General features: G+C 44.0%; 3 protein-coding genes across 4 annotated transcripts; 2 read left to right on the plus strand and 1 right to left on the minus strand.

Moving 5' to 3' along the window:
- Positions 1 to 12,546: 12,546 nt before the first annotated feature.
- Positions 12,547 to 40,628, plus strand: GPX7 (glutathione peroxidase 7). 2 transcript variants are annotated; one of them, XM_045064529.1, is made up of 3 exons: positions 12,547 to 13,164; positions 17,903 to 18,164; positions 40,514 to 40,628. In XM_045064529.1, the coding sequence occupies exons 1-3, from the start codon at positions 12,805 to 12,807 to the stop codon at positions 40,540 to 40,542; spliced, it is 651 nt and encodes a 216-aa protein (XP_044920464.1). In that variant the 5' UTR covers positions 12,547 to 12,804; the 3' UTR covers positions 40,543 to 40,628. The 2 variants fall into 2 exon arrangements, with proteins under 2 accessions (XP_044920464.1, XP_004774505.1); XM_004774448.3 differs by lacking the exon at positions 40,514 to 40,628 and adding an exon at positions 19,802 to 20,671 and having other exon boundaries at positions 12,570 to 13,164.
- SHISAL2A (shisa like 2A) lies at positions 33,345 to 52,383 on the plus strand. Its single transcript, XM_013046861.2, has 3 exons — positions 33,345 to 33,827; positions 40,514 to 40,653; positions 52,105 to 52,383. The coding sequence occupies exons 1-3, from the start codon at positions 33,646 to 33,648 to the stop codon at positions 52,281 to 52,283; spliced, it is 501 nt and encodes a 166-aa protein (XP_012902315.2). The 5' UTR covers positions 33,345 to 33,645; the 3' UTR covers positions 52,284 to 52,383.
- A 25,185-nt stretch (positions 52,384 to 77,568) lies between these two features.
- LOC101686264 (cytochrome c oxidase assembly factor 7) lies at positions 77,569 to 96,164 on the minus strand. Its single transcript, XM_004774446.3, has 3 exons — positions 95,993 to 96,164; positions 92,411 to 92,551; positions 77,569 to 78,833 (listed from the first exon to the last, which is right to left on the minus strand). Exons 1-3 carry the CDS (start codon positions 96,096 to 96,098, stop codon positions 78,385 to 78,387), a joined length of 696 nt encoding a protein of 231 aa, XP_004774503.1. The 5' UTR covers positions 96,099 to 96,164; the 3' UTR covers positions 77,569 to 78,384.
- Between the last annotated feature and the right edge of the window lie 27,574 nt (positions 96,165 to 123,738).

The following is a 123,738-nucleotide window of genomic DNA, read 5'->3' on the forward strand; positions in this document are numbered from 1 at the left end:
CGAAGGCAGTCATCCAACCAACTGAGCCACCCAGGCGTCCCCACCTGGAGGATTTTTTAAAAAGCACTAATGTTGAGGACCTATTCTCAGACTTCCTGATTCAACTGGCCTAGAAAGGGACCGGATGTCAGTTATTTTTTCAAAGCTCCCCAGGTGAGGGGCGCCTGGGTGGCTCAGTGGGTTAAGCCTCTGCCTTCCACTCAGGTCATGATCTCAGGGTCCTAGGATGGAGCCCTGAATCTGGCTCCCTGCTCAGCGGGGAGCCTGCTTCTCCCCTCTCTCTCTCTGCCTGCCTCTCTGCCAACTTGTGATCTCTGTCTGTCAAATAAATAAATAAAATCTTTAAAAAGTAAAAGAAAAAAAAGCTTCCCAGGTGATTCTAAGGCACAGCCAGGACTGAGGATCCTGGCAATACAGTGTAAGTACTATGTTCAAAGGGAAGCTTAGTATAGGTATACCTAGCTACCTAAAGATGTTGAGAGGGGCACCTAGCTGGCGTCATCAGTGGAGCGGGCCACGCTTGATCTTCAGGATTGTGGGTTCGAGCCCTACGCTGGGTGTAAAGATTACTCAAAAATAAAATGAAAGATGTTGAGAAAAGCCTCAGTTGTTTTTGGAGTTGTTAAATTTTTTTGTTTGCTTGTTTTACCAAGAAGGAGTTGTTAACTAGTCAAATGCTGTTGGTGGTAAGACTAGGACTGAGAACCAAACAGTGGATTTATCAATTTGTTCTTAGTCCACAAAGGGAATCAAACAAACAATAATACAATATTTTCAAGCCTTTTTGCCATTACTTATCCTGCTCCTTCTGCCATTTTTTCCTTTTCCTTATCCTTATAGCAAGCTCCTGTCCTGCTTCCAGGCTTTACCAATCAGTCTGAATAGGAAACAGATGACACATTTGGGTTTGCGTGGATACCTTCTGTTTGGCTCTCTAGATCCACTGTCTACTCACAGCCCAGTACAATGAACCTGCGCAGACCAAGTCAATTTGCTTCTTTGCTCTGTGATTCCACTTAGGTATGCGCCAACACCCTTGCAGGGGATCGGTGAGAGGGAGGAATGTGAGGGCTGGGTCATTAATTCCCCGGGGCTACTTCCTGCAAGTTTCCCTTGAGCTGGCTGTGAACCTTCTTTGAAGGTAACTGGTGAACAGGATTCTTCCAGTTTCTGTAATCTCTCCCCCTCCCCCCAACCCCTCCAGGTCAAGGGGCATTAACAGTTCGCATGAGGTTCCTGGACTCTTCCTAGTCTTCCTCTATACCCCATCCACATGTTTGAAATTAGCCCCTTTGTAAATAAACCTTTGTCTAATTGTCCTAATCTGAATGTGTCATCTGTTTCCTATTCAGACTGACTGGTAAAGCCTGGAAGCAGGACAGGAGCTTGCTATAAGGATAAGGAAAAGGAAAAAATGGCAGAAGGAGCAGGATAAGTAATGGCAAAAAGGCTTGGAAATATTGTATTTCTGTTTGTTTGGTTCTCTTTGTGGGCTAAGAACAAATTGATAAATCCACTGTTTGGTTCTCAGTCCTAGTCTTACCACCAACAGCATTTGACTAGTTAACAACTTCTTCTTGGTAAAACAAGCAAACAAAAAAATTAAGAATTTGAAAAATTTTTAAAACAAAATACAATAGATAAATACATAAAAAATAACTCCTTCTTGAGACAAATCTGTCACTTGTTCTCCATGACACTGCACCCTATTGGTTCTTGTTCTTCCTCTACCTACTCTTTTGAGGCTCTTGCTTCCCTGATGCTGAATGTTGGGAGTCCCAGGAACTGTTCTCAGTTCTCCCATCTATCTAGACCAACTCTCTATCATCATCCAGTATCATGGCTTTAAATACTCCACATGCTGTCCACTCCCAAATTTATATATCTGACCTGGCGTTCTCCTCCAAGTCCAGACTCAGATACCCAGCCTAAATAGAGAAAGAGTGGTGTCTGGACCAGGCTCCTAGAGACAACTGCTACATTTTCAGGAATTTTTCCAGCCTCTTGTTAAACACAGCCATTACTAAAAATTAAGCTATATAAAGTTAAAATGAAATAAATTCTATTTTAAAAAGGTAAAATATCACTTTTTAAAATTTCATCTTAATTCATATCAATTTAATTATAAATTTCATTTATTTATTTGAGAGACAAAGCACAAGCAGGTGGAGGGGCAGGAAGGAGAGAGAGAAACAGACTCCCTAACCAGCGGGGAGCATGATGTAGGGCCTGATTCCAGGACCCCGACATCATGACTGGAACCAAAGTCAGACACTCAACCAACTGAGCCACCCAGGCACCCCCAAACTCATAATTTTTGTATATTTTATTATTTCCTATGCTCTTGATGTTATTTACAACTATTCTTTCTTATTATGAAAATACTATTTAATGATGTGCTATTCTTTCATCTCATCCTAACTCCACGTTCAGTGACATGTTGGTAGCTCTGAAACCAGTCATGGTGAGAGTATTACACTGCAGAAATTGGCAAATGCTACCAATCAGAGTTTGACTTGTTACTTTGTTGATTGCCTGTACCTAAGAAAGTGAACATGTATATATGTAAAAATATACATATATTAATGATGCAGATTAAATTTAGATAGCATTGTAGCTGTAGCCATTACACTGTAAATAATACTAAAAAATTTGGGGACACCTGGATGGCTCAGCAGTTAAGCTCTGCCTTTGGCTTGGGTCATGATCCCATGGTCTTAGGATCAAGCCCCACATCAGACTCCCTGCTCATCAGAGAGTCTGCTTCTTCCTCTCCCTCTGCTGCTCTCTCCCTGCTTGTGCTCTCTCTCTTTGTCAAATAAATAAATAAATATAATCTTTAAAAAATATCATTTCAGGAATGCCTGTGTGGCTCTGTTGGCTAAGCGTTTGCCTTCGGCTCAGGTCATAATCCTAGGGTTTTGGGATCAAGTCCCACATCGGGCTCCTTGCTCACAGGGAGCCTGTTTCTCCCTCTCCCTGCCACTCCCCCTGCTTGTGCTCTCTCTCGCTCACTTTCTCTGACAAATAAATAAATAAAATCTTAAAAAAATTTTTTTTGAGGAACTCTTCTTCCAGGGTTGGAAAACAACTGAATCAACAAAGAGTCATTTGTGTCATTGGCTAGTGAAGTTCCAAAATAGTTCTTTCTTGTTTCACTTTCATCTTATTACTTTAAAGATTTTTTTTCTATTTATTTATTTGAGAGAGAGAGAGAGAGAGAGAGAGCACATGAGCAAGCAGGGGGAGGGGCAGGAAGGGGGAGAGAGAATCTCAAGAAGACTCAGCACCAAGCAAGGAGCCTGACACAGGGCTTCATCCCACAGCCCCCCGAGACCATGACCTGAGCCAAAGCCAAGAGTTAGACGCCCAAAAAACTGAGCCACCCAGGCCCTCCAACTTGCATCTTACTATTAATGTAAACAAATATCAACCAATACTCACCTTGGAATTATACTTTTTTTAATTTTAATTTTAACTCTACCTATAGTTAACATACGATGTTTTATCAGTTTCAGGTGTACAATGTAGTGATTCACCAATTCTGTATGCTACTCAGTGCTCATCACTGTAAGTATACTCTTAATCACCTTCCCTGTATCACCCCTTTGCCCACCCATCTCCCCACTGGTGACCATCTGTTTGTTTTCTATAGTTAAGAGTGTGCTTTTTGGGGGCGCCTGGGTGGCTTAGTGGGTTAAAGCCTCTGCTTTCGGCTCGGATCATTATCCCAGGGCCATGGAATCGAGCCCCACATAGGGCTCTCTGCTCAGCAGGGAACCTGCTTCTCTTTCTCTCCCTCTGCCTGCCTCTCTGCCTACTTGTGATCTCCATCAAATAAATAAATAAAATCTTTAAAAAAAAAAAAAGAGTGTGCTATTTGGGTTGACCCCCCCTTTTTCCCCCTTTGTCTGTTTTGTTTCTTAAATTGTACATATGAGTGAAATCATATGGTGTTTGTTTTTCTCTGACTGACTTATTTTGCTTAGTATACTACTCTAGGGGTCATTTTCATTTCATGTTGTTGCAAATGGCAAGATTTCATTCTTTTTTTATGGCTGAACCTTGGAACAATCCTTGTTCAGCAGCTGCAACCATTAGTTGGCTTCAGATACAAATCTGGCAAAAATTGTGGCACCTGCCTGTCTCAGTCCATAGAGTGCAAGACTCTTGACCCTGGGGTTGTGAATCTGAGACCCATGATGGGTGTAGAGAGTCCTTAAATAAATAACTTTTAAAATTCATTGAAAAACAAACAGACAAGTTTGGCAAAAACTGATGAAAGCATTCTGTGAGAATAAATTGGCCATATGGAGTTTATGATAAGGAGTATTATATAAAGTCCTCCCTTCTCTGAGGCTTTGCCTTCTGGAGTTTCACTTATCCAGGTCAACTGCTGTCTGGAAAAAGTCTTCCTTCCAATGTGCCATCAGGAGGCCAATAGTCCCCTAATACTACATCACAAATGCCTAGACATTCACCCCACTTCACATCATCACAAGAAGGGAGACTATAAAAGAGGAGGCAACTACCTGTATTGTGACCTTAATCTGTACTTTCACATTGATAAAGATCTTTTTTTTTTTTTAAGATTTTATTTATTTATTTGACACAGAGAGAGACAGAGAGAAAGGGCACGGGGGGGGGGGGGGGGGCAGTGGGAGAAGCAGGCTTCCCTCGGAGCAGGCGGGCCATGATCTCAGCACTCTGGGATCATGACCCGAGCTGAAGGCAAACACCTTTGAGACACCTTAATGACTGAGTCACCCAGGTGCTCCACACATTGATGAAGTTCTTCCTCTGCACCCCCCATCTCTTAACTCAGGCAGAAGACCCTGTAGGCAAAGCATCCCCTACTGGTAGCCCAAAATGCCCTCTCAAGCAATGAGGACTGCCCTGAGCCAGCAAGACCCAGCTGGTGATTGACCCCAAGATAATGATCAACCTGACCTTTACTGTGCACCTGCCTCTACCCGCCCACCACTATCCCACATCTTCCACAATACAACTACCTGTATTGTGAAAGAAACCTAGAAGTGTTCTGGACACTTTGGAGACAGACTTTGAGACGCATTAGTCCATTGTCTTCCCGCTGTTGGCCTTACTGAAATAAACTCCTTTCATGTTTGACCACCACTCATCTCTCTGCCTTTGGACTTTGTCAGCAACAAGTGGCCTGAAAAGCCGGGTGCTCTTGTACCCCTGCACCCTGACTACAAACACAGCGCAAGATATTTTGAGAGAAGGACCACACTATGTAACTTTTATACTATTTTGTTATAATTGTTCTATTTTATTACTTGCACTTGTTTTCAATCTCAGACTGTGCCTATTTATAAATTAAACTCTCTCGCATATGCATTTATGGAAAAAAATCTTAGGTTTGTGGGGTTTTTTGTTTTGGTTTTTTTTGTTTGGTTTTTTTTAGGGGAGGGCAGAGGGAGAGGAAGAGAAGCTGACTTCCTGCGGAACAAGGAGTCTAAAACAGCTCAGTCCCATGACCCTGAGATCATGACATGAGCTGAAATCAAGATTCAGATGCTTAACTAACTGAGCCACCCAGGCATACCAAAACATAGTTTCATATAGGGTTCAATACTACCACAGGTTTCAGGCATCTACTGTGGATCTTGGAACCTATCTTCCACAGATGGAGGAGAGCTACTAAATTTTATTATTTGTGAATTGGGTGGTATGTGTCCATTTATAATAAATTTATATGAACACACACACACACACACTCACATCCCTTTTTCCCTCGGAGAACCAGTTGTCAAATATTCACCAGCACACTCCTACTCATAAGCAACTCCAGAACTGAGCTCTTGATCTTCCATCCCGAACCAGCTGCCACTGTAGGCATCTTCATTTCTTTTTTTTTTTTTTTTAAGATTTTATTTATTTATTTGACAGACAGAGATCACAAGTAGGCAGAGAGAGAGGAGGAAGCAGGCTCCCCGCTGAGCAGAGAGCCCGGTTTGGGGCTGGATCCCAGAACCCTGGGATCATGACCTGAACTGAAGGCAGGGGCTTTAACCCACTGAGCCACACAGGCGCCCCAGGCATCTTCATTTCAGTCGATGGCAAAACTTCATCTTTCCAGTTGCTTTGGCCAAAACCTTAGAAAGTCATCCATGACTCTTCTCTTTCTCACACCCTACCTCCAACTATCAGGAAATCCTTCTGCATCTCCTTTCAAACCTGACTACTTTGCACCACCTCTACCACCATCTCTTTCTTCTAAGCCAATCAGTTATTGCACTAGACTCTTGACTGGTCTCCTTGCTTCAATGGTGCAGTCAGAGAGATTCTGTTAAAATATGAATTAGAAATGCCACTCCTCTGCTTAAAACTTTTTTTTCTTTTTACATTTTTTTTAAAAAAAATACTTTATTTATTTGAGAGAAAGAGTGAGGAACTGTGTGGACACGCACCTGCACACAGGCGAGAAAGAAAGCGGGGGTGGGAGGCAGAGGGAGAAGGACAAGCAGACTCTAAGCTGCCCACAGAGCTCCATACCGCTGATGCGGGAGTGAAGGCAAGCTGAGATGCTTGGGTGGTTCAGTTGTTAAGTGTCTGCCTTGGGCTCAGGTCATGATCCCAGGGTCCTGGGATTGATCCCGCATAGGGCTTCCTGCTGAGCAGGAAGCCTGCTTCTCCCTCTTCCACTCCCCCTGCTTGTGTTCCCTCTCTCACTATGTCTCTCTCTGTCAAATAAATAACTAAAATCATTAAAAAAAAAAAACAACAACAAAAACAAACCCCACAAGCTGACACTCTGTAATCCCCCTCACTCCCAGGGGGCTATACGTGACATTTCTCAGGCACTGCTTGCTGCCCTAAAGCTAAGGGAAGGAAAAACAAATGGTTAACTGATAGAGATCACAGTCCAGTAAACCGGAAGTCTCCCTCAGTTACAAACGTCTTAGTGACTTACAAGAGTAAAAGCATTGTTAATAACCTAACTTCCAGAAGGAAACTCCCAACTATCTTCATATTAATGCTTTACTAGAGGGAAAAATCACTTTAACTTGACAATGACAAGGCATCTAGTATCTTGTAGATCGTCCTTAGCATACAGAAATCTTTTGAAAAACTACCTTTTCCCTATGTCTCTCAATACAATCAGTCACCCCTCAGAACCTTGGGGCAGCAGCTCTTCCTGCCCACGGGTCCTGTCCCAGTGCTTTAATAAAACCATGTTTTTGCACCAAAGATGTCTCAAGAATTCTTTCTTGGTCATTGGCTCTGGACCTCACCAATATTCAGAAACTACATCACCACCACCCTGAAATCATGACCTGTGTCCCATGCTCAACGGACTGAGCCACCCAGGCGTCTCACCTGCTTACAACATCTTAAAGGCTGCTTCCCACCTGGCTCAACATCTCAGCTTCCAAGCCAATGTCTTTACAACGGTTTGTGAGGCCCTACAGTATCAGCCTGCTCCCCTCCCATTACCTCTCTATTGTCATCTCCTGCTACTGTTCCCCTCACCCGCTCCATTCCAGCCACACTGGCCTCTTTGCTGTTCTCCAAACACACCTTCATGCTCCTGGCGTGGGGCCTGTGGACTTGCTGTTTCCTCTGTCTGGACTGTTGCTCTTCTACTAGTTCTCCCCATTGTTTACTCTCTTTCTTCAGTCTTTGCTCAAATACCACTTTCTCGAGAGGCTTCCTGATAATTTGAATTAAAGTTGCAAAATCCTTCCCATTCCCCGCCCCCATTCACCACCACATTCTCTATCCTTCTCCCCAGTTACCACCATCTAATGAACTATATGTTTCATATTATACATTTTATTCATTTTCCTCCTATAAGAATGTAAGTTCAAGAACTATTGTCTTTTTTTTTTTTTTGTCTCTCCTATTAACTACTATATTCCTAGCCTTTAAAATGTGTTCTCTTGGTGCTCCTGGGTGGCTCAGTTAAGTGTCTGCCTTCAGCTCAGGCCCTGGATTGCAGGGTCCTGGGATCGAGCCCCATATCTGTCTCCCTGCTCAGTGGGGAGCCTGCTTCTCCCTTTCCCTCTGCTGTTCCCCCTACTTATGCTCTTTCACTCTCTCTCTCTGTCAAATAAATAAATACAATCTTTAAAAAAATGTATTTTGTGGATAGCAGGTGATCAATAATTTGAGGAATGAACAAAACATTAATGAAAATATTCTAAAGGGCGCCTGGGTGGCTCAGTGGGTTAAAGCCTCTGCCTTCGGCTCAGGTCATGATCCTGGGATCGAGGCCCACATCGGGCTCTCTGCTCAGCAGGGAGCCTGCTTCCTTCTCTTTCTCTGCCTGCCTCTCTGTCTCCTTGTGATCTCTGTCTGTCAAATAAATAAATAAAAATCTTTAAAAAAAAAATTCTAAATACCTATATAAAGCTTCTTTGAGCGTATTATGGGGAAGAGAAGTACAGGATATCCAGGAGTGAGTCCCTTACCCTTTCAGGCACTCAGCTGACCGTGTGGGTCTCCCACTTAATAGAATACTTAGAAATAGCTGTGCTCTTTCGGAAACACAAAAAATTCATAGTGGACTGAAAATAAAATCACAAAATATACACTGATGGCTAAAATCAATAGCATCTCATCTCAGATTCTAGCACAGACAAGTAATGAAAGTCACCAGAAGGTTTAAGAAAAATGAACATTTACTGAGTAGCTAGAGTATGCCAGGGGGACAATGATGATTCTGATATGGTCCAGCCTGCCCCAACAGCTGATGGGAAAGATGGCCGTGGAAACAGATAACTACACAATATTATCACCACCCCACCAGGAGCAAAATGTACTAGCTACAGAGGCATCAGAGAAGAAAGATTGATTAAGTGTAGTACCAGAGGAGGGTGATATCTGAGCTGGGTTTTCAACAGGGAGGAGGATAGGCCCCAGAAGAGAAATTTAAGTGAGAAACATTACATCACTATTTTTTTTTCCCTACTTAATAGAAATGCCTACTTATCTGGATTTTTACAGGAAATAGCTTGGCCAAGCTTGCAAAACTCTTAAGTTGTATACAGCAGAATTTGAGAACTCATGGTTATTGGGACATCCAGGGACAGGCTGAGTGAAAGGGACAGGTGGCAGGAAGAGAGATCAACATCTTCATGGGGCAGAGTTAAGCAGGAGCCATTTAATACCATAGAAGCATCATAGGCCTGAGGCTCCCACGGTGAAGGTGGGGGAGGGAGTGGAAATGGCAGGAGCACTTGATTTCTGTCTTGGCACTTGCCGGGAGCACCTCTTCTTCTTTTCCTCCTCTACTTTTTTTTTTTTTTTAAGGATTTTATTTATTTATTTGATAGAAGACATAGCGAGAGAGGGAACATAAGCAGGGGGCGTGGGAGAGGGGGAAGCAGGCTTCCAGCTAAGCAGGGAGCCTGATGTGGAGCTCATGATCTGAGCGGAAGGCAGATGCTTAACGACTGAGCCACCCAGGCGCCCCTCCTCCTCTCCTTGATAATTTTGTGTGCTCCTGAAGACAGAGGCCACCTTGGCAGGTCAGAAAGATCCCATGTTCTGAATTTGAAGGCCTGAATTTGAGTTTCATTAACTATGTGATCTTGTGCCCACCTTCCAAAACTTCTCTCGTCACAGTATAGAGTGAAGTCTGAGCTCCTTGGCTTGGTACTTAAGACCCTTCTCTATCTGGACCCTGAGGACTGCTCCAATCTCATCTATCCTCTACCCTTCTCATCCCAACTGCTAGGCAGACTCTTATGAAGACTCTGTGCCCCCACAGACACTGCTCTCTCAGGTTGACATTTTGCCCTCCCCTTCCCCAAACTGGAGAATTCTCATTCCTCTCTGAAGACATGATTCTAGTGTTACTACCTACCTCCAGGAAGACTTTCCTGACTGTTAGTTTAGCAACTGCCTCTAGGCCTTAAAAGCCCAGAGTTTCCTCTACCTCAGTGTCTAGCATGCTTGTGCTCTTTCCCATTTCTATCCACTCTCCTTGGAACAGCCAGAGGGATCTTTCAACATCATAAGACTCCCTGCCACTCCTGTACTTTATTTTCAACATTTATTTATTTATTTATTTATTTATTTGACAGACAGAGATCACAGGCAGGCTGAGAGAGAAAGGGAAGCAGGCTCCCGCTGAGCAGAGAGCCTGATGCAGGGCTCCATCCCAGAACCCTGGGATCATGACCTGAGCTGAAGGCAGAGGATTTAAGTACAGGCGCCCCGACTCCTGTACTTTAACTAACAACATCAATGGGCACTTGGGTGGCTCAGTCAGTTAAACATTGACTCTTGATTTCAGCTGAGGTCCTGATCTCAGGGTCATGAGATCAAGATCTGCACTAGGCGTGGAGCCTGCTTAAGATTCTTTCCCTCTTCCTCTGCCCCTCCCCTTTCCACCTCTAAGAGGAAAAAAAAAAAAAAAGATAAAACTACAACAATAAACCACCCTCAATTCTTGGCTTAAGACCATAATCTTTATTGTGGCCTACTAGCTACTTTGTGATTTCACCCCTTACCTACCGCATTACCTTCCCCTCTCACCCTTTGCTTTCTGTGCTCCAACCAGACTAGTCTTTTTTGCTTCTCAATGCACCATGTTTCTCTTTCTGTCAGGACCTTTGCACTTGCTTCCTTGCTTCAACCTGGCTACTTTTTGCTTATTCTTCAGAGTGCAGATCAAACTTTCCTTCCTCTGGGAAGCCCTCCTTGCCTGCCTCCCTTTCCCTCACCAAGCTAGTTTAGGTGGTACTTAACACAGTATTAATTAGAGACCTATTTATGAATTAATTAATACCTGTCTCCCCCTGGGTAGGACAGCATGGTCTTGTTTATCACTGCATAAGAGGTGCCTAGAGCAGAACCTGGTACAGACCAGGTGCTCAATGAGTGTTTGTTGAATGACTATAGGAGTGCTTAGCCCTTACAACATTACAACAAATCTCCAGTTTACCTGGTTTCTCATGAAAGAGGACTTCAGCTGCCTCCATTTTGACCTCAAAATTCCTCGGTTGGGCTCTTTTTTTCCAGTTTGTCTCTTGGCTCAAATGGAAGACCTTGCAGGTAAAGCATCCCCTGATGGGAACCCAAACCACCCTTTTAAGCAATCAAGACTGCCTTGAGCCAGCAAGACCCTGACCATGACTGACTCCAAGACAGTGATCAATTTGACTGCCACTCCCTCCCTGCACATAGCCACCCACTTTTGCCCCACATTTTCCATATATAAATCTGGAAGTACTCTTGGCACTTTGGAGATAGTCTTTGAGAGGTTAATCTGCTGTCTTCCGATGTTCGCCTCACTGAAATAAACTCCTTTCTCATTTTACAACCACTCATCTCTCTGCCTTTGATTTTGTCAGTAACAAGTGGCTGAACTTGGTCTGTTTGGGACCCCTGGAGCCAAGAGTTCTTGCACCTGTGTGCCCCGGCTGTTCTCTAACAGCAGCCTATCAGCTCCTGAAGAACCAGCACAGCGTCAGCACCCAGCACCATGCTTGGCACTTCATGGGGCTCAGTAAGGGTTTTCTGAATGTGGGAGGGACTGTGATGTGCCACCTAGATTCCCCATCAGTGAAGACCTGAGATATCAACTGCTGGGAGTGTGGTCAATGGAAAGCCTTTAACGATCGGCCCCTCCAAGGACAAGGTCACCTTGGCTTCCCTCATGCCCCTTTCCACATGGCCCCACATCCAAAGACTGGTGAGGCAGGAATATAAAGCCCTGGCCTGGCCATTTTAGCTAATCTGGGGACTACCCTGATGGGCCGTTCTAGCTCCAGAGTCTCCAGAGACTCCATGGGGTCAGCCAAGACTGTCCTTGGGCCTGCAAGGAGCTCTGGACTTGTGCCCACTCCTGTTCCCTCCCTCCCTTCCACAGGTGTTGATTCCACAGGTGTTCCCTTATAAATTCCTGAACTGTAACCTCTATTCAGAATCTGCTTCCCCCAAACCCCACCTGCAACAGGCCCTCTGTCTTTTCTCCCCTGTGTCTGTGCCATCTCTTTCAGGAAATGTACATTCATTCCCCTAAAGTTTGTAGGCACCCTTCAGCTGACGAAGCACTCTGAAGTGATATGGACCAGGAGAAAATGGTCAAGAAATGATTCTTGAGACATTTTTGGTGCAAAAAGATGCTTTTCCTAAGCACGGGGTCAGGACCCGTGGACAGAAAGAACTGCACTGGGATTGGGAGGAGTGACTGATGATATCCTTTTTAGTTAGTGGGGTTTAGGGATGAACTAAGTCTCTAAGGAATTTGGAAGTAAAGCTTCCAGGACTTTGAGGGGGCTAGGTGCTGCTAAGATAAGGTTATTTACTACTGCCTAGTAAAACATCAGTCATGAACCCTTCGGTTGTCTCTCATTGGGCCATATGCTCAGGAGGTAATTGCAAATATATCTTGGGGAGTGTTTACAGCTATCAGGGAAAGTGTCATTAATAAGAGCAAAGCTATAACGGTAAAGCAATAAAGGAAGTCTTTGAGAGAGATGTAGGAGTGTTACAATCACTAAGCCTCAGGAATTCTGCCGGCGGAAGCAAAGTCTGGCCTTTGTTTCTTTTTCTTCTGTCAGTTTCACCTCCATTTTTCTGTTACTCCCATTCTATATCGTCTAGGGGCGTCAGGAAGGGGGACTAGCCAGCCTCCACTGAACGGACGGAGAAGGGGAAGCCCACTGAAGTCGCGTGACCAGCTTAAGGTCGGTCACTGAGCTCATTAAAAGCTGAGCTTTCAGATCCAGTTTTCACCTCCCTTTCCCGACCGAGTCGCTGCATCCTGGAAGGAGAAGCCTCACTGTCACTGATTAGAATGGTCTCAGCGGTCAGAATCCCCAAACCATGTTTCTGGGGCCCGGGAACCGGCGCGCAGTCGGACGCTCGCCCGGTGCTGGTGGGGAGACTGAGGTCCAGAGCCCGGTGCTCCAGCGCCAGCGAGGCAGAAGGCGAGGGGGCGCGCCCAGCCTCCCCAGCCGCCCGGCGCCGGAGCCGCCTCCGCCCGCCCCCCACGCTGGGTCCCCCCGCCTCGATTTTGCCCTCGCGGCGCCGCCAGCTCGGGAGCCAGTCATGGTGGCTACACTGGTGGCGGCGTGGCTGCTCCTGTCGGCCGCGGCCTACGCGCAGCGGGAGCAGGACTTCTACGACTTCAAGGCGGTCAACATCCGGGGCAAGCTGGTGTCGCTGGAGAAGTACCGCGGTTCGGTGAGTGTCCGCCCGCGGCAGCCTCGGCCCCTCCCGGGCTGGGCCTGGGTGCTCGAGCCCCGCGACCCAGGACCCAGAGGGTGTGGCTCCGAGGAGGCTCCGCGGCTCTGCCCTGGCTCCCACCACCCCAGGCATTCCCCGCGGGGTGCAGCGCCCCCAGATCCTGCTCTGGGTCTGTCCCGTGACGACGTGGCACGGCCCCGGCACACAGTGAAACCCGAAACTCTCCCAGCGGACGAGGATTTCCCTCCCAGCGAGCGACTTTGGGCTTTGGAGTCCGGACCTCTCCCAGAGGCTGATCGCCTCGGCCCAGCCTTTGTCATGCACGGGTCGGAAAGTAACCCCAGCATCCTGCCGCCTTTGTCTCTCCCACCCCCAGTTTCCGCGTCTGGAGCTGGGATTGTTGCTGCTCTTGAATCTAATGAGAGCACTGTGAAAATGAATGCGCAGTGTATTGGGGGTTATCTGTTCAGATCTCCCTTTAGAGGGGACACTGGGGCCAGCAGAGGAAAGGTTATTTGCACAGGGTCACACAGCTCTAGAAAGTACAGAGCCTGGAGGAGAATCACACACCCATCTGTGGACTTCTCTAGGCAAACTCCTAAGATGGCAGCTGCGGCTGGGCTCCACATCACCCAGGCTAACTGCTATCTCCTTAGCTCAGAGAGGACTCAAAGAGAAATGTGCCTGGGTGAGTCTTGGAAACAAAGATGAGTTTTGGCAAGACCAAGAACATTCCAGGCAAAAACTGTTCATACCAAGGCTCAGAAGCAAACAGCAAGAAGGACGGAGGATGGGTGGGTGGGCTTCAAGGGTTCTGCTTGCAGGAGTATAAAGCCTGAGGCTTAGTGGTAGAAGATGAGGCTGAAGGGAGTAGGGAGGGCCCGAGAGGGGCGTTGAACACTATATTCAGAGGCCTAGATTTTGCACTGGGTGTAATGAAGAGTGCTCAAAGTCCATTTCCCAAGATGGACCGGAGACAAAAAAAAAAAAAAAAAAAGAAGGACAGAAAAGAAAGAAATGAACCTAGGTAGGGCCTTGTTGTGGGAAAGGTAGGGAGTTGGTAATGGACACATAGGGACAGCATCCAGATTTGGAAGGACTGCACAAAAATGGCTATCAGCATTTTTCTCCTGGGAGAAAGTCTTTAGTGAAGAATGCACTTTCTAAACCTTAAAATGCCCAGTTATGCTGGGAATCCTGGGGGCAATATTCCTTGTCCTGATTGTTCCCCAAGGTGTTGTGAATTTCAAATGAGACAATAGTGTGGAAGTGACATGGGAAACAAAGGCAAAAGAAAAAATTAAGTTTCCTTACCGCCTACAGCCCATTGACAAGTCCTTGAAACAGGTTGATGCTCTTCTAGGAGCTCAGCTACCTCGATGCTGACACTTTGCTAAGGGCAAGAGGCAATCTTAGCCTGACCTCCCAGGATCCTGTGTGTCTACTTTAACATACAAGCATTCCTTTGGAAACTTCCTTTGTCTCTACCCTCTAAGATATATGTCAGCAATCATCCTCCAAGCAAATGACCTACTGATATACATATGGAGGGCCTCAGGACTGAGTTTTTACTAAACAGTAATAAATAACCTTTTCCCAACAATGGCTAGCCCCCTCAGGATCCTGGAAACCTTGTTTCCAAAATACCTTGGAGGCTTGTGCTGTCCCTAACCCCATCTCAACCTGAAAGTATATAATGAGCCACAGCTCATGACCCCAGTGCAGCTCGTTCTACCCATGGGTCCTGTCCTCATGCTTGAATTAAAGCACCTTTTTGCACCAGACTTCTCAAGAATTCTTTCTTGGCTGTCGGCTCTGAAACTCAACATTTTCCTACATCAGAAGAACCTGGTAGAGTGCTCTATACCTGTGTTTGGTGGGCCCCCGCAGGAAACTCATCCAGGACTGAGGACAAAAAGCCAGTAAGAGTAGGGCCCATTCCCAGTCAGGTCTTACCTTCCTTCTAGTGCAGGCTGACAGAGAGCTCCAAATTTAGCTCTGCTATATCATTCATTCATTCATTCATTCATTCATTATTATTGAGCACCTACTGTATGCTAAGTACTAGGCCGGTGCTCGGGATACAGTGGTGAACAAAACAAACAAGTTTCCACTTTAATAGAGCTTATATGAAATGAAAAAGAGAGAGACCATAAACAGAAACAGAGAAGTGAACAAGGTAATTCCTAGTACAGTGGTACTAACTGCTAAGACATAAATAGAACAAAGTCTATTTATTTTTAGAATTAATAAGGCACTCAGAATGTGAGGAACAGAAATCTTGGAGAAAAATGACCCAGAGAAGTGATCCCAGAATTCTGAGTGTTTAATACTCTAGGTCATTGGTAAATCCTAAAAAGTACAGGAATGAGAAGCCAAGAAATCAATCCAAAAGGAATTGAAACAAACAAACAAACAGAACAAAATCACATACCTACCAAGAGATCAAGTAAGAATTTGAACCCAGGCAGTCCAGGTCCAAAGCCCAAGCCCATAATTGCGAGGTTTAAAGGGAAACCAGGAATAGTCGTTCCAAGGAAGCTGTAAAGGATTCTGTGAATGAATCCAAGCTGGGTCTACTACTTGGATGATAGGGGCCATTTATTTACCTGTAAATAATTACTGACTCATTATGTGTATCTTAATAGTCTTTTTTAAAAAATTGAAAAAGATTTCCTGGCTCCCAGTACCTGCGTGGCACTGGGTCCAACCCTGGAGACAAAGCCATGAGCAAGAGGTTACGGTTTGTGCTCTCAGGCTAACTGGGAAGGCTGTCATTTAGACCAGTGTTGAGTATGGATGAATAGGTGACCACCTGGGAAAGCACTTGTCTCCGGTGTGAGCTTATGTACCTGTGGGCCTGAGTGTAGCATGTATGCGAATGGTTTGTTTACTTCTGTGTGCACACTTGAGTCTGTGTGTTTGGCTAGACATACATATAAATTAGCTATGTGTATTTGGGTGTATCTGCCCATCCGTGTTTTGGTCACTTTAAGGATAAACTTTTTGGTTTCAGGAATGGAACTAGAAACCGAATTTCCCTCTTTCTAAAAGAGTGGGCAGATGCACAAATGTAGGTTAAAAATAAGAAACCTTTAATGTTCTCATTGCCCAGGTATCCAGTCTGGTGCAAAAAGGTGCTTTAATTCAAGCATGAGGACAGGACCCATGGGCAGAATGAGAAGAAGAAAGAGGAAGACTGCTAACTAGGGAAGGGAGTTAAGGGTCCTAGTTTCTCACCACCACAGGCAGAATATGACATGCTGACACCAATGAGGGAGGTGGCTCCATAGGATGGGTCCTTCCTTGTCTGGTGGAGGCAGGGTAGGAGAGTTATAACTCAACAGTTCTCATCATCCAGCCAAGTAGTTGTCAACTCCTCTAGGAGACCTACAGCAATGTTTGGAGACATTTTTGACTGCCAAAACTAGACATCTGGTGGGTAGAGGCCAGGGGTACTGCTAAGCTTCCTACAATGAATAGGATAGCCCCTGCATAATAAAGAAATATCTAGTTCAAAATGTCCCTAGTACTGAGGTAAGAAACTCTGCATGGCCTGAGCAATTTGTGCCTGTGCATGCCTAGTGTGAGACTGCCCCTGGGAGGTGGCCCTCTTTACAGAGACAGCTAGTATAATCCCTGCTCTTCTAGAAAAGCGGCCAAAGAGATAGGGTCAGGCGGCCCAGACACAGGGTAAGATTTAGCAATTTTTTTTTTAAGATTTTATTTATTTGAGAGAGAGAGAGAGCACAGAGGAAGAAGCAGAGTCCCTGCTGAGCAGAGAGCCCAATGTGGGGCTGGATCCTAGGACCTCAGGATCATGACCTGAGCTAAAGGCAGACGCTTAACCCACTGAGCCACCCAGGCGCCCCAGATTTAAGAATTCTTTAACAATGTATAACTAGAAGCTAAAAACAGCACTGGTGCCAAATTTCTAACTGCAGTATCATAACTGAGTTCTACCAGCCAGCTTTGTATTTATCACCTAGAGGCTATAAATAAATGCATTTATTATAAAGTGATAATAAATTTAAGGATTAGTTAAGTTAGACTCAAGAAAGTGATATTTGTGCGCTGGAGGGAGAGGGGCAAAATGGGATGGATTGCCGTGGGGTCCTTTTATGAAGAAAATCCATGTCTGTCTATATACCGCAGCAGGTGACTGTGTGCACACTAACTTATTCATTCCGCACACACTTTCTGCTTTCTTTTCCATGTGTTAAGCCCAGGAATGAAGCAGGCGTAGTCTTCAGTGGGTTCACAGTGAGTTTATTACAAGGGAGACCATCTAAAGTGATGAGTGCCGGTTGACTGAGCCAGAAATTGAACCCAGATCTGCCTTTCCACTCCTCCACATTACCTCCTGATGGGAGCTCACCAGCGTGTGAGTCTCTTTCTGTAAATGTGTGTGTTTATGGGCACGTGTGATGTGCTCTGATATATTTTGTATCTTGGGGCATACGCATCCCCATTTATGGATAGTGTGTTCTCATCCTCATGTGTGTTCATGTATGTGTGTGCACACATATCTGCGTGTTTGATTTCATTTGTGCCTGCATGTGTTCTTCTATCTATGCGAGGACTGCATGTTTACATATGTGTACGTTGTGTCTTTGTATTTATGAGAAAGCATTAATTATTGGGGAGCTCACTGTGTGGGCGTGTTAGGTCATGTACAAGTGCATGACTCATCACTGGGTTGTGTATGTGTCTGGGTTTTGTTTTTGGTGCCCAGGTGTCCCTGGTGGTGAATGTGGCTAGCGAGTGCGGCTTCACGGACCAGCACTACCGAGCCTTGCAGCAGCTGCAGCGGGACCTGGGGCCCCACCACTTCAATGTGCTTGCCTTCCCCTGCAACCAGTTCGGCCAGCAGGAGCCCGACAGCAACAAGGAGATCGAGAGCTTCGCCCGCCGCACCTACAGTGTTTCTTTCCCCATGTTTAGCAAGGTCGCAGTCACTGGTACCGGTGCCCACCCTGCCTTCAAGTACCTGATCCGTGAGTCCTGATCCTTTCCCTCATCTTCCTGTAGCTGGCTGAGGCCATGGCTCCCTGGGCAGCAGAAGCCACTGGAGGGCTGGGTGACCTGGGGTCCCTTCCAGACCCCTACATGTAGGTTCGTGGTCTGTTCCAGCACTAATCTTTGAGGGTGGGCTGAGAGGTATTCCTACCTTAGAATATCTCTAACCCCACCTCACCCTGCTGCCTTGAGGTTCTCCCTTACTCTTGAAGACTTCTCTGGGATCCTGTTTTCATATGCAGGGGTTCTTAAAAGGAGACTGGGCCCTCAGATTTAGTCAACATGAATTAGTCGAGGTTATGGACTTAGGTTAGAGAAACCAAGGCACAGACAAGGGATGCCGCATGCCTGGAGAAGGCTGACCAAGATGGCTGACAGGTATCTCCTTTCCTGAGTTAGGGGCAAAGTTTGTAGACCATGGGAGGGAAACCTTTGGAGCCAAAAATACCAGATCTTAATATTTCAGAAATAGATCCCTTCTGCATCCCCAGGAGCCTCAGAACCACAAGACGGGGTCATGGGCCAAGCTTGTCACTGTGGTCCTGTTTCCTCCCTTGGGCCTTCCTCTTCCTTTTGGGGGCTCCATTTTTGCCTTCTATTCCATGCTTCTGACTGCCTTCCTATCCCTCACCACCACCCCCCCTTTATTTGGAAGAGTAAATGAAAAACAACAGTGTAGCAAACAAAAGATCCCTTACTGAGGCAGATCTGAATTTTGCTCTATGGGTCAATCCTAATATTTGCTTTTTTCCCCCCTGTGTGTTTTTATTAGTTCCTTTCCAGTTCCCATAGTTATAGATCAAACCCAACACTGCTTGAGAAGCAACTGGGGAGCTCTTAAAAGTGCTTTAGACTGACACCTACTGAATCAGAGCCCAAGAATCTGTTGCTTTTAGCTCCCCTCCCCCACCATACCACCACCACCACCATGATTCAGATGCAACCAGTCCACAGACTAACATCTGGAAACTATTAAGATTTCATTAGAGAATAGAGTGTAGACTATTCAGTAGTTGGAGAACATTACGAAAGGAGGATCTGATACTGCTTTATCAAGCACTTCACAATCCTAAAGCAATAGTTCTCAACCTTGGAGCCATACTGACATTTCCTGGAGAGCTTTTAAGTAATACTGATGGCTAAATCTTAACACCAGAGGTTCCGATTTAAGTAGTCTGGGGTGTGGACTGGGCATCAGGATTTGATTTGATTTGATTTTAAAAATTTTATTTACTTGAAAGAGAGAGAGTAAGAAAGTGAGAGAGAGAGAGCACATGCATGGGCAGGAAGGAGGGGCAGAGAGAGAGGGAGGGGCAGAGAGAGAGGGAGAAGCAGACACTCCGCTGAGCAGGGAGCCCAATGCAGGGCTCAATTTCAGGACCCCAAGATCATGACTTGAGCTGAAGGCAGACACTTAACCAACTGAGACACCCAGGTGCCCCATGGGCATCAGGATATTTAAAAGTTCTTTAGTTAATTCTAACTAATAGAAAAAAAAAAAAAATTCTAACTAATAGAACCACTGCTTCAACGGAAGGATGGACACCGGTAATGGAATTCCAGGAGAGGAGGCACAGGGAAGCACACTTTGCTCTCCTTCTTCCTTTTTCTCTAGAGACTTCTGGGAAGGAGCCCACCTGGAACTTCTGGAAATACCTAGTGGCCCCAGATGGAAAGGTAGTCGGGGCTTGGGACCCAACTGTGTCGGTGGAGGAGATCAGGCCCCAGATCACAGCACTCGTGAGGAAGCTCATCCTGAAGAAGCGAGAAGAGTTATAACCACTTTCTCTCCTCTCCCCCGTCCTCCCACCCCTGCCATCCTCCACCTTGAATGGGTGACCAAAGCAAACTCAGTGGTGCTCAGTGGTGCTTAGAGGGAGAACTATGGACTCTCCTTCCTCCATTTTTAACCCACCTACCCTATCACATCTATGGGGGGGGGCGGATTTCTAGTATTTGGGTTATTTGAGTCTTAGAACAACCTATAGGAACTCTTGGGCAAAAAGAGCTCTTGACCAATGAATCACCAGCGAATAAGAACCTCTAGCCCATGAAAACATGTGGCAAATAGAAGTATATCAAGAAATAATCTCCTGCCTATTAAGAACTCTGTAAAATGGGACCAATTCCTACCTCACAGGGCTGTTGTGAGGATGAGGATGAAAGATCTATGAAAGTGTCTAGGGCAGTGCCAGTTCACTAGGAGGCATTCAATAATTTTTTTTGCATATAAACCATAAAATAATTTGTAATCAATAAAAACTTTTGCCCAACAGGAATTTCCAGCCATTGAGAATCCAAGGCCAAAGATTTATTTGTTACTGTAATTGATTTCCTCTGTATTATTATTTTTTTAATCACAAAGTAATGCAAATACATTGTAAAATAATACAGGATGATATAAAATAAAAATGAAGATATCCCCCTTATTTTCTATATCTCACTCCCTGGAGGTAAATAAATACTGTCAGCAATTTGGTACAAAGACTTCCTAATTTTTTTTTATCAAGCCAATGATTATTGCCCAATAAGAATTCACAGACCAAAACTACACTATAATAACAAATAGGCAAAGGATGTGAATAGATAATTCACGGAATAATGTAGATGGATAATAAGGATATGAGAAGATACTCAGCCTCATTAAAATATTATCATTATTTTAAATGATAATACCCATAGTTGGTAAGGATGTGGGGAAATGGCATTCATAGTAACTGTTGGTGGGACATAGTAACTGTTGGTGGGACAATACATAGTAACTGTTGGTAGCACAAGTTTTTAGATGGTGATTTGGCAGTATCTTACATCATTTTTCATCCTAGAAGTCTCCCAAACTGTGCAAATATATATGTACAATAATATGTATGTACATTGTTCATAATAGTGAAAACTGGAGGGACAACTTGGTGGCTCAGTAGGTTAAGCATCTGACTCTTGATCTCATGGTTGTGAGTTCAAGCCCTGTGCTGGGCTCTATACTAGGTATAGAAAGCCTCCTTATACAAAGAAATGAAAAACAAGACAAGTATCCAATAGTGAAAATTGGATGCAACCCTGTATCCATCAATATGGCCTGATAATGAATTATGGAACAAATTCAAATGGCACACTAATACAGTTTTAAAATGAATGAATTCGGGGCACCTGACTGGCTCCGTCAGTAGACCATGCAACTCTTGGTCTCAGGGTTGTTTTGAGCCCCACATTGGGTGTAGAGATTACTTAAAAATAAAATATTTCAAAAAATATAATTCATTCTTCTTATTTTAATTTTTTTTAAAAAGATTTTATTTATTTATTTGACAGACAGGGATCACAAGTAGGCAGAGAGGCAGGCAGAGACAGAGAGAGGGGGAAGCAGGCTCCTTGCCGAGCAGAGAGCCCGACATGGGGCTGGATCCCAGGACCCTGGGATCATGATCTGAGCTGAAGGCAGAGGCTTTAACCCACTGAGCCACCCAGGCACCCCTTATTTAAAATTTTTTTTTGTTTTAGTTTTTTTTTTTTTAAATGTTATACCCAGTGTGGGGCTTGAACTCAACCCTGAGACCAAGAGTCACACACTCTACTGACTGAGCCAGCCAGGTGCCCCAAAATGAGTGAAGTAGATTTCTATAAGCTACCATAGAAAAAGTTGTCCAGAAGTGATAAAAGGGGAACTTGTAAAACAGAATGAATACGTGCACACACACAAAACTCTAGTATGGGGTGCCTGGCTGCTCAGTCTGTAGAGCATGTGACTCTTGATCTTAGGGTTGTAAGTTCGAACCCCATGTTAGGTATAGAGATTACTTAAAAATAAAATCTTTTTTAAAAAATCCAGTATAAAGAAGTATAATTTTTTAAAGATTTTATTTATTTATTTGAGAGAGAGAGAATGAGTGAAAGAGAGACCATGGAGTGGGGGAGGTCAGAGGAAGAAGCAGACTCCAGCTGAGAAGGGAGCCCCATGTGGGATTTGATCCTGGGATTCTAGGATCATGACCCAAGCTGAAGGCAGTTGCTTAACCAACTGAGCCACCTAGGTACCCCAAGAAGTATAATATTTTTATCAAAATTTTTCTATATTAAGTGAGAGAGAGAAGAATATAGACCAAACTATTTCTTTTTTCTTTTCTTTTCTTTCTTTCTTTCTTTTTTTTTTTTTTTGAAGATTCTATTTATTTGAGAGAGGGAGCATGCAGAGGAGGAGCAGAGGGGCAGGCAGACTCCCCAATCCCTGAGCATGGAGCCCAGCACTGAGGTGATGCTGGCCTCAATCTCAGGACCCTGAGATTAGAACCTGAGCCAAAGTCAGATGCTTAACCAACTAGGTCCCCCTAGACCAAACTATTAATGGTGGGTGTCAATGAGGGAGTCAGGGGAAAGAGGGGATAACAGGAGACCTTCACAGTCTTTGTTAATTATTTCTATAATGGTTGAATTTTGAATGTAAAATATGTATTTTACTCTTTATAGAAATACAAAAAGAGGCAGCTAAAAACTGAAGTAATGGGCAAAGTCACTGATTGATAATTCATTAACCATAAGAATTTCATGTCCACTTCTCCCACTAGTGACCTTCTAGAAAAGGTCACTTTTCTAGAAGGTAGACTCAGATGTAAGTCCTGGCTGTGCCCCTGACTCACGGACTGAGCAAATTGTTTCCTCTCTGCAATCTTCCATTTTCCCACTGGACAATGAAAAGTTTGAGCTGTGCTTATAGTTTTTGCAGTGTCCCTTAGTAGTCCCCCTCAAAAGCTACCCAGAGTAAATGAAGGCTCTCTGTGAGCCGACCATAGGTCGTCTCCAGCCTGCCCTTACACAACCTGCTCCAAGTTCCAGCTCTGCATATGCTATGCGTATACACACACACACACACACTGAAATGCAGCAATCATAGAAATGTTCGTGATGGGCCCCTCAGAACCACATTCTCAGTGGACATCTCTGACCTGTCCTGCTGGACTTCTCAGCCACATCTGACATTGCTGACTGCACTCTTCTCCCTGACACATTCTCTTCCCTTTCATGCCACTATATTTCCTGGTTTTATGCTTTTCTCTTTGAGGGCTCCTTCCTTTTCAGATCTGTTGATGTCTCTTCCTCCTGCCCACTCCTTCCCGGTTGCTGTTCCTTGGAGTACCAGGCTGGTTTTTCTTCTCACTCCATCTCACAGCCATCTCATTTTTCCTCATAGTTTGACCACCATCAATGCCCTATTTTTTTTTTAAGATTTTATTTATTTATTTGACAGACAAATCACAAGGAGGCAGAGAGGCAGGCAGAGAGAGAGAGGGGGGGGAGCAGATTCCCCGCTAAGCAGAGAGCCCCACACGCGGCTCGATCCCAGGACCCCGAGATCATGACTTGAGCCAAAGGCAGAGGCATTAACCCACGGAGCCACCCAGGCGCCCCAATGCCCTATTTTTTTAAAAAGATTTTATTAATGGGGCACCCGGGTGGCTCAGTCGTTAAGCGTCTGCCTTTGGTTCAGGTCATGCATGATCCCAGGGTCCTGGGATGGAGCCCCTCATCAGGATCTCTGCTTCTCCCTCTCCCACTCCTTCTGCTATGTTCCCTCTCTCACTCTGTCTCTGTCAAATAAATAAATAAAATCTTAAAAAATTGAAATTAAAAAAATACATAAAATATTTTATTTATGTATTTAGAGCTAGTGCGGGGAGAGGCAGAGGGAAAGGGAGAGAGAATCTCTAACACGCTCCAAGCTGAGCACAGAGCCCATGATGGAACTTGGTCTCTTAACTGAGATCATGACTTGAGCCAAAATCAAGAGTCAGGCAATAAAGCAACTGAGCCACTGAGGCGCCCCACCATGTATGCCCTACTGACACCCAAATCTCTACCTTGTATCTAAACTGGACTCCTATTCACCTGCCTAGTGGGCATGTCTACAGAAATTGCAGTTCAACGCTTCTAGAACTTAACTCATCACCGCTCCCTGACACACCTCTCTCCCTTCCACTCAGCCTTCACAAATCCCCAGAGCCTTTCCTTTCACATACCACTCACTTACTACACTATTATTATTTAAGAGACTGGTTTCCCCTCTCTCCTTAGCTCAGCACCTGGCCTTCAGGATATATATAATTTAACTATAAAGTAAGCATTCTGAGCACCAACTCCCTGCTGTCCCTGACTAGGACCTATCTAGAAACCAAAGACGAGCAGTTTCCCCCAGAGATTTAGAGTCTAGCTGAGGATTTCGCAGTCCCAAGTAGGCCTTCAGTCCTGTGCTTTTTCAGCATTCTGTTGCTCCCATTGTCCCCTCTAATGGGCAAGAGTTCCCTAGGGGAAAAAATGTTCACTTTAAATCCTTATCAACTGTTACCTTAGTCATTGGCTAACCAGTATCTGCTAACAGCTCAGTTTTTTCTGTTGTTGTTGTTGTTTGTTTTGTTTTTTAAAGATTATTTATTTATTTGACAGAGATCACAAGTAGGCAGAGAGGCAGGCAGAGAGAGAGAGGAGGAAGCAGGCTCCCCAATGAGCAGAGAGCCCGATGCAGGGCTTGATCCCAGGACCCTGGGATCATGACCTGAGCCGAAGGCAGAGGCTTTAACCCACTGAGCCACCCAGGCGCCCCTAACAACTCAGTTTAAATTAATCCCTTGGTAATTAGCTAACACTTGAGTACTTAATATCTAGTTTTCTACTAGCACTTTAGTTATTTTCTAACACTTTATTTATAAGCAATATATTTTATTTATCAGGTTTTATCTTAGCACTTAGTAGTTTAGCTTTCTGCCAAGCCTTAATTATTAATCAATATTTTGGTTGTCTGTTTAAATCCTATGCTGATCCCTTAGCTATCTGCTATTAGTTTAGAGTAAATTAGCAATCCAGAGACCACCAGGTAGGAGTTTGGAGAGGGATCACTTCTGGCTGTGGATATGACAAAGGCCTTTGTGTTTGGCTGACCTCTCCTTCATCAACTGGTCCCGGGTCCTCTAAGAAAGGGAGGTCCCTCCTAATTGCTTATTTACCTCTCTGAGCTGAGCTGGAATGTGGTGAGAGGAGAGTATGACTATGAGGTGCTTCCTGGAAAGTTGTGGTTGAAAGGGACATTCATTCATCAACAAATATTTCTTAAGTCCCATTTATGTGTCAAGTTCTGCACTAGGGTCTAGGGATATACCAGTGAACAAAACAGGCCTGTTCTCAGCTGCCACGTTACTTCGAGAATAGTGGGAAAGACAAACATTAGTGGGAAAGATAAGCATTAAACAAATAATTACACCAATTATTACATAATTATGACAAGCACAAGGAGGAAGTACAGGGAGGCTGGCCCTGGAGCTATTCTGGAGTTCAGAGGCCTCCCTAAGGAATGACATTTAAGCCAAGAGCGGAAATTTTATTTATTTATTTATTTATTTATAAGATTTAGTTTATTTATTTGAGAGAGAGAGAGTGCACAAGGTGGGGAGGGGCTGAGAGAGAGGGAGAAGCAGACTCCCTGCTGAGCCAAAGGCAGATGCCTAACTGACTGAGCCACCCAGGGGCCCAAGAGGTGAAATTTTAATAAGAGTTAGAGGAAAGAGGGTTGCTTGGGTGGCTCAATGAGTTAAGCATCTGCCTTCGCTCAGGTCATGATCCCAGGGTCCTGGGATGGAGACCAACACTGACATCAGGCATTCTGCTCAGCAGGGAATCTGCTTTTCTCTCTGCTTGTATGCTCTCTCTCTCTCTCTCTCTCTCAGATAAATAAAGAAAATCTTCACAAAAATAAAAAAAGAGTTAGGGGAAAGAAGTGGGAAGTTCTTAAGTAGATGGAGACCCTAAGGAAGGAAGATGCTCAAAAGGATGGAGCCAGTGCTATCTGGAGCCATGTGATAAGGTGAAGGGCAAGAGAGGTAGTCAGGGGCCAGACCGTGCAGGCCTTGTGGAATCCAGGTAAAAAATGAAGGTGACCTGACTTAGCATGACAGAGCCTGTCTTCAGTTCCCAGTCTGAAGGCCAGAAATAAACTCCAGGGCAGAGACAGACACTGAGCTACAGATAGCCAGATTGCTCTGGCTTCCCGGAGGAGGGATCACCATGGAGACTCCTGTGAAAAGCAGGCAGACCTGGCAGATCCCAGTTCCAGCAAGGCCAGCCTGGAAGCTGAGGGAGGGGATTGCCAAGGCCTGGGTCCCTACGAATCACCAAGTGGACTCCACCCTGACAGATGACACAGCAGGTGGTCAAAAGGGTGTACATTTCAGGGGCGCCTGGGTGGCTCAGTTGGTTAAGTGACTACCTTCAGCTTAGGTCATGATTCTGGCGTCCCGGGGATCTTTTGAGTCCCACATCGGGCTCCCTGCTCAGCAGGGAGTCTGCTTCTCCTGTTGACCTCTCTCCTCTCATGCTCTCTCTCTCTCATTCTCTCTCTCTCTCTCTCAAATAAATAAATAAAATCTTAAAAAAAAAAAGGTACATTTCAAAAATGAAACACTGCCTTAGGTCTCACAAAAACCTCTGCAGCTTCCTCTCTTCCCCACATTTCCTTTAGTCCCTACATCTTAGCTCTCACCTGTGGCTTTTACCGCTTTGTGTTAGGATGGAGATTTGTGAGCTATAACAGGAACCCAAAGTAAACACATCCTCAAATAAAGTTAAAGTTTATTTCTAGCCTATGTAAAGGACCTTTAGCCAGGTTAATGGCTCTTCCATCCTCAGGATATTGCCATCACCTGCATAACCCAAGACAGCTGGCCACCTCAATCCTAGTCCTTTTTTTTTATAAAAAAAAGATTTTATGTATTTGTGTTATGTTATGTTATGTTATTTATTGAGGACGTGTGAGCAGGGATGGGGTAGAGAGAGAGGGAGAGAGAGAATCTCAAGCAGACTCTGTGCTGAGCACAGAACCTGATATGGGTTCCTCAATCCCAACATCTTGAGATGATGACCTGAGCTGACACCAGAGTTGGAGCTCACCACCAAGCACCCTCAACCCTATACTTTTAAGTGAGGGCACTATAGCACATCCTACAGGTCAGACGAACTTGACCAAATAGCCACTCAGACAAGGATGACTGAGAAATAAAGTTTTTATTTGTATGGTAACATGCCCAGATGAAAATTGGGAGTTTCATTAACATAGAAGAAGGGGAGAACAAATAGCCCCAATAGTTGGGTTCTGGAACAAAACCCCCCACATCTTAACATCTTTCAAATCTCTCCCTGTTCTTTCCTGCTACCATTATCCTAACTCAAGACTTATCATCCTTCTTGCTCATCAGCTTGGTTCCAGCTCCCTTCTCCAATCCATCCTTCATGTCACAAGCTAAATGATGTTCCAGAAGCAAATCTGAGCATATCATCTCTCTGCTTCAGTGTGTCCTCCATTCCTATTCTTGGAGTAAAGGCTTAATTCCTTAATCTGTCATTCCAAGTCCTTGTGCCTCATTTTCCTCCATTTCTTGCCATATTCTCTTTACCCATTGCACAGGTAAAAAATATTCTCACTTTCCTTGATATTGATATTGCCTTATCCCTCTTTGAGTATAGGAAATGCTTGGCTCAGAGTGGGTGTTCAACTGACCTCGTTGTTGTCAAGTGTATTTCTGAATGTCCCAAAGGCTGTCTGAGCCCCTGCATCTGGTAGGCTTTTCCCACAGAAGGGGTGACCCATTTCAGTGAGATGGGAAAGTCCGGTTAGAAGACCCCTTCCTCTAATCCCTTAGAATATAAGTGCTCTACTCCGATCGTATGGCCAACTGAGCCCTGCTCATCATTCTCCAGTGGGAGTGCCAGCGCCATGGCTGTCTTTGGTACTAGTGAAGATTACACGGGGGCATATGTCTATTAAAAAATTATTTGTTATTGGGGCACCTAGGTGGCTCAGTCGGTTAAGGATCTATCTGCCTTTGGCTCAGGTCAAGATCTCAGGGCCCTGCAATCGAGCCCCAAGTCAGACTCCCTGTTCAGCGGGGAGCCTGATTCTCCCTCTCCCTCTGCCACTCCCTCTCCTTTCGTATTCTCTCTCTCAAATAAATAAATTAAATCTTTTTTAAGAAATTATTTGCTGTTTTCCCAAAATTCAATTTTAACTTGCCACCCATTATTTTATCTGGCAACCTTTCCCTGGATTGAACACCATGCAGTAAGCTGTTGAGCTAATGCATCTAAGATCCTTTCAACTCCAAGAAACAAAGATTCTAACTTCTGGTTTGTCTTGTTCCTCCCAATGAAAGCAGAAACTCTTCTCAGGATTTAAGTAGAAAAGCAGGGAAAAATAGTTAACAGGTTAATAAATATGATAAATGACAATACCCACTTACTAGCTGTGTAACCCTGGAACTACCCCTTAACCTCACGAAACCACCATCACTTCATCTAGCCAATAAAAGGAAATCAAGATGTTACCTAAAATCACTGGGCACTGTGCTAGATAACTTCTATGTGTTCTCTCACCTGGAATATTCAGACAAAGAAATGTTTAAGAAGGCACTCTGCAAGTGGAAATGGGCTGTAACAAAAATGAAACAGTATTATCATCAGAGCAGTACTTGTCTGCACTTGATTTCCTTTACTGACTCTTGTCAGTAAAGGATTGGAAAGAAGCTTCCCAAGGATGGTCACACTGCAGAGGAAAGACATTGTCTAGAACTCTAGAGTATAGACAGGTGGTTTTTAATTATGGGTGATTTTGCTCGCCAGGGAATATTTGGCAATACCTGGGGACATTCTTTGTTGTCACAACTGGGGGATGGGCACTACTGGCATCTAGTGCATAGAGGCCACAGAAGCTTCTATAATGCACAGGACTGTCCACCATAACAAAGAATTATCTCAAAACGTCAATAGGCTGAGAAATCCTAGTCTAGAGTATTGCAAAGCAGGATTCACATCCCAGCTCTGCTACTTAGCAGCTGGGTGACTCATAAACAAAGTACTTTACCTCTCTGGGCCTCAGTGTCTTCCTCTGGGACGTGGGGATATTAATGGCACTTAACTCATAAGCCTATTGGGATGATTAAATGCTAATACACCCACAAACCACTGCAGTGTCTGACACATAGTAAATATCCAGTAAATGATAGTTCTTCCTGTGGTTATTTAGGAATTACTGTCTCTGTTTAAAAGACAGGAAATAAAAGCTCAGAGAGGGGAACATACTTGCCCAAGATCAAGAGAAAAGGCAGTTCAGTCCTAGGGTTGGCAAACATCACTAAGAATCTTCTGTAAACAAATGCTGTGGTTTTCATATTACATTATAATAACAATATCTTGAAAATACTGTTTACACTAACTCACCACCTTGAAATTATAATAGCTAATAGACCAATCTCTAGATCTTGTTATTTAATGTTTAAGAAAGACATTAATGGGGTGCCTGGTTGGCTCAGTGGATTAAAGCCTCTGCCTCGGGCTCAGGCCATGACCTCGAGGTTCTTGAGCAGAGAGCCTGCTTCCCCCTCTCTTTCTGCCTGCCTCTCTGCCTACTTGTGATCTCTGTCAAATAAATAAAATCTTTTTTAAAATTTTAAAAAATTAAAAAAGAAAGACATCCATAAAATAAATATATTTTTAAAAGATTTTATTTATTTATTTGACAGACTGAAAGGGAAAGATAGAGCACAGCAGGGGGAGCAGCAAAGGGAGAGGGATGATGTGGGGCTTGATCCCAGGACTCTGGGATCAAGATCTGAGCTGAAAGCAGACACTTAACCGACTGAGCCACCCAGGCGCCCCATAAAGTAAACATTTTTTTTTTAATATTTTGAAGGGCACCTGGGCAGCTCAGTTGGTTAAATGTCTGACCTCAGCTCAGGTCATGACCTTAGGGTCCTGGGATCAAGCCTCACATCCGGCTCCCTGCTCAGCAGGGAGCCTGCTTCTCTCTTTCCCTCTCCCTCTGCCCCTCCCCCTGCTTGTGCTCTCTCTCCCTGTCTCTCTCTCTCTCTTAAATAAATAAAAACCTTTAAAATATATATTTTGATAATAATTCTATATAACTGATATTCTTGTTATCCTAAGTAATTTACTTTTTGCCGTTAAAAGTACTCTTCTGAATAGGGGTCCATAAGTCTTCATCAGACTGCCAAAGGAACCCTTGGCTAAGCAGACCTGAGTGCCAGTCCTGCCTGGACTGCTGTGTGACATTGGGTTTGTTATTTCTCAGGGGCACAATCACCCCTGCTTGGCTCACTCCAGGAACAAGTTAATTCTTGGCTGGGAAAGGGCTCTGGAAACTGTTGGCAGCTTCACAATTTTCCCAAAAGTCAGAGCAGAGTGCTTTCTACCTCCCAGCTAAACCCTGTCTCTAGGAGACCTCTCTCCTTTCCACAGGATTTCCACTCCACCCCCTTTACTTTCCATCTGATAAATAAAGAGGCCAAAGTGCACCTTCATTAGTGTACGAGATCCAGCCTCCAGTTTGCTGAGATGCATAGCTCAATAGAAAGGTTTTCTGGGGTACAATAACAATTCCCTCCAATTTTCATATCTGACCTTATAGTGACCCAGAGGACACTACCCCCTTGAAATTCTTCCTCTCTCCTTCAGACAGTGATCACTCTGCAGCCATGGTCCCTACCTTTCCCCTTTCACTGCCCTGTTCTATGATCATCTGTGTGACTCCCCCACCACCGGCGTGTTTCTCACGGGCAGACCCAGATCTGATCCCTCTCAGGGACTCCAGGGCTGAACTCAAAAGTATGGCACACATTAGCATTAGAAGCTGGCCTAGATGAAGAAAGGTAACCTGAAGCACAGAGAAGTATCAGGGAACAGGGAGAGCTAAGCTTTGAGTGCAGAGTGCCTGATGCCCGTGTTTACCCCACACAGCCAAAGCAAAGGATGGAGAAATGGGGGTGTCTTAGGCATCACAATAACTATTTCCTACTCTACCCATTCCTGTAAACAATTAGAAGAGCTAAAGATCTTGTCATCTTGAGCTAGCCCCTGCCCATCTGTCCAATGAGAGACTCAGTGGCTTTCAAACCTTTTTGACATGACTCAAAGTAAGAAATGCATTTTACATTGTGCTCTGGTCCATAATACATATGTACACACATATGTAACTGAAATAAGCATTTTATGAAAGAATACTTTGCTTTACCATCCCACAGTGCACTTTTTCTTTTCTTTTCTTTTTTTTTAAAGATTTTATTTATTTATTTGACAGAGATCACAAGTAGGCAGAGAGGCAGGCAGAGACAGAGAGAGGAGGAAGCAGGCTCCCCGCTGAGCAGATAGCCCGATGCGGGGCTCGATCCCAGGACCCTGGGATCATGACCTGAGCCAAAGGCAGAGGCTTCAACCCACTGAGCCACCCAGGTGCCCCAGTGCACTTTTTCTATTCCATTTAATTATTGTTTTTTATTTTTATTTTATTTATTTTTTTAAGTAGGCACCATGCCCATTATAGAGCCCAGCCTGGGGCTTGAACTCATGACCCTGAGATCAATACCTGAGTTGAGCTCAAAATTCTGACACTTAACGGACTAAGCCACCCCGGTGTTATTAATAATTATTTTTTAAAACTAGCTGTGACTCATTAACTGGTTACATGTCCCACAGGTCTTTTTCAGCTCAATATCCTGTGACTAGCTGAATGGAATAACCAAAGCTCATATAAAATGGGACAACTAGGGGCACCCGAGTAGCTCAGATGGTTAAGCGTTTGCCTTCAGCTCAGGTCATGATCTCTGACTCCTGAGACAAAGCCCCACCTTGGGCTCCTGGATTAGCGGGGAGTCTGCTTCTCCCTTTGCCTCTCCCTCCTGCTCGCACTCTCTCTCAAATGAATAAATAAAATCTTTTTAAAAAACTTTTTAAAAATGCGATAACTAAAGTTCAGGAGTCTCTAGTCTTGAATCAGTGTGACTGGGCCAAGCTGTGTACCTCTCAAAGCCTGTTTCTCTAGTTTACCCTGAGAGGACAGATAGGAAATTTCTAAGGGCCATATATGGCCCTTCCAGACTGTTATCCCCCGATCCTAGTGAGAACACTGCTCTTGTCACCTGGAAGTAATTTCTGAGAGTGGAGAGGTGTGCCCGCTTTGCTTCCTGGGGAGTGGGTTTCCATTTGGGACATTATGTAGCCCTCTTTGTTACATGAGTTAATGCTCAGGGAAGGAATAGACAGGCAAGGAAGCCAGAGGCTGAAGACATTTAGAACTCTACTGGAGGGAGGCCTGACCGGATCAGTTGGTGGACGGACTCTTGATCTCAAGGTTGTGGGACTTCTGGGTGTCTCAATCGGTTAAGCGTCTCCCTTCCTCTCAGGTCATGATCCCAGTGTGCTGGGGTCCAGCGCCGTCCCCCCTACCCTGCCGGGAGTCCCCTGCTCTCCCCCCACCCCCCAGCCTGTGTGCCTGCTGCTGTCTTTCTTAAATAAACAAAATCTTAAAAAAAAAAAAATAATAATAAATTCTTGGGGGCGCCGGGGTGGCTCAGTTGTTAAGCACCTGCCTTTGGCTCAGGTCATGATCCCAGGATTGAACCCCGCATCGGGCTTCCTGCTCAGTGGGGAGTCTGCATCTCCCTCTCCCACTCCCCCCGTTTCTGTTCCCTCTCTATCTCTGTCAAATAAATAAATAAAATCTTTAAAAATAATAATAAAGTCTTTTTTAAAAAGTCCACTGGAAAAAGAGGCACAGTGAGAACCCCGGAAAGAACAAGAGCTTAGGTACTACACAGACCCAGGTTAAAATCCCACGGACTTGAGGACTGGGGAAATGACCTCTCTGGCGCTCAGCTCTCGTTTATAAAACGGGTTTGAAAATCCCTGGTCCCCTGGGCTGGTGTGGAGGTTCAGCGAAGTAGTGTACTAATCATCCATACTGACCGAAAACCGTGCGGTCGCTGCCTGGCCGCTGTGTCCCGCACTCGCCTGGACCTGCCCTGAGATGCGGGCGAGGAGCACAGCGCCCAGCATCAGGAGGCTGCTCGAGAGCAGCTGTGGAATCCACGGCGGCGGCTTCGATTCCCGCCCTGCCACCTTGGACGTGTCGCCTAGTCTCTGGGAGCTCCCAGCACCCTCATGCATACACTGAGAACGCTGTGAGGCGGGCGGGGGAAGCGCAGGCACAGACCGGCGCGCAGAAGGCTCCCCCGGGGCAGCTCCCTCCTCTCGGCGCCGCGGGTCGTCCTCCCCTCCGGTCCCCCCCCTCCCCGCCCCGCGCTCGCGCTCTAGCACCCGCGCTCCCCGGCGCCCTCCCGCCGCTCTCCACTCCCACCGCCCCTCCGCCCTCCTCCCTTCTCTGTCTCTCTCCTCCTCCACATCCTCTCCCGCCGCGCTCGGTCCGCGTACCTGGTGGCCCTTCTCGGTCCTCAGGGACTCTAGGTCTCCAGCCGCTGCGTCTCCGAGCCTCTCGCCGCGTCTCTCTCTGTCTCGCTGCTTCTCTCTGCTTTTCTCTCCCTCCGACTCCGTCTTTCTCTGGCTCAGTTTTGTCTCTGTCGGTTCCTCGCTTGCCCGGACGTCTGGTGGCCCGAGGTGGCGACGGGCCCGGTGCGGGGCGCGATGAGCGGCGCTTGCACGAGCTACGTGAGCGCGGAGCAGGAGGTGGTGCGCGGCTTCAGCTGCCCGCGGCCGGGGGGCGAGGCGGCCGCGGTCTTCTGCTGCGGCTTCCGCGACCACAAGTACTGCTGCGACGACCCGCACAGCTTCTTCCCCTACGAGCACAGCTACATGTGGTGGCTCAGGTACCGGCCGTGGCCCTAACCCCAGCTCCAACCCCACTCCAGTCTTAGCCCCTCGCTGCACCCTCAGCCCAGCGCGTGCTAAACCCTCGGTCCTCACCCACGTGCCCACCCCAACATCAGCATCGACCGCACCTGCCCTTTAGCCCTTTCGTTCCAATACTGACCTTCGCTCTCACCCTGTCACCAAGCCAGCTCCCTCTGTAACCCCTTCCCCCATCCTGACCTGAACAGTTATTGGGATCCAAACTTGAACCTCACCCTCAACTCCACCCTGGAGAAACTTGTGTCCATCTGTACTCCCAGTGTCATCCTCTGCCACCATGAACCCAGCCCCAGATTACACACCAACCCTCTCCCTGACACAACACTCCCATCTCCCACATTCACAGGAAACCCAAACGCTACCCTAATCCAAGAGCTCACCAGAGTGCCCATCCTAATATGAGCCTGACCTTATCCCTGACTTTACTCACTCCCCAGGCAATACTGATCACCAGCCCCAACCTCCTCCAGGTCCTTCAGGGAACCTACCTCAGATCTCCTGCCCACCCTGACTCCAAACATGGTCTAGCCCTACATCCGGACCTCAGCCCCAAGTCTCACTCCTCCTGTCATGCTACACCCCAAGTCAGTCCCAGCCTAGCTGAGGCTCAACCCTTTCTTCCTCCTCATATTTAGTCATTCTTTCAGCTACCCTTTACCGAGCACTTAGCTGTGCCAGGCCAGGGGTAGATCCTGGGGATGTACTCTACTCCCTAGCTAAAGCAGAGGACCAAGGGATCAGAGCTGCATGCAACATCATAAAGTCACAGCAGAAGCCAGCTCAGCAAAGATTAACAGAAATGTAATTTGGGTGAATCCCCACCCAAAGGACCTCAATTTCCCTGCCTGTTCAGGGTGGGAAGTAGATAGGCCAGTGCTGACATTCCTGGAACCTTAAGTGTGGCGCTGAGAGGGCAGTGGGTGTCAGTCTCTATCAGTCTCCAGAGGCCTCACCCAGAAAATAGGACCCAAGCCTGAGCCTGCTCTGGGAAATAGGCATCAGTAAAAATGGAGTGGGCCATCTCAGGAGACAGTGATTTTCCTGTTCCTGGAGGTGTGTGACCAGAGGCTGCATACCCTATGGGTGGGAAAGGACATTGGCCAGAGAAACCTCTCTGAGCCTGTCTTTACAGCTATCAGATGAAGAGTATGATAAAAGATTGCCCTGATTTCTGACTAGGATCAAAGAGACAAAGAGGTGAACTTGACAACTTGACATATGCCACTGACAATTACAGATAATCGCTTTTTCTAGACCGTTCAACTATTTTCAGATAGCCAGGCTTGCCAGTCCTGCATATTCAGTTACTATCTGTAACCTGAGGAATTATATTAGCTTATTCTCTATTCAGCCACATATTCATTCATTCCTTATAGCCTTTGCTTTGTGCCAGGTACTATTGTAGGCAATAGGGACACAAAAATTAATTATTCCCTCCCCCTGAGGAGGCCCACTATCCATTTAGAGAAATATGAAATGCACCTAGAGTATAACAATGGAGTAGTTGCTGAAGACCCACTGTGTACTTAGCACTGAGCTGGTGTGAAATATGGTAGCACTGACTTCCCTTTGAGGTATAGAGACAGTGTGGAACTCTGGGGCTGATTAGAACCCCGTCAGCCCAAACTATGGCTCTGTCACTTAGTAACTATGCGAATTTGGCCAAATTACCTCTAAGGCTCTTTTTTCATCTTCAAGATGGCCATCGTACTACCTGTTTGTGGAATTGTGAAGATTAGGTGAAATAATGTGTGTGAAAGTGACTAGTACATACTGTAGACGCTCAGTAGAAGGGAGTTTCTTTCCCTGTTTCACAGGTGGGAAAGTGAAGCTTGGAGTATGAAAGCGAATCGTATAAGATCTTCTACAATGTCTTGGTGGACTGAGATTTAAACATCAGCAAGGACGAACCAAGAGTTAGATGTACTCACATGTTCACAACCCTTCTGTCCATTTTACAGATGAGAAAACTTGAAAGCAGTTAAGGTACTCTCTGGTGAGGCCCTGGTGAGAGCAAGTAGCAGAGATGGGTTGAAAACTCGGGCCTGTCTGGCCCAAGTCTGGGCTTATCCTATGGCACAATAGTCTAAACCTAGCCTGGCTCTCTCAGAACCCTCTCTACTCAGATCACTTGAAAGGACACCCAGTGACCCTCTGCTGTCTTCTGGGCACTGTGCTGGCCCTTGGAGACACACACCCGTCAGCACCTAGCCAAGATCCCCTCCCTCTTCTGAAAACTCCTTCCCTCTAACACCCCTGTGGTACCCTCCTGTTGCTTTGGCCCATGCATGATATGTGGAATGCTTTAGTGGCTCAGTGAGGTGGAGGGTTGAATGGGGTGACCTCTGAGTTTACATCACATGTCAGTGTGCTCCCATTCTGTGGCCTCAAGGGCAGATGCAAGGTTTGGCCTGCAGGGCTGACTCTTCCTCGGCTTGGACATAACGTGGTTCATAAACATCACAGATAGTTGCAAAGTGGAGAAGAGGAATGGAGGGTCCCCAGGGCATCTAGGTAATGGGTGTACTCTAAACCCTAAAACAATGCTTCTGGAGTGCTCCTCAGAGCCCCACCATTGCAGGGCAGAGATCTTGTTTTGCTCTCAACTCCATTTGGCCTTTTTCATGAAAGTTGGTCCTTAAAAACATAAAAATCTGCAGGTAAACAACTTTTTCCGTGGATGGTGCTCCAGGAGAATTGCTGTCTCTAAAAGTGTGTCTCAGGAAGTGAAGACTCCCTGTGGAGAAGCAGCTGGTACTATCACATGTCTGGTCCACTTTCCAAACACCCTCTATTAGTAGCTCTGTTTTTTACCAGGACGTGAGCCAAAAGGCAGCAGCCTTGCACAGGGCAGAACTGGTTTTCGGCCGCTGTATATACACCACCTCGTCTCACCTTCAGGGACACCTGGTGAGACAGGAGCCTTTACAAATGAAGAAAACAAGATCAAGAGATGAAGCATTTTTCAGTTTATGTATGACAGAACCCAGATTTGAACTTAGAGCTGCCTGACTCAAAAGCCTTAATGGAGAAATGTTAGACTGCCTCTCCAGTTCTTTCCTAGGGGTCACAGTGTGTTATCTTGTCTCTCAGAGTTATGGCTCTGTGAACTCCTAGAAGGCCAGCAGCTCTTCAGTTTCTCAGCCAGGGCAGGAAACTCCAACTTCACTGAGAAGTATACTCATCCCAATGTTCTTTACAAACCAGTGCCATAATACAGAACTTACCGCCTCTTGAGGCAGTCCATCTTCTGCCAAGGACAGATGTTTCCACTTGGAGCTTCCTCTGTTGTTCCCAGCTCTGGTCTTGGGGCCTGGTTCCTCAGTCCCCAGAGAGACCATCAGAGACAGCACCGGCTCCCTGACTGACTGCTAATCTGGGATATCTCCTGCCAGCTCTCTCACCCATTCCTCAAGGGACCTTACATTTAGAGGGCCCTTTCCATCCTGCTGGCCACAGATGTCCCATGTAAAGTGTGGGGTCCCTATTGCAGCATAGGCCTTCCAGATAATAGCCTTATAAACAGTGAACATATCTCAGAAGGGGAAATAATATTTCATTAAAGTACCTACAAGAACTAAAAGAGACTGCATGCTCAATATGGAACATGTGGAAAGGATAGGGGAATCACGGGAGATCTAGTGGCTTAGCTCAGATTCCCCAAAAGACTTAGAAACAAGGATTTGAGGGCAAGTAGTTTGTATGGAAAGCCATCCTAGAAAACATGGATAGAGGCTGGCAAAAGGAGGCAGGGAAGGGTAAAAGCAAACAATAGTGGGTCACCACTGAGGGTTGCTGAAGCTTATGCCTGCCGAACTCTGCCGGCCCTGTAGAAATTACACCCCAGAGTCATCCCACCTGAGGCAGGAAACTGTATTCACATACAATTGTGTCAATCATTGGGTGTATGGCGATGGGAGAAGCGAGGCACTAATTTTCCTGCACTTCTGATCTGCTCAATGTACAGACGAGACTGTTCTGGGCCCAAAGAAAGCCCTCAAGCCAAAGGATACAAATGGTGGCATTTGAAACCCTGGCCAGAATATTCTACAATTATAAGACCCCATGGGACACAGGCAGGACATCCACAGCCCGCACTATAACCAGAGACAGCCTGTTAGCATTTTGGTATATTTCTACCCAACCTTACATATGTATACTTACGTATATGTTTATGCTTATTTAAGTTGGAGTTATGCCGTATATTTAGTAATATATTCTACTCTTTTCACTTAGCATTATCTCATCAGAACTTATCCTTGATCTGTTTTAAATTTTATTTTTAGGGGCGCCTGGGTGGCTCATTGGGTTAAGCCTCTGCCTTTGGCTCAGGTCATGATCCCACGGTCCTGGGATCGAGCCCCGTCCTGGGATCGATCCCTGATCTAGCCCCGCATCGGGCTCTCTGCTCAGCGGGGAGCCTGCTTCCCTTCCTCTCTCTGCCTGCCTCTCTGCCTACCTGTGATCTCTGTCTGTCAAATAAATAAATAAAATCTTTAAAAAAAATAAAAAATAAAAATAAATTTTATTTTTAAAAGATTTTTATTTATTTATGTATTTATTTATTTGAGAGAGAGAGAGAGCATGCACAAGCAGGGGAAGCAGCAGAAAGAGGAAAAGTAAAAAGCAGGTTTCCCACTGAGCAGGGAGCCCAATGTGGGACTTGATCCCAGGACACTGGGATCGTGACCCAAGTCAAAGGCAGATGCTTAAGCAACTGAGCCACCCAATCATCCCTATCCTTCATCTTAAATATTACTTGAAAACATGTTTTTAATGGCTCTATACTATTCCATTGCAGTGGTGTTCAATAATTTATTTAGCTATGAGAAGACAGATTTTCCAAAGCTCTAAGGTGGTTCTGCTTAGTGGAACTTAGCCATCAACTAGATGGAAATTAAGTCATCAGCTAGCTGGGACCAAAATCTGGCAGAAGCAGCTAGGGCAGGAGCCTGGGGCTGGGGTCAGGGAGAGGAGTGGCCAGAAAAGCTGGTAAAGAAGTCATAGACAGGAGAGGAACTTGGGTGGTTTGGTGGGTTAAGCCTCTGCCTTCGGCTCAGGTCATGATCTCAGGGTCCTGGGATTGAGCCTGGCATGGGGCTCTCTGCTCAACAGGGAGCCTGCTTCCCCTCTCTCTCTGCCTACTTGTGATCTCTCTCTGTCTGTCAAATAAATAATAAAACCTTTAAAAAAAAAAAAAGCTAAAAAAAAAAAAAAAGAAGAAGTCATAGACTGGAAGGGCACACAAACAAAACCTGCTGCTGACCTATCCACTATTGTTGGGAGAACCTCTCACAGTGCCTAATACACAGTAAGAATTCAGTAATATTTATGAAATGCTTACTATGTGCTAGGGCTTCTGCAAGAGGAGGACCAAGCTCATTATTTATGGTCTGATTCTTCCTTTAAGGAACACACGAGGAATATGTTGAACACCTACTATGTGTCAAGAATATTGCATATATTAGTCATCCTCACTACCACCTGTGAAGTACTGTGTGTGTGTGTGTGTTTTAGATTTTGTTTATTTACTTAACAGAGAGAGCACACACAAGCAGGGGGGGCAGCAGAGAGAGAGAGGGATAAGTAGACTCCCCACTGAGCAGGGAGCCTGATGTGGGGCTTTATCCTAAGACCCCGGGATCATGACCTGAGCTGAAGGCAGACACTTAACTGACTGAGCCACCCAGGTATCACTGTGAAATACTGTGTTTTGATCGTTTTTACTTTTCAGACAAAGAAGCTGAGGCTCAAAAGATATAATAACTTCGTCAAGACCTTAGAGTGAGTTGTTATATACCTGGGTCCTAATCCATGCAGGTTTGGTTCCAAAGCCCTTTGTTCTTTCCTACCACACTGGGCTGTCTGACCCAATGTGAAGTGCTAAAGGCCCTGAGAGAAGTATCCTGGGTGGATTAGCCTGGCATAGGGGGAAAAGGAGAGAGAAAGATGGCCAAGGAAAGCATTATTGAGGAGGAGACATTTGAGATGGGCCTTCAAAGAGGTAAAACTCTAACGTGGGGAGATGATGGGGAGGAATCATGTGAAACAGGAAAGACAGTGACTCCCAAATGAGCCAGGAGGTAGTCGACTGGAGACCAGGTGACCAGGGCCTCACTTGGGGCAGGGGTGACAAGATTGGAGGGTGAGGGAACAGCTGTGGGGAGGTCTTCTAATCACAGAGTCCACACTGGTGTGATGACCCACTGGAGGGTGAGTCAGAAACTACCTGGAGGCTGGAAGGACAGCTGGTTTTTAGCTAAGGCCTGCTATGTGTCTTGATTTCTAAGAATTGGCATGGTGGGGAGGGCTATTTAAGACCATCTCCAGCTCCCTGGGCAGGGTGGGCGGAAATCAAGTCAAAGAAAGTAGGGAAGGAAGGAGAAGAGAAAAAAGGGAACATGTACTGAGTCCCAACTACGTGGTGGCACTGACGCAAGTCATGTTACATACGTGGTGAGTCCTGGGCATATAGCTAACACTCTGTCTCATGCTTAGTCACAAACAGCCTACGGTAAGTAGAGACAGAACAGAAGTTGAAGCCTGCTGGTGCCTGTAACACCAACAGCGCTTCATACGTCATCATAGGTTACCTCCTAAGTCCCTTCCCGATACTCAGCTCCCTCTGGTCTTCTCTCCCCAGCATTGGTGCCCTTGTGGGCCTGTCCATAGCAGCCGTGGTTCTCCTGGCCTTCATTGTCACTGCCTGTGTGCTTTGTTACCTGTTCATCAGCTCTAAGCCCCACACGAAGTTGGACCCAGGCTTACACCTTCAGCCTCCAGGTAAGAAACAGACCTCATGATTTCCTTGTATTAAACAGACTAGCACCCTTACAAAGGGGGGATATTTATTTTTTTATTTTTTAAAGATTTTATTTATTTATTTGACAGATCACAAGTGGGTGGAGAGGCAGGCAGAGAGAGAGGAGGAAGCAGGCTCCCCACTGAGCAGAGAGCCCAATGTGGGGCTCGATCCCAGGACCCTGGGATCATGACCTGAGCCAAAGGCAGAGGCTTTAACCCACTGAGCCACCCAGGTGCCCCCCAGGGGGGATATTTAGATGATGTTTGGAACCTTTGCCTCACAAGAGTTTCCTAGAATGTGAAGCAGTAGCACATTTTTTAAGAGGTTCGCAATCTGAACATTTACATCCCAAACTCCTCATGTGCTCAATGCTTAGCAGAATAACTTGATAGAGTCAACTCAGTGTTTATCAAAATAACTTGATATAGTCAGCTTAATGTGTTCAATGTTTATCAGAATAACTTGATATAGTCAGCGTTGTATTTGTCACACAAAGATTAATCCATTTGTGGATTTTCTCAGACACTGCTTTAAAATTCTAGCCTTAGGGAATAAAAACTGATTTTAATATTATCCCAAACAAAATAGAATTAATAAGCAAAACTTGCTGTTCTCCACACTTGGTTTGTTCAGAAATTAAATACAGGGTTTTTTTTGTTTTTGTTTTGATAATCTGAGTTGCTGGACTACTCCTTCCTTCATTATTGGCGTAGGCCCTCTAGAACCTCAAAGGACCCCCCTGCCAAAAGTGTTGCTTTTTCATAAGTCTTTATTGCACACACTTTTACAACTTCTGCGAGGTACTATGAAAGATACAAGTGCCTATTGACAAATGATCTTTCTGTGTAGTTTGGTAGACAACACTCAAAATGAGTATTATCATCTCTATTTTACAGATGAGAAAATCAAGGCTAAAACAGATTAGATGACTTACTCAAAGTGTCACAGCTAATAAACAGTAAGGCTAAAATTCAGCCCATGTTTTTCTACCTTGAATCGTGCTCTTTCTTCTGCCTACCACACTGGGTCTGTGCAGATATGAAATTAAGTACAAAATTGTTTAATACCAAATATAAGGATAATTTCAAAAAGGAGAGTAGATTTGAATGAGTGCTGAATTAGCAAAGGAGTTGGTTGGGTAAAAGGAGAAAAGGCATTCCAGGATAGAATAAATAATCGGTAAAAAATATATGGGCCATTCTGAAGTCACTATGCAGTGACTGGGTCATTCATCCTGGGGCACCATATGAAAGAATACCAGGCAGAAATTTAAGCTAAGCAGAAGCAGAGCGGTGGCAATGATCAGGGCAGTAGAAAGGCGGGTAGTAGCTAAATTTCAGAGAATGACAGAGAGGGCCCTTTTTGTCATAAAAGATTAGTTTTCCAGCTTGACATCAACTTGTGCAACAAGCAGCAGCATGAAGAACCCTTCTCAGATTCCAGTGACAATAAATAATCCTCCTGTTGCTGAGCATTGAAAAGCAGGAGGAATGGCTTTTGAAGGTAAGAGGATTCTTCCGGCTCGCCTTGTAGTCAGAAACCTGGGAGGCTGGCAAGGAAACAGGAAGAAAGCCCGAGTATAGATCCAGACAGCCCAGGGAGACCAGAGACAGCCCAGGCTTCAACTTTTATAGAGAAAAATCATAGAAGTTAATGAAAGGCATCAAAGAACCTATCTCATGAGATACAGCATGTATGTGGACAGATGGCTCGATGTCACAAACCTGCCACTTCCAAATTAATCTATAAATAAAATTCCCAAGAAAATGTTTCATGGAATTTGTCACATTGGTTCTAAAATGTATCTAGAAGATTAAAAGTGCAAAACAATTTTGAAAAAGAAAAAGAGGAGGGACTTACCCTATCAGGTAAGAGACATTTTTAAAAGTTTGAAAAATTGTCCACTTGATTTTGGCACAGCAGTTGACAGAATTGGGCAATGCTGTGGTCCTTAACGGGGAGCACGTTGCCACCCAACACCCCCAGGGACATTTGGCGATGTCTGGACACGTTTTTGGTTGTCGCAACTGGGGAAGGTATCTCTTGGTAGAGGTCAGGGATACTGTTAAACCTGCTACAATACAGAGAACAATGCTCCACAACAATGAATTATCCAACCCAAAATGTAAACAGTGTCAACCTGAAAAACCCTAGAATGAAAAGAGAGTCTAGAAACAGATTAATTAAAATGTAGGAATTTGAATAAAACATTTAACTTTTTTAAATAAAGGGAAAATTGGCAAATTTACCTTCATCAAAAACAAATAATCATGAAATAAAAATAAGACAGGGGCGCCTGGATAGCTCAGTCAAGTAAGCATCCAACTCTTTTTTTTTTGCTTTTGATTTTATTTATTTATTTATTTATTTTCTGCATAACAGTATTCATTATTTTTTCACTACACCCTGTGCTCCATGCAATCCGTGCCCTCTATAATACCCACCACCTGGTACCCCGACCTCCCACCCACCCGTCAATTCAAACACCTCAGATTGTTTTTTAGAGTCCATAGTCTCTCATGGTTCACCTCCCCTTCCAACTTCCCCCAACTCCCTTCTCGTCTCTAACTCCCCATGTCCTCCATGCTATTTGTTATGCTCCACAAATAAGTGAAACCATATGATAATTGATTCTCTCTGCTTGACTGATTTCACTCAGCATAATCTCTTCCAGTCCCGTCCATGTTGCTACAAAAGTTGGGTATTCATCCTTTCTGATGGAGGCATAATACTCCATAGTGTATATGGGCCACATCTTCCTTATCCATTCGTCCGTTGAAGGGCATCTTGGTTCTTTCCACAGTTTAGCAACCGTGACCATTGGTGCTATAAACATTGGGGTACAGATGACCCTTCTTTTCACTACATCTGTATTTTTGGGGTAAATACCCAGGAGTGCAATGGCAGGATCATAGGGAAGTTCTATTTTTAATTTCTTGAGGAATCTCCACACTGTTCTCCAAAGAGGCTGCACCAACTTGCATTCCCACCAACAGTATAAGAGGGTTCCCCTTTCTCCACATCCCCTCCAACACATGTTGTTTCCTGTCTTGTTAATTTTGGCCATTCTAACTGGTGTAAGGTGATATCTCAATGTGGTTTTAATTTGAATCTCCCTGATGGCTAGTGATGATGAACCTTTTTTCATGTGTCTGATAGCCATTTGTATGTCTTCATTGGAGAAGTGTCTATTCATATCTTCTGCCCATTTTTTGATATGCTTGTCTGTTTTGTGTGTGTTGAGTTTGAGGAGTTCATTACAGATCCTGGATATCAACCTTTTGTCTGTACTGTCATTTGCAAATATCTTCTCCCATTCCATGGGTTGCCTCTTTGTTTTTTTGACTGTTTCCCTTGCTGTGCAGAAGCTTTTGATTTTGATGAAGTCCCAAAAGTTTATTTTCGCTTTTGTTCCCTTTGCCTTTGGAGACATATCTTGAAAGAAGTTGCTGTGACTAATATCAAAGAGATTACTGCCTATGCTCTCCTCTAGGATTCTGATGGATTCCTGTCTCAGGTTGAGGTCTTTTACCTATTTTGAGTTTATCTTTGTGTACGGTGTAAGAGAATGGTCGAATTTCATTCTTCTACATATAGCTGCCCAGTTTTCCCAGCACCATTTATTGAAGAGACTGTCCTTTTTCCACTGTGTATTTTTTCCTGCTTTGTCAAAGATTATTTGCCCATAGAGTTGAGGGTCCATATCTGGGCTCTCTACTCTGTTCCACTGGTCTATGTGTCTGTTTTTATAAGCATCCAACTCTTGATTTTTGGTTCAGGTCATGATCTCGGGGTCATGGGATGAGCCTCAGAGGGCCCAGCGCTCAGCACAGAGCCTACTTAAGATTCTCTCTCTCCTTCTGCCCCTCCCTACGCACTTATTCTCTCTCTCTCCCCTGCTCTCTCAAAAAAAAAGAAAAAAAAATACAAAGACACCATACATAACATTACAAAACAAGTGATGGACTACAAAGATTTTATAAACATAAAGATAAATACACACATATAGACAATCCTCATTCACAGAGTTGATCTTTGCAAATTCGTTTACTTGCTAAAATTTATCTGTAACCTCCAAATCAATAACTGCAGTGCTTTTGAGGTCATTTGTGGTGTGGACATGTGCAGAGCAGCAAAAAATTTGAGTTGCCCTATCACACACATTGCCAGCTGATGTTAAACAAGTCTATACTCTGCCTTCTTGTTTTCAGTTCTCCTACTGTAAACAAGGGTCTATTTATGTTTTTTGCATTTTTGTGATTCTTGTTAACTTCACTGTTTAAAGTGGCCCCCAACTGTAGTGCTGATGTATTCTCTACTACTCCTAAGCGTAAGAAGGCTGTGGTGCGCCCTGTGCAGAAAATACATGGGTTAGATAAACTTGGTTCAGGCAGGAATTATAGTGCTGTTGGTCATGAGTTCAATGTTAATAAATCAATAATATATATTAAATAATGTGTCTTCAAACAAAACAAATTTATGCATTGGACAGTTGACAAAACTGCTGTGACCAAAGACCCACAGGAACTTAACCCTGTATTTTCCATAGGAGCAATGATTCAGCATTTGTTAATTCAGTGTTTGTGGTGACTTTATAGACTACAACTACTGTGAATAATGAAATACAACTATATATAAAATAGAGATGAGACTGACATTCAGAATATATAGGCACATCTTTAAACAAATGAGGAAAATGTAATGTACATAGAAAGGAACACAAATGCTCAATACACAGGAAAAGATGCTGCTCAACCCTACTAATAGTAAGAATGCAGGGCACCTGGGTGGCTCAATTGGTTAAGTGTCCAACTCTTGATTTCTGTTCAGGTCATGCATGATCTCGGGGTTGTGAGATTAAGCCTTCTTTTGGGCTCTGTGCCAGGTGTGGAGCCTGCTTAAGATTCTCTCCTCTTTAAAAAAAAAAAAAAAGAAGATTATCTCTTCCTTTGGCTCCTTAACCCCAATTAAGAAAGAAAGAAGAATGCAATTTAAGAATAATGTAATTTTTAAAAATTTTTTAAAGATATATTTATTTTAGAGAGAGAGGAAGATTTATTTATTTGGGAGAGATTGAGAGAGACAGAGTATGTGCACAGATGGGGAGGGACAGAGAGAGAGGGAGAGAGACAATCCTCTAGCAGAGTCCCTACTGGGTGCTGAGGGCACTCAGCTGGCTGCATCTCACAACCCTGAGACCGTGACCTGAGCCAACAGCAAGAGTTGGATGCTTAACCGACAGAGCCACCCAGGCACCTCAATTATATAACTTTTTTAACCAATTATATTGGCGGGGTGCCTGGCTGGCTCAGTCAGAGGAGCATGCAACTCTTGATCTTGGGGTCAAGAGTTCAAGTCCCACATTGGGGTAGAGATTACTAAAATAAATAAATAAATAAACTTTATTTGTTTATTTATTTTTAAGATTTTATTTATTTATTTGACAGAGAGAGAGAGAGAGAGACACAGTGAGAGAGGGAACATAAGCGGGGGACCGGGGGAGAGGGAGAAGCAGGCTTCCTGCTGAGCAGGGAGCCTGATGCAGGGCTCCATCCCAGGACTGGGATCAAGACCTGAGCTGAAGGCAGATGCTTAATGACTGAGCCACCCTGGCGCCCCAATAAATAAACTTAAAAAAAAATTACATTGGCAAAAGTCCCAAAATTGGTCATATTAATAGAGAGAAATTTGACTGTTAGGAATTAATACTGTCATAAGCTTCTGGTAAGAGTATAAATTGGTATGACCACTTTGTGGACCAACTTGGCAGTATCTATTTAAACTAAAAGTATCTATACCCTAGACTCCATAATTCCACTTCTAATTATCTGCCTTAGAGAAATAGTTGCACTAGGAGAGGTCTCGTACAGACAGATCCATGATAGCTTGTCGTATAAGAAACAAACTAAATGTCCCTCAGGAGAGGAATAATGAAATATGATACCACAGTTAAAAGGAATGAACTAATTCTAAACAGACTATCTCATTTGCTCTTCACAGTAACTGGGTGGAGTATAGATCTTATTTCTATGCATTTCACAAGTGAGGATTTTACAGACAGGGACCCAAAGTCACCTAGTGACACTAGCGAGTGACAGAGTCATGTCAGCCTCCCCCCTCCTTTGTCTCCTTATCCCTATGCTGCGAAAGGAAAGTCCTCACTATGTACGGGACACTGAAACTTTACATGCACTATCTCATCTCATTTTCCCAACTATCCCTGTGTGGGAGATATTATTGCCCCCCATTTCACAGATGTAAATTCCAGGTGTCAGGGAGGTTAGATGACTTGCCCAAGGGTTTACAGCTTGTAAATCATGGAACTGGAATTCTAATACATGTGTTTTCGTGTCTCCAAAGTCCTATTCTTTCTCCGTCACCAGGTGAGTTCTGTGGGGTGCTCCTGCTTGTGTCCTCCTTCCCTCCCCCTCCCCACTTTATCCCCTCAAGCCTTTCTGACTCAAAGCAAATACAGTTCATGCCTTGACCCTGTGAATGAAAACCACCCTCCTATTTTTCATTGATCAGCCACCAGCTGGATAATTCAGTTTCCAGGGTTTGAGACAGCTTGTATTCTTGCTCTTGCTTCTTATTTTTAAGATGGAAAATGCATTTCCTGACCTTTTACTAAGTGATAGCTTTCATCTCTCTCTGCCTTTTGCCCAAACTCAGCTTAGTTCCTCCCATTCATGAAGTGCTGTGCTCTCCTTCCTCTGAACTCCCAGCATCCACCAGGAGCCTCCTGTTCCCCTGCATCTCAGACAGCTTACAGGCCCACTATCTTACATTCAGCAGAGTTTTATCTTTACAAAAGTGTCTCATTTCTGTCTCCCTCTCAGTAGGACATATGCAGAGATCATTAGCCCCATCACACAGCAAAGGAAATGGAGGGTTAGCCAAGGGAAGTGAATTAGCCAAGTCACAGAGCTACTGAGCCTGTGTTGCTGAGGAGTCAACCCTGATCTCCCAGATTCTAAAGCCTACAATCATTGCACTGTATCCCGGGGCCATGATACCTGACTGTGGGAACAAGGGTAGTGTGGGAAGTACCTTAACAAGGGCAGAGTGGAAATGGACCAGAGTTTCTGAAAATAGGCTCCTCCTGCTGCCCAGGCATTCTGTAACGTCCCATCACTCCCACCGCAGCCCCACCCCCCAAACGGAAGATGCACAGAGACCATAACTTTCGTACTCTGGCACTCTGGTACCTTGTGAGGAACTAACTTGATCAGAAGGATGACTGAGTTCCTACCATTGTGCTGGGCGCTATGCTTTTTATACCTTATCCCTTTTAAACTACTCTGTCAAGTGGTGATTATCAACTCTATTTTGCAGACGAGGTGAATGAGGTTAAGTGTAGAGGTGATATTCCAACCTAGACACATTTAATAAGAAACAAAAAAACTGGGGGGGATTGATAGACAAGAGTTCAGTTCTCCCTCTAAAAGGTGTTGGTGGGAGATCCCTAATCAGCCCTTCTCACCAGCCATCACCTTGCTGTTTTCATTAAGTTAAACATACACTTACTCTACGTATTAGATACCTATGGCTACTGTAACAAATTTCCACAAACTTGGTGGCTTAACATAACAGAAATGCATTATCTCACATTTCCAGGGGCTAGAAATACAAAATCCGTCTCACTGGGTTGAAATCAAAGGCTTCAGGGGAGAATAAGTTCCTCGCCTTGTTCAGTTTCTGATGACTGCCAGCATCCCTCTGCCTGGAGCTGTATCACTGCAATCCCTGCATGTGTCTTTACATCACTGTTTGTGGGTCCATCTCTGTCTGCCTTTCTCTTATAGAGGCAGTTTTGATGACATTTAGTATCCACCCAGGTAATTCAGGATAAGCTCCTTATCTCAGAATCCTTAATTTGAGGCATCTGGGTTGCTCAGTTGGTTAAGAGTCTGCCTTTGGCTCAGGTCATGGTCTCGGGGTCCTGTTTCAAGCCCTGCATTGGGCTCCCTGCTCAGTGGGTATCCTGCTTCTCCCTCTCTCTCTGTAGCTCCCCTGGCTTGTGCTCTCCCCCAACTCTCTGTCAAATAGGTAAACAATCTTTAAGGGGGGGAAAAAAAACACTGTAATTTAATCACATCTGTCAAATTTTACCATATAAAGTAACATTCACAGGTTCCAGAGATTAGGACCTAATATCCGGGGGTTACCATTCAGCCCACTTGTAATCAGCAATTACACTCCTACATATTTATCCTAGAGACATGAAAATGTACATCTGCACAAAACCCAAACCTGAATGTTCATAGCAGCTTTATTTGCAGTTGACAAAAACTGGAAACAACCCAAAAGTCCTTCAATGAGCAGATGGTAAAACCATGCAATGGAATATATGCAACCATAAAAAGGAATGCACTACTGATACACGCAACAACTTAAGTGGATTTCAAGGATGTTATAAAGAGTAAAAAAAGCCAATCTTAAAAGGTTGTATACCACATAGTTCCATTTATATCACACTTCTGGTATGAAGTGATAGTAATAGATAGTAATAGTAATTATAGTAATAGATAATGGGTTAGTGGTTACCAGGAGTTAGATTTATTTTTTTTTTAAAGATTGTTTTTATTTATTTTATACAGAGTGAGAGAGAGAATGACAGGGGAGAAGGTCAGAGGGAGAAGCAGACTCCTCATGGAGCTGGGAGCCTGATGCAGGACTTGATCCCAGGATTCCGGGATCATGACCTGAGCCGAAGGCAGTTGCTTAACCAACTGAGCCGCCCAGGAGTCCCCAGGAGTTAGATTTAGAAGGAAGGTTCGAGTATAAAGAGGAAGCATGAGGAAGTTTCTCTGTGGTGATGGAAAAGTTTATCCTGATGGTGACGTGATTATATGTCTATATATGTGATCAACTTTGATAGTACACCACAAAAAGAGTACATATAAAAACTGGTAGAAATTGGGCGCCTGGGTGGCTCAGTAGGTTAAGCCGCTGCCTTCGGCTCAGGTCATGATCTCAGAGTCCTGGGATCGAGTCCCGCATCGGGCTCTCTGCTCAGCAGAGAGCCTGCTTCCCTCTCTCTCTCTGCCTGCCTCTCCATCTACTTGTGATTTCTCTCTGTCAAATAAATAAATAAAATCTTTAAAAAAAAAAAAACTGGTAGAAATTTAAAAAAAAAACTGGTAGAAATTGAACAAGATTTGTAGTTTAGTTAATCATATTGTATCAATATCAGTCTCCTAGTTTTGAAGTTGTTCTGTGATATTTAAGATGTTATCATTGGCGAAAGCTAGGTGAAGGGCAAGTGTACTGTTTTTTTTTTTTTTAACTTCTTACGAGTCTTTAATTCTTTAAGAATAGAAAGTTCAAAACAAAACAAACAACAAAAAAGGAAATTTATTGGCTCTCTAGGTGAGAAGTCTAAAAGTAAGGTGGGCTTTATGCATGGTTGAGCTAGAATTTCACTATGTTGTCAGGCTTGTGGCTCCATCCTCTAAGATTCTTTCAACTCTACCCTCTATTTTGAGTTGGCTTACTCCTCAGGCTGACTTTTCTTATGGTAGAAAGTTGGCTACCAACAGTCCCTGGGGCCACCAGCTTTTTGTTTCCCTCTAGCCAGGAGAAGAAAGAGGGAACTATGTCTTCCTTCAAAGGTGCAGGGAGCTGAGCTCTACTCTGATTGGACGATTCAGGTCACGTGTCCACCCCTAAACCAATCATTATCCTCAGGGAGATGCTATGCACCCATTACTGAGCCATGTGGCAAAGGAATGGGATTATCTGATTGGCTCAGATCAACCAGGCCCCACACCTAGAGTTGGGATGGGACCAATACCACCCAAATATAATTGCTATTACCAGATGGGAAGAGGTGGAGTGAATGTTAGGTAGCCAACTCCAATGTCCAATATAACTTCCTTCTTAAAATTCACTCTTCCCCTAATTTCTTTCTTTCTTTCTTTTTTTTAAAGAATTTATCTATTTATTTGACAGAGAGAGATCACAAGTAGGCAGAGAGGCAGGCAGAGAGAGAGAGGAGGAAGCAGGCTCCCCGCTGAGCAGAGAGCCCGATGTGGGACTCGATCCCAGGACCCCGGGATCACGACCGGAGCCGAAGGCAGTGGCCCAACCGACTGAGCCACCCAGGCGCCCTCTTCCCCTAATTTCAAAGTTCTCATTCTTCCTGGGTATCCCCCCCACCCCCATCAATGGAGTTTTCTAGACAGGGACGGTAAAAAATGTCATTCCGGGCAGAAGAAACAGCATAAGCAAAAAATCAGCGATGTAAAGGAATGGAGCTATTTAGGGTACAATGAAAACCTTGGTGTCACAAACACAGAGTTCTTAAGAGTGATACTAATGAAGCCAAAGAGAAATGATAGGCCCAGTATGTGAAGAGCCTTGAATGTCACCCCAAGGATAACAGGTAATGAGAAGACATTGAAGGCTTTGAGAAAGAACAGTACATGGACTCACTTGACTTTAGAGAGTTCTCTCTGGGTACAAAGTGGAGGGTAAACTGAAGGAGACCCAACTAGAGGCTGTTCCAGTGGTCTGGGAGGAAGGAGATGAAAAGCGTGATTGAGGGTGGTGGCCATGAAGATGTAGAGAAATGGGTGAATATGGAAGATGGTAATTGGTGAAATCAGAGGGACTTGGTGACTCACATTTCTGGCTTGAACAGTTGATATGCTTTTTTTGTTTGTTTTTTAAGATTTTATTTTAAAGTAATTTCTATATCCAACATGGGGCTTGAACCCACAACCCTAGATCAAGAGTGTCATGCTCCAGCAGCTGAGCCAGCCAGGTATACCTGAACTTGATACACATTTTATCCAAAAAGGCAAGAATGCTCAATTATGTCAAATGCTCCTGACAAGTCAAGGGAGATAAGGATTTGTAAGTGACTGTGGGATTTAGTGGCAAAACATTTTGAGGTATGTTGGGAGTAGAAACCAAATAAATTTTGGCAGAATAAGTAATGAATGGGAAGTGGGGAATACTAATGTCAAGTGAGCCTCCTTTCAAGCTTGTATACAAGAGGAGGAGAGGATAAATCAGCAGCGTGTCATGGAATCTATTCTTAAAGAAGAGAATAATGTATGTTTTAAATTTTTCCAACACATCTCTGCATGCTAGCTGTGTAGTCAGCCTGTATCCTCATCTATAAAATGAGTTTTTAATAGTACCTACCTCATGGGTTTATGGTCAAGGTCAAGTCTTCATTTTTTCCTAACAATTGTTTATTGTCTTTCTCCCCCACTAGACTTTAAGTTCATTAGAAACACTGACAGCTCCTAATTAATGATGTAGTATGTTGTTAATAAATATTTGTTAAGCGAATGATGCATATAAGACTGAGCGCAGTCCTGCCCAAGTTGAGCTCTCAGGAAAGTTGACCAGGGCGAGTTTGACCGTGGGGGGAATAAGGTCTGTAAGAGGAACGCCTTCTGCTTGCTCTTTTCCAGACCCCAAGGAAGAAGCGCCCCCTGGCTGCCAAGGTGGAAAGGCAGGCAATTCAATGGAGGTGCCAGGAGTGAGCTTTCTCCGACAGAATCACCCCTTCCTGAACCCACGACTAGACTACAATGAAGAGCAGGCCGTGGACCCCAAACGCTGCTCCAGCACTGCTTCATGGCCACAGTGACTGCCAGTGACATCCCAGACAGCCCTCAGGATGCCCCTGTCCCAAGTCTAGACCCATGTGGACCAATGCCATAAACATCCAATAAATGTCTCTACACCAACCTTTTCTGGAGCCTCTTTTCCATGAAAGGTAGGGTTAGGGATGACCAAAGGGACTTGGGAGACTGGTGGGATAAATGAGGGCTTTTCCCAGCAACCCCACCCAGGCCCTGCTTTGGACCCAGTTATACTGCTCTGCCTCACCTCCTGTAGGTCAGAGAGAGTTGACATGAGCCCTGGGGAAATGGTCAGTAACAACTCCACGTGGTCAGGGGGAAGCCTGGGGCTATGGAGGCTCCACTTGCCTAAGGGGGGGAGTCAGAGAACTCTGACTTGGTCTTCCTGTTACAGAGCAGGTATATTTAGGATCCCCCAGGAAGATGGCTGGGACCCAGAGGCAGGTGACTCCTAGATCTCCTGCAGCTTTGCCAGGAGGCACAGAATGAGGAGTGTAGAGTTGGGGGGAGTGGATTAAATTACTTAGTCTAAGCAAAGTACTTAGAACAGTGTTGGCACATGAAAAGCACTATGTGTTAGCTATCATCATCCTCATCCTCATCATTGTTATTATTATTAGTTTACTGTTAAGGAATCTTAGGGCAGGACGGCTGCCTGCCACTCCTCTCCTGCCTATTCTCTTCATCTTAACTTTGGCAGTTGCTTTAGGCTTTGCCTTGGGACTGAAGGCAAGGATTGGAGAGAATCAGTGGCCACTGAAAGCAGCTCTCAACATTTCTGAAAATGATATGACCTGCTGCTGGATTTGGTGACAGTGAAATGGCCACTCTTAGATATTTGGGCATGGGGCCTGAGCCAGCCAAGGGCAAATGGTAGGGTGACAAGGCAGGGGTAAGTCACCTGCAGAAGTGGTCTAGGCTGGAAGTTGAGAGAACTTGGTTTTGGTCTTTATTTGTTGTTGTTAGGGTGTGTGTGTGTGTGTGTGTGTCTGTGGTCTGTGTGTGTGTCTGTGCATATGTGCACATATATGTGTCTTTTATTTTTAGCACTCTGAACCCAGCACCTTGTCCACTTATCGTACATCCAGCAGTGTCTATTCTGTGCCAGGACTCTATTCTGTGCCAGGACTCACATGTCCCAGGACAACAGGGAATCAGCCACAGCTGCTACCCTCAAGGGGATCCCATGGAGGGCGAGGAGAGCACACGAAAGAGAAGTGGGCCCAGAGGTGGCCCCTCATGCAGTTTGAGCGAGGAATGAGTGATGTCTGAGCTGAATCATCAAAGATGAGTCAGTTTCCAGGTGAGACAAGGTCAGAAGCCATTATGTTCAGAGTACAACTCGTTCTAAAACAGAGAGAGAACCTAGCGCAGCTCAGGAACTGCAAGTTATCTGTTGGGGAGAGAGCTTAGGGTACTTTGGTGTGTGTGTGCGTGTGTGTGTGTGCGTGCACATGCGCGACAGACAAGAGGTTTCATCACTGATGTTCTGCATGACCTTGCATAGGACAGATCCTGTCTCTCTTCTTTGTATCCCATCAGTTAATTTCAATTTTCCTCTGAACTTTCTATGCTGAGCCTTTCAGGAGGTTTCGAGGAAGAATCCGATACGGCCTGTGTCCTTAGGCTACTCATGGACTGATGGGGGGAAACAGTCCGTAAATTCGAAAAACTCAGTTGGTCATCAGTGGCCTAAAGCAGTCATTCTCAAACTTCAGACTGCATCGGAATCAGGTGGAGGACTTGTTAAAACACAGATTGCTGGGCCCACCTCTCTCCCACCATGAAGTGTCTACATCTGTAGACCTGGAGTAAGTCCCCACAATTTTAACTAGTTCCAGGTGATGCTAATGCAGCTGGTCTGGGCCAGCTTTTTGAGCATGACTGGGCAGGAAAAACAAAGAGAACTCAGCTAGGGAGATTAAGAGGCAAACTCATACTGAGGAAGTTCCATGAAGGTCTAGTAGAATTTCCCAGCAGGAGGCTGTGTAGATGGGGTGGGGAGAGGGGAAAACAGACTGTGGTTTTGCTGACCTATACAGCCCAGGCCCCATAAAGCTCTTCCCATCCCCCATGTTTCAGGGTCTCCCATTTGAATTCAGTCAGTCGTCAGAGCTGGCTCTCACTGGGGTTGGCTTCTCTAAGTCTGGTGTCAGAAGGCAACTGCCCACCCTGTGCAGTGGGAGCCCCCTTCCCTAGGGCCGTGGAGCACAAAGGAAGTTGGGTGGGCTGACTCACAGACAAAAATAGTCTGTGCTCACCGCTGCTCACAAGCACACATCGACCGGCAATTATCTCTTGTAAATTGCTTTCCTGCTTACGTTCAGAACATGTGAGTGTGTCTGCCTGCCTGCCTGAGAACAAACACTCGGAAGGCCAGGGTGGAGGTGGCCAGCGGGGAGTGGGCTCCAGATGGAGGGAAGCCCAAGTCCGAATCTTCAGCCAAGAATTAGGGAACTGTTGAATCTCGGACTTTGGAAATATCAGAACCTTGCACTTGCCCTTGTCACACTCCTGCCACTTGGTTTTCCAGCCTCTCAAACATTCTCATTTGTTTCTTCCTTCAACATTGACTGGCAGCGATTCTCTGCCAGGATCTGGGCTAAATGAGGTCTCGGGCCCTGTTCCTGAAGGGGCTCATCACTATGGCATCGATAGAAAATCCCTAGCACAGCTAAGAGCTTCCGGGAAGCTTCTTGGAGGAAGTAATGTCTGAATAAAGTCTTGAACCCACTGACAGGTGAAAAAGGGTTTGGGGGACATGCTGTTTGGGGAACAGCATTTAAGACACAGGGAATAGCACACACAAAGGCCTGAGCTAGGAGAGAGCAGATGGTGATTCAAAGGACAATAATAATTCAGTTTGGGTAGACCCTGGAGTCAAGGTGGGATGGTGAGATATGAAGCTGGAGGGGTATGTGGGCCAAGCCCTGAAGCCTCTGCCATACTAAGGGTCTCAGGCTTTATCCTGAGGGCAATGGAAGTGACTGGAAAAGGTTTAGCATGGGAAAGAACTCAGAACCTTATGTGATAGCTTGCTTTCACGTTTTTCATGACACTGAAGTAAAATGTGTTACCCAGAAGCTCTGCTTTGGGGACCTATTGAAACCTGCTCCTTTGGTTCCTGAAACCCCAGAAATCTGAAGGGCGGTGATGGCTCTCATGCCCACAAGAAATGGCTCGGGTCCTGTACACTTATTAGGGGGACGAGGCCTTTCCACTGTCATTAATGACTCTGCTCTTTTATGCCCCGTTAGCTCAGGGGCCAGAGTCTGGTACAACAAAGGCCCAGGCCATAGAACCAGAGCTGTGCCTCACTGTCACGGAGACCCAGGAGCTTCTCATGTGCACAGTACTGAGAAGGGTATGAATGGCTCCTTGCATACCTTCTCCATACCTCGCAGGATCAAGACCACCCAGATTGGATGGTCCACTCAGGGAGTGTTGACTGAGGACACCCTGTGGGCCTAGCACTGTGACAAGCCCTTTAGGAGAGAAGATGCAGCTCTGTAAGTCTTGGCAACTTCCCACTAGGGATGAAAAGTAGGTTTGACCCATAAGACCCCTAGGGAGCAGAGAATCAGAGAATTCAAAAGCAAATGCAAGCTGTGGGTTAAGTGCCATTAGAGTTTCAGAGAGTTTATAACAGAAGAAAAGAAATAGCCTTGGAAGTCTTTATGGAGGATGTGGGTGTTGAATTTGACCTTGATGAATCATGGCAATATTTGAAGGGTCTCAGTGAGGTAAAGAAAGTGTTCTATAATGTCAACTTTATGTTTAAAGAGAATACTACTTGTGGCTCCAGGGCTTTGAACAAGTAGATCATTCATTCACCAGCTCTACATCAGCCATAGTCATGCAACAAACACACACTTACTATCTTTTGTGGGCCAGATCTTGGTCTGAGCACGAGGAACAAAGTAATGAGTCAGTCAAAGTTCCTGTCCTTGAGGAGCTCTCAGGCTATTAGGGAAGATTGGTAACTTAAAGAGACAATTACAAAAAAAAAAAAAAAAAGAGAGAGAGAGACAATTACAACATAGGATAAAAAGTGCTTTGTCCATTCACTGATTGAAAGATGGTTATGCTAACCTTATATGTGGAGCTACATTAGTGCAACATAACTTTGCCACCCCTTAGTCAAGGATGGAATGTATTTTCTCATCCTTGGTTTCTATGCTAACTTTGTGATTTGCTTCAAAACCAAAAACAACAACAAAAGCAAAAAACAAGTGGCAGAAGTGACAACTGCACCAATTTTGAGTCTAGGCTTTAAGAGACTTTGCAGCTTCCTCTCTCAACTTCTTGGAATGCAGTGTCACTATGCAGGAGCCTAGAGCCCACTGGAAGACGAGAGCATGCAGAGGCTCATTAGCTCTCCACTGAGGCCCTCTAGACCAACCAGCTCCCAGATGAGTGACCAGAAGAGTGAAACTACATGGGTGACCCCAGGTGAGATCAACAGAAGAATCACCAGCTAAGCCCAAAGCACCAATCCACAGACTCATGAGCAAATAAATGGCTATTGTTTTAAGCCATATGTTTCTGGTAGTTTGTTACATGGCAAGAGATTACTGATGCAGTTCTTTTCACATACTTTGTTACAACTGTGAACCCTGTGTCCATGTCTTCTCCATTTGCCTGTGAGCTCCTCCTTAGATGAAAGAAACTATGCCAACTGTGTACCACTTCAGATCCACTTTCTTCCCTTCTCCATCTTGCTCTGTGCCTTGAGAAGGTTACACAAAGAGGCTACCTTGCCCTCTGGAATCTGGGGTGGGGGGAGGGGTCTGGTCCACTGGAGTCCCAGCAGAGTACATATTCTCCTAGCTTCCTCCCTGAAGGTTCATGACAGGGTGCATCTCTGCACCAAGGGATAATCCTATCCCTTAGATTATAACACCAAGTGCTTACAACAGCTCTCTTTGTCCAGATTCTAGTAATTGCTCCCTCCCCTGCTTCTTTAGGCCTACGGGTAGTAACAAGTGCTCTTACATGAATTGCCCTGGGGCATTTCCCTATTCCTTGACCCTTTATTAAATAGTCCCCTTATTAAACTCTACTCAAATAACCCATTTTGCGAATGCCACATATTTCCTTCTGACATCCTGAACGGTAGTTTCATTTATTTATTTTTTTTATTTGACAGAGAGAGAGAAAGATATCACAAGTAGGCAGAGCAGCAGGCAGAGAGGGGGAAGCAGGCTCCCTGCTGAGCAGAAAGCCCCATGTGGGACTTGATCCCAGGACCCTGAGATCATGATCTGAGCTGAAGGCAGAGGCTTAACCCACTGAGCCACCCAGGTGTCCCCTGAATGGTATTTTCTTATTCCTTATTCTATCCTCAGCTGCCAGATAGCTCACAGTATATGCTCAATAAATGCCATTTGGTGGAGAAATGAAGATTGCAAGGAATCTGCTGTTAAAATTACACTTTGATCTGAAACACTGGGGTGTAGATTCTGACCCTATAGTTTCCTAGCTATATGGCCTTAGGCAAATTTCTGCACTTCTTCAGAAGAGTAGCAAGTTTCCTTATGTGTTAAATTTGGATAATAAATACCAACACTCCAGGATTGTTGTTCAATAATGTTTGTAAAATGGCTGGTTCACAGTATATGATAAATATGACTTTGGTGAGGAGGTAGGAAGGATTTCATACCATTTTCCCATTTGTTTCTCATTAAATCGCTATGAAGATATCTATCTATCTATCTATCTATCCATTCATCTATCTATCTTAGCAAACTAGGACCAGGAAAGGAAGATAACTTGTGGAAGGCCACACACTGAGCTGGAAATAGTCAGAATTTGAATCCAGGTTTCAAATTCTGGTTCATCATTCTTTTTTGCCACACCAGGTGAGGGGTGAGGAAGAGGCATAGCCTTGACACAAGTCTCCAATAAGCCAGGAGAACTTTTCCTAGGAGAAGTTAGCAGGGGCCACATGCCCTACCCTCTACCTCAACAGAACTTTTTGAATTTTCCGTAGAAGAGTCTTCGCCTGGCTGCCTACCTCATTGCCCAGCAGGAAACCTGAGAATGAAATCATCCTCCTGGAGACAGGATGAGGAAAAGTCATATTTGTCTGGGAAGCCCCAGGACATGAAAGCAGAGCATTTAGTTGGGTGGCTCAAGGCACGAGTCTTCTCCCTCACCTGTGCCCTCTTGAGCACCCCTTTCCCTTGCCGCAGGCTTCCTTCTCCAACAAAGCTTCCAGAACTCTCCAGTCTCAGTGATTGAGCCCTTCTCTGAGCTATCACAATGCCTGCCACATAGCCGGTGCGCTTTAAACCTTGTGCAACCAAACAATGAATGTATCCGTCCGCATAAATACTGGTTCCGCAAACACCGATGTCCACTCCGTGCCTCCCCATTTGCTGAGGTGGAGGATCCAGAGACAAAGCAGACAATGCCCACCCCTCGCACGATCCTGGTCTTAGGACCTGCCATCTCCGGTGTGTTTGCTAATAGTTTCTTTGAACACTGTCAGAGCTCAAAGGGCCCTCGGAGACCTCTTCCTTTCAACTGTCTCATTATACAGCTGGGGAAATCAAAGTTCAGAGAAACAACATGCTGGTACAAAGGAGGGCACTGATTCGAGGTCAGGACAGCGGGGCTCCGAGGCCGGCCCTGCCCGTGACTTGCTGCCAGCGTCGGTCCCCGGGCCGGGCCGCGTGCTCCGCGTCGGCGACAGCGGCAGAAACCACCGCACGGCCCGCGCCGAGGGCAGCTGCAGGGCGGACAGAGCGCTCTCGGAGGAAGCCCTTCTCCCGCCAGGAGGGAGCTTCCTTTGTGAAACCTTCATTTTCAAACCCTCCAGCCCAGGGTTCCCAAACCCCGCCTTCTCTCCCGGCTGCCCGGCGTTACCATGGAGACCGTAAGCCCCTCGCAGCTCCCCGCGGTTCGGAGCCCCTCCCCCACCTCCGCCTCTCCCGGCTCTTTCTCCCGCGGCGGCCGATCTTCCCCAGGGCTCGTGGGCTCCCAGGCTCCCCCAGGACAGGAATTATTATCCCCGTTGGAAATCGGGGAAAACGGAGACCCAGAGAAGGGGAGGGGCTGCCCGAGGCTGCCCGCAGCCGGCCAGTGGCCTGCCTGAGGCGCCCCTCGGCCTCACTACAGCCACCCTTCTGTGTGGCGGCGCGCGCCTACTCTAGGAGGCTTATTGTTCCTTTTTTATTTTTTCTTTCCGCATTTTTGGTAGTTTAGCTTTTTGTTCTAAGAAATTCAGAACAGGTTCTGACTAAAGCCGGAGTGACTTTAAGTTCTGTCTTTACATTAGTGACTTCAAATCTATTCTTGGATAAGTTAAGTCCTTTGTGAACGGAAATAGCGCTGGATGATAAAACCTGCCAAAAAGCTATTGCAGAATGTAGCCCCCCTGATTATGCTGATGCAGCAAAGACAATCACATCTTAGGGCATTGCAATTTTCCAGAATGCATTAAGAAACAGTATAGGACCAGGCAAAATTTACACAACAAACATCTGAGAATTTGGACACATAATGTATGCCAAGTAGAGGTGTTTCTGTAACTCTAAAAGACAAGGGTATCAAAACTTTGGCATATGGAAAATAGAATTTATCCTGCAAAGCTGGATTCCAGTCCCAACCTGCTCATTTGGCTTTTCTGCACATTACTCAAGTATCACCCCCTTCTGTGTGACAGCTGTGCAGATGTGAAAGTACTTTGGAAGTTGTGATAAGCTCAACAGATGTTATTTATTGTTATTAAGTGAAGGCTGGAGAAGGATTACCTAGATTTTTTCCCAAGGGCCTTCCATTGTCAGATTGTTAGATTCTGAAGTTTTCTATGATTAACATGTGTGATGCTAAAGGTCTAGATTCTAGAATCCTAAACCTGATTCTAATCTCAGAACCCTGTGAGTCTGACATTCTCTGATTCCATGCAAGTGTGAAGGCAAGGTCTGAAGGCCAGGCAGGGTGAAAACCCAGGTCAGCATTCTAGGCCTCGAGGGAGGAGCAGGTGTCCCTGCTGTCTGTTTGGGCTCACCCATGGAACCATACCGTAATACCCATCAGACCTGTCTTCAGCTCCTACCCTTTCTCCAACCAGCTTTCCTTGGGGCCTCATCACCTGTATTATCCATATTCATCAAACACAGTCTCCCATTAGGTCCAATTAAACCACTCTGCCAACACTGCAGGAATCAAAACCTCCCTCAATTATTAGGCCCAACAGAGGAGGCCCCCACTGAGGATGACTCCACCTGACACCATACGTCAAGCACCATCCCCCTAGGCCCCCACAACCATTAGCATAGTAGCTACAGGAGCATTCCTTTCTTCAGTTTCTGGTACATGGTGTTCCTCCCGATGGCCTCACAGGCAGCTGCTGACTCATCCCAGGTCCCTAATGTGGCAGGTGTCCACGAATTTAGGTGGGTAGCTGCAGCAGCCTGGACACACATAAGCTTATATGCATGGACACCACAAGGACACTAGCCCTGGGCTGCAGGCCTGGGACCTGGCTCCCAGGCCACAATTGTTAACAGGGCTACATTGAGCTAGTAAGTTCCTCTCTGTCTAAAGAGAATATTCTGGCCTTGTGGGCCTCACAGGGTGTTCTGAAGCTTTTGAACAATGTATCAACAGTAAATTGTTCAAAAGTGATGTGTCCTGATGTAAAGTGATATCTAAATACAATATACCACCAAGATGTTCTTGGTCAGCCCCATACCAGGTCAGCCCGATACCAGCACCACCGCCTAGTGGTGTGACCTCAGGCAGGTCATTTTACCTTCCTGAACCTGTTTCTGCATGCGTGTGTGTGTGTGGTTTTTTGCGTGCTTAGTATATGCTGGGCACTGTGTCTGGCATGTTACATGGCTTATTCTATACCAGTCAGGATTCTCAGTTGCAAACAACTGAAACCATCTCTGGCAAAACTAAGCAAAAAGGAGCTTTACCGGAAGGCTGCTGGATCACTGAAATGACAAGGAGACTTCAGAGCCTGGGAGAAATCAGGGGTAGCTGGGCACAGCCAAAGTACTCTGCAGGAACTGTCTGTTTAGGACAGACTCCACTTCATGCTACACGGCCATGTGCGGCTCACCACTGCCCACTGCAGCCTCCTGATGTAATCTCTGTCCTCATCTCTCTGCCTAAGTCCCACTGGACTCAAGGCCCTGGGATGGAGGTGGGGGGAGGGGCATGGACTTGACCCAGTCCAGCTCCACATGGGTCAGGGAAAGAGTTGCTGCCCCTCCTCAGCTTCCATATAGCTTGAAATTCCTCCAAATAGGCCAGATATCAGATGCTAGGGGCCATATGTGCTCAATATTCACCAAAGCCTTCATCAGTCTTGAGTCAGGGAACGTTAGATTTGACAGACGAAGAGACCGTGTCTCTGACAGGTTTACTTACTGGTCACCTGGCCTGTAAGTGGACACACTAACACTCAGCTTACAGGAACGGAAGGAACAAATGGATGTAGGTAGTCAGCAAATACTAATTCCCTTTTCCCCCTGAGTCATGGCTCTTGCTGGGAATGTTTGCTCGGCCGTGGGAAAGGCTTTCAAAGACTTGTTCACATTCCCTGTGACTCTGGAGCTGGCCCCTACCTTCCTGGCAATACCCACAACTGTAATTTATACCAAGGGACTGACTCCTATACAGACGTCATCATCACCATCATCACCATATTGCCTTTGGCTCATTGGAGCCTCATAAAACCTGTGAGTTAGGTATCACATCAGTTTACCAAATGAGAATACAGGGGCTCAGAGAGGTTAAGTAACTGTTTCAAACTCACAAAGCTTGAAACAAATCAAAGCCCAAATCATATCCATGTTCTCCTGTTTCCAGGGTCTGCTCTATCACTGGCCTCTATCTCAAAGGAGCAGGCTGAAAGCAGGACATTTAGGATTCAACATAGACACAATGCCACGGCAGGAAGAGGCCTCAGAGTCTTTGCATCCTTTCTCTCTTTTTACTGATGGGAAAGCTGAGGCCTAGAGAGAAGAAGTGCCCTGCCCGCCCTCACACAGTGCTGTCTGGGAATCCTCTGTGCAAGGGCCAGGGCTTGAATACAGTTCTCTTGCCTCCCAGTTTAGTGAGAATTGCCCACGCGGCTATGGAGCTCATTTTAAACTTGATGTAACTAGTGCAGAAGGGGAGGAAATGTCCCACTCAGCTGTTGGGATGAGGGCCCGGCTTCGGTGTGGGCCCAAAAGGAAGGACACAGCAGCAGGATGGCTGAGAAGTAGGAGGCTTTGAACCTCCAGAAAATCCTGTTCTCTCATAATCAGGAAATGTCTCCAAACGTTAAGAGCCAATTATCTCATCCTGGTTGGAACGGACTGATACAGACTTAAATTTGTGGGTTATTAGAAGAGTTGGGAGGAGGTATCTGAAGGCAATTAGATTAGGCCTGGACAGATCAAACACGTGTGGCCCCAAGAACTGGACAGTCTGTGATCATTAGTACCTTCATCTGAGGCCAACACCCAGACACTGGGAAATTTCCATCTGCCTTGGCCCTTGAGGCAACCTTCCTACCACACAGGTGTCCCCTCCTTCCCTCCTGACTCCTTCCAGAGTCAGCTCAGATAGCATCTAGGAAAATTTTTTTATTCTTATGCTGGGTTGGGACCTACCCTGGTCTCCCACAACCGCTACAGCTTTCCTATTTATGTCACATCTGTGACCATACTGGATTGTCACTGCCTATGCGCTGTGGCTTGTCTCCTTCATTAAATACTGTTCACTCCAGGGTATGGAAAAGTCTGCTGCAGAGAGGCCTCAGCAAATGTTAGCTAACTGAGGGAGTGGTTGGAGAAAAGTAGGAGAGAACACCCAGGAACCCAGTTCTTATGCCAATTCCTCCTCTTTTCCCACTCTAAACTCCAGGCTGAGAGACATCAGTCTCTGTCCCATCCTAATTCTTGGATTTAGCCTCTACATCCAATTTCCTTGGTAATGAAGGCTCAACTCTCTCCCAGCTAACTCTGACCTGGCTTCCCCTGCTCCTAACCAATTACAAGGATCCTGAGTTGCCTTCAGTCTAATGTCCCTAGAAAGTGAACTCTAATCCTCAGAGACCCATCTGCAGGTAGCTTTCTGGGCAGCAACTTTGCCAGGCTACCCTAGAAGAAAGGACATACAAGAGCCATAGACTGCTATGCTCTCTGGGTGGGCCCTGACACAGGCATTGAGGCCACAGAAGTGAACAAGGCAGTCTGTGGGGGTCTTGAATGTGCAAGGTATTTGAGACATAATCTCAAAGAAAAGTGGACAAATGCAGAAAGGAAAAGTCATCTCAGTGTGAGGTTGACAGAAACCCATGAGCCCACAGGGTGCCCACAAATGAGAAGTGCTAGCAGCCAAGTGGGTCTTTACTTGGCCCTTATAGGGCACTAAGCTGGGGGGAAATAGGAGTTAGAGTCTGAATCGGAGGCCCAACACTGGGGTAAAAACTAAGCAAGGAGGATGCCAGGACATGTAGAAGGAGATGTTTTAGGAATCTGGTTCCATCAACATTGCAGAATATACTAATATTCTAGGGGCGCCTGGGTGGCTCAGTGGGTTAAGCCTCGGCCTTGGGCTCGGGTCGTGATCCCAGGGTCCTGGGACTGAGCCCCACATCAGGCTCTCTGCTCAGCAGAGAGCCTGTTTCCCTCTCTCTCTGACTGCCTCTCTGCCTACTTGTGATCTCTGTCTGTCAAATAAATAAATAAAATCTTAAAAAAAAAAACATAGTAATATTCTAACACACTCATGTTCCAGCATGCTGCATTCTGTCACCTTGCCATTTAATTATAGGTGACATTCCACCCCTGCAACATTCCTCTCTCTGCCATTCAATGTTCTGCCCCACCAACATTCCTCCATACCACCACTCCAACATTCTCAAATACCAACACAACAATAGGAACTCTGAACCTTCCAACTTCCTTCTACTAAAAGCACTTATTTGTTTCTTGGTTCACTTATACCAATGGCTTTTAATATTTGGGAGAATATAAATTCTTTTAAGAAATGAAATCTTGCCATTTGCGACGACATGGATGGAACTAGAGGGTATCATGCTTAGCGAAATAAGTCAATCAGAGAAAGACAACTATCATATGATCTCCCTGATATGAGGAAGTGGAGATGCAACATGGGGGGTTAAGGGGGTAAGAGAAGAATGAATGAAACAAGATGGGATTGGGAGGGAGACAAACCATAAGTGACTCTTAATCTCACAAAACAAACTGAGGGTTGCTGGGGGGGAGGGGGTTTGGGAGAGGAGGGTGGGGTTATGGACATTGGGGAGGGTATGTGCTATGGTGAGTGCTGTGAAGTGTGTAAACCTGGCGATTCACAGACCTGTACCTGTGGGGATATAAAACATTATATGTTCATTAAAAATAAAATTAAAAAAAAAAGAAATTATTAAAATCCCTGACTCCTTCTTGCCTGGGGGTGGGGGGATATATATATATATATATATATATATATATATATGCAGAATTTATATATATAAATTTATATATATAAATTCTGCATATCATTTCAGATTTTCAGTGACCCTCAGCAGGGTCCATGAACTCTAAGGTAAGAACTTCAATTTTCCCTTCCTTAATCCAGAAAGACATTTAAAATAAAACAAGATCTAAGTTTAAGATGGGATAAGATTGAAAAAAAGAAAACATGGTAGGGACAAAATGGAGCCTGGAATGATGCAAAAAGTGCAGAACATAGTGACCTACACAGCTAAATTTGTATCCCACATATTTAGCTCTAAGACTTCCAGCAGCCAAGGCAAAAAGGGAAACCTGTTCACTTACACAGTTCACAGTGTTCATGAGATAAAAACAAACCACTTACTCTTTAGGGGACATACAACTATTCTTGGTATGAAGACCAGACAAAATTTCTCCAGAGCTCTTCATAAAGAATGATGTAATGGACCACAGCCTCAACAGTGCTCTCTCACGGCAGACCCAGAGATGTGTTCTGTAGTACAGATACCAATTCGGGTCAGTTAGCCTGATACTTTCTATGTTTTTGTTTTGTTTTGTTTTGTTTTGAAGAGTTATTCATTTTAGGGCACCTAGATGGCTCAGTTGGTTAAGCATCTGCCGTTGGCTCAGGTCATGACTCCAGGGTCCTAGGACTGAGCCCCACAGTCGGACTCCTTGATCAGTAGGAAAGCTGCTTCTCCTTCTCCCTCTGCCCCCTCTCTGCTTGTGCTCTCTTGAACTCTCTCCCTCAAATAAATAAATAATCTTTAGAAAAAGCATTTTTTAAAGATCTATTTATTTATTTATATATATTGTTTTAATCAAGTACTTTTTAAAAAAAGATTTTATTTATTTATTTGACAGAGAAAGAGGCAGCAAGAGAGGGGACACAAGCAGGGGAGTGGGAGAGGTAGAAGCAAGGGAGCCCTACGTGGGGCTCAATCCCAGGGCCCTGGGATCATGACCTGAGCTAAAGGCAGACACCCAATGACTGAGCCACCCAGGCTCCCCTCTTTATTTATTTTTAAGATTTTATTTATATATTTGACGGTAGGGGGTGGGGTAGGCAGAGGGAAAGGGAGAAGCAGGCTCCTTACTGAGCAGGGAGCCTAATCTGGTGCTCAATTCCAGAACCCTGGAATCATGACCTGAGCTGAGGGCAGACACTTAACCAACTGAGTCACCCAGATGCCCCAAGATTTATTTACTTTAGAAAAAGAGAGGCTCCCTGCTCAGCAGGGAGCCTGCTTCCCCACCCCCACCGCCTGCTTCTCTGCCTACTTGTGATCTCTCTCTGTCAAATAAATAAATAAAATCTTAAAAAAAAAAAAAAAGAAAGAAAGAAAGCGAGAGAGACTATGTGTGAGAGAGTAGGGGGAAGGGCAGAGGGAAAGGGAGAGGGAGAGAGAGAATCTCAAGCAGACTCCCTGTTGAGCGCAGAGCCCAAAATGAGGCTCGATCCCAGGACCCCAACATTATGACCTGAGCTGAAATCAAGAGTCGGATGCTCAACCAACTGAACCACCCAGTCTCCCCAACACTTTCTCAGTTTTAACAGTGGAAGTCTTGTGTCCCATGAGTCCCTTCGATCCCAGACCAACTGAGATGGTTGACCACCTAACTTGTGAGTTATAGTTCAGTCAAAGCTTACCTAGGTAATATTCTAAGGTATCATGTATAATGAAAATATCCTTGGAAATGCTTTCAATCCTTCACCAAGTACAGAACCATCTCTCAACAGCACAGCCAATTTTACCTCTAGTAATAGAACAGACTGCTATTTCTTCGGTGGCATATGTGAAGAGATTGGCTTGCCTTAAACACTACAATCATACTCAGTGTGGCAAAATGTGCACACACTAAGGATTTTATGAAGCACGTAGGAACTGATAGCAATGGAAAGAACAGCAGATTTACCTCTCGCATAACACACCATTCTAGGGAATATGCTGACTGAAATAATATTGAATATATTATTGGTCTTTCTTTTCCCATCTGTCTCTTTTTATTCACAGCAAGTAAAATTGAATTTCTGTAAGTTAAAAAAAATAGTACCCATCTCATAGGGCTGTGGTGAGAATTAAAAGTTAATATTTATAAAGCACTTGAAAGAATACCTAGTACAGAGTGTTTGCTCTCATTGTTGTTAAATATGGATATGCTGGCTCTCCACCGTATGCCCTACAGCAGTCCTGGGTATTAAGTTGATGGCAATTTGGGAAAAATATTCTGTGATAGGGATGAGGTTTGGACCCTAGCCCTCTGTAGTTCCAACTTCATGAAGGGATAATTTCTAAACTTCTAGAGTTATGGAGGGACTGCCTGCTTTCAGAGTGTTCTCCCCAAACACTGCATCTGAGACTGAGGTCTTCGGTGTGAGTAGCCATGAAGACACCCTGGTGATGGTTTTGCCCCTCTTGGTCCACTCCTTGACTTGGAAGATCCCCAAACACCAGCTAGAGAGTAATAGCTCACCACGCTCCCTCAGTGTCCAGACCACACACCCCTCCCATGCGGTCTATGCTGGTCTTGGCGGGTAGCCCGGCGTAGATGGGGTCTGTCCAGAGGCCTGGCATAAGGACTGAGCTGTCTGCCACACAGCCACACAGATGAACCACCAAATGAGAAAATGCTCTGTACACTGTGAAGTGCTGTGCAGGTGTGAGAGACCAGGACGAGTACACAGTGGTGCTGAGTTCAGAGTCCAGAGAGATGCTGAGCCTGGAACTTGGGCAGCGACCACTGGATGAAAGGAAGGAGTGATCACGCAATTATTTCAGAAGGCCTGGAGTGAGACACACTTGATACTTAATTATGCCAAGGCCAAGAACTGGGAGAAATCCCAGGCAGCTGGGTTCCTGAATCCTTTTCCAGGCAGAGCGTATATTTCCCTGAGAATCTCAAAGAGAAAAGAAAGTGTGTCTGACACTGTTCTAAGTGTTTTCTATATGTAAACTCATTTAATAAAAATAACCTCAGGGGCGCCTGGGTGGCTCAGTGGGTTAAAGCCTCTGCCTTCGGCTCAGGTCATGATCCCAGGGTCCTGGGATCGAGCCCCGCATCGGGCTCTCTGCTTGGCAGGGAGCCTGCTTCCTCCTCTCTCTCTCTCTGCCTGCCTCTCTGCCTACTTGTGATCTCTACCTTCTAAATAAATAAATAAAATCTTTAAAAAAAAAAAAAAAAAAAAAAAAATAACCTCAGGAGGTAGGTACTATTCTTATCCCCGTTTTCCAGGTGATGAAAAGGAAACACAGAGAGTTCAAGGAATTTGCCCCAGATCATACAGTTAATCAGTGGTGGAGCCAGGACTGAACCAAGGCAATATTGTTCTAGGGCTTGTGTTCTTGACCACTCTACTGGCCTTCATTTCTTTTCTTTCTTTCTTTCTTTTTTTTTTTTTTTTCAAATAAGCTCTCTGCCCAATGTGGGGCTTGAACTCATGACTCTAAGATCAAGAGTCACATGGTCTACTGACCGAACCAGACAACAGCCCCCATCCTTCATATTTTCAATAAAGGGCTAAGCATAACTCCTTGCCCACAGTAAGCACCCGGCTGATGTTAACTGCCATTATTATGACTATATTTATAACAGCTTTACTGAAGTGTATTTTACACATTATGATTATTGTTTTGACTATTAGGAAACACTTTCTCACACTGAGCTGCAATCTGCCTCAGATCATCCCCCTCGTCTGGGGGTTCCAGTTCTACCCCCAGAATCTCCTGAAATCCTGTCTTCCTTACCCCATTCCAGTCTGTTAGAGATTTTCAGTCACAGGCCAGACCTGCAGAGGATTGACCTGGCCTCCTTCCTGTTCTGTTGGTGACTCAGCCATTGGGCCATAGGGATCCACAAACCTCTGACAAGCCCCAGGATCACTTCAGGTCGGGGGCTGCTGCCTCCCACCCCAGAGCACAGAACCTACATCAGGAAACCACATAACCTGTAGGGCCCAATGAAATGAAATGAAAATGCAGGGCTCATTGTTAAGAAGTTACTGAGAATTTTTAGGCTGTAACAGCAGAGCATTGAACCAAGTGTGGAGCTCTATGAAAACGCATAGGTGACTCATGCATGAAACCAGCCTGAGTTGCATCCTGTCTCTCTGGCTTTTCCCCACCCACCCTACCTTCCATCCATCCAGCCGTGTGCTCCTGAGAGACAGAGCCTAGAAAGCTACTAGCATTCCTGAGGAACACAGGCAGTATTTGGCACCAGAAGAGTTAAAGCCCACTTGGGCTCTGCAGTCCATCAATTAGCTCTAAGTCAACTTTGAATCTCTCTGGCTGTAAGAGTCGACCTGCCCACTTCCCCCCTTGGCTCTCTATGTTGGAGGCAGCCCTATGGGTTTAGTGGATGGTAGTACAGATACAGATTAGGATCCGGGGGCCTATCATTGCCTTGCTAGGCAACTGGAGGAATTTCATGTCCTCTCTGGTCTCTGTTTTGCTGTCTATTAAAGTGAAATGGTTGAATTCAGTATCAAATTAAGTATTCTTTCACTGAGCATTGACCAGGCATGTTCATATCATAATGATCCTATCATTAAATCGATCACTTATTATTCACCAGACACCATTACATTAACAGACACACTATACCACTGTATGTTCCTTGGTTTGATCTTCAGGACAATATAATGAGAGAATTTTTCAGAACTCTAAAATTTAAACTTGACAGGAGTAGTGATGTTTGTCTTTTTTTTTTTTTTCCCATGATTTATCCCCAACTGCTAGAATAATGCCTGGCACATAGGAAGTGTTCAAAAGCCATTTGTGGAACAAATGAGTGAGGAAATAGTTCAGAGAGGCAGTGATGTGATTTGTCCAGGATTTTAGTTAGAAAATGCCACAGTCAGGATTCTAAATGGTCTTTTAAAAAATAAATAAATAAATAAATAAAGATTTTATTTATTTATTTGACAGAGAGAGAGAGATCACAAGTAGGTAGAACAGCAGGCGGGGGATGGGGGTGCGAAGCAGGCTCCCCACTGACCAGAGAACCCAATGTGGGGCTCAATCCCAGGATCCTAAGACCACGACCAGAGACGAAGGCAAAGGCTTAATACACTGAGCTACCCAGAAACCCCCAAGTCAGGATTCGAACCCACATTTGCCTGGCTCCAAAGTCTGTGTGTATGCTTTTTCACCTGCCATATGGGTGAGTCTCATTTTATAGAAGAGGAATCAGGATCAAGCAAATAGAGCTCCTCTCCATCAAGCAAATAGAGCTCCTCTCCATCATCTCTACTGCTTCTCTGATCTTGTCATTCTAAGCGCCTGGGCCCCACCCTGCTGGAGTAATATCACTTTGAAAGCTAATGCAATTTGTCACCTCTGCCCAAGATTCTTCTCAGACCTCAAGAATATTCTCTTTCTCCACAAAAGCAGGGTCACTGGCATAGGCAGCTCAGGTTCGAATCCCGCTCTGTTACATACTGTTGTAATCTTGGGCAATTTCTCAGTATCTCTGAGCTCCCGATTTCCTCATCTGTAAAATGGGTTCCATACTTCCTAAACATCCCTGGATGTCCCCTTGTCCTGCAGGTGTCCTGCACACAGTGGGCCCTTAGTGAATGTAGCTGTAATTACTCCAGCCCGGAGCAGCTTCACGGTCAAGGCTTGCTGCCACTGATGTCTGCTCTCTGCTGGAGCCTCCTAGAACCTGCTTGGAGGCCACTGGCTCAGGGAGAGTAGGGTCAGCTGCTATTCTTGGCGCTGATGGAATTCAGCTGGTTTCAAATTCACTCAGACAGCCCTGGCCCGGGCAGCTCGGCTGGTTATGTGAGCAGCGAGATCTGACCTCAGCATGTTCTCCTGGGCTCTCCACATGGCCTAGACTGGAGAGAACCTTGGGGCACAGAGCATGATGCAGGGAGACTTGTCCTTCTGAAGCTAACCTCAGGCTTTTAACTCTTGTTCATCAGCATCTATTTGGTGCCCAGAAGGGCCCTTGATGTGGTTTTGGGATCTCCCAGAGACTGCAGAGAGCTTTTCAACCTCTGGATGAGAGGCAGCCTCAGGAAGTGGGAAAAGCGTCAGGAGATAGGCAGGACTCCAGTTGCATCCCAGCTGCACTCCTTTCTGGGTCTGTATCTCCACATGTCACTTTGCCTACCTGAGCCTCAATTTCTTTGCCTGAGAGCTCCTCAGAGAGCTGCTGATAGGATGAGAGCATCTGGGACATAGTAGACGTGAGCTCCTAAATGACGGAGAACCCATTCTCGGTGTTGGTGGAATGGATAATGAATTACAGAGGTGCTGAATGGAAATGCCTTATTGGGCTCCCTCATCTTTCATCACACTCACCCCTGACCCCAGTCCTCATGTAGAATCAGTTTCCCCTGCATCAGCCCTGACAGGTGGGCATCTCCTGCTGGCTTGCAGGACTTCCACAAGACGGTCCTCCCATGACTCATTACACAATTACAGTGTGCCAGGCATTAAACTAGGCATCCCCCTTACTTTCTCTCATTTAACCCTTCAACCTTCACATTTGTCCTGAAAAGTAAACATTATCCCCGCTTCGGTGATAAGGAAATGGGGATCAGAGAGGTAGCATAACACATTTGTATACGGCAGAGAAGTGATTTAAATCCAGATCCTTCTTCAAAATGCTACCTTTTTAATGTTTAATGGATCCACTGGAAGATGGAGCTTGTGCCCCAGAGTCCCTTCCATTTTCTTTAGTAAAGACTTTTTATGTATCTTATCTGTACTAGATCTCCAACTAGGCACTGGGAATAGAGATCAGTCAGACATAACCCTTACCCTTGAGGCACTTACGACCATTCCCAAACCCACTGAAAAAAAACAAGAAGTACAAGTATTGTCAGAACACCATAGACCCCGGGGAACAAGGAAGGCTTCCAGGTGAAGGTAACATTTGTGCTGAGTGTTGAAGGACTATTAGGAATTGGATTAGGAATTGGCTAGACTTGTATCAAGGAGGGAAAGAAAGCAGATGTTTCGAAACTGCTATATGAAAAGCTGAAGCTGTGGAGCCCAGACGGCAGAGGGTCCTGGTGCCAAACCACAGAGCTACGACTATGAACCACTTGAGTGCATTATCTGCTTTAACACAAGTAAGAATCTCCTGTGGGTTGCTTATTTAAAATTTAGATTTTCAGGGAGCCTGGGTGGCTCAGTCGGTTGAATGTCTGACTCTTGACTTTGGCTTTGGTTGTGATCTTGGAGCCATGGATGAAGCCCCATTTTGGGCTCTGTTCTCAGGAGGGAATCTGCTTGGGATTCTCTCTCCCTCCCTCTGCCTCTCCTGCTTGTGCTCTCTCTAAAATAAATAAATTTATCTTTAAAAAATAAAGAGGCGCCTGGGTGGCTCAGTCAGTTAAGAGTCTGTCTTGGGCACCTGGATGGCTCAGTGGGTTAAGTCTCTGCCTTCTACTCAAGTCATGATCTCAGGGTCCTAGGATTGAGCCTCACATCCAGCTCTCTGCTCAGCAGGGAGCCTGCTCCCCCAACCCTTCTGCCTGCCTCTCTGCCTCCTTGTGATCTCTCTCCCTGTGTCAAATAAATAAACAAAATCTTAAAAAAAAAAAAAAAAAGTGTCTGCCTTTGGCTCAGGTCATGATCCTGGTCTCCTGGGATAGAGCCCTTCACTGGGCTCCCTGCTCAGTGGGGACCTCTGCTTCTCCCTCTCTCTCTCCCTTTCCCTCTGAGTGCTTGCTCTCTAATAAATTAATAACTAAGTCCAATAAAATAAAATAAATAAAATAAAATATAAAATAAAGACACTGTCCTGAACACAGCCTGAAAAAGTACTAATCCATCTTGTGTCAGCTCCAGCTTAGACAGGAACTTTTCTTGATGAGCAGTTTCAACAACAGTACACCCTTATGGCTTACACCGGTTCCTAGATATGAAGATGAGCCTGGCCTGATTTGTCTTGGGGTGGCTTGAGGCTGCTAAGTTGCCACACTGTGCTGTTCATCTCAGCAACCAGCTACCAACCAGTCCAGCATGTGCCCAGCCTCACTCTGGGGCCTGAGGATAGAGATGAAGCCAATCAGGTCCCTATTGTCCAGGAACTCTAGTCTTATGGAAAGTGGAGGCCATCAACAGACAGATGATAATAATGTGATCAGCACTGCGATGGATGAAATTCAGGGCAGAGAAAGTCTCTAACCAGCCTAGGTGATGAAGGGAATGCTTCCGGAGTGTTAAAAGATGAAGATATTCTACTTGAAAGGTAGAAGGGGCAGGGCCCTCGGCTCTCTGGCCCCAGTATTTGGGACTGAGTCAGGGATGGGGATCAGGACTTGGGAGGGGTGATAAAATAAAGAAAAATTAAAAAAAAAAAAAAGGTAAAAGGGTGTTCCAGAGAGAGCAACTAGCAACATAAATGCATGGCAATAAGAAATAGCCTGGGTGTTTTGTTGTCATTTTTCTTCTTTCTTTTCTTTCCTTCCTTCCTCCCTCCTCCTCTCCTTCCCTCTCTCTCTCTCTCTTTCTTTTTTTGGCAGTGGTACAGAGACTACAAGCAGCTCCCAAGTTAGGAAGAAGATGGAGCTAAATATGGAGGCTGGGAACGTATCATGGGGGTGGAGAGACTTATATGTTAGGCAAAGAATTTTGGCCTTTCCCCTTTAGACAGTGGGGAGGCCTGATTTATAAACTGTAATACAATCGCCATTCCTTAAGCCTGGGGAGGGGCACCAGCTGGGAATAGTTTCCACTGCAGGCCCCAGCAGGTGCAAGTCTTCTCGGTGACTCTCTCTCCACTGGGGCAAAGAGGAGGAGGTGGAGGAGGCAGGAGGTGGGCCCCACCCCCACCCCTTCTCCAGGCCTTTCTCCAGCAGCTGTTTTATGCCCTGAATACCTCTAGAGAGCCTCACCATCAGCTCCCTGGATATTAAAAGAATGGCAGCAAAGGCAGACTGTCTTAAAAGCTAGATTCCCTCACAAGTTAACATTGCCAAGTGAAAAGAAAACAATTATCTAATTATAAAATATGGTCCCATAAAAATCTTTTAAAAGAAACATTAATCATTCTCTGATAAGAGCTCCTATTTAATTCTCTTAACAACCCTAGAAGGCATTGTCATCCCCATGTGATAGGTGACAAAACCAAGACCCAGACCTAACTTGTGCAAGGCCACACAGCCAATAATAGGCAAAACCCAGATCAGAATCCAGATTAAGACCTTTGGACTTAAGAACTGGAAAAAGCCTGGTACCCTCCATCCCACCAACTCTAATATAGAATTTAAAATGAGAAATCTAAATTGTAAAATCAATGTCAGGAAGCCAAAAACATTTCACTTTTCCCCCCAAAGTGATTACTTAATGTTTTTTAAAAATACAAAATATTTTTATTAACTTATATTTTCTCATTCTTTGTTAGGTGCCATAATCACTCATGCTTAGTATGCCTTTGACTAATCCAGAGTTACCCACTTTGTAGGACCTGAAATCTAGGCATTTTCCCCCTGCCAAGTTGCCTCTCAATTTTTTTTTTTTTTTAAAGATATATTTATTTATTTTAGGGGCACCGGCGTCCGTCAGTTGGTTAATCATCTGTCTTTGGCTCAGGTCATGATTCTGGAGTTCTGGGACTGAGCTCCCTGTCCTCATGCTTCTCCTTCTTCCTCTGCTCCACCCCCACCCGCATGCTCCTGCACTCTCTTTCAAATAAATACATAAAATCTTTAACAATTAAAAAAAGATTAATTTTAGAAATAGAGCACAGGGAGAGACAGAGGGGGAGACAATCTCAAGCGGACTCCCCACTGAATGCAGAGCCTGAAGCAGTGCTAATCTCATGACCTACGTCAAAATCAAGTCAGACACTTAACCAACTGAGCCACCCAGGTGCCTCTACCTATCAAAATCTTTTCAGAGAGGGGTGCCTGGATGGCTCAGTGGGTTAAAATCTCTGCCTTCCGCTCAGGTCATGATCCCAGGGTACTGGGATCAAGCCCTACATCGGGCTCTCTGCTTAGCAGGGAGCCTGCTTCCTCCTCTTGCTCTGTCTGCCTCCTTGTGATCTCAGTCAAATAAATAAATAAAATCTTAAAAAAAAATGTTTTCAGGGAATTTCATAAAACTTCAAAAAATTAAAATGCAATTTATTTCTAAATTAAAAAAAAATTTACCAAACAGTTCAATAAAAATTTTTGTTCCCATCCCCGTACATAGGCTCCAAAACAATATGAATGGCACCCCCTGTACACCCAAGTGCCCAGGCTGGAAATCTGGGTTCTTTTTTAACCCCGAGTTGACTCCACCAACCTCCTACCCCCCCATTGCTCTCCCATTCATTTTCTACACTAGGGTGATCTAATTTCCTGCTCAAAACCCTTCAGTGACTCTGCATGACCCACAGGATAAAATCTGAATCACTAGACCCTCCAGCCTTCCCCTCCCTCTCTGAGTGAGCCTCTTGCTTCCCTTTCTCACAACACTGAGCACTGCACTGTGAAATTTTAGTGAGAACACTAATGAGAACACAAACCACTAGTCAATTATGAAACTTCGTCTTCATTAGACCATCCAGCCCAAGCCTGGCACAGAGGAAAAACATTAGAAATAGTTGCTAATGATGATTCAAATGCCTGCTAGCCAGAGGACACAGTAATGAGTAGCTTGCTGTGACCAGAATCTGAAAACCGGCTTTCAAGTCTTGCCTCAAAGGTTGCACAAAAGTGAGAAACTTGACCATGCTGCCTCTCAGCAACCTGTACCTTCCCAGAGCAACCTGGTATGAAACGGCCTTGGACCTTTCCATACAGTAAATTCTCACTCTTCACATTTTAAAAAATTTTTGTGAAATGTTACATTTTGAAACTGTTAATACCTACTCCATTGTTCCCAACCCTATCTCAATATATGATCCAGAGAAGGCAGGCACCTTGGGTCCCAGGCAAGAACTGGTCTATAAAATAACCCAGCGCATATGCCATCAAAATTCAAACTCTTCAAAATTACAAAACCAGTGACTTAACTGGAAAGATGTGATTGTTTAAAAAAGTAATTAAGCAACACATTATTGGGCCAAAGAATGCCAATAGGTTGTAAAGGACAGTGAGGGGTATTATTTCCTCTGCCATGTTCCAAACTACATTTCATGTAAACATATTGCTTTTATTTTATTTATTTATTTTTTAATTTTTATTTATTTATTTGACAGACAGAGATCACAAGTAGGCAGAGAGGCAGGCAGAGAGAGAGAGGGGGAAGCAGGCTCCCTGCCCAGCAGAGAGCCCGATGCGAGGAGGCTCGATCCCAGGACCCTGAGATCATGACCTGAGCCGAAGGCAGGGGCTTAACCCACTGAGCCACCCAGGCGCCCCCAACATATTGCTTTTGTAAACAAAAACTTCAAACCTTGTATTAAAAAACAGTTCAATGTTTACATTTTTTAAAAAATTGTGGTAAAATACACATAAATTTTACCATCTTAACCATTTTTTTAAAAAGATGTCATTTATTTATTTAACAGAGAGAGACTCAATGAGAGAGGGAACACAAACAGGAGGAGCAGGAGAGGGAGAAGCAGGCTTCTCACTGAGCAGGGAGCCCAGTATGGGGCTCAATCCCAGGACCCTGGGATCATGACCTGAGCTGAAGGCAGATGCTTAATGACTGAACCGCCCAGGTGCCCCCCATCTTAACCGTTTTTCTAAAGATTTTATTTACTTGAGAGGAAGAGAATGAGGAGACTCCCTGCTGAGCAGAGAGCCCATGCGCTCTTGATCCCAGGACCCCAAGACCACAACCTGAGCCAAAGGCAGATGCTTAACCAACTGAGCCACCCAGGCGCCCCCCACATCTTAATGATTTTTAAATGTAGAGTTCAGTAGTGTTAAGAACTTTCACATTTGTGCGCAAGTAATTTCCAGAAGTTTTTCATCTTGCAAAATTCAAACTCTATACCCATTAAACAACTCCCCATGTCCCCCTTTCTCTAGCCTGCAACAACCAACATTTTGCTCTAAGTTTAAACATCTCATGTAAATGAAATCCCACAGTATGTCTTTTTGTGATGTCTATTTCACTTAGCATGTCTTTGAGGCTCATCCATGTTGTAGCATGCGTCAGATATTCCCTCCTTTTAAGGCTGAGTGATATTTCATTACATGTATACACATTTTGTTTACCCACTCACCCACTGATAGATATTTGGGTTTCTTCTGCCTTTTAGCAACTGTGAATGCTGGAATTGCTGGATCCTATTGTCATTCTAGGTTTAATGTTTTGAGGAACTGCTATATTGTTTTCCAAGGCAGCTATACCATTTTACATTCCCACCAACAACGTGTAAGTGTTCTAATTTCTCTACATCCTTGCCAATGCTTATTGTCTTTATAGATAATATATAAAAAACAGCCATTCTGACAGTTGTGGGATAATTATCTCATGCTTCTGATCTGCCCTTCCTTAATTATTAGTGATGCTGAGCATCTTTTCATATGCTTGTTGGCCTATGGAATTTATTTTAAACAAAAGCTACTTCACATTGAAAAAATAAACTCACTTTTTAAAACTTCTTGTGCGTTCCTGGGAAAGTCCCTCTCCTCTATCAAGTGGAGAAGCTGGCAAGCTATGCTTACAAACCTTCAGCCAGCCGCACAGCAAGCCTTCCTTCTAGGATGGCGGCAACACTGGAAGCCCAGAAACAGTAGGTGGTGACAGATCAGACCCGTTATTGCAGGAAAATGACAAGCTCGCCCCCTAGTGACAAATTAGGAAGATAATTTTTAAAAAGCCAATGTTTAGAAAAGAAAAAGCACAACCACCATGCAGAACATAATCTCTACCTTACTCAGACTCTGGAGAGAAACTAGTAACACACAAACTACTAATCCATCAAAATAGTTTATTCACAAGGACAGTTAAAAAGGTAAAGTTCCATAGGTTAAAATGTGTCACAAAATCCTTGCTTACAAATCCCGAGCTGAAGTTGCCTTGGGAATAGAACACAGGCATGGTGAGCAATGCCAGAGGAGTGGACTGGGGATGCTAACCGTCAACTGCGAAATCCTCCACCAACAGAAGCTTGTATTTCATCATCTTTGGCAACGCTGACACATAACAACCTTTATTTTATGTTGCATGTCCCTCCTATTATCTATGAATTTACTGAAGATCTGACTCTAAAGGCAAAGAAGAAACCCACACCAATGATTACATAAGTCAGAGGGTGGCAGTCATAACTATTTGACTTGTTCTTAGTTCTTTAAGCCCTCTATTATGTAAATCAAGATATTGAATTTCAAGCCCTCCAGAATAAAATAATAATAATAACAACATCTGATTCCTTCAGGCACTGTGGCTGCTGATTTTCCCAACTTCCTGCTATTTGTCTGCCCTTACCCCCCATGATCTCTATGGCTCTCTAGTTTGCTGTTTTCACTGAGCTCTAAGACTTTGAGAACGAAAATTGCCTATGTGCGTGCCTTCACAGAACACAACAGAAAAAAAGAACACTGACTGAAATAAACACTTTAGGCTACAACCCAATAGGTGACACTCTAGGGAAATGGGTCTGTGTAACCAGAGCTACAGACAGTAAGTCCCAAGTCTTCCTGCTCCAGCAGGCTGACCTTAAGGGCTATGTAAGACATAGGAGGTGCCAGCCTCAAGCTGTTTGTTGCTTAGGAATATGGACTACACTACCCAAATGTCAAAGGCTGCACATTTTTCTGCTGTTCTTTGTGCAGCTGCCGGGCCCGATTTTTTAGTAACTCAGCCTTCGCCTCGTCTTTATCTACACCATCCCCTAACCTGTACATGCGGCTGGCATTGGCACAGGCCCAGATGTGGCCCAAGTCACAGGCTTTCATTGAATATTTACATGCCAGGCCCATGTCCTTGGGAAAGCCAGGGGCACCCTGCAGGAACATGGCACTGAGATTGAAGCAGCTGGAGGCATAGCTGCCTTCACAGGCCCTTGTGTAGTAGTCTCTAGCCTTCTCCAGGTCAGGCTGACCATCCTCGTTGACCTGTCCATCATGTGCCAGGAGACCAACGTTGTGACATGCCTCCACAGACTTCTTTCCAGGCCTTTCACACGCCATCAGAAAGCAGCTGGAGGCAGCTTTCAGGTCCTGGGTCAATCCACCTGGGAGAAGGGAGAGGGAAGAAAAAAATAAACCCAAGTCAGGGCAGAACCTGATTGTCTCAGGCCAAAGTTAAGAGAATAATTCCGAGGGGCACCTGGGTGACTCAGTGGGTTAAAGCCCCTGCCTTCAGCTCAGGTCATGATCCCAGGATAGAGCTCCACATAGGCTCTCTGCTCAACAGGGAGCCGGCTTCCTCCTCTCTCTCTGCCTCTCTTTCTGCCTGGCTCTCTGCCTACTTTCGATCTCTGTCAAATAAATAAATAAATAAATCTTTAAAAAAAAAAAAATTCCTGAATAAAGTTCACATATTTTGAACTAAGGCAGCACAAAAGGAAGGTGGCCTAGTATGATGCACAAACCTTCCAGCTTTTTTAGCCTTGGAATCTTTTGTTCAAGTGGTATCTTATGAGAGGAGGTGAAAAGTGGGGATTATAATAATAGTTACCTCATGGGGGTTACAGCAAGAACATAGGATCTTATCAGCACTTTGTTCAATGTTCATTAATTTCAATATATAATGAATACATAATATTTGCTGACTACTGTGCTAGGCTCTGGACAATAAACACTGTCCCTAGCCTTGTGGATCTTACAGTCTAATGAAACAGATATTTAAGAACCACACAACTAAATGTAGGATTTTAAGTGTGACAAACATACGGAAGAAAAGCACAGGATATTATGAGAATGTAGCAGGACTCTGGCCTAGTCTTAGGCGAAAGGTCAAAAAAGCCTCCCCAAAGAATTGACCTTTGAGCTGTAATATAATTGAAAAAAGGAAAAAAATACGGGATGAGGGTCGGTCCATGCAGCAGGAATAGGATACAAAGAGAAAAGGAGCTCGTATGGCTAGAACCCAGGAATCACTAGGGAAAACAGGCTGCAGACAGGAAGGGTCAGATCACGCAGGATCCTGTACTTATCCTAGGAGCAATGGGAAACTGCCAACAAGTGATTTTATTTTTTTATTTTATTATTATTTTTTTAAAGATTTTATTTATTTATCAGAGAGAGAGAGGGAGAGCGAGTGAGCACAGGCAGACAGAATGGCATGCAGAGGCAGAGGGAGGAGCAGGCTCCCTGCTGAGCAAGGAGCCCGATGTGGGACTCGATCCCAGGATGCAGGGATCATGACCTGAGCCAAAGGCAGCTGCTTAACCAACTGAGCCACCCAGGCGTCTCACCAACAAGTGATTTTAAACAAAAGTGGTGGCAGAGCTTCATTTTCTCTTTAGTTGTTTTTCCATGGAAAACGTCAAATCCCCATGTACTACTGATGTGAAGTGTTGGGGCTCAGGAGCAAATGGTCAAGAATTCTTGGAGCATCTTCAGAGCAAAAAGGTGGTTTTATTAAAGCACAGGGACAGGACCTATAGGCAGAAAGAGCTGCACTGGTGCTGTGAGGAACGACCGATTATCCTTCTAAGTTGGGAAGGGGTTAGGAATAGTGTAAGTTTCTAAGGAATCTGGAAGCAAGGTTTCCACGACCTTGAGGGGCTAGCTGTTTTAGAAAAAGGTCATTTACTATCTAGGTAAAACATTAGTCCTGAGACCCTTCAGATGTGTACCAGTGGGGCACATGCTTGGAGGATAATTGCCGACATACGTCTTGGGGTGGGAGGTAGTAGAGATAAAGGAAGTTTGCAGAGGGATTTTTACAAGATCTTGGAGGTCGGGCTAATGTCAAGCTAAGGCTGCCTTTTGCCCTTAGCAAAGTATTAACATTGAGGCAGTTGAGTTCCTGGAGGAAGGTCACTCTGCTTGTCTTAAGTACTTGTAAATGGGCTATAAGTTACAAGGAAGTTTAATTTTTTCCTTTTGCCTTTGTTCTCCATATCACTATCACCCATTCTCAAAAAAATACAAACATCCTATCTTTAAACATTTTTTTAAGGAAATCACTCCAAATCCACCTCCTAGAAATAACTATCATTATCATTAAGAGAACACCATTCCAGTTATCTTTGTTGTATGTGTTCAGATTACATGCTGCTGACTGAATGAACAGCTAATAGAAGTACTTTGAAAAATAGGATTGCATAAGTTATTTATAAATAAAAAATTTAACTTTGGTTTTACTTGAATTTATTAGAAGAAAACCAAACTGAGTGACACTGAAGTAACTACTTGACTTCAAATGAATTTTTCTCACCAGAGAAATTTCCTAAAGGGACCCCTGGAGTTATAAAAGGACTCTAAAATATTAGAAGGTTACAGTCATTGTTTTTGTGAAGTACTACCTCACAACTATAGAAGATGAGGACACTGGTGGTCTCATATTTCCTCCCATCTTTCCTCCCCCACCTAATACTTTTTGTCATTGCTATTACTTCAACTTAGGAAGGCAGCACACCTAAGCTCCAGTCTCAATCCATTCCTTGTTGGCTGTGTGACCTTAGACAAGTTGTTTTCCTCATCTGTAAGGATGAGTATAAGGATAACAGTATCTACATTTCATACTTAGAAGCTTAAACGTGTTTTTACAAAGAACCCAGCACATAGTAAGTGCTCAGGAAACATTATGGCATTTTTGTTTTGTTTTTTAAAGATTTTATTTATTTATTCGACAGAGAGAGACACAGCAAGAGGGGGAACACAAGCTGGGGGAGTGGGAGCAGGGAGCCCAGTGCAGGGCTTGATTCCAGGATCCTGGGATCATGACCTGAGCTGAACACAGACACTTAACAGACTAAGTCACTCAGATGTCATTGTGTTTTTATGCCCTAAAAGTCTACATTATTTACATTCTATGTGGTAACACTAATTAGCCCAATAGTCATTCTAAATGGATTCTGTTAATCACTGGTCTTTTCATTAGAGCATCTCCATTCCTGAGTTACTTCTTTCTCTTTCTTTTTTTTAAAGATTTTATTTATTTGACAGAAAGAGAGTGAGCGAGCAAGCCAGAGAGAGAGAGAGAAAGAGAGAGAAAGAGCGCACAAACACAAGCAAGGGGAAGCAGGAGAGCGAGAAACAGCAGGGAGCCCAATGCCTGGCTGGATCCCAGGAGACTTGAGCCAAAGGCAGATGCTTAAAATACTGAGTGACTCAGGTGCCCCCTGAATCACTTCTTTTGATTAACCTCTTTATTGGTTATCAAATAGTTTTCCAGAAAAGCTCAGAGATTGTATATCCTGAGTTCTTTCAATTTTGAGAGTGTATCTGTGTGCTATCTTCATATATAATAGATATAGTTAGGTCTTGTGTTTTTTTTTTTAAGATTTATTTGTCAGAGAGGAGAGAGAAAGAAAGAGAGAGAGAGCGCGAGCACAAGCAGGCAGAGGCTGAAAGAGAAGCAGGATCCCTGCCGAGCAAGGAGACAGATGTGGGACTCAATCCCAGGACCCTGGGATCATGAACTGAGCCGAAGGCAGAGGCTTTAACCCATGAGCCACCCAGGCGCTCCTAGGTCTTGCTTTTAAAGCCTGACAATCTACACCTTTTACTGGAGTGTTTACTTATACTTAATGCAATTACTGATATAGCTGGATTTAAGCCTACAATCTTACTTCTTTCCCATTCGTCCCAAATGCTTTTTGCTTTTTCTCCTTTCTTGCATTCTTTTGAATTGTGTGTGTGTTTTAAGATTTTTTTTTTAAGATTTTATTTATTTATTTGACAGAGAGATCACAAGTAGGCAGAGAGGCAGGCAGAGAGGGGGAAGCAAGCTCCACGTTGAGCAGAAAGCCCAACGCAGGGCTCAATCCAGGACCCTGAGATCATGACCCGAGCTAAAGGCAGAAGCTTAACCCATTGAGCCACCCAGGCATTCCTTTATTTTCTTTCTTTTTCTCTTTTTTTTTTTTTAAGATTTTTATTTATTGGGCGCCTGGGTGGCTTAGTGGGTTAAGCCTCTGCCTTCAGCTCAGGTCGTGATCTCAGTGTCCTGGGATCAAGTCCCGCATCGGGCTCTCTGCTTGGCAGGGAGCCTGCTTCCTCCTCCTTTCTCTCTCTACTTGTGATCTCTGTCAAATAAATAAACGAAATCTTTTTTTTTTTTTTTTAAGATTTTGTTTATTTATTTATTTGACAGACAGAGATCACAAGTAGGCAGAGAGGCAGAAGCAGGCTCCCTGCTGAGCAGAGAGCCCGACGAGGGGCTGGATCCCAGGACCCTGAGATCATGACTTGAGCCGAGGGCAGAAGCTTAACCCACTGAGCCACCCAGGTGCCCCTAATTTCTTGTCTTAAGTAATCTCTCCACATGACATGGGGCTCAAACCCACATCCCAAAGATCAGGAGTTGCACACTCCACCAACTGAGCCAGCCAGGTGTCCCAAACTGTGTATTTCTAAAAGTCCATGTCATTCTCATCATTGGCTTTTTAGTTATACTTCCTTTTTCAGTGAGTTAGCTAGTGAATATGTAACATTAACTTACCACAATCTACCACGAATTAATATTGTATCACTTCACAAATAACATAAGTACCTTACAATATACTTTCATTCACTTGAACATTTCCATCCCTCGTATTAATTGCTGTCATGTTTTACTACTATATACACTTTATTTTACTTCTATATATAAGTATCACAAACACTGCTATTATTTTTGCTCTCAACAGTCTTTTGGAGACACTAAGAAATGAAGAAAAAATCTTACATTTACACATATATTCTAGAGTAGTTTATTCTTTTGCATGGATCCAGTTTCCATCTGTTTCCATTTTCCTTTGACCCAAACAACTTTACCATTTCTTGTAGTGTAGCTCTGCTAATAACTCATTCCTGGAGCTTTTGTCTATCTGAAAATGAATTTATTTTGTCTTTGTTTTTAAAGATGTTTTTGCTAAAGTAGAATTCAAACCTGACAGCTTTTTCTTTCAGCCCTTAAAAGATGTTCTTTTGTCTTCTGGCTTACACTGCTTCTGAAGAAAGGGTAAGGGTTGCTCCCACCACTGTTCCCATCAGTGTCTTCCTCAGATTGCTTTTCAGATCTTCTCTTTATCTCTGGTTTTCACCAAATTGATTATGATGTGTCTAGGTGTAATTTTCTTTTCTTTTCTTTTTTAAAGATTTTATTTATTTATTTGACAAATAAGAGATCACAAGTAGGCAGAGAGGCAGACAGAGAGAGAGAGGAAGGGAAGCAGGCCCCCACTGAGCAGAGAGCCCGATGTGGGGCTGGATCCCAGGTCCCTGGGATCATGACCTGAGCCGAAGGCAGCAGCTTTAACCCACTAAGCTACCCAGGAGCCCCTCTAGGTGTAATTTTCACTGATTATCCTGCTTGAGTTCACTGAGCTTCATGGATCTGTAGACTTATAATTTTCACTAAATTTAAAACTTTTTCTGCTGTTATTTCTTCAAATATTCTGCCTCTCCCAATCTCTTCTCTTTCTGGGGCTCTGACACACATACGTTAGAATGATAAATACTGAACCCCATGGGTTGAGACTCTGTTCTTTCTTTTCCTCAGCACTTTATTTTAGATAATATCTACATTCCTATCTTCAAGTTCATCAATCTTTCACATTTACTTTCTGAAATGTCTATTTTGCAGTTCAGCCTGCCCAATAAACTTCAATTTCAAATATTATGTTTCTCAATTACAGGATTTTTTTTTTTTTTTAAAGAGTGTATTTACTTGACAGAGAGAGCAGGTGTGCATACACACAAGCAGGGAGAATGGCAGGGGGAGAGAGAGAGAAGCAGACTCCCCACTGAACAGGGATCCTGACATGGGGCTCAATCCCTGGGATCATGACCTGAGCCAAAGGTAGACGCTTAACTGACTGAGCCACCCAGGCGCCCCTTAACAGGTTGTTGTTGTTGTTGTTTTAAAGATTTTATTTATTTATTTGACAGAGATCACAAGTAGGCAGAGAGGCAGGCAGAGAGAGAGGAGGTAGCAGGCTCCCTGCTGAGCAGAGAGCCCGATGTGGGGCTCGATCCCGGGACCCTGGGATCATGACTTGAGCCGAAGGCAGAGGCTTAACCCACTGAGCCACCAAGGCACCCCCCCTTAACAGGTTTTTAAAAAAATATTTATTTACTTACTTATTTGAGAGAGATGGAGTGAGCAGGCACACATGTGTACATGTGCATAGGGTGAGGAGCAGAGAGGGACAAACAAACTCCATACTGAGTGTGAAGCCTGACACAGGGCTCAATCCTATAACCCCAAGATCACAACCTGAACCAAAACCAAGAGCTAGTGCGACTGACTAAGTCACCCAGGTGCCCCTCATCATACCTGTTTCAAAATATTAACTGTTAATTCCAATATCTCTGTCACATCTAGGTCTATGGGCTGCTTTTCTTTCTCTTTAGCAATTTCTTACTTCTTGAAAACACTGTAGATGATACCTTGTTCAGTCTGGATTTTGTTGTATTCCTTTGAAGATGGTTGAATTTTGTTCTGGCAGACAGCTAACTCACTGGTGAATCAAGCCAAAACGTCTTTGAGACTTTTTTTTTTTTTTTCTTCTTCTTTTTTCTTTTTTTAGGGGGGAGAGAGAGAGAGATAGCAAGAGAGAGCACAAGCGGGAAGGAGAGGGAGAAGCAGGCTCCCTGCTCATCAAGGAGCCCGATGTGGGGCTCGATCCCAGGACCCTAAGATCATGACCTGAGCGGAAGGCAGTCGCTTAACCAACTGGGCCACCCAGGCACTCCTGAGACTTGTTTTTAAGTTTTGTTAGAGCAGATCTAGAATAATCATACTACCAAGGCATGGTCATTTTGGAGTCTTAGTTGAATGTGATGTTCGATGACTCTCTACTCTGGCTGGTTGAAATTCAAACCACTCCCATCACTGTGAAACATATGGAATCTCCTCTCAGTTCACAGCTCCCCAGAAGCTTTCCACTATAAGGTCTCTCAATCTTCCTCTATGCATGTGCAACTTAACATTAGGCCAAAGACAAGAGGACCCTTCTATGCATTTCTGGAGCACCTCTTTGTGTAGCTCCTTTCTTTCTTTCTTTTTAAGACTTTATTTATTTGAGAGAGAGAAAGACAAAGAACATGAGCTGGGTTGGGGGAGGGCAGATGGAGAGGGAGAGGCAGGCTCCCTGATATTCAGGGGTTTAATCCTAGGACCCTGGGATCATGACCTGAACGAAGGCAGATACTTAACCAACTAGCTACCCAGGCACCCCCTAAATTTCTCAGTTTCACCTAGTTTTCTTCGCAGCCTAAAAAATCTCTGAAATGGTGTTCAGAACAACCACAGTATCTTCCACAGTTAAGAGGTTTATCAATGGTAGTATGCCACAATGAACAAGGTTCACAACCTACTCAACTGGTCCTCCAGTTATATGGTTGGTCACAGCCAGTACAGTTTCCTTGTCTTTTTTTTTTTTTTTTTTAAGATTTTATTTATTTTATCGGGTCGGGGGGAGAGGGAGAAAATCCCAAGCGAATTCCAGGCTAAGTGCAGAGCCCCACGTAGGGCTCGATCTCATGACCTGAAACGAAATCAAGAGTCAGATGCTCAATCAACTGAGCCACCCAGGCGCCCCTTCCTTTTGTGTCTTAAAGTCTTCCTTAGAATGCCAATGAGAAATGGGACTAATCCTTGATTCACAACTTCCTGTGCCTGGTCCTGGTAGCCAGATGTCATGTTTTACATTTTTCTACATTGCTTCCTTCTGAGTTTTAGTTTTGGGGCTCATTACAGGCTGGGAAAGATGGCAAGTGCTCCCACATCTATTACAACTTGAGTCTGTTCATCTGTCCCAGTGACAATACTTCTTATGGTTCTTAGCACAGCAGTCACAATTAGCAATTCAGGAGAAGTTTAAGTTGAGGCACAACTTCTCTTTTCATAACCTTTCAGTCTGTTCATTTGTACCATCAATATGGTAAGAAATGAACCAGCAAGTATATGCTAAGGACAAGAGACCCCTCTATGCTAAGACTTCCAGATCACTGCAGTGCAGGAGATGAACTAAAGTGGGAAGAATTTGCTCAATAGTACCTACAGGAGTGTAGGATCTTTTTGCAACAAAAATTTGAAAGTGTCCAGATAATATTTAAGTAACCACACGACAGAAATGACATATCAGGAACTGCAAGAAGGACCAACAGAGGATCAAATGCGCACCATCAAGTCTCAGAAAAACTGAACTATTTCGTGTAATGTTTCCTAGAGCTCATACAGCTTATTCACTGATGTGAGCATGGGAAGATGTCAATGGAGAAATGAATGCTGGGATAGCACCCCTCTCTACCACAGCCTTGTCTGTTCTGATATTCCAGAAGCAGTGTTAGTGAGGGTGCAAGCAGATTCAACTGAATGGGACTACGAGCATTTCTGCCCAAAAAGGACACAAATTTTGGAATCAAAACCAGCCCAGATTATACTGTCTATGTGGGCTGCTCTTCCACAGAAAGCAGTTTCTTAGCAGCTTGAGTGGCCTGGAGGTGGCTTTCCAAATTGTTGCTATTTATGCCTTTGACCATGTTATCAACAGATCAAATTACACTGCCCTGGTTGTTGTGGTTCTCCTGCAGTGCAGAAGTAGCATTATCAAGAAATGAGCTTACATTTCTCCTTTTCAGCATCTAGTCTTCCTTCTTAGCTTTCCTTTATACCATCTTTCCCCTTGTTCTTGAATCTGTTAAGGTGGGCAGCAGGTGAATTGCACTGTCTTTGGCAGACCTGGTTTGACACAAAGGGAAAAAGGCCAGCTCAGGCTTCCACAGAAAGTATAGGCTGGGTCAGCTGCCCTCAAACACATCCACCATAGCTCAGCCCAAAGAAGTGTCCAAGGTTTATGTTCTTTTATTTAATTTATTTTTTTAATTTAAAGATTTTATTTATTTATTTGACAGAGACAGAGATCACAAGTAGGCAGAGAAGCAGGTAGAGAGAGAGGGGGAAGCAGGCTCCCTGTTGAACGGAGAGCCTGATGCGGGGCTTGATCCCAGCACCCTGGGATCACAACCTGAGCCGGAGACAAAGGCTTAACCTACTGAGTCACCCAGGCGTCCCCATGGTTTATATTCTTAAAAGTTCATTTTAGTTGCCTTATGGAAAGATGTTTAGGGACTTGCATTAATCTCCTAACTGTAATCCCAGCAGGAGAGGACAGTGGCTTGGATAAGAATGAAAGGAGAGGGAGAAAGCCAGAACAGATTTAAGACATATTTTGGAGATAAACTGGCCATGAGCTACTATGCAGAGAGAGACACCACTTGTCAAAGGTATCTCTTGGAAGATAACAGGGGCATAATAAATTGGGGGGAGAAGAAAAACAATTAAGAATTCCATATTTGGGGACGCCTGGGTGGCTCAGTTGGTTAAGCGGCTGCCTTTGGCTCAGGTCATGATCCCGGCATCCTGGGATCGAGTCCCGCATCGGGCTCCTTGCTCGTCAGGGAACCTGCTTCTCCCTCTGCTTCTGCCTGCTTCTTGGCCTACTTGTGATCTCTCTCTCTCTCTCTCTGACAAATAAGTAAATAATCTTTAAAAAAAAAAAAAAAAAGAATTCCATATTTGGTTTGATAAGTTTGGGATGCCTAAGAGAACTCCAAGTAGGAATGTCTACATTAGCTACATGTAGTCTGAAGCATACAAGAATGGTCTAGAGTGAAGACTATCTGCATTATCATCAATTTATCTGAGCCTTCATCTCTTCCTGTAAAGTAATTTTACTTTTTAGAAGAGCAAATTGAGAACTTTTTTTTTTCTTTGAGAGAGAGAAAGAGAGCGCGTGTGTGCACAGCCGGGAGCAGCGCAGAAGGGGAGAGAGAGAGAATCCCAAGCAGTTAGTCGTTCATCTGGCCCATTGACAAAAGTTCCTATGGCTCTTAGCCACAGGGGCTTGATCCCACACAGGGCTTGATCCCACAACCCTAAGCTCATGACCTGAGCTGAAACCAAGAGTCAGATACACAACCAACTGAGCCACCAGATGCCCCCAAATCAAGGACTCTTAAACAGAAGGGAAACAAAAATCATCTATTGTTACCACTACCTAGAGACCATCACTACTTCATTTTTGGTGAATTTCCTCTTAGTGCTATGCAGTTTGGTCTTGCTTTTTTGTTTTAAGTAATCTCTACACTCAACATGGGTTGAGGGTTTTGTTTTAAGTAATCTCTACACTCAACATGACCCCAAGATCGAGCATCCCATGCTCTACTAACTGAGTCAGGCAGGTGCCCCAATTTGGTCTTGTTTTCACATGCTGTAGTCATGAGCCTTCTTCACTCCCCATTAGAAACACTTCTTAGTATCTGTTTTAGTAGCTGCGTAATATTTCCTCAGAGAGGTGTGTGCCAGAGTTAACTTCTACTTCTTTGCATAGGACATTTAGACTGCTTCACAAAATAGTTCAAAGTTTAGTTCACATCTGAAAACACCTGGCCAAAGCATTCCTGGGATTATATATACTCTAAGTACATAATCCAAAGTAAGTTCTGCACCAACCAATACAGTCAGACCTGTTCACACCAATAGGATGTTTTGTAATTTTTTTTTAAAGATTTTATTTATTTATTTTTTTTTTGAGAGAGAGAAGAGAGCACAACCACAGGGGAGGGGCAGAGAGAAGTTGTTGAAGCAAACTCTTCAACAAGCACAGAGCCCAACCCCGAGATCATGACTTTAGCCAAAGTGAGATGCTTAACCAACTAAGCCACTCAAGTGCCCCAAGAATATTTTATAATTTAAGAAAACAGTCACATCTGTTCTCATTTGATGTTCAGAAAAATCCTATGAAGAAAGTATGAGTGGACCATATTACTCTAATTTTGTCAACAAAGAATTTGTGGCTCAGGGAAGGAAAATGTCTTGCTTGATGTTGCACTATCTAAAAGTGGGTTCTTTGTGGGGCACCTGGGTGGCTCAGTGGTTAAGCCTCTGCCTTCGGCTCAGGTCATGATCCCAGGGTCCTGGAATGGAGCCCTGCATCTGGGCTCTCTGCTCAGCAGGGAGCCTACTTCCCCCCCAACCCCGCCTGCCTCTCTGACTACTTGTGACCTCTGTAAAATAAATAAATAAAATCTTTAATAAATAAATAAATAGATAAAAGTGGGTTCTTTGGCCTCCTGCTCTTTCCCTTGCCCCAACCAATCCTTGGTAAAAGAATTTGTCTAATAAGAAAAACAATTTCAGAGCCACTTTTGTTTTCCCTATTTCAATAAGGAATTCAAGTTCTTGTGAAAACTATAATAAAATATGGTATAAACAATACTTCAAAAAAAGTGGGAGGGAGGCCTGGCTGGTTCAGGCAGCAGAGCACACGACTTGATCTCAGGGTCATGAGTTTCAGCCCCAAACTGGGAGTGGAGATTACTTAAAAAAAAAAAAAGTATTAAAACAAAAAGAACCCAAAACTTTACCAAGGCACAAATCCAGAGACTAAGTAACTAGGAACATTTTTGGTTTTGCATGCTGTATCATATAGGTGAGTTCACACCACATACAAATTTGTATTTGGCTTTCTTCACTAGAGAGAGAGAGAGAGAGAGAGAGATACATATGTACATATATATGCACATATGTGCATATGTGTACATATATATGTACATATGTATCTCTCGTGTGTGTGTGTGTGTGTGTGTGTGTATAAAATTTCATAAGCTTTTTACCACATCAACAAAATCCTCTAGAAACATTACTTTTTCATGGGCTAAATAGCATTCCATACAATGGAGATAACATTCAACTAAGCTGCCACTGTTGGCACTAGGTTTTTTTAAATCATTAATATAATGCATAATGTGGGGCGCCTGGGTGGCTCAGTGGGTTAAAGCCTCTGCTTTCAGCTCAGGAGGTCATGATCCCAGGGGCTCTCTGCTCAGCGGGGAGCCTGCTTCCTCCTCTCTCTGAATGCCTCTCTGCCTACTTGTGATCTCTGTCTGTCAAATAAATAAATAAAATCTTAAAAAAAAAAATGCAGTAAAGTATTAATTGTAAATTGTAAGTTAATAAAAATAAAATTTTGTCGATAAATAATACTGGGATATTTTTTCCACATTAATTTGTTTTTAAAGATTTTTATTTTTTAAAAGATTTATTTATTTGAGAGAGAGAGAGTGAGCGCACATGAGGGTTGTGGGGGCAGGAGGGGAGGAGCAGATGCCCTGCTGAGCAGGGAGCCCAACAGAGAGGGTGATCCCAGGACCCTGGGATCCTGACCTGAGCCAAAGGCAGACACTTAACTGACTGAGCCTCCCAGGTACCTCTTTGTGGTGTTTTTAAAATATGCCCATGAAAAATATTAAGAAGATAAAAAATTAAAATAAAATATGCCCATAAATTCTTTGATAGTCCTTCCTTCAAGAAGTAGGATGTTAGTTCTCTATTTACGTGGGCTGGACTTACTGACTCACTTCTAATGAACAGAATGTGATAGAAATGAAAAACATAGGACTTATAAGGGTAGGTCATAAAGGACGCCATGGATTCCATCATGCTCTCTTTTGGATAACTCACTATGGAAGAAACCAGATGTCATGCCATAATGACACACAAGCAGCCCATAGAGCGATCCCCGTCATGAGGAACTGAGGTCTCCTGATAACAGCTGGAAAGGCCTTTCCTAACAAGCCAACAATCTTAGAATTGGAAACTCCAGCTCTAGCCAAGCCTTCCAATGACTACAGCCCTTGTTCCCTGGTTAACGTCTTAACTGCAACCTCGGGACGCCTGGGTGGCTCAGTTGGTTAAGCAGCTGCCTTCGGCTCAGGTCATGATCCCAGCGTCCTGGGATCGAGTCCCACATCGGGCTCCTTGCTCGGCAGGGAGCCTGCTTCTCTCTCTACCTCTGCCTGCCATTCTGTCTGCCTGTGCTTGCTCTCCACCCACCCCACCCCCCGATAAATAAATAAAATCTTAAAAAAAAAAAAAAATTGACTGCAACCTCATCAGAGACCCTGAGGCATACAGCTAAGCCAATCCCAAATTTCTGACCTGAGCAACTATGTGAAATAGTAAGTTTGTTGGAATAACTTATTTTTTTTTTAAATTTTATTTATTATTTATTTGATAGAGAGAGACACAGCGAGAGAGGGAACACAAGCAGGGGGAGAGGGAGAAGCAGAGCAGGAAGCTGAGCAGGAAGCCTGATACGGGGCTCAACCCCAGGACCCTGGGATCATGACCTGAGCCAAAGGCATATGCCCAACCACTGAACCACCCAGGCACCCCAGAATAATTTCTTATTTAGTGATAGATTAAACAGTATTTACTATTCCAGTGATAACTATAATTAGGGCATGCGGCGAAAAGATAAGATGGCAGAGAATTAATTATTGGTCCCTTGCTCTGTGCCAGGCACATGCTGATGCCTTTACCTGTATCATCTTATTTAATCCTCACATCAACTCTATGAAGCAAGTACTATTTTTCTCCATTTTACAGGTGATAGAATTGAGGTAGAGTTGAAGTGACTGGCTCAAGGTCCCACTACTTGCTAAAAGCATTCCCCAATATCTGCCTAACTTGAAAGGAGGCTATGTTCTTCCCACATCCCTCTGCTGAACTCTCACCAAATCTTCCTACAATGTGCTTCCCCAAGGCCTGTGAGGACCCCTCTGTGAAGAGGACCCCACATGAGGCTCAGGATGTGAGATCAGCATTACTATCAGTAACAGTCACCAAAGAAAGCAGGTGCCTCACCTTTCCCAGTCACATAATAGGCCCCCAGTTTGTAGCAGCTATCGCTGTGTTGGTTCTCTTCACAGTTGAACTTCAACACCTTGGCAGCCTCCTCAAAATTCTTCTGGATCCCTTCCAAATAGTCCACCAGCCGATAGCATCCTGTGAGGAAAACACAAGAGCTGTTCTTCATGTTTGGGGCTGCTGCACAGCAGTGGGGAAGGCTGAGGTGCGGCAGCCAAAACGTCTTTTATTTAGGACCAGCTTCTGTCCTCCTGAAGTGTGGCAAGGTGACCTCACCACAAAGATTGCAGGTGGCAGGCGCCTGGGTGGCTCAGTGGTTTAAAGCCTCTGCCTTTGGCTCCGGTCATGATCCCAGGGTCTTGGGATTGAGCCCCACATCAGGCTCTCTGCCTGCCTTTCTGCCTACTTATGATCTCTGTCAAATAAACAAATAAAATCTTAAAAAAAAAAAAAAAAAAAAGACTGCAGGTGGTGTTCAGCCATGTCTACAAATGGCATCATCTGCCCTTAGCTGGGGACTGAGCAATGTACAGGCTGGAGAGACCATCCATGGCCAGTGCCCTGGCTCCACCACTCACCAGCCATTCTGCTCCCTGTCACCCAGAGGCAAAGACTCACTGACTTCCATGATTGAAACTTTGCCACCTTTGGAACTTCCCAGGAAGTTCAACAATAAAACACTGGAAACCAAAAGGGTCCATGGGTTGTCTCTGTAGTAGCAAGAAAGGGGTGCTTCCAGGACTATACACCTCAGCTAGGCTGGGAATGAGAAGCCCAAAGACAGAGTAGAAATAGTAGCTATTGAAGGAGTTGGAAATGGATGCTCTCTTTGGCAGTCTCTGGTCCCAGTGAGCCTCTTCTTAACATCTCTACCCTCTGTCTTTGGCCCTCTTTCTTCATCCCAAATGACACTCATCTTATTAATTTTCTTTCTTTTTTTTTTTTTTTTAAGATTTTTATTTATTTATTTATTTATTTGACAGTGAGACAGATACAGTGAGAACAGGAACATGAGCAGGGAGAGTGGGAGAGGGAAAGCAGACTTGCCGCCGAGCAGGGAGCCAGATGTGGGGCTTGATCCCAAGATGCTGGGATCATGACCTGAGCCAAAGGTAGACACTTAACAACCGAGCCATCCAGGCGCCCCTCAGTCATCTTCATTCAACAAATATTTGTGCACTGTGTCCAACCATGTACCAAACACTGTTCTAGATGCTGGGAATATAGTCACTTGCCCTCTTAAAAATTACATTCTAGAGGAGAGGAAAAAAATAAGTAAATAGGTGAGCAAGATGCATTTATTTTTTTAAAATGCATTTAAACAGTAGTAAATGTTTTATGATTGAAATAAAACAGGATAAGACAGTTTGTTGTGCACGCTGGGGGAATAGTTACCACAAACCGGGCAGTCAGGGAGGGCCTAGTAAGGATTGTGATATCCAAGCTGAAATGTGAATAACAAGAAAGAACTAGCTATTTAGAGACAATGAAATGGAAGAGAGCAGAAGATCCCAGGTATAAGAAACAATAGACTAAAAGACCCTAGAGAGGGAATAAGTTAGTACAAATAAGGTATAATGTAGGTGGATCGAGGAGGAAAAGGGTAGGAAATGAGAAGAAAATGGCAGGGACCAGATCACAGGGCATTGTGGAACACAGGAAGGACTTAGGATTTTATTCCAGGTCCGTGGCAAACCACTGAAGGGTTAAGAAGGGCAGTGATATGATTCAATTTACATTTTAATTTTATTTATTTTTTAAGACTTTATTTATTTATTTGATAGAAAGCGAGTGAGAGGGAGAAAACACAAGCAGGGGGGAGTGGCAGAGGAAGAGGGAGAGGGAGAAGCAGCAGGGAGGCAGACTGAGAGCTTGATCCAATCCCAGGACCCTGGGATCATGATCTCAACAGAAGGCAAACACTTAACCAATTAAGCCATTCAAGCAGCCCCAATCTTCATTTTTAAAAGGTTACTCCAGTGTATATGTTTGTACATGCCCGGATGAACATGGAAGAACAAAATGCATGAGGGAGTACACTCCAGCACTGATAACAAACGTGTTATTTTGTTATTTAAAAATCTAAAAAGATTGAGTTATGGATATTGGGGAGGTTATGTGCTACGGTGAGTGCTGTGAAGTGTGTAAGCCTGACGATTCACAGATCTGTATCCCTGGGGCAAATAATACATTATATGTTAATTTAAAAAATTACTAAAAAAAAATCTAAGAAGATAGCATTTAATAGAACAAAATGAAAACTTAACTACCAGTTTGAGGGTTGAAAACAGATTTTAAGGGAGTCAGCATGCAAACAGGAGCCAGGTTAGGCGGCTATTTCAGTAATCCTGGTGAGAGATCATGATGACTTCAAATGACAGTAGCTATAGTAACAATAGCCTCCTCTCAGGCTCTCCTGAAGTACCTCAGTCCTTTCACGCCCACCCTCCCCCACTCCACCTCTCAGTATACTCTTCAGCGTCCACAACCATGAACTCTCTCCTCAAAAACATGTATGGCTTTCCACTTACTACAGAATAAGTATGCTTTACCCTGGCACTCAAGGCCTGACACACTGTGGCCCAAACTCCCTCTTCCATCTAACTACAGCCTCACTTCAATCTTCCAAAAGACAGCATTCTCTTCTCCCACATTGTCCTCCATTTAATGAACACTTGCCTGCTCCTCCTGACCTACCCCTAGAAGTCTTCCCCAACTATCCTGCTCCTCAGTGACTCCAACTTTTCTTAGGATGCAGGCAAGCCCTCAAAGAACCACCTTGGGTTCTTGTTAAGCCATTAAACAGCACAGCAACTCTGGTTAGTTGGTTAGCTGCTAGAAATAGTTATATCACATTATGGAAACCTGACTGCAAGCTATAAGAAGGTTGGGTGAGTGTCTTTTTTTTTTTTTCTTTGTAAAGAAGGAAGAAGAAAACCACCCAAAGGTACTGGCTGCTTTGGACACCATCATCATCTGACACACTCAAGTCAACTCAACACGAGGGACACATTCATGCCTCGGGCCTTTTCACTAGCTGTTACCTCTACCTACCATAGATCTCCCTGAGCTTCCTCAAGGCTTTGTTCAAATGCCACTTTCTCAATGACTCCGTCTGACCACTTAACTCAAAATTGCCCTCAACTCCCTATACCTGTTAATCCTTTTTGCCATTACACTTTCCAACACACGATTTCATTTATTTCTTTACGTTTATTATCCAACTCCCCCCACTAGAATGTAAGCTCCAGAAGAACAGGGAATTTTATGTCTTCACTGATGTACTCCCACCCCTCCACCCCCAACACCCAAGCACACCTCCTCGTATCCCGCCCCCCCACCCCGCTTCCAGGCTCGGTCCCGCCAAGGATTCCCCCCGCTGTGAGGACAGCAAGTCCTCGAGGAACCCAACCCTTTCCTCCCTAACATACACAAGGTCTTCAGTGTCCCACCGCGTCCCCACGAGTCCCGGCCGGAGACCCCTTCCAGACCTCCTTCAGCGGTCGCTCGTGACCCGTGCGGCCCGCACCCCTCCCCCATGCGTCCCACGTGTTCCCAGGCTGCGCTGGCAGCGCTCACCGTCCGGGTCCTTCTCGCGGTAGCACTGGTAGTTGCACTCCACCTCCATGTTCTCCAGGAAGGACTTCACCTGTTCCTCGTCCTGGAAATCCACCACACCCGCCATGGCCCCTGCTCGCCCAGCCAAGGTTAGCCCGCGGCTCAGCGCGCCCGCCCCGCGGTCACGTGAGCAGCGGAGGGGCGGGGCCCTGGAGGGGCGTGCCGCGGAGGGCTGCGTGCTCACCGGGTATTCCGGAAGGGGGAGCACCGCGAACCTAAATCCTGAAGCTGTCGAAGCCGGTAAAAACCTTGCTATGCTCAGTCCTTTCCTAAAACCGGTGACAGCCTTTCTGCCGCGTTTTTGTGCTCCAGCTTTGTGCCCTTCATGATTTTCTGCCTGCAGTTATTTATTTCTTCATTCATTCGTTTGTTCGGTGGTCTCCAAGTGCCTATTGTGTGCCTCACCAAGTGCTTAGTTCCAGTAATACAACGGACAACTATGGTCCCTGCCTTTAAAGAGTTTGCAGTTTAGTAGGAAGACATTTGTTTTTTCATTCAGCAAGCATTCTGAGCATCTACTATGTCAAGTATAGCTGCACAGACCAATATTCTTAAGTCTGTTGTAGTGAAATGAGAAGTCTGGTTCATCTGTAGGTTCCTCCCAGACATACTCCCCCAACTCCTCGCCCCCCCCACCCCACCTGAATGACTTAAGAAATGAACGGCTGTGGGAGGTGATGGCTGGAACACAGGAGCTACAGAGGTTTTAGTAATAATTCTGTTATAATAGCGAATGCACAAACAGTGTTGAACTTTGTTCCGGATTCTATTCTAAGATTTTTATACAAAGTCTCATTTAATTCTCACTATGACCCTCATTGTGATGCTGTGGGGTATGTATTATTATTCCCATTCTGCAGATGAGGAAACTGGGCTACAGAGAAGTAACTTGTCCAAGGTCACACAGGAAGTGAGAGAGTAGTATGATAAATACTTTTATAAATAAAAGAATGCATGTGATACAAGGGGAACGTGTGAAGGAAATGGAGGGAAGAAGCTTGGCCTGGTTTTTGCTTTGTGTTCTTTCACAGAATCATCAGTTACATAAAGCCTAGACTGAAAACTCTCCAAAGACAGTCAGATTCTGTTCATCTTTGATTCCTAGCCAGCCCTATTCTAGAGTCCTCAGTAGGACTCAGCCCATGGTTTCCCATCACCTATAGCAATGCTTCCCCAATAATTCTGCCACTAACCTATCCTTAAAGGCATCGGAGAGTGGAGCACTTCCAACCCTTCCTTATTGGGGAGCAGCTTACTGCAACTGGAAAGTCCTTGAAGTCCCAATTTTACTTTTAAAATTCATGTGATTTCACATGCAATTCCATAGTAATATATCTTTCACAGGAAAACACAAGATTGTTTTCTCCCCAAGCCTTTTGGTAAAATTGACATTTCAAGTTTTATGCCACATTTTCATATGGTTTCTCATACCCCTGATCACCTCAGGAGACCCCCTCCGTACACGCACCCCTGGAAAGAAAGCCCAGACCTTTTATTTTGAGCCAACCTGCCTTAACCTGACCTTCAAGGCCCTGTGCAATCTAATTCTAGTCTCATATCATGCCTCTCCTCCCCCATATACCACCCAACTTCATGATCTGAATAGGTCGCACATTTGTGTCCCTGTTTACTGCTGCTCTTAAGGCCCGAACCACCCCCCCGTTCTCTCCCCAAATCAGAGATTCTCTCCTCTGTAGAGTCTTCCCAGGTGCAACAACCACATACCTTCCAAAGTAGATTTAAATGTTACCACTTCAGGGGTCTTTGGGTGGCTCAGTCATTTAAGCAACCGACTCCACTTAGGCTCAAGTCATGACCTCAGGGTGGTGAGATAGAGCAGTGTGTCATGTTCCACACTCAGCAGGGAGTCTGCTTGAGATTCTCTCTCTCACTCTGCCCCTCCCCCATCCTTGCAAATAAATAAACAAATCTTTAAATGCTCCCAGTTCAGTGTTCCACACTACTTGGTTTATTCTGGTATAATGTAGTAGGAAAGGACTGGCTTTGGAAAACAGACAGATCTTAGTCAGAATCCATGCCCCATGTTTACTAAATTGTGAACCTGAACCAATCACATTTGTGAGCTCGATTCCTCTTCTGTAAATTAAAATCCCTTGTGGCTGTCAGTAGGACTAAAAGTTCATGTATGCAGTGTGCTTAGCAGAGTCTGGCATGGAGTCATTCCTGTTCCAGAAATGTTTCTTGTCATGCCCATAATGGCATGAAAGTCTGTGTCCCCCATGACACTGTGATCTCTTTGTCCCTTTTTCCAGTCACAGGGTCAAGAATAGAACAAAGAAAAAAAAAAGAAAGAAAGAAAGAAAAGAAAAAGGAAAAAAGAATAGAGCAAAGCTTGGTGAGGGTGATGTAGATAGCTAAGGTCAGGAACAGTCTGCAAATCATATTTTTCCCATAATCATATTTGCTGAGTTAAACTACAGTAAAATGAGCCCACCTGAGCAGTAGGGGGTGACAGAGAGTTAGGGGAAAGATGGAAGACAGGCTGGGCCAAGTATGAAGTCACATCTTAAAAGGAAATTTAATGTCATCAAAAAGGCAGCCAGCTTCCTTTTTTAGTCCTGTTCTTATCTCTGTATATTTATTCCCCCTTATCCCTATAAATTTTCACATATACTTTTAAAACTCATTTAATTATTCAAGTAATACATGCATATGTGCTTATTGTGAATTAGTCTCATGTCTTTCACCTAATATTCCTTTTCATTGAGCATAATACAGCTTGTAGACACTGTTTAAACTGTTGCAGAGAGATCAAAGAGTTAAATGGTTTACTCTTTTTTTTTTTTTTAAGATTTTTTATTTATTCTTTTGGCAGAGATCACACGTAGATGGAGAGGCAGGCAGAGAGAAAGAGAGAGAGAGAAGCAGGCTCCCTGCTGAGCAGAGAGCCCCATGCGGGACTCGATCCCAGGACTCTGAGATCATGACCTGAGCCGAAGGCAGCGGCTTAACCCACTGAGCCACCCAGGCACCCCTAAATTGTTTACTCTTAAACACACAGTGAGAGGACCAGGAGGAGAAACCAGCCCTCCTAGAATCTTAGAGTTCACAATAACCATCCTGGATCCTAGAGGAAAGAATTGAAGAGCATTATGGCACTCAACTCCTCACTCCAGACTTAGTCGACTATTATTAATTGATCACTAATTGTGCATTTAGTACTTTAGGTTCATTATCTCATTTATTCTTCATTCATTCAACAAACATGCCCTGTATGCTTAAAAAATGGCAAGGGTTTAAGGGATACTGAATTGAAAAAAGCAAAATTTCAACAAGAACATGTAACTCTTGGAAGAGAAAAAGCACTGGTCCATAAACATAAGATGAGATGCTCCTCCTAATGATCAAAGGAAGGCAAACTAGAAACACTGTGATACCATTTTTTATCTCTTATGTCAATGAAGATTGGCCTCCTGTGTTTGAAAGAATGCTGAGAAATTGACTTTCCAATATATTATTGGTGGAAATGTAACTTGATGCCTCCTATTTGGAGAGCAATTTGGTAATATCTATTAACATTTAAATGTGCTTTTATGTATTTTGGGGGGTGGAAGGAAAATGTGCAAACCTATCCCACAATGGACTTGTATCCTGAACATATAGAGAATTCCTACAATTCAACAATAAGAAGACAATGTTTTAAAAAATGGGCAGAATATTTGAGTAGACTTTTTACCAAGGACATATGATTTGAGTAGACTTTTTACCAAGGACATATGGATGGGCAGCAAGCACACAAAAAGACCCCCAGCATGCAGAAATGCAAATAAAAATCCACACTGAGATAGCACTACACAGTTATTAGGAAAACTATAACCGACAAGACAAACAGTACCATGTGTTGATGAGAATTTTTAAAAAGTGGAACCCTTCTATACATTTCTGATTGGAATGCAAAACGCTGTAGCCACTTCATATTTTTATTTGTTTGCTTGCTTGCATTTTATCTTATTGTGTAACATGAGATCTATCCTCTTAACAAATTTTTAAGTGTACAATATATTATTGTCAACTGTAGGTACAATGTATAGTGTTGTACCCCCAGATTTCCAGAGTTTATTCATCTTGCTTAATTGGAACTAAATGTCCTTGGTTAGTAATTCCCCATTTCCCCTTCTCCCCAGCCCCTGACAACCATCATCTCACAATCTAAGAATTTGACTGTTTCAGATAACTCTAAGATAACAAGTACAAGAAGTACTTGTGCATTATGCAGTACTTGTCTTACTGTGACTGTCTCATTTCACTTAGGATGATGTCCTCAAATTGTCATTGTTGTTATTGTTGTTGTTGTTTTTTAAGTAGGTTCTAGCTGGGCTCCAAGGCACTCCTTAATCTCCATCCCCTGTTTAACCCATCCCCTCTTCCACCTCCCCCCTGGTAACCATCAGTTTGTTCTCTATAGCTAAGAGTCTGTTTCTAGGTTTTCCTCTCTCTCTTTTTTTTAAGGCTCCCAATTTCTCCATATCCTTGACAATACTTCTTTTCTTGTTTTTGTTTTGTTTTGTTTGTGTTTGTTTCTTTGATAATAGCCATCCTGACAGGTGTAGGCAACATCTCATTATGGTTCTGACTTGCGTTTTCCTGATGTTTAGGACTTTGAGCATCTTTTCATACACCTGTCAGCCATTTGTACATCTTTGGAGAAATGTCCACTTGGATGCCTAACTCATTTTTTTAAAAGATTTTATTTATTTATTTGAGAAAAAGCAAAAGCAAGAGGGATCACAGAGGTAGAGGGAGAAGCAGATTTGCCACTGAGTGGAAGACCCAAAGCAGGGCTGGATCCCAGGACCCTGAGAGCATGACATGAGCTGAAGGCAGACGCTTAACCGATTGAGCCACCCAGGTACCCCTCCCTAATTCATTTTTTAACTGGGCTATTAATTTATTGCTTTTGGAATTATAGGCATTTCCCATATATCCTGGTGGTAAACCCCTTATCATATATCTGGTTTGCAAACATTCCCTCCCATTCCATAGGTCACCTTTTCATTCTGCTGATTGTTTTCTTTGTAATGTAGATGCTTTTTATTTTTTAAATTTATTTTAAGTAATTTCTATGCCCAATGTAGGACTCAAACTCACAGTCCTGAGATCAAGAGACTGAGCCAGCCAAGCGCCCCAGTGCAGACAATTTTTAGTTTGATATAATCCCACATTTATTTTTGTCTTTGTTGCCTATGCTTTTGGCATCATTAAAATGGGCTTATATTTTTGACCTAGAAGTTCAACTTCCAAGAATGATACATAGCCTGTGGAAATTCTTAAACAAATAAATAAATATTTCCTGCAGGTTTTGTTGTTGTTGCTGCTGTTGTTACAACAGAAATAACAAGGGTGCCTGGGTGGCTCAGTTGTGCCTTTGGCTCTGGTCATGATCCCAGGGTCCTCAGATCTAGTCCTGCATCAGGCTCCTTGCTCAGTGGGGAGCCTGCTTCTCCCATCCTAGTCCCCCTGCTTGCATTCCCTCTTGCTGTCTCTCTCTCAAATAAATAAATAAAATCTTTTAAAACAACAACAACAATAGAAATAACGAATATCCAAGAATAGGGGATTTGAATTCAATGTAGACATTAAAAAGAATTAAATTGGTCTATTTCAACACTGAGGGACGTTCAAATGCCTTGCTAAGTGAAAAACAAAAAATTCAATAGTATAACAATTTTTCGTTTAAAAAATAACCTTTTGTGTGTTCATAGAAAAAAGAAACCAAACCTGAGGGAAAATATCCTGCATTTTAATAGTTAACTATGAGCTGGAAAGGAGGAAGGGAATAGCTTACAGGAAACTTCCAGTGTTTGCAATCCATCTTTATTTTTATAATGATGTACTACTTTTGTAAGCAAACAAAATAATAAAAGCATTTTAAAAGCCTTGATGTGTTCCCTAGACATATTCATAGTCTTATGGGTTATTTTGCAGAAAGTACTAATATAACCATTTTATAAACGAGGTTCAGGGCACCTGGGTGGCTCAGTGGGTTAAGCCGCTGCCTTCGGCTCAGGTCATGATCTCAGAGTCCTGGGATCGAGTCCCGCGTCGGGCTCTCTGCTCAGCGGAGAGCCTGCTTCCTCCTCTCTCTCTCTCTGCCTGCCTCTCTGCCTACTTGTGATCTCTCTCTGTCAAATAAATAAATAAAATCTTAAAAAAAAAAAAAAAACGAGGTTCAGAGAAGTAGAGCCATTCCTTCGAGGTTACATAGCCCACCAAGACTTCCCCAAAGATCAGGCATTGATGAGCTGACAGAATCCCCCCCTAGGGACAGAAAGACCAGATCAGTCACATTTGCTGTGAGGTCACTTTGAAGGCTTGGTACATGTCCTCATTAGTCCATCCTGAGCCAGGTGTCCTCCGCAGACAGACGCAGCTGTGGGTGCAGGAGACTGGAGATGATCAGGCTTTCCTCGGGTTCCTCTGGGGCACCAGTTCTCTGTCCACTGCAGATCCCTTGTGGACCCTTACCTTTGGGTGGGTTAGCAATGGAGGCATCTTGACCTTCCTGCTGTGGCCAGCCAATCGCCCAAGCCCGGCCAGCAGAGCCAATAGCCGTCCCTCCCTGTCCCTCCCACCAAAATTAGGAAGAAGCCATGACAGGTGCCAGCCCAGCTCAGACTCCCATTTCAGCAGTGGTATTTGCATATCACCTAGTCCTCGCCTGACCTGCCTAGCCGCAAGCCAGCTCAATGAAATCAGAAACAGAATTCAATGCAACCTCTACTTTCCTGACTATCTTTGAGGTGCCCTAGCTAGACTTGGGAAAGGCTCCTGCTTTATACAGAAGAGGACTGGGGTCCAGAGAGAGGCAAGGGCTTGGCCTGGGGCAGAGAGCAAGTTAATAACAGAGACATGGACTGTTTCTTCAGGAAAGCAAATTGGATGGTAACCTTTCCAACTTTATCTCCCCCCTCCTCCTGACAAATACCCCCTCTCCTCCCACTTCAGGGTTCCTCTGTGCTTCTTGCTCTAGTATCATCATCTGAGGCAGCAAGGTTTATCGAGAATGATAAAGACTTTGGAAACACACTACCTTGGTATCCCACATTTGCTGTGGGAACTCAGACAAGTTGTGTTACTTTTCTGGCCTTATTTTCCTCATCTGTCATTGGATATGAACCTCTATTCTATTTGCCTGATAGGAATAAATAAGAAGTTGGGAGGCAGTTTAGTATAGAACAGTGGTTTTCCAAATGGTATAGAGTGGTGATTTCTCTGAACCAGCAGCATCAGCATCACTTGAGAATTTGTTAAGAATGAATATTCTCTGGCGTGGTCTGGGTGGCTCAGTCTGTTAAGGGTCTGCCTTCGTCTCAAGTCATGATCCCAGGGTCCTGGAATCAAACTTCTCCCTCTCCCCCCTGCTCATGCTCTCTCTCTCTCTCTCTCACTTTCTCTCTTTCTCAAATAAGTAAATAAAATCTAAAAAAAAAAAAAGAAAGAAAAGAAATGAATATTCTCTGGCCCCACCCCAGATCTACTGAATCAGAAGCTTGGAGGTGTGGCAATCTACGTTTTAACAAACTCTGCAGGTGCATCTGACGCATTCCACAGTTTGACAACCACTGGTATACAGTGGGTAAAAACACTGGGTGTGGGTCAGACAATTCTGAATTCTTCTACAAGTGTCTTAGTTTTGCCTTTTACTATTTGGGAGGCCTTAAGCAAAGCATTTTGCCCACCTGCTCCTTAGTTTACTCATCTGTGAAATGGGAATATTTAGTTGTTTTTACATAAACGGGCTGCTTATTCATTCACTTAACACAATTTTTTTGAGTGGCATTATGTGACAATGACTCTTCCAGGTTCTAGGGATACATCAGTAGACAAAGCCAACAAAAATTTCTGCCCTCATGGGGTATACATTCTAATGAGACTTTTGAGGATTAAGGTAATTGTGATAATGGTGTATAAAGCTTAGTACAACACTGAACATATTAAGCACTCAGCAAATGGCAGCTATTAATAATGATGGGGGAAAGGCTTGTAAATAGTGAAATGCGATATTAGATGAAGCTGTGAGTTCTCTGAAACTCATCCGATTTGTGCCTCTATCATCAGAAGCTAACATAAGGCCTGGTGCAGATTAGGGCTTAGTCAATATGTGAAAAACGCCCATACAAAACTCAGAGATCCATGCTGATCTCTCTCTTGCCTGAATGAATGGCTTTCCTTTGTCACCCATCTTTAGAGCTGAGAGTTCAGCAATGAGCCACGCACTCCAATAAACCTTCTCCCCTACATTTATATATTTCACTCCTTCCAGCCATATTCACATGTTGTGACGGATCTGAATTATAGACAGTGTATAATAAATCTGTGCTGAGTGAATGAATGGACGCCCTGGAATGGGGATCAGGAGGCTTCCATTCTCACTCCTGTTCTGCCACTTCTATGGTATTTGACCATGGCTAAGTCCATTTTCTTTTCAGAACCTCAGTCTCCTCATCTGTAAAATGAGACTCACAGTCCTGACTCCAGCATGATACTGGTAGGAGACAGACCAACTATAATACTGAAGTTTTCTTTTCTTTTTTTTTTTTTTAAAGATTTTATTTATTTACTTGACAGACAGAGATCACAAGTAGGCAGAGAGGCAAGCAGAGAGAGAGAGAAGGAAGCAGGCTCCCCATGGAGCAGAGAGCCCGATGCGGGGCTCGATCCCAGGACCCTGGGATCATGACCTGAGCCAAAGCAGAGGCTTTAACCCACTGAGCCACCAAGGCGCCCCTGAAGTTTTCTTTTTTTTCAAACCTCATCAATTCTGTTTTTAAATTTAAATTTAATTAGTTAATGTACGGCATATTAGTTCAGTGTTTCATCAGTCTTGTATAACACCCATTGCTCATCATATCATGCTCTCCTTAAATTCCACATATGAGTGAGATCATATAACTGTCTTTCTCTGATTGACTTATTTAGCTCAGCATAATACCTTGTTCCATCCACGTCGTTGCAAATGGCCATATTTCATTTTTTTTCTGGTGGTGTAATACAGAAGTTTTAAGGATGCTTCACACAACCCCAAATGTGTTGTCTCCTTATCTTACCCTTCAGGAAGACTTACTGAAAGTAGTAAAAGGAGATAATGTAAGCATATCCCTTTGCAAATCTTAAAGCAATGTAAGAATTAATAATAATTATTATTATTAAACCCTATCCCTTTATTATAATTTGTTATATAATTATTAATTTATTATTAATAATTAATAATGTCTAATCATATAATCTACAATTTACTGAATTTATAAGTTGGAAGTTATTCTAAATCTTTCCTACTGGAAGGGTGACCTACAGCATTGGCAGCTTTGGAGGGCTTGGTAGAAATGCAGACTCCTTGGCCCCACTCAGACCTACTAAACCAGAATCTGTGTTTTAACAAGATCCCCAGGTCATTCAGATGCACAATAAGTCTGAGAAGCACTGCTTTAAATAAGACTCATAGGATATATGCCCTGAAAAGATTTTGAAGATCATCTTTAATGCCGTCATTTTGTAGATGATTCCCCTGGAGCCCAGCAACTAAAGGGGCTTTTCTTTCTAAAAGGCAGGTCTAACCATGTCACCCCCATGTTGGAAACCAATGACTCCACCAAATGCCTAGCTCAGCCAGCATTTAAGGTCCTGTCATCCAGGCCCGTCCTACCCTCTAGTTGATACATCCCCACCTATTCTAGGCAAACCATTCATTCTCACCTACTTCTCTTCTCTGTCCTCAGGCTGTATTCTCTGTGTGGTAGGGGGGCTCTTCCCACTTTTCTCCAGCCCCAGCTCAGACTCTAACCCCAGCTCAGACATGAGATAACTCCATCCTTGCTTAGGACACCTTCCCAGCCTTTACTGGTTGACAGCAGGCTGTGGTTAGCCAGTTATCTCCTCCACCTCCTGGAGAACTATGATCATAGCCTGTTTCTACATTACATGTTTTACTAGACAGGGAGCTCTGGAGCTCAGTTTATTTATTCCCTGTGACTAATGATTTGTCATGTGCCTTCCAGGTCTAACTTTTTGCATATGGAGGCTGTGAATTCCCAGAACACGAGGACTTGATCTTCTCTTCTTGCTCCATCTTACTCATGAGGCTCCATGTGGGCACTTACTCGCCTCCCAGACTGACTGATTCAACTATTGTGATTGTAGCTGTTCCCACAATATGTCCCAGACCTGGTTCACCGCAGCATGTTGAGGAACGCCCAAAATCAAGAGTAGGGAAGGGATAGGGTTTCACGGTAGATCATCTCAAGCCTGGGCTGAGATTTAGTGCCTCCTATAAAAGCTCACAAGATTTCAAGCTGTGATCCCAAAATCTAATCCTGACGTCTCCTGTCCCTACATAAGAATTGGCAGGGCTTCAGTACATGTTGATGATTAAATAAGCGAATGAATGGATAAATTATCGTGGACTTCTAAATGTAAGTGAATGCTAACTGCCAGGAAAGGGGAAAAAAAAAAAAAGCGGTTGTGCAGGAAGAAGGCTGTAACCAAATTCATGTAAAGTTAAAACTGGATTATAAACTCCTTAACGTTTGCACACAAGTCCAGCAGTAATCCGCCCCAGCCTGCCTCTCCAGCTTTGTCTCTTCCCTTGCCATATATACACTCTTTGTGGCTTGTCCAAAACTATTTGTAGAGCCTAAACACGTCATTGTGGTTCCATCCTCTAGTGCCTTCACACACGTGGTTCCTTTTCTTCCCCTCTTAGAGAATTTGTATTTGCCTTTCAAAGCCCGGGTCAACTAGGCTGGATGCCTCCTTTGTGCTCTGGTAGGCACCATGCTTCTTTGATGAGTGCTGATCATATTTTGCTGTAGTCTATCTTTTCCCCCACAAGATGTGAGCACCTCGATAGCAGGGACTGAGTCTTATTCTTTGTGTCCTCAGTGTTCAGCTTATGGCATGCCACAAAGGAGAGGTGATTTATTGGGTACATGAGCCAGTAGAATAAATGTATAGTAAAAGGGTTATCATTAGTCAGGAATTTGCCATCCATAGAATTCCAGGTTTAAGAAGGGGTTTACAAAGCCCCATTTAATATTTATTGAAGAATAAATTATTTATATGCATATGACCTCCTAGGAAAGAGCCAGGACACTGAATAGTAGATGACAGGCAAGGATATCTAGAGAAGTAGAATTTCACACGCGTATGCACATACATGCACACGTGCACGCGCGCGCGCGTGCGCACACACACGCACTGCCCCTCGGCCCAGTCCGTGGCATATGCATGATTTGGAGGACATGAGCTGATGACCCTTTTCAGAAAGGTACTCTGGAGACAAGGTCCCAGTAGTCTGATTGGGGTGATTGTTCTAAACTAGCCACTACTTCTTCCTTTCTCCACTACCCTGAGAGAGAGTGACAGAAGGGTTAAAGACAAGAAAATGTGCATGTAAAATATGAGATCTTGATCAGTTACCAGGCCTGGGAATCAAGTTAATTCTATAACCTCTCTCCAAACTTCAGTTTCCTCATCTGTAAAATAAGGCTGGTAGTATCTAACTTGCAGGATTGTCAGGAGGATCTTATAGCAATAGTTACTACATACATGATACTTACATCCTGCCAACTCCTGTTCTAAGACAGGATTAGAGAGAGAGAGAGAGAGAGAAGGGGAGAGAAAGAGAAACTCAATTAATTCTCACTAGAATTCTATCAGGTAAGTACAGTCAAATTTATAGATAAGGAACAGACACAGAAATGTCAGCTAACTTTTCCAGGGTCATACAGCCAGTAATTATGAAGCTAAGAGTGAAACCCAGGCAGACTGGCTTGCTCCAGAGTCTACGTTCTTAACAAGTTCTATATTCTGGGTTTTCTCTTCACTAAAGTCATTGTGTGAGAGTGAAGGTGTCTGGCTCCTAGTAGTGCGTGATAAATATTGACAATTAAAAAAGTAATCTAGTATCTGTAGTTGATGAGATGGTCCCAACTAGATTAATATTAATCCATAATTAATTTTATTCATTGCAGGGGCACGTGGGTGGCTCAGTCGGTTAGGCATCTGCCTTCATCTCAGGTCATGATCCCAGGGTCCTGGGTTGGAGCCCCACATCTGGGCTTTCTGCTCAGTGCGGAGCTTGATTTTCCTTCTTCCTCTGCCTGTCATTCTGCCTGTTGTTCTCTCACTCTCTCTCTCTGTCAAGTAAATAAATAAAATCTTAAAAAAAAATTACTTATCTTTCAACTGGTTCATACTCCTGCAACTGGAAGAAGGTTTTGGGTCTGAGTAGTCTGGGCTATTTTAAGATGCCCTAAAGGTAAGCTGGCTTTGCCTTCTCCTGAGGAACTGGAACTGGAACAAGTTCTTAACACTTCAGCCAGAGGGTATTTGAGGGACATGTGGATCCCATGAAATTAACTCCTCCAATCATGCCATGTTCTGGGCCCTGAAACCAGAGATAAATTGAACCCAGTCAACACTCTCAAAGAGCTCACAGTCCATTGAGGATACAAGCAAAAGAGACAACTCTGATATAGTACTGCTTTAGATGGAAACTCATAAGGGAAGTTATAGAGAAATTGATCAGGAAAGGCCTTCCAGAGGAAGAGACACATAAAAGTAGTATTAAAGAGCAAGTGGAGGGGTGCCTGGGTTGCCTAGTGGGTTAAAGCCTCTGCCTTCAAATTAGGTCATGGTCCCAGGGCCCTGGGATCAAGCCCCAGATTGGGCTCTCTGCTCATCAGGAAGCCTGCTTCCCTTCCTCTCTCTCTGCCTGCCTCTCTGCCTACTTGTGATCTCTGTCTGTCAAATAAGTAAATAGAATCTTTAAAAAAAGAGTAAGTGGAAGACATATTTGAAGAAACAAGGAAAGACTTTCTTGGCAGAGGAAATGCTATGAGCAAAATGCACAAGGGCTTGAAAAAAAAAAAATGCACAAGGGCTTGAAAAAATAGCACCATATATATTCCAAGAACTTTGAGTAGTTTAATATGTCTAGAACAGAGCTAGGAGACACCAAATAGAAGTGTTGTTGCCCAAGACATGGACAGAGGCCAGGTAAGAAAGTGCCTCAATTGTCAAATTAAGAGGTTTGTCCCTCATCCTGTAGGAGATGCAGAGCCATTTAAAAGCTCCAAATAGGGACGCCTGGGTGGCTCAGTGTGTTAAGCCTCTGCCTTTGGCTCCGGTCATGGTGCCAGGGTCCTGGGATCGAGCCCTGCATTGGGCTCTCTGCTCCGCAGGGAGCCTCCTTCCTCCTCTCTCTCTGCCTGCTTCTCTGTGATCTCCATCTGTCAAATAAATAAATAAAATCTTAAAAAAAAAAAAAAAAGACCAAAGACAGGGGCACCTCGGTGGTTCAGTTGGTTGGCCTTCCGCCTTCATTTCAGGTCATGATCCTGGAGTCCCGGGATCGAGTCCTGTGACAGGCTCTCTGCTCAGTGGGGAGTCTGCTTCTCCCTCTGACCCTCTCCCCCCTCATACTCTCTCTCTCATTCTCTCTCTCTTAAATAAATAAATAAAATCTTTAGGAAAAAAAGAAAAAAAGAGACTAAAGACAGCTTTTAACTGATGAAAAGATGCTCAACCTCATTAGTCATTAGGGAAATGTAAATTCATATCACAGTAGGATACTATTTCACCCCATGAGGATGCCTATAATAAAAAAGCTGGACAATAACGAGTGTTGGTGAGAATGTGACAAAAGTGGAACTCTCAAACACTGATGATGGGAATGTAAAATGGTACAGCTGCTTTGGAAAACAGTTTGGCAATTCATCAAAGTTATATATGGAGGTACCATATGAGCAAGCAATTCTACTTTTAGGTATATACCCAAGAGAAATGAGGACATACATTTACATAAAACCTTTTACATGCATGTTCATAACATCATTAGTCATAATAGCCAAAAAAAATTTTTAAATAACTCAAGTGTCCATCAGCTAATGAATGGATAAGCAAATTATGCTTTATCCATACCATGGAATATTATTCAGCCATGGAAAGGAATGAGGTCTTGATACATGCTAAAACATACATGAACCTTGAAAATATAACGTTAAGTGGAAGAAGCCAGAAACAAAAGGCCATATAGTATATGATACCATATATATGAAATGCCTAGAACAGCCAGGTTCATAGAGATAGAACAGAGATTAGTGGTTTTCAGGGCCTGGGGGAAGAAGGGAATGGGTAATGACTGCCGTTGGGTACAGGTCTCTGAAATTAGTGGTGATGGTCCCACAATTTTGTGAATTTACTAAAAAACCACCAAAATATGCACTTTTCTTATTAATTTAAATTTATTTAAATGTGAGGCTCAAAGCCATGACCGCGAGATCAAGAGTTTGCATGCTCTTCTGACTGAGCCAGCCAGGCCCCTGAATTGTACACTTTAAAGGGTGAGTTTTGGGCACCTGGGTGGTTCAGTGGGTTAAACCGCTGCCTTCGGCTCAGATCATGATCTCAGGGGTCCTGGGATCAAGTCCCACATCGGGCTCTCTGCTTGGCAGGGAGCCTGCTTCCTCCTCTCTCTCTGCCTGCCTCTCCACCTGCTTGTCATCTCTCTCTGTCAAATAAATAAATAAAATCTTTAAAAATAATAATAAAGGGTGAGTTTTATGGCATATGTGTTATATATCCAAAAGAAGAAAAAAGATGGGTGGAAGATGACCACTAAGACTACTGAAATGTTTTAACCAGCAACCTTCAAATGAGGGAACCCACACCCCTGGAGGTTCATGAAGACTTTCCAGAGGTGTAAAAAGCATGAACAATCCCTACATCCCCAACTAGGACATGTGCTCTCTTCCCTAAAATAAATCTGCCTGATAGTGAGCTTTTTCTTATTTCTTCTCTTTCACAATAATGTTTCTCGCACATTTAAAAGAAAGACATACTTCTCACTTATCCTGAATATTACTGTCGGGTATTGCCCTGGAGCAAAAAAAATGTCTGGAGCAGCAACTTATGATACCCTAAGAGGCAAATTTGGTGAAACTTGGATGATTTCTTGCCTGGAAGGGGTGAAGGAGAAGAAGGTGTGAAGGATGGCTCATAGGTCACCCTTAAAAAGTCATTGATTTTGGGGGTGCCTGGGTAACTCAGTGGGTTAAGCCTCTGCCTTCAGCTCAGATCATGATCCCAGGGTCCTGGGACTGAGAACCGTATCTGGCTCTCTGCTCAGCAGGGAGTCTGCTTCCCCGCTACCCCCCACCCCCCCCACCTGCCCCTCTGCCTGCTTGTGATCTCTGTCTGTCAAATAAATAAAATCTTTAAAAAAAGTCATTGTTTTGAATATTCAGGGCTTCTGAGGGAGAGTCCCAGAAGAGCAAATCAAGAGTGTTGATTTGAGGGGCGCTTGGGTGGCTCAGTGGGTTAAAGCCTCTGCTTTCGGCTCGGGTCGTGATCCCAGGGTCCTAGGATCGAGCCCCACATCAGGCTCTCTGCTCAGCGGGGAGCCTGCTTCCTCCTCTCTCTCTGCCTGCCTCTCTGCCTACTTGTGGTCTCTGTCTGTCAAATAAATAAATAAAATATTTAAAAAAAAAAAGAGTGTTGATTTGATTATCAGTAAGCAACTGATAATAAAAATTTAGATGTCAAATTTAAAATGTGTGAAGAGAACTATTGTTTCTCACAGTTCTACTAGAGGGGAGCACCTGGGGGGTTCAGTCAGTTAAGCATCTGACTTTTGGTTTTGGCTCAGGTCATGATCTCAGGGTCCTGGGATGGAGCCCTGCATCTGGATCCACGTTCAGATGGAGTCTGCCTGAGATGCTCTTCTCCCTCTACTCTTCCCTCCCATCCTTTCTATCTGTCTGTCTGTCTAAAATAAATAAATCTTAGGGATGCCTGGGTGGCTCAGTGGGTTAAGCCTCTGTCTTCAGCTCAGGTCATGGTCTCAGGGTCCTGGGATCAAGCCCTGTATCGAGCTCTCTGCTCAGCAGGGAGCCTGCTTCCCCCTCTCTCTCTGCCTGCTTGTGAGCTCTCTCTTTCTGTCAAATAAATAAATATAATCTTTAAAAAATTAAATAAATCTTAAAAAACAATTCTTTTAGAGGGTACCAGAAGATAAAGTTGACAATTAGCTTTACCTCAGAATCACTCAGGGTGCTTAAAATTAAAATTTCCAGGTTTTGGGGGCACCTGGATGGCACAGCCACTTAAGCATCAGACTCTTGGTTTTGGTTCAGGTCATGATTTCAGGGTTCTGGGATTGAGCCCTGCACTGAGCTCTGTGCTCAGCACCGACTCTGCTGGAGATTCTCTTCTTCTTCCCCAACCCCCGTACTCTGTCTCTTTGTCTCTTCTCTAAAATAAATAAGTAAAATCTTAAAAAAAAAAAAAAAAAAACCTCCAGGTTTTGTGATAAATCCAGACAATGGAATATTACTCAGCACTAAAAAGAAACGATCTATCAAACCATGAAAAGATACGATAAATAAAAGATATATTAAGAGAAATTTTAAATGCTTACAAACTTCCACCAAGTGAAAGAAGCCAACCTGAAAAGGTCACATACTGTATGCTTCCAACTGTATGACATTCTGGAAAAGCTGAAACCATGGAGACAGTAAAACAATCAGTTGTTTGTCAGGGGTTTCAGGGGAGGGAGTGATGAAGAGGTGGAGCACAGAGGAATTTTAGGGCAGTGAAACTGCTCCGTGTGATAACATAATGGTGCATACATGTCATTATACATTTCTCTAAACCCACAGAATGAATAACATCAAGAGAGAACTCTAACACAAACTATGGACTTTAGGCGATAATGATATATAAATGTAAGTTCATTGGTTGTGACACATGCCCCACTCTGGTACCTCAGGTGTGGGATTTTGATAATGGGGGAAGCTATGCATGTGTGGAGGTAGGGAGTATTTTAGAAATCTCTGTACATCCCATTCAATTTTGCTGTAAATCTAAAACGTCCCTAGCTTGATTTCTCTAGGCGCCTTTGCCTCCAGGGTGGACAGACAGTAGCTGATATTTAATACAGGTTACAGAAACTCTGAGAAATCAGAATGTACATGGGAAATCCTCTTCATATGGTGGTTCTGAGACCTCACAGGGGAGCTGGTGAGAACTCTGGACTATGAAATCAGAAATTATGTCTCCAGAGAAGAGAAATGTGGGTTAAAAATCAATTAAATATCTTCTTGTTCTGTCTTAATTAAAAATTAACAATGAACAGAGGGTCTTGTACAGAAAGGAAACAAACTTCTCAGTCTTTATTTTTATTTTTTTTAAGATTTCATTCATTTATTTGACACAGAAAGAGAGAGCCCAAGCAGGAGAAGCAGGAGAGGGAGAAGCAGGCCTCCCCACTGAGCAAGGAGCCCGAGGTAGGACTCTATCCCAGGACCCTGGGATCATGACCTGAGCCAAAGGCAGACATTTAACCAACTGAGCCACCCAGACACTCCTTCCTCACATTTTTTTAAGTTTTATTTATTTATTTGAGAAAAAGAGCATGTGTGGGGAGGCACAGAAGGAGAGGGAGAAAGATTCTTTTTTTTATTTTTTTAAGATTTTATTTATTTATTTGAGAGAGAGAGTGAGAGAGAGATCGTGAGCAGGAGGGAAGGGCAGAGGGAGAAGCAGACACCTGACTAAGCCAGGAGCCCAATGTAGGACTCGATTCTAGAACCCCTGGATCACGACTCGAGCTGAAGGCAGATGCCCAAATGACTGAGTCACCCAGGCACCTGGGAGATAGATTCTTAAGCAGACTCCACACTGAACATGGAGCCCGAATTGGGGTTTGATCTCACAATCTCACAACCCTGAAATCAGGACCTGAGCAGAAACCAAGAGTCTGATGCTTAACCAACTGAGCTACCCAGGCGCCCCTGTATTTCCCTGACTTTTAATGTAAAAAGATAAGGTTAAATCCTAAAGCTTGTAAAATATGTTTCAGAGAGTTGCACAAAGGCACAAAACACGTTTATTGTGAGAAAGAGCGTTAGTTTGAGAACTATGCCTATTATTCACTTAATCTATGAATGACCTCTCTAGTGTTTTCCTTTCCTTTTCCTTCCTTCATTCCCCAACACAGAGTGAAACCTCTAGGAATAGAGAATAGTTTGGTTGGGCCGCCTGGGTGACTCAATGGGTTAAAGTCTCTGCCTTCGGCTTGATCCTGGGGTCCTGGGGTCGAGCCCTGCATCAGACTGTCGGCGGCAAGTCTACTTCCCCTTCTCTCTCTCTCTGCCTGCCTCTCTGCCTACTTGTGATCTCTGTCTGTCAAATAATGTTAGAATGTTAGAACTGGCAGAGACCTTGGAGGTTACCCCTCCTGCCATTCATCCCCTGAGGGCATTTTGCAGATGATCAACCCACTCCCAAGAGAGAAGGAAGATTTGCCCAAGGCCTCACCATCTCAGGGGGCCAAGCGGTCTTTTTAATTTATTTATACATTTGAGAGAGAGGGAGAGAGTGAGGGAGAGGGAGAGAGACTCTGAAGCTGACTCTACACTAAGTACGGAGCCCAGTACTGGGCCTGATCCCACAACTGTGAGATCATGACCTGAGCCGAAACCAAGAGTTGGATGCTTACCCAACTGAGCCATCCAGGCGCCCCATCCAAGTGGACTTAGAGTCATTAAATCCTACCTCTCCAATGTCATAGCCAGGGGTGAGCCCTCAGCCCCTCTGACTCCTGGCCCAGGGATCCTCAGTCTCATCCTGAGATAACACATTTGTCTTATCTGCAGCCAAGAGAAGTGTAAAATTCTTCTGTTTTTCTGCTCCAATCCTCCTCATTTGCCTTCTGGCATTGGACAGAAGACAGTAGAAAGGAAGGATAGAGTAAAAGTGGATCTAGAGTAAAAGTGGCCCTCTCAGTGTCTCCCTCGTCAGCATCTCCCGGGATTGTGCTAGTAAGGCAAACTCTTGAGCCCCAACCCAGACATTATGGATAAAAAACTCTGGGGAGGGACCTAGCCATCTGCTTTAATAAGTGCTCTAGATGACTGTAATAGACACTAAAGTTTCAGAAACATTATAGTAACAAATTAATTCCTCATTAGAAAGACCTCCTGTTCCCCTGATCCTTTTGATCCTAGAGAGAAATTCCAGTCCTCTCCAACACTGTGAGATTGTGGAACGGGCTCCTGGCTCAGACATAGCTCTTTCATGGCTGACTTGTGGGGTTTCCCATCTCTGAGCCTGTGTTTTCCCATCTAGCAAATGAGATAATAACCCTTTCTTTCATCTCCAGGGGATTGTTCTGAGGATTAAATGTGAGGCTGACTGATAAGCTTGCTTTTTAAAAAACTGTCTTCTACGATTTTGTGAGGGACTGATAGAGTTAGTATCTGGATTGTTACATTCAGCCCTGAAAACACCCCCTTGATACTGCTTAACTCTACACAGATGCCCAACCCAGGGTAGATGCTTATTGGGAACTTCTGCCCTGAATCTTGGGTTCTGAGTGGTTGGAATGCAGTTTGGCACCTCATACTCAGGAGTAACCTGTTGAAATTTCTTCATACTCTGGGTTTGTTTTCCTCCTTATTAAGTTGGTAAGGAGAAACTTGTTTATTTTCAACTGGGAGTCTTTTTCATTAGAGTAACACAAAAGACAGAAGGCCTTTAGAATGGTCCCCTCCCTTAAAGATTGAGGGCACTGAATATTAAAAATAACAGGATATCCTGCCTCTGAAATCAGGGAGTTGTGTTGAAATTCCAAATCCTTTGCTTTTGCCTTTTCCCATTTAACTTTCTCGAATCACTTTTAGAATTAGAAGGAATCTGAGCAAGCATCAAGTCTATTTTTAAATTAATCACGGCACTCCTGTCTATCCATCCCTAACATTCTGTCAATCGGCCCCTTTTTTCACATCTTTAGTGACTAGGAGCTTATTACCTCACACGTAGCCCATTCCATGTGGGACAGTTCTTGCTCTTGGAATGTTCTTCCCATTGTTGAACTGAAATCTACCTTTCTATAGCTTCCCATTCCCTTTGCTGCTAGCTCTACCTTCTGAAGCAAAATGGAACAATTGATATTCTCTTTGTAATAATAATAATAGCTATCATTCAAGAATATGAAGGAATCTTCCTTATTCTGTAAACAGTTGACTTTCTGGATAAATAAATAATCACAAGACCTTAGATTCAGCTTTGGCAATACTTAGAGTAAAACCAAGTTGGGATGCCTGGGTGGCTCAGTGGGTTAAGCATCTGACTTTGAATCAGGTCATGATCTCAGGATCCTGGGAAGGAGTACTGCATTGAGCTCCTTGTTCAAGATGAAGAGCCTGCTTCTCTCTCTGCCTGCCACTCCCTCTGCTTGTGCTCTGTCTCCCTGTCTCTCTCTTTCTCTCTGTCTCAAGTAAAAATAAAATCTTTAAAAAAAAAAAAAAAGGCCACAAGCTCACAACAGGAATTTTGAAAGGGTACACGTGTTTTTGAGAAGGGAAAACACTGCATTAACCATTAACTTCTGGTTACACAGATAAGAGGAAAGAATAGGGGGCACCTGGGTGGCTTAGTGGGTTAATCCTCTGCCTTTGGCTCAGGTCATGATCTCAGGGTCCTGGGATAGAGCCCCACTTGGGGCTCTCTGCTCAGCAGGGAGCCTGCTTCCTCCCTCTCTCTCTGCCTGCCTCTCTGCCTACTTGTGATCTCTTTCTCTGTCTGTCAAATAAATAAATAAAATATTTAAAAAAAGAAGAAAGAATAGTGTACAATTATATACCATTTGTCTTTGAATTTAATTTAAAGCTATACTTAATCTTTCCTCACAAAGTAGAGTTTCTATGCTTATCAAAAAGGAGCAGAGCTTCACAATAGTATCAAAGGATTTATTTTTTTTTTAATTTAATTTTTTTCAGTGTTTCGAAATTCATTGATTATGCCCCACACTCAGTGCTCCATGCAATACGTGCCCTCCATAATACCCACCACCAGGCTCACCCCCCCCAAACCACTCTCCAAAACCCTCAGTTTGTTTCTCAGAGTCCACAGTCTCTCATGATTTGTCTCTGCCTCTGATTTCCCGCCACTTACTTCTCCCCTCCATCTCCCAATGTCTTCCATGTTATCCCTTATGCTCCACAAGTAAGTGAAACCATATGATAATTGAGTCTCTCTGCTTGACTTATTTCACTTCAGCATAGTCTCCTCCAGTCCCACCCATGTTGGTACAAAAGTTGGGTATTCATCCTTTCTGATGGAGGCATAATATTCCATTGTATATATGGACCATATCTTCTTTATCCATTTGTCTGTTGAAGGGCATCTTGCTTCTTTCCACAGTTGGGCGACTGTGGCCATTGCTGCTATGAACATTGGGGTGCAGATGACCCTTCTTTTCACTACATCTGTATCTTTGGGGTAAATACCTAGTAGTGCAATTGCAGGGTCACAGGGTAGTTCTCTTTTTAATTTGTTAAGGAATCTCCACACTGTTTTCCAAAGTGGCTGCACCAACTTGCATTCCCACCAACAGTGTAAGAGGGTTCCCCTTTCTCCACATCCTCTCCAACACTTGTTGTTTACTGTCTTGTTAATTTTGGCCATTCTAACTGGTGTAAGGTGGCATCTCAATGTGGTTTTGATTTGAATCTCCCTGATGGCTAATGATGATGAAATTTTTTTCATGTGTCTTTTAGCCATTTGTATGTCTTCTTCCGAGCAGTGTCTGTTCATGTCTTCTGCCCATTTTTTGACATGATTATCTGTTTTGTGTGTGTTGAGAACCCACAGAATGGGAGAAGATATTTGCAAATGATGCTACAGACAAAGGGCTAATATCCAAGATCTGTAAAGAACTCCTCAAACTCAAAAGGTTTATTTTAATAGTTTCAAAGAATCTCAATTTATGACCTTGAGATCATAAATTGCAATAGAAAACTACATTTGTTAGGATGCTTGTTGTAGAAAATGATATTTGTTCATTTAACTGTTTTCCAAAGGAGGTTGATTCATCAAACGTATGATGAGTAACTACTAATCTAGTTCTCATTAACTCAACAAGAATAAAAGACTGTTGGAATCTTCTAAAATTGGGAACGGCAATAAAGTTATTCCTCATTGTAAAAAATTATTTTACTTGTAAAACGAATAAGTTCTTCCAAATTATTATCTTCAAAATCTTACTTACTTGTAGAATAGATAATATACCCTCATGATTAAAAAACCAAAAGATATAAAAGGTTATATTATGAAAACTCTCCTTCCTACCTGTATCCTGCCATCCAGTTGTCCTTTCCAGGAGCAAGTGGACAGTTGATAATATTAGCTTCTTTTAAATTCTTCCAGGGATATTTTCTGTGTATATAAACAGTGATGTGTATGTATTAATACCATCACTTCTTACAGTAATGACAATAAGCAATATACATTAAGACCTTGCTTTTTCACTTAATAGATCTTGAAAATCATTTGATATCACTACATAAAGAACTTGCTTGTTCTTTTTTTGTGGAAGCAGAGTATGTATTATAGGAATACACTGCTATTTAATCATAATAAACAATTATGTTTTTCCAATCGTTTGTTATTATAAACAGAGCTTGTTAGAAGTGGAATTTCTGAGTCAAAGGGAACGTGCTTTTAAAAATGTGAGAGGGACACCTAGGTGTCACTGTTGGTTGAGCATCCAACTCTTGGTTTCAGCTTAGATCAGCATCTCAGGGTCCTGGGATGGAGGACCCAAGGGCTCAGTAGGGAATCTGCTTGAAGATTCTCTCCAGCTGCCCCTCCCTCCACTCCAGCACATGTTCTCTTGCTCTTTCTCTCCCAAGTAAACAAATCTTTGAAAAAAATAAAAAATAAAAAATTGATAAATACCACCTTCAAATTGTCTTCCATAGCTCTTCCAGTTTATATGCCCACAAACAAAATAGAAGAGTTCATGTCAAACCGCTCCTGCCACCAGAGCATCTTATCAGTGTTGTAGATATTGACCAATCTGATAGATGAAAAATATCATTTCAAACAACTTCTAATTTGCATTTCTCTTATTATAAGTAAGAGTAAGCATTTAAGAGCCATTCTATCTCTTTTTCTATGAACTATCAATTTATGTCTTTTCCATATTTTTCCCCTTGGATTCTTTTTTAAATTTTGTTATATAACATTTAGTGCAATATTGGTTTCTGGAATAAATTTCAGGGGTTTATCATTTACATACAATGTCCAATGTCATCACAAGTGCCCTCTTTATTTTTTATTATTTTTTAGCTTTTTTATTTTTTATTTTTATTTTTTTCTTTTAAAGGTTTTACTTATTTATTTGAGAGAGTGAGTGAGAGAGGGAAAGAGCATGAACAGGGGGGAGTTGCAGAGACACAAGCGGACTCCCCAGTGAGCATAGTCTGGCATGGGGCTCAATCCCAGGACTCTGGACATGAGCAGAAGGGAGATGCTTAACCAACTGAGCCACCCAGGCACCCTAACTTTTTACCTTTTTTTTTTTTAAAATATTTTATTTATTTATTTATTTATTTGACAGAGAATGAGAGAGAGAGAGACGGAGATCACAAGTAGCAGAGACGCAGAGAGAGGGATGGGGAAGCAGGCTCCCTGCCGTGCAGAGAGCCCGATGTGGGGCTCCATCCCAGGACTCTGAGATCATGACCAGAGCCGAAGGCAGACACTCAACCGACTGAGCCACCCAGCCACCCCAACTTTTTACTTTTTTAAAGATTTAATTTATTTATTTGACAGGGGGAGAAAGAGCACAAGTAGGCAGAGTGGCAGGCAGAGAAAGGGAGAAGCAGGCTCCTTGTTGAACAGGAAGCCCAAAGTGGGGCTCGATCCCAGGACCCTGAGACCATGACCCCAGGTCGAATGCAGATGCCTAACGAACTGAGCCACCCAGGTGCCCCGAGTACCCTCTTTCATACCTGTCACCCATCTAGCCCGTCCCCTACCCATCTCCCTTTGTATTTTTGTTCTTCATGATGTCATGCTGTATATAAATATGAAAATTATCAATTTCCTATGAAATGAAATGCAAGCATGATTATAGTCATTTGTCATTTTACTCTTTTTCAGGTGGTTTTGCCCTATAAACATTTTTTATTTCTACATTGTTAATTTTGTCAATCTCTTATAGCAACCACTTTTTAAAAAATATGTATTTTAAAAGACCTTCCTCATTTCGAGATTTTAAAAATTTCCCCCTGGTTCCATCAAGTATTTTTTAGTTTCATTTTTTTTACATTTAAATCTTTGATATATCTGAAATTTATCTTGATAAATAGTGTGAGGTGTAGATCCAAGTTAATTTTTTCTAGATGGCTATGCAGTTATTTTAACACCAAAAATACTGTTTTTTGTTTTTTTTTAAGATCTTATTTATTTGTTGCCAGAGACACAGACACACAGAGAGAGAGTATGAATAGGCAAGGGGAGCAGTGGGGCAGAGGGAGAAGCAGGCTCCCCGATGAGCAGGGAGCCCCATGTGGGACTCAGTCCCAGGACCCTGGGATCATGTCTTGAGCCAAAGGCAGATGCCCAACTGACTGAGCCACCCAGGGGCCCCACTGGCTGTGGAAGTGTTTAGAGGTCAGAGAAATGTGGAGAAGCCAGAGCAGCCAATGAGATAGAAGAAGATCCAGGGGAGTCTAATGCCATGAGAGCCAAAGAGGAAGAAATGATCAGCTGTGTCTAGTACTCATGGTAGTAGGTCAAGTAAGAGCGAAAACTGATGTTTTTAAATTATGTCACTGGTGGCCTTGATAAGAGCATTTTGGTAGAATAGTAAGAGGATGGGTCCACAAACTACAGGGGAAAGGAAGTCAAGACATCAAGGAGCACAGTACAGGCCACCTTTATGAGATGTTTTGCTGTAAAGAAGAGCAAAGAAATGAGGCAGGCTGGAGAGAGAGGCTGAGAGCTGCAGAGTCGAGCTGAGTCAAGAGAGGTATTTCCACAAATGTAGTGATCCAAAGGGGCACATGCACCCAAATGTTTATAGCAGCAATGTCCACAATAGCCAAACTATGGAAAGAACCTAGATGTCCATCAACAGATGAATGGATCAAGAAGATGTGGTATATATACACAATGGAATACTATGCAGCCATCAAAAGAAATGAAATCTTGCCATTTGCAACAACGTGGATGGAACTAGAGCGTATCATGCTTAGCGAAATAAGTCAAGCAGAGAAAGACAACTATCATATGATCTCCCTGATATGAGGAAGTGGTGATACAACATGGAGGCTTAAGTGGGTAGAAGAAGAATAAATGAAACAAGATGGGATTGGGAGGGAGACAAACCATAAGTGACTCTTAATCTCACAAAACAAACTGAGGGTTGCTGGGGGGAGGGGGTTTGGGAGAATGGGGTGGGTTTATGGACATTGGGGAGGGTATGTGATTTGGTGAGTGCTGTGAAGTGTGTAAACCTGGTGATTCACAGACCTGTACCCCTGGGGATAAAAATATATGTTTAACAAAAATAAAAAATTAAAAAAAAATTAATAAAATAAAAAAAAATAAAAATATAAAAAAAAAAGAAAAAAAAAGAGAGGTATTTCCATTTTTTTGTTTTTTTCTGAGATGAAAGAAATAAGTCTATGTTGGTATGTCATTAGGAAAGAAAAACAGAATAATGATGCAGAAGATAAGAAGAATTGCTGGATAGATGTTTTTGAGGAAATGAAACCATGTGGGGCTTAACACTGTGCTACTGAAAGTGTGATTTGTGGTCTACGGATGGTCTCTGAAAAGCTTGTTACCAATTTATGGTAGAAATTGAGAGTAAATATTTAGAAGCTTTTTTAAAAAAAGGTTTTATTTATTTTAGAGAGAAATAGAGAGTGTGAGTTCGGGGAGAGGCAGGAGATGAGGGAGAGAGAGAATCTCAAGAAAACTCCTTGCTGACCATGGAGCCCAACGTGGAGCTTGATCTCATGACCCTGATATCAATACCTGAGCCAAAACGAAGAGTTGGACACTTAACTGAATGAGCCACCCAGGTGGCCCTAGAAAAATTTTGTCTGTGAATTTATTTATTTATTTTAAATATTTTATTTATTTATTTGACAAAGAGAGACAGTGAGAGAGGAAACACAAGCAGGGGAAGTGGGAAAGAGAGAAGCAGGCTTCCTGTGGAACAGGAGTGACCTTGGGCTCAATCCCAGACGCTTAATGACTGAGCCACCCAGGCACCCCTATCTGTGGAATTTAATAACAAAAAGTCTGGCATAGAGTTGTCAAATTCATAGATATGGGAAGTAGAGTGATGGCTGTTGGGGTTGGAGGAGGAAAGAATAAGGTGATTGTTTAATGGGTACAGAGTTTCAGTTTTGCAAAATGAAAATAGTGCAGGAGCTGGTTGGTGGTTGGTGGCAGCACAACAATGTGATTAATGCCCTTGAACTGTACTTTTAAAAATGGTGAAGATGGGGGCGCCTGGGTGGCTCAGTGGGTTAAGCCGCTGCCTGCAGCTCAGGTCATGATCTCAGCGTCCTGGGATCGAGCCCCGAATCGGGCTCTCTGCTCCACAGGGAGCCTGCTTCCCTTTATCTCTCTCTCTGCCTGCCTCTCTGCCTACTTGTGATCTCTGTCTGTCGAATAAGTAAATAAAATCATTAAAAAAAAAAAATGGTGAAGATGGGGACGCCTGGTTGGCTCAGTTGGTTAAGCAGCTGCCTTCGGCTCAGGTCATGATCCCAGCGTCCTGGGATTGAGTCCCACATCGGGCTCCTTGCTCGGCAAGGAGCCTGCTTCTCCCTTTGCCTCTGCCTGCCATTCTGTCTGCCTGTGCTCGCTCGCTCTCCCCCCACCCTGATAAATAAATAAAATCTTTAAAAAAAAAATGGTGAAGATGGTAAAAAAATGATCTGGGCTTGCATTTAGTATGTCTGTTTTAAAATTTAACTTGTTTTAGTAATTAGTTTTTATTGCATTTTACAAAAATTAGGTTTGAGATCAGAGGGAAAAAAGTCTTTTAGCACAGGTAGTTTGAGAAGTGCTAAGAAGAGTTTGATCTCAGTTAAAAGTCAAGTGTTCATGCCTACTAAGGAAAGGAAGGCAGAATATAGCAACAGAATTACAGGAAGAGCAGTTAGAGATAGGCTGGAAATCATGGTGGCTGTGGATGTTCTCTCTCAATCTCTCTTTCTCGGCTTCATTTTCTCAGTGAATTAGTAGCAAAATCATCAGTTAAGTGAGGATGAGGGAGGAAGGTTTGAAAAAAGATATGAAACAGTCATACGGTGGGACAGGGAGCAATGTAGATAAGCATTAAGGGCCTATTTGAGAATAGTAGGTTATCAGATTTAAAGAGAGCCAAGTCAGTATGATTCTGGATTTTTCTCCACTCTCCTCGGTTTTGCTGCAGGTTTAGGATTAGAGTTTCATTAGATGAGCACAAGGAAAGGAGAGCAGGATTGGAGAAATGAAGGCTAATAGCTAGTAATGATTTTCATGATGGATGACAGAATGTAAATTCAAGGACGTTCAAGGGCGAAGTGAGGATATAAGGGCCATGTAAGGAATAGTGCAAAGCTAGTAGGATCAGTGGATTTTGAGTCTTGCAGAAGGTGAAGTTTTGGATTTGGGTATTAGAGGAAGAGACCTAGAAATGAAGTGTGTAGTGATGGGAGAGAGTGGGATGATTAAAATTGAGATTATACAGGGGTTACAATTATTGGTAATGAGATCTAAAGAAAGAGTATGGAGGGACACCTGGGTGGCTCAGTTGGTTAAACAGCTGCCTTCGGCTCAGGTCATGATCCCAGAGTCCTGGGATCGAGTCCCACATCAGGCTCCTTGCTCAG

Source organism: Mustela putorius, unplaced genomic scaffold, assembly GCF_011764305.1.
Source record: "Mustela putorius furo isolate JIRA1106 unplaced genomic scaffold, ASM1176430v1.1 tig00003853_pilon_pilon_pilon, whole genome shotgun sequence".
NCBI classification, from domain to species: domain Eukaryota; kingdom Metazoa; phylum Chordata; class Mammalia; order Carnivora; family Mustelidae; genus Mustela; species Mustela putorius.

What these genes read in the sequence shown, in the direction of transcription:
- GPX7 (XM_004774448.3), top strand. Translation starts at nt 12,805, where the DNA reads ATGTTTCTGGGGCCCGGGAACCGGCGCGCAGTCGGACGCTCGCCCGGT. An exon ending in TGGAGAAGTACCGCGGTTCG is followed by an intron (nt 13,165 to 17,902) that starts GTGAGTGTCCGC and finishes TTTGGTGCCCAG; the next exon opens with GTGTCCCTGGTGGTGAATGT. An exon ending in TGCCTTCAAGTACCTGATCC is followed by an intron (nt 18,165 to 19,801) that starts GTGAGTCCTGAT and finishes CTTTTTCTCTAG; the next exon opens with AGACTTCTGGGAAGGAGCCC.
- SHISAL2A (XM_013046861.2), top strand. Translation starts at nt 33,646, where the DNA reads ATGAGCGGCGCTTGCACGAGCTACGTGAGCGCGGAGCAGGAGGTGGTG. An exon ending in AGCTACATGTGGTGGCTCAG is followed by an intron (nt 33,828 to 40,513) that starts GTACCGGCCGTG and finishes TTCTCTCCCCAG; the next exon opens with CATTGGTGCCCTTGTGGGCC. An exon ending in CTTACACCTTCAGCCTCCAG is followed by an intron (nt 40,654 to 52,104) that starts GTAAGAAACAGA and finishes GCTCTTTTCCAG; the next exon opens with ACCCCAAGGAAGAAGCGCCC.
- LOC101686264 (XM_004774446.3), bottom strand. Translation starts at nt 96,098, where the DNA reads ATGGCGGGTGTGGTGGATTTCCAGGACGAGGAACAGGTGAAGTCCTTC. An exon ending in CCGCGAGAAGGACCCGGACG is followed by an intron (nt 92,552 to 95,992) that starts GTGAGCGCTGCC and finishes TTTTCCTCACAG; the next exon opens with GATGCTATCGGCTGGTGGAC. An exon ending in CTATTATGTGACTGGGAAAG is followed by an intron (nt 78,834 to 92,410) that starts GTGAGGCACCTG and finishes CCCTTCTCCCAG; the next exon opens with GTGGATTGACCCAGGACCTG.